Raw genomic sequence first — 144179 nt, 5'->3', positions numbered from 1 at the left:
TTTCTTGAAAAATCAGATGAGGAAGAAGAAACAGTGCCCAATGATACCTCGGCTGTCAATGATCAGTCAGGTCGGTTGGAGCCAGTGGTGGAGAACCTGACTGATGAGCTGCTTACTGAAACCGTGCTCCCAACCAAGACTGTGCTGCCAGCTAAAACCGGTCTTAGAGTTGATCTTGATGCCGATCTTGACGATCTATTTAACTAACTTTGTATTTTTCTTCTTTTTGGAACAAATTGTAACCGGGCTGAGGCCCCACCCTTTGTACTTGCTTTTGAATTTTTCAATGAAGTCTGCTTTTGCCCCAACTGTTATCTTGGTTTTACTTTCCTGTTTGTGCTTGCTTTCTTACTACAATTTGAATGAAACACAATATTTCTCGACCGAGATACTTTACCCCGGTCATACCTGCCAACCTCTTTAGCCTTGATTCTCATCTGGGCTAAAGAACAATAAGTGTTGGTTTTTTCCAGCTTACCACTCTTTAGCCGATATCCTTACTTCGGCTGAAGAGTATTAAGAGTAGGTTTAATCTTGTCAACTATTCTTTAGCCGAAATCCTTATATCGGTTGAAGAGTACTAAGAGTTAGTTTAATCTAGCCAACCACTTTATTGTCGATATCCTTACTTCGGCTGAAGAGTATTAAGAGTAGGTTTAATCCTGTCAACTATTCTTTAGCCGAAATCCTTATATCGGTTGAAGAGTACTAAGAGTTGGTTTAATCCAGCCAACCACTCTATAGCCGATATCCTTACTTCGGCTGAAGAGTAGAGTACTAAGAGTTGGTTTAATCCAGTCAACTTACTCCTTAGCTGATATCCTTACTTCGGCTGAAGATGACGAAGAGTTAGTTTAATCCAGCCAACCTCTAGATTGGTTAATTCTGTCAATTTAGAAAAATGTGTGGTTATCCCTGCCAAACGTCCTGTAGCCTGGATCCTTATCCCGGGCTTAGGAAAAGTGTTGGTTTTTCCAGCCAACCTGTAGATTGGTTTTTCCAGCCAACCTAGGATATAGTGCTTGGTTATTCCGACTAAACGTCTTGCAGCCTGGATCCTTATCCTGGGCTTAGGAGGAGTGTTGGTTTAATCCAACCAACTTCTAAGTTGGTTTTTTCCAGCCAATCCTAGAGTAAAATGTTTGGGTATTCCGACCAAACATCCTACAGCCTTGATCCTTATCCTGGGCTTAGGAAGGGTGCTGGTTTTTCCAGCCAACCTCTAAGTTGGTTTTTTCCAGCCAACCTAGAGTAAAGTGTTTGGTTATTCCGACCAAACGTCCTGCAGCCTAGATCCTTATCCTGGGCTTAGGAAGGGTGTTGGTTTTTCCAGCCAACCATGTTTTCAATGCCCCTAACTTACTAAAACAATTTTTACAGAAAACACTTATGCTGAAAAAACTACTTGTTTTATTGGGGAAAAAAAAATTACAAGTATTTTGAAGAAAAGATAAAAATAAAATAGTTTGAGATTGGCAGTGTTCCATGGCCTGAGAATTGCTTTGCCATCCTCATCTTCTAAGTGGTATGCCCCTTTGTCTGCTAATCCAACCACTTTGTAAGGTCCTTCCCAATTGGGCCCTAACTTGCCATCTCCTGGAACCATGGTGTTTCCTATCACTTTGCGCAGTACCTAATCTCCGATCTTGAATTGCCTTGGATGCACTGTTTTGTTGTATTTCCTGGATAACTCTTATTGGTATGAGGCGATGTGAACCAGTGCTCTTTCTCTTCTTTTTTCCGCAAGGTCGAGCTCCAATGTTATGGCTTCGCCATTCAAGTCTGGATCAAAATTCTCGCTTCGAATTGTGGAGAGGCCAACTTCTAGTAGGATTACTGCCTCCATACCATAGGTTAAGGAAAATGGAGTTTCTCCTGTTGACCGCTGAGGTGTGGTGCGGTAAGCCCATAAAACATGAAAGAGCTCTTCTGCCCACTTGCCTTTGGCTTTTTCTAGCCTTTTTTTCAATCCATCCAAGATAACCTTGTTTGATGCTTCTGCTTGGCCATTTGCTTGGGGATATGCCGGTGTAGAATTGTAGAACTCTATCTTGTATTTTTCACAAAAGCCTCTAAAGATTCTGCCGTCGAACTGAGTGCCATTGTCTGATATCAGGGCTTTAGGTATGCCGAACCGAGTGATGATATTCTGCCAGACGAACTTCTTCACATCTTTTTCCGAGATTGATGCTAATGCTTCTGCTTCCACCCACTTTGTGAAATAGTCTGTTGCTGCGAGAAAGAATTTCTTGTTTCCGAGTGCTGTTGGAAGTGGTCATACTATGTCCAAGCCCCACATTGCAAAGGGCCATGGGCTGGTTAACGGTAAGAGCTTTCTGGCTGGCTGATGTATTTGGTGTGCGAACTTCTGACATTTCTCGCACTTCTTCACATACTTCTCTGAGTCTGCTTGCATGTATGGCCACCAGTATCCTTGCGAAATGGCTCTGTAAGATAACGATCTTCCTCCTTGGTGGCTTCCGCACATGCCTTCATGTATTTCGAACAAGAATGCTTCTACTTTGCTGGGGTGGACACACTTTAGATAAGGTCTTGAGAATGACTTTTTGTACAATGCCATAGATGAGGAGAGCCAAAATCGCTGCGACTTTGCTCTAATTTTGTTGGCTTCCTTCTTATCTTCCGGTAAGACGCCGTCTTTTAAGAACAGTATGATGGGATCCATCCATGAGGGGCCTAATTCGGCGCAACACACCTCTTCTACTCCGGGGTCTTCAATGCTTGGTCTTGGTAAGTAGTCAATTAGCAATGGATGAGGGATGGATGTATCTACCATTGAAGCAAAGCCTGCTAGTTCGTCTGCTCTACTGTTTTCCTCCTTGCCAATCTGTTCTATCCTAACTACTTCAAATTTCTTGATCTCCTTTATGACTAAGTCTTGATACTTAGTCATCCTGTCATCTTTTGCCTCGTAGTTGCCTTGGTTTACCACTAGCTATGAGTCGCTGTACACCATTAGCTCGGTGGCCTTCATGTAGGATGCTAATTTGAGACCTGCAAGAAGTGCTTCATACTCCGCTTTGTTGTTTGATGCTGGGAATCCAAGGTTGACTGCTTGCTCCACAACCAGGCCGTCTGGTGAGATGAGGACAATGCCAAGTCCTGCACCATGCCGGTTGGACGCTCCATTCACAAAGAGCTTCCACATCTCTTCGACGAACAATTTCCAGTAAGTGGAGGGATCAGACGATGCTGTGGGGTCAAGAATGTCGCTGGTGTTTTCTTTAAGGTCCATACTTGCTGTCTGCCCCTCGCTATCTGATTGAGCCAAGTCTTTATTTGTTGGTGAGTCTTGGCTTGGTGTAGCATGGTTTGCTTCTGCCTTGCTTTCTTTACTCTGGTCTACCTTGGGGTCTGACTGAATATCCTGCACCAGGGGTTGCGCTATTCCGGCGTCAACTTCTAACCCTGGTTCGGTTGTATCAGTTAAGTCGACTGGGCAGATATGATGACTTCCTAGGGTAAATTCTACGACAAAGTCTGCCAAAGCTTGGGCCTTTATCTCAGTTCTGGGTTGGAACTCGATGTTGAATTGTCCTAACTCTACTGCCCACTTCAAGATTAGCCCAGAAAAGTTTGCCCTCTCAAACAAAGCTTTTAATGGGAAAGCGGTGAGGATGACTATGTTGTGGGCGTGGAAGTAGTGCGACAACTTTCTTGAGGCCATCATTAAGGCCAAGGCCAGTTTTTCCAGTGGCAAGTACCTCGTTTCGGCGCCCAGCAATGTTTTGCTGACATAATAAATGGGCAGATGTTGGATTCCTTCTGCACGGACCAATACTGTGCTAATTGCATGTTGAGAGACTGCCAGGTACAGGAAGAGTTCTTCTCCAGGTATTGGGGTTACTAGTAGTGGTGGAGAAGACATGTATTCTTTCAAGCTTTCCAGAGCGCGGTCGCATTCTTCGTCCCACTCGAACTTGGCTTTCAATGCTTGAAAAAATGGTCGTAGTCTGTCTGACGACCGGCTAATGAATCGGTTGAGTGCAGCAACCATGCCGGTGAGATGCTGTACTTCTTTTACTGAGTTAGGTCTCTCCAGATCCTGAATAGCTTTGATCTGGGAGGGGTCTGCTTCTATACCCTGGTTGGTCACCAGGAAGCCTAGGAATTTGCCAGATCTTACACCGAACGCGCACTTAGATGCATTAAGGCGCAACTTGTGCCTCGTCAGAATCTGGAACATCTCACCTAAGTCCCTTAGATGGTCGTTCTCATCCTTTCTTTTGACCACCATATCATCGATGTAAGCTTCCATTGTCTTGCCTAACAATGGCTCAAACATCTTGGTGACCATTCTCTAGAATGTTGCCCCTGCGTTCTTTAGGCCAAAGGGCATGACCTTATAGCAATACAGTCCTCTTGGAGTGGTAAAGGACGTGACCTCCTGGTCTGGTTCGTACATGGCAATCTGATGGTAGCCTCTGTAAGCATCCAGAAAGCTAAGTCGGTTGTGCCCCGCCGTTAGGTCTACCAATTGATCTATCCGTGGTAGGGGGAAGCTGTCCTTTGGGCATGCTTTGTTGACTGTCTTATAGTGACGCAGACACGCCATTTTCCATTCTTTTTTGGCACCACGACTGTGTTGGAAATCCATCTGGGTTAGTGCACCTCTCTGATAGCTCCTGCCTCTAGCAAATTTCCTACTTCTTTCGCCAATATCTCGGCGTGGTGGAGTGCCAATCTGCGAGTGCGCTGAATGATTGGTCTGGCGGATGGGTGGACATTGAGTTGGTGACAGATGAAGTTTGGATCAATGCCTGGCATGTCGTAGGGTGTCCAGGCGAACACTTCGATGTTAGAGGTCAAGAATTCCAAGACCTCTAATCTCTCAGTGCTGGACAACGACGATCCGAGCAAAAAGAACTTATCCGGGTTCTTTTCATCTATTCTTACCTCTACCAAGTCTTCTACCGCTTTTTGATCAGCTGCTTTGCTGACATCTGCAAACAGTTCATTGCTCTCAGGTTCTTCCACCGAATGAACATATCCCTTGGCGGCGCGGCTGCCATTAACCGTGACGAAGCACTGCTTAGACATAATTTGGTCTCCAAAGACCTCTTCAATTATCCCGGCTTCGTTGGGGAATCGCATTACTTGATGGTAGGATGAAGCTACCGCTCGCATGGTATGCAGCCACGTTCTTCCCAAGATTATGTTGTAAGTGGAAGGGACCTTCAATACCCAAAACTCCACTTGTTTTGTCACGCTTCCTGCCCTGACTGGAAGGATGATCTTGCCGACTGGCCACTCTGGCATTGAGTTGAATCCGATCAAGGGGGACACAGCTGGTGCCAAGTCTTTGTCCTCCAATTTCAATTATTTGAAAGTGTCATAGTACATTATCTCACACGAGCTACCTTGGTCTATCAAAATTCGCTTGACGTCGTAATCCTTGATGCGAAGAGTGACGACCAGTGCATCGTTGTGAGGGCAATATATTCATTCCAAGTCTCTATCTGAAAAGGAGATAACATTCGTAGGGTCTGTTCTCTCCTTTTTGATGGTAGGTTGAGCGCTTAGTACTTCTCTTAAGTGCTCAGCCTTCTTGATCGATCCTCTGAGCTCGTATACACGCTCAGGTTCGAATACTCCATGTATCACATTGATCACACCTTGAGGTGGGGCGGCAATTGGCATTCCATTGGGGTTATTGTGGTCCTGGGGGGCTAGTTGCGTCCCTCCTTCAATGTATTTATCCAGGTGACCGGCTGCCACTAACTGCTCCAGATGTTGTCTCAAGGGCATACAATTTTCAGTGCGGTGCCCCTTTTCTTTGTGGAAGGTGCATTGCGATCTTTCGTCGTAGTCCTTCTGAGCCTCTCCTAGCTTGGCAGGCCATCTGACGAAAGGTTCATCGCGTATCTCGCTTAGAATCCGGTAGATTGGCTTTTTGAATACCGTGGTAATGGCAGTGCGGACTCTCAACCATCTTTTGTCCTGGTTTTCTCCGTTGTTCTGCATGCCTCGTCCGTTTTTGTTCGGACATTCTACTGCGTTGACCTTTGTCGCGGTCTTTTTATCTGGTACTGCGGTCGTGCTAGACTTTGCCTTAGCACGAGCGCCATCTTCTTCTACCCGAATGTGTTGGTGCACTCTCTCCATTAAGGCCTCCATCGTGAGAGGCGGTGTCATAATGATTGAGTCCCTTAGTCTGTTCCCGACTGGAAGGCCACTTTTGTATTGTGCGATAGTGAGATTGGTGGGGCAGTCCCCAATCTGGTTGAAGGTCTACCAGTAGCGGCTATTGTAGGATTTTAATGACTTTTTTTCTCCCATGTCGATGGAGAGCAGTTGATCAATTTCCACCGAGGTTTTGGTGTTTGTTCTGAACCTTGTTACGAATGCCTCCGCCAATTGCGCCCAGGAGGATATGCTGCCTTCTGGAAGTTTTTCGAACCAAATCAAGCCTAGGTCACCAAGGCTTGATGGGAAGAGGATGCACATCAAAGCCTCGTTTCGTCAATATACCGCCATAACCTGGCGGAAGTGGCTTAGGTGCATGTAAGGGTCTGTCTTCCCTTCGTACGTGGTAAATTTAGGCTGGATGAAGCCTGAGGGTAATGATGCGTTCTCTATTGCCGGAACGAACGGCGAGCTATGTTGTCTTGCCAATGCTTTATCTGTTGATTCGTAGGCAAGGTGTGGTGCTGGCATTCCAACCTCGACGCTTCCATGCGTCTGAGGAGCCAACCGCCAAAGGGCTGAAACTCTGTGTGGGTCGCGTACCCTAGCATTCTCCTTCTGTCGCGCCCTTTCTACAAGCACAGTCCGTAAGTCGGACGATCTGGGCAACTCCGTTTTCCTGGATGATGTATGGTGCGTGTGTGAGGGCCGATAGGTACTTCCCTCTGTGTAAGACCTTAATGATCTTGTTCTCTCAGACCTTGAGTAACGAGTTCTGGAAGTCCTTGATTGAGTGTCGCTCGTCCTGAGGCTTCTACTCTCTGCTTGCGATGTCATAGTATGCCTACTACGATCTTCTGAGTGGCGAGGAGACGCATTGCCTTTACGCCCCTCTCCTGTCGCCACCCCTTTTCCCTTGATCTGGCGCTTCATGGCCTCCATGTCCGCTGCCATCTTCCTTATTAATTCATCTTGCTCCTTCACGTAGTCCTCCGAAACTTGAGGATCAGTCATCCGCCTTTGTCTGTCAGGACTTCGTGAACGAGAGTGACGGGGGCTGTTAGTCTGCCTTCTCCCCCTTGCATTCCTCCTGGGATTTTGTCGCTGTTGCTCCAAGTCCGCCATGGGAGGGATAGAAGGTAGGCCTTCGCGCCTTGCACCCCCCTCTGGTGTTTGTCCGTTGATGGCGGACTGCGGCAAATCTTCATTGTGCGCCATTGCTTCTAAAGAGGAAAAGCTTGATCAAGAGGTTTTGTTCTAGTCTGAACTTCCCCCAGACGGCGCTAATTGTACGGGCACGAAATATTCTTCCCGTATAATCCTGTTGATCAAGTCTGCGCTCTTCCGTACGTTGTCATTTTACTCCCTAAAAATACAAACGTGAGCTAGCCGGCGGGTGTGTGCCGGAAACCTCTCCGATGCCTAAGTCAGCAAAATGGACAAAGACAAAAAGCTCTGTGTATTTGAGAATCAAAGTTGTGTGTTACCTCTCCAAAGGTGATGTTGTGAGCTTTTATAGGTTCCGCGTGGCTTAATCCTAGTAGGACTCTTACTCCTCCATATAGAGTCTTTCTTCCATTCATACTCCTGAAAGATAATGCTTATCCTTCAACACTCCCCTCACTGCTTAAACCATGTGAGATGGTTTTTCCATGGTCAGACTCCAATATGACCGAGGTAATCATAGCTATGCTAAGCCGCAGATCAGGCCGGGATAACTCTACCTCGGTTCCTCCTGTACAAACCACAACATGATTGGACCGAGCTAACAATTAGCATGGTTTCGACCGATCTAATACCACTGCGCCATGACCGGTATAACTTTTTAGTATGGTGACCGAACTAACCGTAGCTCTTTGGGACCAGAATAACTTCAAGCCTCATCCGGACCGGAATAACTTCATGGCCATTTTACTCAGTCCTTCGTACTGTGGCCCATAACGGCCCATTGCCCAGCTCGGCCCAATTTTCTTGTAAATTACCCTCTCAATTTTATAGACAAAATTATAAATTTGTTCAACTCAGTAAATTAATGTCAACCAACTCAATGACTATTTTCTTTTAAAAATTTTAACCGACATTATCAATTGGACCAAATTGATACAAAATCTAAAATTAATGGTCAAAATCAAGCTAATTAAAATTACAGAGACTAAATTGACACAAGAGACAATATGCGGGGACTATCAATGTAATCTACCCTTTTTAAAATATGTCTAATATTGATTGTATCAATATTAATATATATTTACATTTGAAAAACTATTTAAGACCAGATCAGGTTAGAACTTGAATAAAAATTTGATGGCATTTTAAAAATAATTTAATAATTATAAATTTAAATTTGATCAATTTTTCATTTAATTTTTTTCATAATAAAATTAGGTTGTTTGATAATTATAATTTATAGTTCTAATTTTTCTTTATATTTTTTATAAAATATTTTAAAATTATATGTAATTATAATTTCTTTTGAACTTTCCTTTTCACTATCAAATTAGTTATAACTTGAATTACATATAATTTTTTTTTGATTTCTCATCTACAAAAACTAACAATAAACATAAATTATTTTTTGAACATTGTAAAAAATAAATAAAGAAATATATTATCAATAATAATAATAACAAAATATATTTTTATTTATCATGTGACATCTCACCACTATATTGATAATAGACATTAATAATAAAACTCATTACAATAACACAGTAATAATATATCAGATGATAAATAACATGCGATCACAATAATTTTTTATAGTTATACAAAAGTATCCAAAATGATATATAAAAAAACAATATATGATCCATATTCAATTTCATATAGTAAAATTCACACTTAATCTCAACTACACATTAGTTTTTTAAATCAATTCATCACCCAAATTATCTACTATTCTTTTAAGTAATATTCACATTTTCAAGACTCACCTAAACAATACTCTAACCAAGCTCATCATCATCTTTGTTGTTGCTATACTCACCACCTCCACTAACCACTATGCAACTCCGGTATAATTTTTTATCTTTGCAAATTTAAAAAGACAATGTTGGAGAAATAAAAAGGTACTGTTAGAGTTTAAAATAAAAAATGAAAAAAAGTGTGGTTTTAGTTTTTCTTATTCCATATATGGGCGATAATTTTTTTTTTTAAATCCATAAATTATGGAACAATGTACATTATTTAAAATTTTATTTATTGATGTGCAAGTCAATTAAATGTTTTTGATTTTTTACAAATAAAAAATTTGGAAATTTTGTGTAAGAAATTTTAAAAAAATAGTCAAATCATAAAGAACAATATAAGATTTCCTATTCTATTATAAAAGTCATAACTATATTATCAATTTACATATATCAAAAATAATACTAACAATAATATAAAAAATACACAAACATCCACCAAAAAAATAAAAATAAAACTTCAAATTAACTCCCAAAACAAAGATAGTTAAACATATATATATATATATATATATATATATATATATTTATTATCAATTTAGTTGGAAAAAAAAGTCATATAGAGAAAAAAAATGCTCACACAAAAATAGAAATTTACACATACACACACAGAATTACAAACAAACTAACTTGAAATATAAGTATGGATTATTGACAAAGAGAAAGACTAATCTTTGTATCATTACATTTGAAAAGGATTTGGTCAGGCTGAAAAAAGATCAAATATTGGCTATCATAAAGAGAGAATTGTATTGAATTTTTAATTTGATTGAGTTTTTAAAATTTTAGGATTTATATTATTTTCAAAAAGGATGAGGGTGGCTTACTAAATTATTTTGAATTTTGAAATTTAAAATTATAGATAATCAGTGCCTTTATTGTTTCTTTATTTGAATCATTTTGATTAATATGATTTTTGAAAAGAGTGAGGATGGCTTATCATATTGTTTTGAATTTCAAAATTCAAAATCATGGATAATTAGAGCTTTTTTTTTTTTTTTTTGGATTTTTTTGCTTAAGGAACTAACCAATAGGGGTTTTTTTTTTTTAATTAACAAATCAACAAAATTAGTTTGGGAGTTTGGAGCTCCCACAATCAATGTTCTTAAAAATTTCATTTTCCTTATAATATATATATATATATATATATATATGTTTGTGTGTGTGTGTGTATATCCTACATTTTCTAAGGCTTAATTTAGTTGGTAGTATAGCAGAAAAGTCTGGTAAAATTTCTGAGTCATGAAATTAGTTTTTCTTTTTCATAAAAAATTAGACAAAAAAAAAAAGAAAAAGAAAAGAAAAGAGAACTTATTCCAATTAATTGTGAGGTGAAAGACACAAGTAGTAAATTATTATCAATCCAATAGAAAAAAGGTTTGTCCAGTTTCTACATTAAAAAAGAACACCATTTATATCAAATTACAACCTATTTTCTTGTTGACATTTTTCTACTCCATTTAGCTCTATGACCATTCCATGACAGCTTAGCAAATAGTATTCGTATCTCTCCTCTTCAGTTAATTACAGGAAAAATTATCACTGCACACCTTAAATTCATTTTTCCCCTTTTGTTCATCTTTAGTAAATAGCTCCTATAATAAATTTTCTTAGCCTTTTTTCTTCAAACATCTAACTATCTAGAAGAATGCTTTCTCATGATGCTTGGGGGATATCAATAATGTATCTACTCATAACTTCATGAAACAAATATTTAGTTTGCAGCTTCAAGGAATTTTTCTGGGAAATTTTTTTGACAAGAAATGTTCTAGGTAACAAACCTTGGAAAAATAATACTATCATTTTAGTTGACAACACAAAAGGAGCTGGGAAAAATAAATTGTTAACTAGAAAGCATAAAATATCAACAAAGTGAAAAGACACGCACAAAAAAAAAAAAAAAAAAGAAACCATCAAATTAAACACACCAAGTGAAGGAATGCTGCCGAACAAAACCAAAATTATCACATCTAATGAAGTATAAACGGTTGAGAGTCATTACTAACTCTCCTCACTCTCTAGAATCTTCTTTTCAGAATATTCTAGAAGTTTCCACATGAATCTAGAATACTCTGGAAAGATTTAGAAGATTCTAGAAAGATCTAGAGAAATCCGGAAGATTTTAGAATATCCTAGAAGGTTCCGAAACATTAAAGAAGTTTGGAGAAACTAGAGAAATGTAGAAAGTTTCGGAAGATTCTAGAATATTTTAGAGAAGAATAGAAAGCTCTAATATGTACTAGAATAATCTAAATTGTTCTAGAGTATAGGGAAAGTATGAGTGTATTCTAGAAAGTTCTGTAACTAGTATAAATATGAGATGAGTGCATGTACTAAGCAATTGGGCAATTGGATAATTGAGTGAAAGAAGAGTGAGTCCAAAGTGAGTGGTCAAGCACTATTTAGTATGAGGTGCCTCAAGGTTTTATGTGAGGAAGACACAAAGTGTGAGTGCATGAATGTGTGTGTGAGTAGATAAGTGAAGTCTATTAGTGTATAATTGTGTACAAGTGTTTTGTATACTAGAGTGTTGTCAATAAAGGTTGTGTTTCTGGGTCCACCAGTGTGTCAAACCCAACAATTTAGTATCAGAGCTTAGTCATTCGGGGCCTGACACAAAGAGTGATTGAGATTAATACAATAGATTGCTGAAGTCAACGAGCACAGTTGTTATGGCAGATTTCGGAAACTTCATTGGTGGTATGGAGAAATTAAATTATTATAATTATGATTATTGGCAAATATGAATCGAGGCATATCTTCAAGGATAGGATTTATGGGAGATTATTGACAGCAAGGAAACTGCGTCACCTGGAGAAGAAAATGGAGAGGCCTTGCGAAAGTGGCAGATTAAAGTTGGAAAAGCGATGTTCGTGTTAAGGACAACTGTTCATAAATAGTTATTAGAGTATGTTCGGGAGGCTACTACTCCAAAAGCAGTCTAGGACACATTTATTTTCGAAGACAAACGATGCATGACTTCAGTATCTATGGAATAAGCTTGCAACAATGACACAAGGATCAATGACTATTAGCCAATATTTTCACAAGGTAAAGACTCTTTGCAATGAAATTTCACAACTTGATCCTAAGTCAAAAATTAGTGAGTCAAGAATGAGGCGCATTATTACTTGAGGTTTAAGACCCGAGTATAGTGGGCTTATGGCCGCTGTTAGAGAATGGTCTACTCAACCATCATTAGTCGTGCTCAAAAGTCTATTGGTGAATCAAGAAAGTCTAGCAAAGCAAATGGCTGGAGTCACACTAAAGAATGAAAGTGTAGAAGAGGCGTTATTCAGTAGTAAGAAAAGAGATAAACCGAAATGGCAAGAATATGGAAAATCGAAGAAAGAAGAAGATAAACAATCACAAGATGATTGAAGTTATCAACGAGGGGGAGTTCGACATGATGAAAATGATCGAAGAGTTATTAGATTTGGACGACACAACATAGAGTGCTTCAAATGTGGCAAGATTGGCCACTACGCAAAAGATTGTCAATCAAGAAGAAGACCAATTGAAGGTAATATGGTAACATCTAATGGTTACCAAGATGAGAGTGAAGAAGAATGGGATTTTCAAGCTTCATGTGCAATGTTCGAGACCGTGGAACCTTGACCGTGGAACCATCTTACTTAGAAGAATGGCCAGAATTTGAAGAAGAATGGGATTTTGAAGCATCTTTTACAATGTTCGTGGTTACTGAAGCAGATTCAAAAGAGGAGATAGACTTCAATGAAGGCATACATGAGCAGTGCAATGCAGTTACCAAGGAAATGGATATATACTCTATTACAGATAAGTCAACTCTTACAGCTAAGTCTCAATCTTCAAGAGTAAAAGATCTAGAAGCTCACCTACCAGAGAAGTTGGGGAAGCAAACAGAAGAAGAAAAAGTTGAAGAAGTGATAAAGCTACAACTATCAATATCTGCAATGCAATGTCAATACAATCCAAGGTATGTTGATGCAACCCTTGTTAAGATAGATGATATAAAGGAGCCAATAACATTTCAGGAAACAATAAAATTTAATAATTAGAGGAAGACAACAAAAGAAGATATTGATGCATTGATACATATTCAAACGTGGCACTCGCTATCTAAATTGGAGGATGAGAATCCTACAGCTGGGCAAGGACGTGGTGTTCCATGGAAGAATAAATCATTTCAAAAGAAAGAAGTCAATATTGGAAGAGATAAAGACAAAGTTTATTGTGGCAAAGGACCAAGGTGCAAATATACTCACGAAGAGTTTTTGAAACAACGTTGCATTGTTACATAATCCAGAAAAGAGAGTTAGTGTTGAGGGGGAGTGTTGAGAGTCATCACTAACTCTCCTCACTCTCTAGAATCTTCTCTCTAGAATATTTTAGAAGTTTCCACATGAATCTAGAATACTTCGAAAAGATCTAGAAGATTTTGGAAAGATCTAGAGAAATTTGGAAGATTCTAGAATATCCTAGAAGGTTCCGGAACATTAAAAAAATTTGGAGAAACTAGAGAAATCTAGAAAGCTCCGGAAGGTTCTAAAATATTTTAGAGAAGAATAGAAAGCTCAAATATGTACTAGAGTAATCTAAATTGTTCTAGAGTGTAGGGAAAGTATGAGTGTATCCTAGAAAGTTCTTTAACTAATATAAATATGAGATGAGTGCATATACTAAGTAATTGGACACACTCAATAACAAATGCACCTATTCTTTGAACCAAATTACTCCACAACATCAAGTATTTTCCACAAATCTATTAAACCAGCCAAATTTTCTAAAAAACACTATTTGTTCCACAAATAAACTAACTAATTCTTATCATAGCAAACTACCCTACCCCCAAGAAGCATTAGAAGAGAAGGATATAATCAATAAAATATTACTGAACCTTATTTTCCATTACTTAGAAAGTGTGAATTTAAACGCTTAAATCCCTTGTCCTTAATACCTTCATGGTCTCTCCCAACAAAACTTCATTTCATCTTTATGTAAGCAAATATCCATTAACATAATTAAAATTATTTTATCATGTTATTTATTCTTCAATTCTGCAATGACCTACAACCCTGCAGAAGTAATAAATTAAGTATTCACTAAATGGCATGACAAAACAAACAGGGGAACAAAACCCAACATTGTTGTATGAGCTAATATTTCACCTTGCAAGCTCATCTACTTGGCAAAACAATATACGTCATATATATATATGAAATATTTAATCACCACCATATAAGCTCAACCCCAATTTGAGAATTATAATCCAAAAACATTATCTAACCCAAAATCCCACAAAATTCACTTCTTATATAGTTACATTCATTACAATTTTCCCATGAAGTATTTAAACCATAAGACTAAAATAAAAATTATGTGCATCGTGACAAATTCCTAAATCAAAATCACCACAAAACAAGCTTCTAACTTCAATCTTAGTAAGAAGGCAAGAACATATAATTCACAAAATAATTTAGAAACCAAATATGAGATTCACACATACAAGTCCATCAAAACAAAATTAAAAATCTAAGTTAATCAATTAAAAATCAAAACAAAACTTTTGCTAAACATCGAATAATGCTTTAACACATACAAATCTAACAATATGACCCCACAATCAACAAATCTGAGATTTCAATATGACAGTGAAAACCTCATGTGGGGGTATATTTTGCGAATGGTAACACATGGCCAAGGTGACACCGAAGTGCCAGCCGAGGTGCCACGTGTCCTGGTCATAGCGCCGAGGTGATCTTGGCTAGGCCGAGGTTATCTGCGGAGATACCGGAATCTGAGATGAACGGATAAGGGTCAAGAGTCCTAGAATAGGGGAGGATCTCAGTCTGGGTAAGGATAAAGCTCTTAGGAGGTTTATCTTTACCTATTTGAGAGTCCAAGATGAGCATTAAACCAGAGCCCATTGAAGCTAGGCTTCTACAGGGATCAGGTTAGTGCTGGCTATAAAAGTAAGGCACCCTCGTGGGTCTAAGGTACGCTATTTTTTGTATTTTGGTTAGTGAGTTAAGCACTGTTTATTATCTTTGGGAGATAACTGAGTACTGACTTGATCGTCGAAGTGCCTCCGGATGGACAAACCACCGCCGGAGTCTTATCTTTCTGTGACAAGTTGTTTGGGCGAGATCTATTCTGCCAATGCTTTCCCGCTGAGTACCTGTTTGGCAGTGAGGTCAGAAATCAACACCCACAATTCGGCGCCGTCTGTGGGAATCGTAAGGAGAATAAATGGCCAACAACGGGTAGAAAGAAAGAGTTGGGGGTGACATCCCTAGTGAGAGTGGTAAAAACGCCGATCCTAGCGTAGAAAATGACAACTGCAACGAAGAACCTTGGGATAATAATTCCGAAGAAAAAAACATCGGCCAAGAGGGAGACGTACCGAAGAAAGCATGCCAGGGCGGGTATTACAACGAAAACGACCTCCAAGTATGGAATGATAGATGCCTGAGGAGGGAATGTGAGATGAAGGGGATAGCAAACAAATTGGCAGACCTACAATCGGTTGTTAATTTCATAATCCAAAACAACGTCATGCACCCATTGTTCCCATTGGAGGACATGTCGATTCTAGCGGCCAAGAACGATGCCCAGAAAGGGGGATAGAAAGCAATCCCCGCAGTCCCCCAACATGACAGAGCGAGAGAGCATTCTCATCGGCCTTCACAGGAGGTCGGACGAGGGGAATCATAGAAAGGAAAGTCTTAGAGGACACATCATGCCAAAGAAACCCATACCAGAGAACATCGACATGTTCAAGGAAAAGAGCTTTGCTTTGACACGACGAATGGAGAGAGGTCCAAGAGGACTCATAACGACATCGGGAGTAGTGCACCAAAAAGGCTGAAATCTATTGACAACCGAGCTCCTGGATGGACCAATGAGGATTTGAGGGATTACCTCCAGAGAAAGCGAAAGATGCTGAGGTAACATCTTCGGTCAAGCCAAGAACACCGTTTTCGGTAGAATTGGACAAGTTTGAGGCCCCAAAAAGGTTTCACATGCCGAGATTCCAGATATACGACGGTAAGTCTGATCCTAACTTCCATGTCGGCTTATACTTGAACTCAATGGCACTGTATACTAGGAACAAGTCATTGCTCTACAAGGTGTTCCCCTCATCATTTTGGGAAATCGCATCAGACTGGTTTCACAAGTTGCCAAAAAGAATTGTGAAAAGTTGGGAAGGCCTAGCCGAGATGTTTGTGGCTAGGTTTGTTATAAACAAACTATAGCTATTGAAGGTAGAGTCCCTGATGGCTTTGAGAATTGGCGAGGATGAAAGTCTTAGGGCCTATGCCAAAAGGTACTATGAGGTGTTTAACCGAATACCAGGGTGCAACCAAGAGGTAGCGGTCGTATCTTTTAAGAACGGCCTGAACAATGACTGTCTACTTCAAAATTTATTAGCAAAGACATTGCCAAAAAGTATGGAGGAACTTATGGCCAAGATCGAGAAATATGCGAGAGTAGAAGAAGACACGCTAGAGACAAAGATGCCAAAGCAAGAGAAGGGAAACGGCTCACCGAAGCGAGGCTGAGGTAATACAAATTTTAATAGACAAAAAACAAGACTAAGGGCTGCACAGGCAGTTCCCACAATGTTCCGGATCCCGGTTTACAAAGTTCTGGAGAGAATTAGGAACCAGCCTTACTATAGAGCACCAGAGAAGATCCCTGGCGAATTTATGGAAAGAAGCCTGGGGAAGCATTATGCCTACCACAATGAGGATGGGCACCTGACTTAGGGATGCAGAGCCCTAAAGACACATTTGGAAGACCTTGTGAGACAAGGTCACTTAAGGGACCTGATAGATGAGGCCAGAACAAGGAAAGAACAAGAAAGGTTGCCCCAAGCACCAGCAACACCACCTCCACTAGCACCACAACCGCAAGCAAATGGACCTTGAGTGATCAATGTGATTCACTCGAAGGTCAATGAGAATGAGGTGCGTGGGGAGACCCAGAGGGTGAAACACTTACAACATGTGTATCAAGTCCAGCAAAAGAGGCCTAGGGCAAACGAGTACCAGGGACCAATGGTGTCCTTTACTGAAGCCGACCTAGACATAGTGCAACATCTATACAACGATGCTCTGGTAATATCCCTCAAGATTGGAGAGTGCCAGGTAAGGTGCATTCTAGTTTACCAAAGCAGCTCTTGTGACATCATGTATGTCAGATGTTACAAGGAGCTCAGTCTTCACCAAGATGATCTGGAGCAGTCCAACAGTCCAATGGTTGGGTTCAATGGAATGCCGACGTGGCCCTGGGAGCAATAAGTTTGGAGGTACAGGCAGGCACCAAGAGGGTAAGCACAGAGTTCATAGTAATTGACACCCCCTCCCCTTACAATGTTATCTTGGGAAGGCCATAGTTGCATGCAATGAGGGCTATTCTCTCAACACTACATCAGCTGTTGCGGTTCCCAACAGAGCATAGAATTGAGGAGATCAGGTGCAGGCAAATAATTGCTCCATGGCAGCAATGAAATCCACCTGCAATATACAAAAAGTAGAACAGTAGAGATTGAAGACGAAGACATGGAGGTCCTGGATGACATCAGCAAAGAACCGGCCGATAAAAGCAAGGAAGCTTTGAAGAAGATCCTAGTCTAACAAGAGGATGAAGAACGCTTTTTTCTTTTCGGCTTAGGTTTGGCTGAGGAGGAGGAAAGGGAGTTAGAAGCATTCTTACGAGCAAACATTGAGGTGTTTGCCTGGACGCCATACGAGATGCCTGGCATTCACCCCGAGGTCAGTTGCCATAGTCTGAATGTAGACAGGTCAGCTAAACTTGTCATCCAACGAGCAAGAAAGCCGACCTTGATGCATGATGAGGCAGTAGATGAGGAAATGGATAAATTGTTGGAAGCCAGAGCCATTCGAGAAGTAAACTACCCAACTTGATTGTCAAACACAGTTATTGTGAAGAAGAAAAATGGGAAGTGGAGGTCTGCGTGGACTTCACTAGCCTGAATAAGGCTTGTCCCAAAGACAGTTTCACACTCCCCAAAATCGATCAATTGGTGGATGCCACTTCAGGGCATGAAAGGATGAGTTTCCTGAATGCATACAAGGGGTGCCATAAGATAGTAATGTACCCCCCTGATAAGGAGAAGACTGCATTTATCACCCCAAAAGGGCTGTATTACTACAAAGTGATGTCCTTCGGGTTGAAAAATGCAGGAGCAACCCACCAGAGATTGGTGACCAAGATGTTCAAACATCTAATTGGCAAAACAATGGAACTATACATTGATGATATGGTCGTGAAGACCAAAGAATTTGAGGATCATCTAGTCGACTTGAAGACAATTTTTGACATCCTTTGAACATATCGGCTCTGACTCAATGCTTCGAAATGTGCATTTAGAGTTGGGTCTTGTAAGTTCTTAGGATATTTGGTTACTAGAAGGGGCATTGAGGCAAGCCCAGATCAAATCAAGGCCATCCTGGACTTAAAGAGCCTAGCATCAGCAAAACAGATGCAGATGTTGACCGGAAGGGCCACAACCCTGAATAAGTTCATAAGCAGAAGTTCTGACAAATGCAAACCATTTTTTAATTTAGTGAAAAAGGCCACAAATTTCTTATGGACGGAGGAGTGTGAAGCCGCCTTGACCGACTTAAAAAAAACCTGACCACAGCTCTAGTTCTCTCAAATCCAGTACCTAGAGAGGAGCTATTTTTATACTTGGCAGTTTCGGAGCATGCAATGAGTGCAGTGGTAATCAGAGAAGACAAGGGAGAACAGAGGGCGGTTTTCTATGTGAGTAAAACCCTAGCAGGCGTAGAAACAAGGTATTTACCCCTGGAGAAATTGACATTGGCCTTGATAATGGCTTCCAAGAAGTTGAACCACTATTTCTAAGCCCACAAGATTATGGTATTGACTGAACACCCCTTGAAGTCCCTACTACAGCAAGGAGATCTGATAGGCAGGGTGGCCAGATAGGTAGTTGTATTGGGCCAATACGATTTGGAGTTCAGACCCAGAACAGCAATCAAAGGCCAGGTTCTGGTCGACTCCGTGGCTGAGTTCACACCTGGCGCCATCCCACATCGGGCTCCGATGAGCCGCGACTTAGGATGTGCAAGTGAACAAGAAGAAACCTAGCTGGGAATGAAAAACCCCACATCAACAGAACAGAAGAAAGAGGAGAAACTAAACCTTGCGACATTTACATCGACGACTCCTTCCGCATGTTCGTTGATGGGAGTTCAAACTGTCAGGGAGCGGGGGCAAGAGTAGTACCAGTGTCACCAGATAGGCGGATGTTAGAACAATCTATTCGATTGGGGTTTAAGGCTTCAAACAATGAAGCGGAATATGAAGCACTGCTCGCAGAATTGAAATTGGCAGCAGCAATGGAAGCTAACGAGGTGGTAGTCTTCTGTGACTCCTAGCTTATTGTGAACCAAGCAATAGGCGAATATGCAGCCCGCGATGAAAAAATGATAGCCTATGTCAAAGGGGTTGTTAGACTATTGTCCCTATTTCAAGACTGCCGACTACAGCAGGTTAGCCGAGATGACAATAGCCACGCCGATGCCTTGGCTAACTTGGCTAGTGCAATGAAATCAGAGGAGGCAAGGACAATAATGGTTGACTATTTGTCAGGCCCAAGTGTGGAACCACTAATCACAGAGTATGAAGCAGTGTGTGTGGAGATGAGACCAAGTTGAATGGATGCAATAGTTGTATTCCTTAGAGATGGGAAGCTACCAAAGGACAGAAAAGAGGCACACAAGACCAGACTGAAGTCGGCGAGGTTTAGTCTAACAGCAGAAGGACATCTCTATAGAAGGTCTTTTACTGGTCTCCTGTGCATCCATCACAAGTTGAAGACTTCTTGTATGAAATACACGAAGGGGTATGTGGAAGCCACGTTGGGGGCAGGTTACTTGCTCATAGGGCCATTACTCAAGGGTACTGGTGGCCCTATATACAGAAAGATACTGAAACCTATGTCAGAAAGTGCGAGAAGTGTCAAAGGTTCGCACCATTGATACATCAACCAGCAGAAGATTTGAACCCAGTATCCAGCCCTTGGCCATTTGCCCAGTGGGGCATGGATCTAGTTGGACAATTACCCCAAGCAACTGGACAGAGAAAATTCCTGCTGGTAGCAACAGATTACTTCACCAAGTGGGTAGAAGCAAAACCCTAGCAAAGATTCGAGATGTTAATATGAAGAATTCCATATGGAAGAACATCATCACTAGGTTTGGGATCCCAAGGGCAATAATAGCAAACAATGGCACGCAGTTTGACAGCAAGCTAATCAAGAGCTTCTGTGCAAAGTACAAAATCAAGAATTATTACTCTACTCCAAGCTTTCCTCAGAGTAATGGTCAAGCAGAAGCGTCCAATAAAAAATCCTGGATGGGGTCAAGAAGAGGTTGATAGCAGCAAAGGGAAAGTGGGTGGATGAGTTGTCCAATGTACTCTGGGCATATTGGACTACGCCGAGAAGATCAACTGGGGAATCCCCATTTGCCATGGCTTATGGCACAGAAGCAGCCATCCCGCTAGAAGTGGCATCCCAGGGATAAGAACCCAGGAAGTAGAGAATGGGACTAATGAGGCATTCCTGGCCCGAGATATGGACATATTGGAAGAAAGAAGGGAGAGAGCAGCAATTCGACCGGGGCATACCAGCAACAACTTGCTAGGGCTTACAACAAGAAGGTTAACCCAAGAGAATTCAAAGTTGGGGACCTTGTGTTGAGGAAAGTGGTCGGCAACAAGAAGAATCCCAGAGAGGGCAAACTAGGCCCAAATTGGGAATGACCTTATAGAATTATCTCGGTCGTCGGCAATGGTACATATCGGTTTGCAGACAGCGAAGGCAAAGAGTTGCCAAGACCCTGGAACACTTGCAACTTAAAGTTTTTTTTATCATTAGACTTTTTTGTTTTTTTGAAATTTATGTCATAACTTTCTTAGCTAAGGTAGTAATAAAAAAAATTTAACTTGATTTTTTAAAGAATTTGAAAATTTGTGTGATCAATCCTTTGGCGATGTTTCTGAGTGAAACATGACGAATAACTTAGACTTGTTATATGGCAGAATTGAATTATACTTATATATAATAGAGTTGAACTAAGTTGGCGATGTTTCTAAGTGAAACATGATGAATAACTTAGACTTATTATATGGCAGAGTTGAATTATACTTGCATATAATAGAGTTGAACTAAGTTGGTGATATTTCTAAGTGAAACATGATGAATAACTTAGACTTATTATATGGCAGAGTTGAATTATACTTGCATATAATGGAGTTGAACTAAGTTGGCGATGTTTCTAAGTGAAGCATGATGAATAACTTAGACTTATTATATGGCAGGGTTGAATTATACTTGCATATAACGAAGTTGAGCTAAGTTGGCGATATTTCTGAGTGAAGCATGGCGAATAACTTAGACTCATTATATGGCAGAATTGAAATTATGCTTGCATATAATGGAGTTGAACTAACCTAGACTTGCCATGTCGGCAGAATCAAACTCAGATTGGAAGTAAGTGCATTTCAGTAAGATTATCAGAGAAACTAAGGTGAGCCTTGGCCTTGGCATGGCATGCTGCTGGCCTTGGCCTTGGCATGGCATGCTGCTGGCTTTGGCTGGGCTGCCTTGCCATGCGAAGGCCAAGGCAGCTCAGCCAAAGCCAGCAGCATGCCATGCCATGGCCAAGGCCAACAGCATGCCATGCCAAGGCCAAGGCTGCCCAGCCAAAGCCAGAACCTCGGCTAGTCTCTGTTTGAATCTAACTTCGCCAACAAGATCATAGACACATGCTTAATGTGAACATAAGTTAAACTTAAGTTCACATTAGGGGGCAAAGAGCTAGAGAATGATCAATAAAGTTTAAAGTGCTTAGGCGTTACAAGCTAGAGTTGGCTTAACACTCGTGTTGAAATTTTTAAAAAAATTTACAAGTTGAAGTTAAGTCAAGGTAATATTGCAATAAGTACATACGTACTTGCTGAGATAACCAGGTTACCAAACTTGGGAGTATAGAAGACAGAAGTCTTGATAAGTAAGAGTGGAGTAGCAAGTTTAAAACAACACTTGTGAAAATATTTTTACAATGTTTCCAAGTGTTAAGCCAAGGCCGAGGTAAACGATTACAAGTTATGTCCAAGATATTTTACCCGAGAAGATTATACAGTTAAAGGTATAAGTTGAAGTCATGCCAAGTTATTCTAAGTATGAAAGAGGTAGAGCACACAAAAGAGAAAAAAACTCATTCAAACACTTAGAAGAAATGAGGAAACTTGCATTCACAAAAAATTACTTGTTCAGATTACAAAAGTGGCACGTCGGCCAAATATGAAACTAAAACATTGTTCAGGCAAAACAAAATACAAACAAAAGAGAAAGAATGCAAGGAAAAGAAGAAATATCCTAAGTTTTAGGATTGGCTTGATCAGCTGGTAATGTTGCACTCTTGTCAGCCGCCATCTCGGCGTCAATCTCCAGCAGAGTCTGATCCAGACTTTTCTCGGGGCAATGGATCTTGGCCTCAGAAGTAGTTGGATTGGGAGAAACGCCCTTGGAAACCAAGTCATCCTCCTCATCTTGAGTTAAGTCTATTTGCTCGTTGAGGGTAGGAGACTTGGGATCCATGGCAGCCTCCCCCTCCTCTTCGTCGGCCTCACCATCGTCGGCATCATCTTCAGCTTCATTGCCGGAGTCTTTAGGCTCCGGTGGGAAAAACACTTTAAGCTGCCTGATATCCCGAAGATCAAAGTCCATGGGAAGGCCAACTTGTTGAGGGCCGCCGTCCAACCGAGGTAGTAATCTCGTTTACAAGCCAAGTTGACTTGCTGTTTGTATTGGTCACAGACGGCGGCATGCTCCTCTTCAAAGGCTTTTTCGTTGGCCGCCTTTACCTCGGCCTCTTTACTAGAAAAAGCCTCCTGAAGCTTGGCCTCCATGTCAGCCACTTTGGCATTGGCAGCTTCGAGGTCGGCTCTTGCTACCTCGACTTCATCTTTTGCCGTCTTGGCCTTTTCCTCGGCCAAACTTTGAACAATTTTGGCATCCTTGGCCTGGTCCATGAGAGCGCGATTACTAGCCTCGGCTTTGTTGAGCGAGGATAGGAGTTTGGCTGCTTCTTTGGTCTTTTTCGCCAAAATCCTTCTTCATCATCTCGGTCTTCATGGCATAGGAGTGAGCATGTTGGATGGCCTGCAATAGGTAACACAGATTAATGGAATCTAACTAAGTATGGAAAGACTACCAAAAGAGTAGGAAAAAGGTTTACCAAGACCGAGTGCTACATCATAAAAGCGAAATCTTCATACTCGTGTAACTCGGCCATACGGTTCATGTCTTCGGGCAGAAGAACTGCTGTGGACAGGGCCACGCCGGCCTCAAGGTTCGCAGCACTGTCACCAGCGGTAAGAGGTCTGTCGTCAAGCATGATCTCAAGCGCCCAGACCACGCCTCGGGAGTAGCTGCTGCTTTCTTGGTGGTCGGACCTCTGCTTTTTGGCAGGTAAGGCCTCCGATGATGGGTCCTCAGCTGGACATTTTTCTGCAGAAGAGGTGCTCTTCTCGGCCTCAGCTAGCTTTGAGATGGGCACAGTGTCCTCAGAATCGATCTGAGTCACTGTGGCCTTTGCCTTGGCCTTCTTCATGCGTTTTGGTTTCGGGGTTGGTTGGGAATGAAAGGATGAGGATTGAACTGCCACCACCCCAAGGATGTTGGCAAGCAGGTCTTCAACAACTGCTGGTTTGCGCCCCATCTCGTTGACAGTGGCGGCGACAGTGACTTTGGTGCCGAAGTGAATTGCTGGTAATGTTGTGGGTGGGTTGGTTGGATCGTAAGCCGGCGCCTCAGTACTTTGGCATTTTCGGCTACGAGTTCTGCTAGCAGAAGTGTTGGCAGGAACTTGGCAACAACGTCGACGCTGGGCAGGAGGGATTAGTTGGGGAGCAGATTTTGATGGCTGCTCCGTTGGATCGGAGGTTGAAGCTTGGTCAGGCCAAGGTGATGAAGTGTTAGGAGGAGTTGTTGCTGAAAGTGGAGACTTATTTTTCTTGGGGACGTTGGGTAGTGCCGATTTTTAGGTTAGAATGTAGTTGAGCAGCAGAGGGGCTTTCCGCTGGTCAACCGACAAGCCCAGCAGCTTCTTGAAGTCCTTGCTGGGGTAGAAGATTTTGCGAAAGTCTTTTGGTAGCTGAGGAAGAATTGCAAGTAAAAAACAAACATTAGAACATATAGAAGAATAAAGTAATAAAGACTTAAGAACATGTAAAGTGACACTTGGTTCTTACCATTACCCTCTTTGAACACTGTTCAGCTTAAAGGATAGAGGTGGAGGTCATCATTTGGTGAGAACTCCCAGTTGCCCGAGACGATGAAATAATCATCTCCAGCACCTTTGTTGGAGTCTGGGAGGTCGGCTATGAGTTTGTACTCGGTGGATCTCGGCTTGAGGTAATAGATGTAGCCTTTTTCGGATTTCAGGCCATACATGGTGTAACAGTACTGGATGTCGGCTAGTGTTATCCTAGCGTTCTCTCGGCTAGCTAGGGCAATTATACCGTTAATGACTCTGTAAGAGTTAATGGCCAGCTGCATTGGGTTAAGTTTGTAATAATGAAGGACTTGGCGAAAAAGGATGTTGAAAGGGAACCTAAGTGTAGACACCCCATTTTTGACCGTCCTCAAGACTTTGACATCACCGTTTGAACACTCGGTGATCATCCTTGTTTGTGTTCGTCTTGAGTTCTCGAAGGTCTCGGCTACGCGCCTTGCCTCAAGATCTCTCAACTCGACTGTTTTGTGTCTGGTTTTGCACCAACCACTTGTGTTTTTGCTTTGGAGTGCAGGGAATGGCTTGTTAGCCATCCCCACACCTCACCGGCCATGGCTTGAGGCTACCGACCATTGGTTTGTTTCCATCGGCCAAATGTTTGGCCAACCGGCACTCTTTGTAGTCGACCGACCATCTGTTTTGGTCAAATAGCATTTTTGGCTGGCCGACCGCTGTACATATGCTTTTGCAGATATTTTTATGCCAGCTGTGCTAGCTAGCATACACTTTGCTCCCCTCCATACACGTGTATGGAGGGATCTCCCTCTTGACTAGCTTACTTGAGAAGCTTTGCAAGAGTGAGCTCTATAAAAGGGAGCCTTTTCTCCCTCCATTAGGGTTAGACAAAAAAATACAGAGGGAGCTCTGAGTTAGGGTTAGTTCATAGTTGTAGCTATTCTATCTCTATATCTCTCTCTTTAGTGCATAAGTGTGTGTTTTAGTCTTACTATTGCACACAAACACATAGAGTTACACCTTCTCTTGGTTTTTGAGGGGCCAGAGAGCTGTTCTTGGGTTCTTGAGTGGATTCAAGCTTGAAGAACCAACTGGAACATTGTTTGTGAAGAGGGTCATCAAGGGTAAGAACTTCACCCTTTATTCCCCATTTTTGCATAGCTTTTTTGCCTATCTTGCAACTATTTTTAGACTTTGTATATAACTAATAAAAGTCTTGTTTTTACTTGCTTAAAATAGTTGTTTAAGGGTGTTTTGTTGTTTGGGGTTCTTTGACCCCTCTTAGGGCTTGTTTGGCCCCATTTTTGTGCTATTTTGGTGAGCTTCGGGACCACCTTGTTTGGGCCTCCTCACCACTGAATCTTGAGGGAGTTCAGTGGTGAGGATGGTGGTTGAAGGTCCTAAGAAGGAGAGGGCCACCCTCCCTCCTTGTTGTCCTCGAAAAGGGCCATTTTAACCTCATGTGTGAGCACCATTTTTAAGTGCATTTCGGCCATGTCTTAGTTGTTATTTGTGCTTATTTTGTCATAATATAGCACTGTTTTTACTTGGTTTAGACACACCATGCTTGCCTTGCATACATGTCTTGTAATGCCATGATTTGCCTTAACATGTGCCTAGCATTCAGCCTATTATGCTTACTCGTTTTGGCCTAGCTTTGTAAAGCTTTAGTGCTTGTTTTAGCATGCTTAAGTTCTGTTTTTGGTTATTTTGGTTGACCATGACATGCTTAGTATAGCCACCTTGCATTTTGGCTTGTTAGCCTTGGGTGTGTGAGTGTGGAGCATGCTTTACTTGCTTTGTTTCAGTAGTTTGGAACCATTTGCCATGTCATTTCAGTCCTCATGGTATGCTTGAATGCTTACATTTGATTCCCCTTGGTGTTTCATGCATCATATTTGTGCTATTGTGTATGCCTCTAGGATTAGGTCATTTAGATACCATCTAAGTGGTTCTTAGGGCTTACTTTTGCATGCTTTAGGACTGTTTTGGTTCATTTTGGTCATTTGCTTCATGTGTCATATGATCATGTTTTAGGTCCTTGGGCTTGGTTGCATGCCTAGCTTGCGTTAGTAGGTTGATTTGGCATCATTTCCTACATGTTCTCAAAGCTTATTATGTATGCCATATGTCCATGGTTATTCCATTTTAAGTGTGCTTAAAAGATGCTTCTTGATGCTTAAGTGTTTAGGCCTTAACATGTGCATGCTTGTGTGTGTTTGCCTCTCATTTCCATAGCATTTGGCCACTGTTTTGAGCCTAATAAAGAGTTGTCCAAATTAGTGTAAGTCCCTCCTTTGCATATTGTGGCATGCTCACCTTGTGTGTTGATTGCATACTTGACTTACCATGTATTGTTGTTGCATGTTTAAGTGACACTTGCATTTGGCACGCATTTCCTTGACTAGGTTGCATAACATGTTGCATGCCTTACACACTTGCATGATTAGGTTACATCTTGCATGTTGATCATTAGCATAGTTATTACATGCTTGCTAGCTTAGGTTGTGTGCCTAGCATACTTGTCTTCATGTTCATATTGCATGCCTAGGTTGCATTGCATTGGCATGCATGCTCTGCTTCTTGAATTAAGTATGATTGAGGTTGAGCGCATTGTTTGTTTATGTGCATTTCATCCTACATTAAAAATGCACAACTTGGTTTCTTGGGCCATCACGCATTGAAATGCACGATTGGCGGTCCGAGAATCGAGTACCATGCCCCTTTGAGTCAAACATGATATGGGGTGTGTTGGTGCACACATTTGCTTGGAATGCATTGCCATGCCTTGTTTTGCCCTCTGTTGCTGTCAAAACAGATTCTGCAGGAAGACTTGGCCAGTCGACTACATGGAGTGCTGACCGACCAATTATTGATGGCCGAGAGCTCAACAAATGGTCGATGACCATCCGGACATGGTCGGTGTTAATCCACAGTGTCCATGGAGCATACCTTGGGAGTTGTGCAATTTTCAGAGGAGCAGAGCAGGGGAAACAGAGGCAAACTTGTGCATGGTGGTGGGTTTCCGAGCGGAACCGAGCACGCATGCATTGGGCCCTCTTCCCGAGGCTACTTTTACTGCTTAATTTGCTTAGCTAGTTAATTGTCAATAATATTTAATTAGCTTAATAGTTAGTTAAATTGTATTATTCTTTTGGTCCTTCCGAGCGAGGGCGAATTTGTCACAAGTGTGGGTGCGTGTGTGCATGTCTTCCAACCCCTACTTCTTTCTCCCTTTTACTTACCTACTTTCAATGGTTAGTATTAGGGCATGTTTCAATTAGCATACTTATGCTCGTATGTTTGCATCATTCATCAGTCTTGCATGCACCGGGCTCGGTGCATCATACTAACTGCATTGTATTTCAAATCAAAGTTGAATACATGTTATCTGTCGCATCTCACATGCCATTCATAGATTAGCCGAGCCTATTCTAGTGACATTTTGTATGAGATACATTAGCCACCTTAACATGAATTAGGATCATGCATATGATTACTAACTGGTTCACTGTTTTGGCACGGAGTACAATGTAAGTATTTATGCTTTAGCATCTCGCATGAGTGTGAATGTTAACATGATAGCATGCTTACCATGTGGCTATATGCTTACGTGATATAACTGCATGAATGCCTGTGGGTGAAGGTTGGATTGTTTGAATTGGGATAATTCGTCGAAATCCGTATTTTAGTCTACTCGCGAGTAGCAAAATTCAAACCATTTTCCAAAAAATAGAAATGCGATGCTTTGTTCCGACTTAGGCAATTTAGTCTATACTTGTTTTGCTGTGCGCATCACATAGTAATTCTTGGTTAATAACCGGTATAAGAGCGCATAATGTTTTCAAAACAAGATATCATGGTTAGTAGAGGCCGATCTTCGAATCGGGCGAGAGGGGGTGCTCATAGCTGACCTTCTCCAATCGTACCCAAGTTCTCGAGCCGAGGCAACTTTGGTGATGACGGGCACGTGGCCTTAGGCAAACGAGTCAGGGATTCCTAAATTCTCCCATAAAAAATATGTAGGTGGCGACTCTGTATCTGGCAAAGCAGTCCATGTTTGGCACTCCTTTCTAAAAATCTGTTTTTCAAAAAACGATTTGCTGGATTTGGACTCTTTGGCTCAGATTTAGAACCGTGACAATTTGAGAGTCCGAACTGTAGTGAGCCCAAAACGAATAGAACGGGACCCATCCTCCCGGGGCGTTCGAGGACGTCTACACTAAGTCCACACTCTATGAAGGCCACTACGAGGAAAGGCATAGAGTCCTATCAGGCATGATGGAGTCCTCATCCCCTGCCAGCCTAAGGTGAACATCGGTTGGGATGGAGAACTCTATCCTAAAGTACTCTAGTTTGGCCGGGGTGTCTACCCTCTACCTAAACATACCCATGGTGTCGGCTTATAAGGATTAAGGCAAAATTTCAGAAAAGAATGTTTAGTATGGGTTTGAGGACCTTGGCTAAACCCTAGAGAGCACTGAGGTAAATTTTTCTAAAAATCTAAAGGGTTTTTGGTTCGGTTTTCCTAAAAAGCAAGGTTCTAGAACAAATCCCAAGCCTAGGTCTATGGAAACAAGAATTGAAGGCATGAATCTAGAAAATACATAAAGAAAAACAGAAAAGAAGGATGATTCAAACTCAAGAAAACCAATAGAAATTCAAGAACATTGTACAAAATGTGTGCAGATGTGCAAAGCCAAGTACAGTGGCAAAATAACCATTGTGACAGAAGTATGTGTATACATATACCCAGAAACAGATTGGACAGAAGCAAAATCGCAAACAAACATGATGAAATTTAAAACACAGACGAAGATTCAAGAACATGAATGGATTCATAATGGCAGCATACAAGCGTAACAAAGTTTGAAGTAAATCAAAAACTGAAAAGAGGGGAAACAATGACTTACCAAAAAGAATAACGCCGGTGTGAGGTACGCTGGAGTCAGACGATGGTGGTGCGTGGATCAGAATGGTGAATGCCTCACTGGAGGGGAAGAACAAAAACAGTTGCAGAAAGCTTTGGAAGAACGACAATGGCGATTTTTCTTTAGAGAGAGAAAGCTTGAGAGAAATCAAAAAAATGTGAAGTGAAAAGACGGAAAGAGGGAAGTGTTTTTGTTAAAACACGAAAAGGCGGCAAAATCACAATGAATGTGCCTTGGATGATATGCCTGTCAGGCGGCGCGCGCAAAAGCGACGCGTGTCAGGTACGGATCAATGAGGAAAAAACACATGGTGAAAATGGTTGAGAAACCATGCGTGACAGCTCATGCACAGATAGAACTCTTAAAGTTCTTGGTTTTATGGAGCAAGAAACTCGGCTAGAGGGACAATCTCGGTTAAAGAACTTGAAAAACTTGGTTCTTGGTTCTTAGGCATTGGTGAAGTAGACTACAGTCTTGGTCATATGGAGCTAATGTTTGATGACCTTGGTAATGAAAGATAGAGTAAGTCTTAGCCAACATGTTATGTGGACAAACGATATAGGTTCCATCACCTCAGGATGGCGAGGTAATGGAACCTAGGGGGCAGTTGTGGGGGCATATTTTGCGAATGGCAACACGTGGCCAAGGTGACACCGAAGTGCCAGCCAAGGTGCCACGTGTCCTGGTCATGGCGCCGAGGTGATCTCGGCTAGGCTGAGGTTATCTGCGGAGATACCAGAATCCGGGATGAACGGATAAGGGTCAAGAGTCCTAGAATAGGAGAGGATCTCAGTCTGGGTAAGGATAAAGCTCTTAGGGGGTTTATCTTTATCTATTTGAGAGTCCAGAATGAACATTAAACCAAAGTCCATTGAAGCTAGGCTTCTACAGGGATCAAGTTAGTGCTGGCTATAAAAGTAAGGCACCCTCGTGGGTCTAAGGTACGCTGTTTTTTGTATTCTGGCTAGTGAGTTAAGTACTGTTTATTATCTTTGGGAGATAACTGAGTATTGACTTCATTGTCGGAGTGCACCCGAGTGGACGAACCACTGCTGGAGTCTTATCTTTCTGTGACAGGTTGTTTGGACGAGATCTATTCTGCTGGTGCTCTCCAGCTGGGTACCTGTTTGGCAGTGAGGTCAGAAATTAACACCCATAACCCTAGATATGGATCTGTGAAGATAAAGAGAGAAAGTGCAATAACTATAACAACACCAATGTAAAACAAATATTCATATAGCAAATCAAACCATGTAATAGCACCGTAAATCAACCGAACATCAATGGAAAAAGAAATTTACTTATTGAAATTTGTTGAGATCAACGAATCGTGACACAAAAATGATGAATGATTGCTTCAGATCAGCAAATGGTAGATCCAAATCGATAAACAGTTGTTCCAGATCTATGAATGGTGGCTTCAAATTGGTGATCGGTGGCTCAAGATTGGCGATGAACTTTAGAGACTCTCATCTCATCACAGCAATATCGAATAAGAGTGAGGGTTGTGGAATAAAATAATCGCCAAATATTGATATATAGTCAGGGTTAATTTTGTGACACCCTAAATATTTAATTAATACCACAACCAACCACGATTGATAATAATAATAATAATAATAATAATAATAATAATAATAATAATAATAGAAGTAATAAAATAAATAAGCTATACGTGCTATGTAAATTAATTTGTCATTATGGTTATCAAATATATGATGAGGAGATTTATTTGAGAGCTAAGTTAATCACTAATTAATGTGAGAAGATTAGCATGTATAGATATAATTAAGCAAATTAAGTTCCATTAATTACAAAGATTACAAATCTGAGATGAAGGAGTGGGGGGCCATCTGGACACCTAGGATTAGGGAGGGGAGGTGATTCATCACCTTAGGGCCATTAGATAAGTATGAGTCATCACCTAAGTTATGTGTATAAATAAGGGGAGGAGGTGTTGTGAAGTGAGTACAAACGAAAAAAAAAAAAAAAAAATCAACGAAAAAAAATAGAGAGCAAAGGAAGGCCTGAAAACCAACGAAAATAGAAAGAAATTAGTAAGACTCAATCTTAAGGTGAGTTATATTATACCTTGAGTCACCATAATATATTTTACATATGTTTTGACTTACTATAATTTATTTTATACAAGTTATGTTTTATAAATTATATTAATATTTTAATTACATTGATTAATTTCTGAACTCTATTTGTTTAAAATGAAACCCATGGATAAGTTTGTTTAAATTTTATTATATATTTGACTATGACCTTATAAACAATTATGTTTTGTAAGTACCACCATGGGAGTCCCATGTCTTGAGAGACTTAAATAACCATTGGTCTCTGTTTGGCCACTTTGTGGTCCTCTGTTTGTCATGGATCCATTGATCCCTGTTCTAATTGTCACTTTTGTGACCTCTGTTCTGTTCTGTTTTGTACCGTGGTTATGATTATTTATTTACATAATTTCTGTATTTTAGTTTCTGCCACCTAAATAATTTGTTTATTCAAATTGAGTTATGTAAATATTTTAGCTTAACTAACTATCTATGGTTATTTTGTATTCCCTATACTCTTGGCATAATATTTGTCACTCTACTGTGTGCTTATAGCTATTACCCTTTCAAGTAACGAGATGTAAGGAAAACTCGTAACCTCATGTAGTGGAACCCGTACAAGAATTTGATGCTGATCCGTTATTTTGTTTTTTTTTTCCTTTCCTTTTCTTCCTTTTGAGGGCCAGTTAATAAAATCCCCATAGATGTACCTTCTTTTATTAAAATAGTATAATGTAGTAAATTTTCTGTTTAATTCTTTTCTTCTTTCCATTTTGCCTCCGCCAGAGCCATTTAACTTGTTATGATTAGAATTATTTAGTAAGTTGCGATTCCAGCCCTAAGCCCTAGGGTTGGGTCGTGACAAAGGTAATATCAGAGCAATGGTTCATTCAAAAAAAAAAACAAAAAAGAAGTTATTTTATTTTGATCAGAAAGTTCGAAAAGTTATAAATAAATATATAAATAAAACTATATAGCTAGATAAACATAATAAAATAAAAAAAATAAATATTTATCTGCGACGCTAGTCCTTTTATATAAAATCTCACGTTTCTTCTAGTGATGTAGGAATGTCCGAGATTAACCTTGATGAGGCATTTTGGGATGAGCTTGGGGCCATTAATTTGGATGATATTTTAGCAGAGCATCTTGCCCTCGCCTCACCTAAAGGATGGGGAGACTTAGAGGATATCATTAGGAGACCGCATCCAGGCCTTGCCCAATTGATGGGTCGGCCAATTTATATACAGACTGATCCTACTGATGTCCCATAATTACTATGGAGGTAGAGCCGTGCCCATACGCGCGAACGTTTTCTTGGACCCACTCGTGTCCTCGGTATTGCTCCGGGGTATGACCACCCGCACTACATCATAGGCCCTTTACCCCCAAATTTTGTGGCAATAAGGGAAAACGTGTACTCCGAGGACTACATTTTTACCACTGTCCCTAACCCGTTAGAGATTATTAATATTCAAAATGTTGACTTTAGTAATGACTTGTCATATATCGAGACACCCAGTTGGATTGTTGATCGAGCGTTTTGGGGATACATACAGTCCGTTCCCATTTTCACAGTCCAGGCAATGTGGATGTGTTTTGGTGTGGTCCAGTTAGGAAAGGAATTTGAGCTTTTTATGCAACACTACTTTCTGTGGTTGTTTGGCCCGTTTGACCTACCACTCTAGATTTGGTAGAAGAAAACCTTTTTTGTACGCTAACCATGATGTGTTCTAATCCTTATTTATTTATTTTTTTTGGTACCACAGGGATGAGACACTAACATATTTTGAATTTTGAATAAGGATGTAATATTAATTGTAAAAATAGTAAATTTGGTATTTTATATATATATATTGCGCTATACACATATATGCTACGTTATGGATGTAATGTCTCATTTATTACTTTGTAGAATGGCCAATAATAGTAATGGAAGCGAGTCATCAGTCAGTGGCACTGAGTCGATGGAAAGAATCATGGAAAAAGCGGTTACTAGCTTTTTGCAAGCCTTGCAAACTAACATCAACAATGGGATGCCGGAACGGTGAGAGGAACAAGCAGTTCCAGGATCTAAAACTCACCACATTTACCGGCGGTCCAGACCCAATGGTAGCGGATGCTTGGGTTAAAGACATGGAAAAAAATTTTTGCGCTTTACCTTGCACCAAAAGACATAACGTAACACTTGCCACTTTCACTTTCAAAGATAATGCACAGGAATGATGGCTTCTCACTCTGGAAAAAGAAGAAATTGCGACTTGGGCAAGATTCTTGGAAGTATTTTATGAAAAATACTTCCCAGATTCGTTGCAGGAACAGAAGATGTCGGAATTCATACATCTAAAGCAAGGAACCATGACAGTCGCCGAATACGAGAGCAAGTTCACACAACTCGCTCGATTTGCGACCTATGTCATCCCCACTGAAGCTCGAAAAATAAGAAAATTCGAAGTAGGATTGGATACTGAAATCAAAGATAGGCTTGAGGTTTTGAAACTGCCAACCTATGAAGAAGTGGTAGATCGAGCGTACATTACAGAAAAAGGGATTAAAGCCTCGCGTTCTGGAGAACCAAGCCAAAAGAAGTGATTTTGGAAAAGAGACAACAGAAGATCCGGTGTTGCGCCTCCCAAGAGGGTAAATACGGGTGCAACCAGTTCAGGCAATCAAGGTCCCACTAAACCCCCAAGGTGGCACCATTCCAACTTGACCTACGTATGGAAGGGCTCATTGGGGACAATGCCATCGAGACACGAGAGCATGCTTTAAATGTGGTCAAGTTGGCCACTTGCTGAGGGACTGTCCAAAGCTGACCAATCCTACAGCTAGCCCCTTTGGCCTAGTCAAAAAACCCGCAAGACTTGAAGGAGAGAGGAAGGACCAAAAACGCCAAGGAAGGGCTTTTGCCTTGGTACCTAGAAAACCAGAAGTTAGCGAAAATGTTGTGTCAAGTATACTTTATGTCTATGATCATTTAGCTCATGTTCTCATTGACTCTGAGTCAACTCATTCTTTTGTTGCACCACACTTTGTTGCTAAGTTGGCATCAACACCCGAACCCTTATGATATATATTGTCTATGTCTTTTCCTTTTGGTAAGTCTGCCTGTAGTACTGAGGTGTATAAATCATGTACTATATCTTTAAAAAGCAAAACCTTATACGTAGACTTAATTCCCCTTCGCATTGGAAACTTTGATGAAATCTTAGGGATGGATTGGATGGCTGCCAACCACGCCTCTATTGATTGTAAAGCTAAAAAGGTCTCCCTCAGGTTACCGAACTAACCCGAGCTTGTCTTTAATAGGACTAAAGTTTCTAACCCTCCCTGTATTATATCTTCCAAGACAGCCCAACAACTTCTAAGAAAGGGTTGTTGTAGTTATATCTATTATGTGATCGATGCACAAAAAGAGGCCCCCACCGTTGATGCAATCCTCGTGGTTCGAGAGTTCCTAGATGTCTTTCCTGAAGATCTACCTGGCATCCCGGTCGATCGGGAAATCGAATTCACCATTGAAACTCAACCCGGTACCCAACCAGTATCAAAAGCCCCTTACCACATGTTAATGCTGGAATTGAAAGAACTGAAGACTCAACTCCAAGAATTCCTGGACAAGGGTTTCGTTCGACCTAGTACCTCACCCTGGGAAACCCCAGTACTGTTCGTAAAGAAAAAGGATTGCACGATGAGGTTATGCATCGATTACTGGAAGTAAACAAGGTCACCATCAAGAATCAGTACTTTCTGCCACGAATCGATGACTTGTTCGATCAACTTCAAGGCGCCCAAGTATTCTCCAAAATTGACTTGCGATCTAGCTACCATCAACTAAAAGTCAAAACGGAAAGCATCGAAAAGGCTGCATTCAGAACCCGTTACATTCACTACGAGTTTCTTGTTATGCCTTTTGGCGTTACAAATGCTCCAGCAGCTTTCATGGACCTCATGAACCGAGTGTTCAAACCCTATCTTGATAAGTTCGTCATCGTCTTCATTGACGATATCCTTATGTACTCCAAGTCACTAGAGGCCCATGAGCAGCACTTGCAAACGGTTCTCCAAACACTACGTGATCACAAACTTTATGCCAAGTTGAAGAAATGAGAATTTTGGATCACTAGTGTACACTTCCTTGGTCACGCCATTAACAAATATGGCATCTCGGTTGACCCCTAAAAAGTTACAGCAATTGTGGACTGGCCACGGCCTACTAATGTGTCAGAAATTTGAAGTTTCTTGGGTCTAGCTGGTTATTACCGACGTTTTGTGCAAGATTTCTCGAAAATAGCATCACTTTTGACCCAGCTAACTCAAAAGAACACACCATTTGAATAGACTGACAAACAGGAGCGTTGTTTCCAAGAATTGAAAAGTCAACTTGTGTCAACTCCTATATTAGCACTCCCTACAGGAGTAGATGGGTTTGTAATTTACAGTGATGCCTCGTACAATAGTTTGGGTTGTGTTCTTATGCAAAATGGAAAAGTCATTGCTTATGCCTCACGCCAACTAAAGACTCATGAGAAAAACTACCCAACACATGATCTGGAATTGGCAGCGGTGATTTTTGCCCTCAAAATCTGGCGTTGTTATCTGTACGGTACAACCTACGAGATTTACACTAATAACAAGAGTCTTAAATATCTGTTCACACAGAAAGAATTGAATATGAGACAACGGCGGTGGCTAGAATTTATGAAAGACTATGATGTAAAAATCCATCACCATCTAGGCAAAGCTAACGTGGTGGCAGACACACTGGACCAAAAGACGACCAGAGGTTTGGCATGTACTCTTGTTTTCGGCAAGATCAATGGAATGCTCGCCAACATAACTGTGAAACCTACGTTGATGGAAGAAATTAAAGTGCGCCAATGTGAAGATAAACTTTTAAAGAAAAAGTACGAGGAACAAAGGAGTACGCTTGATCCTGATTTTATTATAAGCAATAGAATACTAAAATTTCGAAATCGAATTTTCATACCCAACGTTCCGAAACTCAAGAAGAAGATATTGGTGGAAGCTCACAGCTCGAGATTTGCAGTCCACCTTGGCAACACAAAGATGTACTAGGATCTGAAGGAACACTACTGGTGGATAGGAATGAAAAGAGACATAGCAAGCCATGTCTCAAAATGTCTGCATTGTCAGCGTGTTAAAGCAGAACATCAGAGACCTACAAGACTGTTGCAATCACTCTCTATTCCTGAATGGAAATGGGAGCACATTGCTATGGACTTCGTGGTCAAGCTACCACAGTCATTTTCGAAAAATGATGCAATATGGGTTATAGTAGACCGATTAATGAAGTCAGCGCATTTTTTGTCAATCAAAATCATGTACTCCCTTAATAAATTTGCCACTTTGTACATCAAGGAAGTTATTCGTTTACATGGCAAGCCAATTTCAATCGTGTCTGACCGAGACCCCCGCTTCGTGTCTCACTTTTGGAACAAATTGCAAGAAACTTTGGGAACCACACTGAAGTTTAGTAAGGTTTATCACCCACAAATTGATGGGCAGTCCAAAAGAACAATCTTGACGTTGGAAGACATGTTACGTGTATGCGTGTTAGACCTCAAAAGTAACTGGGATGAGCACCTACCTTTAGTGGAATTCGCCTATAACAACAGCTACCAAGTAAGCATTGGAATGGCACCGTATGAAGTTCTGTATGGAAGGAAATGTCGATCACCTTTATGTTGGGCGGAAGTCAGAGACAGGAAACTATTAGGCCCCGAGATCGTGCAAATCACAAGTGAGAAAATCAAACTTATCCAACAGTGAATTCGTACTGCTCAGAGCCGCTAGAAAAGTTATGCAGATACACGGAGATGGGACTTGAAATTTCAAATAGGAGACCATGTGTTCCTAAAGATCTCACCAACAAGAGGGGTTATCCGATTTGGAAAGTGAAGAAAGTTAAACCCACGTTACATTGGACCATTCGAGATACTGGAAAGGATTGGTCCTGTTGCATATCGCCTTACACTGCCACCTGAGCGGTCCAATGTCCACAATGTGTTCCACGTTTCGATGCTCCAACGGTACCTCCGAGATCCAGAACATGTCGTCGACTATGAGAACTTAGAAGTTCAAAAGGACCTCTCTTATGAAAAGCAACCAATGCAGATTCTCGATCGTCACGATCAAGTTCTTCGAAACAATACTATACCTCTGGTAAAAGTCTTGTGGAGAAATCATCGAGTCGAAGAAGCTACGTGGGAAATGGAAAGTCAAATGCGAACCAAATACCCGCACCTCTTCGAAAATTAAGGTACGTCAAGTTTTGGGACAAACTTCTATTTAGGAGGGGAGAAATGTGACACCCTAAATATTTAATTAATACCACAACCAACCACGATTAATAATAATAATAATAATAATAATAATAATAATAATAATAATAATAATAATAATAATAATAATAATAATAATGAAATAAATAAGCTATACGTGGTATGTAAATTAATTTGTCATTATGGTTATCAAATATATGATGACGAGATTTATTTGGGGCTAAGTTAATCACTAATTAATGTGAGAAGATTTGCATGTATAGATATAATTAAGCAAATTAAGTACCATTAATTACAAAGATTACAAATCTGTTGAGATAAAGGAATGGGGGGCCATCTGGACACCTAGGATTAGGGAGGGGAGATGATTCATCACCTTAGGGCCATTAGATAAGGATGAGTCATCACCTAAGTTATGTGTATAAATAGGGGGAGGAGGTGCTGTGAAGTGAGTACAAACGAAAAAACAAAGAAGAAGAAAAAAAAAGAGAGAGAAGGAATCAACGAAAAAAAAAAAAGAGAGCAATAAAGGGCCCGAAAACCAACGGAAATAGAAAGGAATTAGTAAGACTCAATCTTAAGGTGAGTTATATTATACCTTGAGTCACCATAATATATTTTACGTATGTTTTGACTTACTATAATTTATTTTATACAAGTTATGTTTTATAAATTATATTAATATTTTAATTACGTGAATTAATTTTTGAACTCTATTTGTTTAAAATGAAACCCATGGATAAGTTTGTTTAAATTTTAGTATATATTTGACTATGACCTTATAAACAATTATGTTTTGTAAGTACTACCACGGGAGTTCCATGCCTTGGGGGACTTAAATAACCATTGGTCTCTGTTTGTCATGGATCCATTGACCTCTGTTCTGATTGTCACTCCTATGACCTCTGTTATGTTCTGTTCTGTACCGTGGTTATGGTTATTTATTTACATAATTTATGTATTTTAGTTTTTGCCACCTAAATAATTTGTTTATTCAAATTAAGTTATGTAAATGTTTTAACTTAACTAACTATCCATGGTTATTTTGTATTCCCTATACTCTTGACATAATATTTGTCACTCTGCTGTGTGCTTATAGCTGTTACCCTTTCAAGTGACGAGATGTACGAAAGACCCATAACCTCATGTAGTGGAACCCGTATAAGAATTTGATGCTGATTCGTTATTTTGTTTTTTTTTCTTTCCTTTTCTTCTTTTTGACGGCTAGTCATTGGATAATAAAATAATAAAATCCCCATAGATGTACCTTCTTTTATTAAAATAGTAGAATGCAATAAATTTTTTGTTTAATTCTTTTCTTCTTTCTATTTTGCCTCTGCCAGAACCATTTAACTTGTTACGATTAGAATTATTTAGAAAGTTGTGATTCCAGCCCTAAGCCCTGGGGTTGGGTCGTGACAAATTTGGTACTTCAATGAGAAAGTCTAGACTTTGGCTTAATCTTCCAATTTATATCCCATCTTCCTCCGTGGGATTGAATAGTCCATCATATATGGGATACTATATCCAAATGAATTGTTGATTCGTACCTTAATTTTTTAAACAAACATCGGATTAACAATTTTGTTGGACTATTAGTCCAATCCCAAGCACATGTCCGCCCAAACAAACATAGCCTTAATCTTTTTGCTTCTTTCTAGACATTCAATAGTGATAATCTCTTATTTTTTATAATGTTATGCTCATATGTTCTGTGTATGCATTTTACCAGAATTGTTGGTCTTCTTTTTCATTATTATTATTATTTTTTTTTTTTTGTTAATTTTTTTGGAATAATGAAGTTTTATTGTACTCTAATATATTGATGTGCATCACTATTTGCATAGATGGATTACAATCTCGATGGTTTTGGAGATGAGAGTAATGAGGAACTTAAGCTATACGTAGTGTTGCGAGTTATAATGCAAGAATTGTACGCCTTATGCGTTGTAGCTTATATTGCCATTGAAATTATCTTGATGAGGTATATTCACAAGTATCCTCGTACCGTTATTAGAGGGCCCAATCGATTACAAGAACAGATGGACCACATTAACCAACTAGTGAGAAAAAGCGACATTACATGCATTGAACAACTTCGTATGGATAGGCATTGTTTTATGACGTTATGCCATATGGTTCGTACAATAGGCGGGTTGGGGCATGCAAAATGTTACCTTAGAAGAGAAGATGGCCTTGTTCCTCTACATTTTGGCACATGACCTAAAACTACAAAAACTTAAGTTTAATTTCTTTAGGTCCGGAGAAACTATAAGTCGACATTTCAAAGATGTCCTAAAGGCTATTTTGCCTTCAAGGCTACTTGTTTAGGACACCAAATCCTATAACACAAGCATGCACTGATCCAAGGTAGAATTGCTTCTAGGTAAATTTAGTTTGTAAAACATTTAATAAAATACATTACACATTTTTTTCTTACAACTCATAACTATTACAATGTCTTCTATTGATTAGAATTGTCTTGGAGCACTTGATGGAACCTATATTAAAGTTCATGTACCAGTGGTTTATCAAGAACGGTATAGAACATGGAAGGGGAAGATTGCTACCAATGTTCTAAGAGTTTGCTCCCAGGACATGAACTTCATATATGTGTTACAGAGGTGGGAAGGGTCAGCTGCAGACTCTAGGGTTTTGAGGGATGCGATTAATCAATCCAATGGCTTAAGAATTTCAATTGGTAATTAATAAATAATTAACTTTGCTTGATGGAATTACTAAGTTTTATTTAATAATGGATTCTAATGTATAGCATCTCGTACACGTTACTACTACCTAGTAGATACGGGGTATACAAATGGACAGGGACTCCTAGCACCTTACCATTTGTCTATTTGGAGAGAATGGGCCACTCCAACTAATTGTCTAGAATTTTTTAATATGAAACATGTATCTGCCTGAAATGTCATAGAAAATGATTTTGGATTGTTGAAAATAAAATGGGCAATACTTCATTGTGCGTCATACTACCCCATTAGAACTCAAAATCGTATCATCACAGCATGTTGTTTGTTACATAACCTCATTCGTTGGGAGATACTTGTTGACCCTATAGAGGAGATGCTAAATAATGACATAAAAGATCAACCTCAATTGGGAGATGATTTTGTTGACACCATTGAGACATCTAATGAGTGGATTAGGTAACAGGATACACTTGCAATACAACTATACAACAATTGGTTGCCTAGTAAGGGACATGACAAGGATAGTTTCAATATTTTGTAAAAGTACTTGTTACGAATATGATGTAGTTTCGTTTGATTTGTACTTGAAACTTGTATTAGATTGTTGATATTGAACCATTTTTTGCAAAAAATGTATGGTTTTTGTTAATGATTGCATATTTTTTAAGCGGTGAGATTTTTCTGTCTTATGGATGTGTAACATGGATGTATGGGTATGAGATTTTTTGATTATTGAAATCCATTAATGTATTGACTTGTTTTGTCATGTTAACAGGTTGATAACTACATAGTGGAGACTAACATGCACAGTTTTCAATCTTCTTCTTTTCTAGGCATGGATAGTGAAGTGTCTAGTTCTTGTAAAAAAGTAAAGGAAAAAGTTGATCCGTGAAAACCAAGGCAATTGTGGAGTCCACGAGAAGAGGAATGTCTTATTAATGCCTTGATGCACATTGTCAACAATGGAATGAAACATGATAATATCTTCAAGGGCGGTTACTTTATGAAAATAGAGGAGAAATTGTTGGAGATGCTACCTGAGACGCAACACTCCCCACATCGAATCAAATATAAAGATATGGAAGAAGCACTATAACTGTGTAGCAAGAATGCTTGGTACCAGTGGTTTTTGATGGAATGATACTGGAAAAAGAGTTGATGTTGAGAGTGATAGTGATAGTGTCTGGAAAGCATACATTTAGACAAAATGAGTTCTTTAAGTTACTCTATAAAGAAAATTTTGATTTTTACCTAAATACTTTGCCTCGGTTTTCAATTACATCCTCAGACTTCGAATAATTTTAATATTACCCCCAAAATTTTTGAAATCATATCATTCTTACCCTTACCGTCACATTTGAAATGAAAAATATTAAAAAAAATTATATTTTGACCCCAAATTTTTTTAAAAAAAGATGCAAACCCACTCTCTCCTACCCAAACTCACCATCTCTCATCTTCCTCAAATTTTTCCCTCTCATCCACCCTTGCAAGCACTGCCACCACTGCCAACCACCACCGCAATCACTTAATTCTCCAACCCAACTTCACTCAAACCTAAATTCACTTACTCAATATATATATGTATACATATAATCTCTTTATCAACTTCTCTCAAAGCCAAATTCACTCACTCAATAATCTCTTGAACCCATATCAATTATCTATTTGTATATATACATATCATTTTTTCATTCATCACCTTCATCAACTTCACCAACATAACCACCCCAACCACCAACTTCACTGCCATTGAACTCCATTACCACCACCTTTCAACACCAAATCCACCTCTTTCACAAACAAGTTTCATTACCACTACCATTAAGCTCCACAACCAACATCATTGCGAGCTCTATCATCATTGCCAGCCCGCTACCACCACCATCACCAGCTCTGTTACCACCTAGAACCATGCTTTACATCATGTTATAAGTGAAGAGGAAGATGGAGAAGAAAGAAACAAAAGATGAATGTTTTAAAATTTTTGAAGTTAGTTTTCGAATAACTTTCGATAAACTGAAACCACCCATTACACGAAAAAGTGAGAAAACGAGGTAGTGTAGGATGAAGTAGTAAGTGAGGCGAACAGAATGGTGAAAGACTGAAGTAAAACCGTTAAGAATAGAGAAATATATGAAGTTCGAAAGATAACTTAAAGAAAAGTCAGAAACGGGAAGAATTTTTTTTTTTTATCAATTTTTTTGGAGGTCCAAAAGCATGCAAAAAGAGGAAGAACGAGACGTCATGAGGTGAATCTAATGACGGAAAAATGAGGCGAAACGGAGTTATGACAAAGAAGATAGAAGGGCTGGAAGTGATGGTGAAGAAAGAAGATAAGTTTGGGTAGTAAATTTGCATCTTTCTTTTGAAATTTGGGGTCAAAATATAATTTTTTTTAACGTTTTCCGTTTCAAATGTGATGGTAGGGGTAAAAATAATACGATTTCAAAAACTTTAGGGGTAAAATTGAAATTATTTGAAGTTTGTGGTGTAATTGAAAATCGAGGCAAAGTATAAGGGTAAAAATGAAATTTTCTCTACTTTATAAGTTATTAATTTTTTAATTCATTTTCTTTAATCTTAAGTTGGAGATATTAATTGAAATTAGTTATTGTAGAAGGAGAGCGATGCGAAAAACCTACGAGACAAATTTTTTTTGTATTTCAACTAATGGATGCACATATTTGGTAAGGATCGAGCTACGAGAGAGTTTGCTGAAGGACCTACTAATGCAATTGATGCTGAAAATGTTGAGGAAGAATTGTTGTTCAACGGTCTTGCAGATGATGCCACATTTCTTGAACATATGGGTATGAATAATCATATCAACGAAGGAATAAATTGCTCCAGCTCATAAAGTCAACGACCACCTGAAAGTTCTACAAAAAAAAAATGACAATAAGAAGAGACCTAGAGGTAGTGATGATGTAGTGGACAGGTTGTCTATGATTGCTAACAAGTTAGGTGAGATATCTTCTGCCACCAATGAAAAGTTGGATTTCATTGGTCGAATGATAGGTTATGAACATGATCTCGCATGTAAATGAGTAAGTTTAAATGATGAACTTATTTAGTTGCCAATTACTCTTGATGAAAGGCTAGAAGCTTGTGAGATCATATCACAAAGTGTTCAAAAACTCGACATGTTCTTTAGCTTGACACATGATGGCAAACTAAGGTGGTGATGTGGTTGCTAAGTAGGAGTGCTCCATAATAGACTCGTGGCTTTTTTATATCCTTCTACATACTTAGTTTTTTGACTACTCTAATGCATGTAATAAAGACTGATTTTCTGTCGCTTTTTTTGTTGAACTACTCATAGTTTGCTACTTCATGTTGCAATATGCTACTTGGAATGCTTATTTTGAAATGATGAATGGTAGATTTATAATTCTACAATTTTATAGTAGAATGATTTTTGATGTTTTTCTGTTCGGATAAAAAAAGTTAAATTTTGTTTAAATGAATACCTTTTTTAATTTGGACAGTGAATGGTTTACTATAACATTTTCTTAATTTAGTGATATTTGAAAGTGCCACAAAACTATTGGTTTAATGACATTTTTTAGTCTTGTGGTATTTTGAACAAGTGTCATTTGTACTAGTGCCACGGTAGACAGTTGCAAGTGCCACTATATCATCATGGCTAAAAACTCTCAATGACATTTTGATGTCATGGTAGATATTATTTGTGGTACTATCAAACGCCATTAAAAAAAGAGTTAGTAACACTTATAAGTGTCATTACACCATCAAGACTAAAACCTTTCAGTGACACTTTAATGTCATGGTAGGCACTATTTGTGACGCTATCAAGTGCCATTCGTGACAATAATTCGTTGTAGAACAATTTGATCCACTCTTACGGAGACTCGAACGACCAACCTCCCGCACTATAAACCTTATACACCACACTCTTCCCACTACACCTCTATAGCACCACATGATTATATGCAACATATATTATTTATATAGTATATACATCCATTTTAGCATAAAAGTATATGTATAAACATAATTATTTTGTTGAACATAATTTATGTAAAATAAACTATTTACTAGCAAAATAAAAAAAAAGACCACTTTTGGCGACTAAAAATATGTTTTAGTCGCCAATTCTATACTTTTGGCTACCAATTGTTTTTTAGTTGCTAAACTTAACTTTTGCTGACCAAAATCAGATTTGGTCGCCGAAGATGCACTTTCAGCTACCAAAATTTTGGTCGCCAAAAAATTTAATTCCCGCCTTAGGATTTTTGTTCTCCAGCGCTAAAAATGACCACTTTTGGCAACTAAACTTATTTTTTAGTCGCCAATTGTAGACTTTTGGCTACTAAAATTTTTTTAGTCACCAAAAAACTTTACTTTTGGCTACTAAAATTTTTTTAGTCGGTAAAACCTATATAATCAGCGATCAAACTTATTTTTAGTTGCCAATTGTAGGCTTTTGGCTACTAAATTTTTTTAGTCGTCAAAAAGCTTTACTTATGGCTACTAATGTTGTTTTGGTCGCTGAAAACTATACTTTCAAGGACCAAATTTTTTTTGGTCAGGAAATTTAGTCGTCAAATATGCTTTTTCCTGTAGTGTATATTGAGTTTAATTTATTTATTTTTAATCATTTACTGCATTTTAAAAATTTAGAAAATATATTGTCATTTTTTGTTTTTTCAAAAATGCCATTATAAGCTTGGAAAGTTTTTGGCTTAGTGGCATTTCTCAAAATACTATAAAATATTTGTTTATGATACTTTTCACCTAAGTGCCATAAAAAGAAATTTGCACCTACCTAGTGTCCTAACATTTTTTTAAAAATGTCATTGCTACTAAAGTTTAGTGGCATCTGTTGGCAAATGTCACGAATATAATTTTTTGTGTCATTATTTTATAAAATGCCATAAAATTGATTTGACATTTCTTTATTGAAATGTCACTAGAGCCTTATATGTTTGTGGTTCTGTGGCATTTTTCTAATACATTTAATGCCAATTTTTATTTTTGTCGCATTTTTTAAAAACATGCCACTAGTGTAGTGTCACTAAAGTGAAAATTTGTTGTAGTGACATTTTTGTTGTAGTGAAATGACACTTTTTTTAATTGAAATGTCACTAGAGCCTTGTATGTTTGTGGCTCTATGACATTTTTCTAAAAAATGCCACAAAATATTCTTTTTGTGACATTTTTTAAGAACATGCCACTAGTATGATGTCACTGAAACGTGTTTTTGTTGCAGTGGTTGGATGATTAAAATAGTAGTGCATATTTTTTAATGGTTGCTTGTGTACATATAAATTTTATAGTGGAATGATTTCTGATGTTTTCTATTAAAAAAAAGGGTTAAATTTGGTTCAAATGAATAGTTTTTTGAATTTAGGCAATGAATGGTTGGATGATTAAAATAGCAGTGCATATTTTTTAATGGTTGCTTGTGTATATATAAATTTTATAGTTGAACGAGTTTTAATGTTTTCTATTAAAAAAAAGGGTTAAATTTTTTCGAATGAATATTTTTTTGAATTTAGGCAATGAATGGTTGGATGATCAAAATAGCAATGCATATTTTTTAATGGTTGTCTGTGTATATATAAATTTTGTAGTTGAATAATTTTTGATGTTTTTCTATTTAAAAAAAGCAGGGGTAAAATTTTGTTCAAATGAATCAAAATGAATATGGAGCAACAGTAGGGAAATTTGCTTTTTAAAAATAATAACACATACGAGTGCAAAATTTTACATTAATTATAACGGCGCTGATAGAGACCCCCAGTGGGGGTCACCCCCACGACTCCCACTGGCACCCCATTGGTCAGGATTTTTTTATTTTTTTATTTTTTTATTTTTTTTCCTTTTCCTCTAATCACCAACCCCCACGGGGGGTCGTGGGGGTGGGGGAGAAAGGGGGTCTGGGCATTTTCCTAATTATAATAGGGGTATTATGATCAATATATTGAATGTCCTATGTTCTCTCATGTCCTATCTATTCCAATCTCCTTAAACAAATATCAAATTGAATAATTTTTATTAATCACTCTTTATAATTCTAATTCAATCCAAATATAGAATATGATACACAATCCAAAAGGATTCGTAGTCTTAGGACTACTAGTTATGGGGATACTAATCCAATCTAATCCAGTCTGCCCAAACATGGCTTGAGAGTAAGCTAAACTCTATTATGTATATACCATGGTCCTAATCGCGAAAAATATATTGTATCTACTACTCAAGACATATTTGATTGACAAGATTAGAATATGGAATTGAGATTATTAATCTGTGAGTCTAATAATCCTGAATTTGTTTTGAAATCTTGTTTCAAGATTATTAATCCATTGGATAATTAATCTAATAAATTTGTAGGATTATTAGTAATGGGGTAGGGGTGAGATTATATATCCTGAGTTGGAAAATAAAATAAAAAGACTCTTTTACCCTTGATTAAAAATTACAACAGTTATTATTTTTATATAATTTTATATTTTAGAAGGCTAAAAATAATTTTAAAAAATTTAAAAATATTTTTTGATGTTTATTTTATCAAATTAGTTTGAAACATGGCTTTGTATTTTGTATTTTTATTTTGCTTTTATTTATAATTTTTTTCAAAATCACGTTTATGAAAAAAAAAATTGATAAAGTAAAGATTGTGAAGAAACATTAATAAATAGTAAGATTGAAAAAGAAAATAAATATAGTAGTAATCGTACATTCATATTTTTTTATCCAATACAAATCAAATAATGGATAAGAGAATAATTTATTCTAATAATCTAATTAGATAGTGAATATCACATTAATTTAATAGAATTATTAATACTTTCACTATTAGTGTTGTGAATCAAGCTTAGTGTTGTGAATCAAGCAGAGTCTCAGTATACTATTGTAAATTCTCTCCACTCAATACCTGCACTAACGTAATGATAAGGGCACCCTTCGACTATCTTGTAGATGCAGTCAAACACCGCATGCGTTCATCAAGCTCTTTGTTCCATGGAGGATTTTTTCCTCTACAAAATATATCATAGATCACTAAATCAGCAATCAATTTCTCTTGTGCTTAATTAGTTACACTAACTCTTTGCAAGTAGTACGTTCTCTTATGGTGTTAATATATTGCGTACTGACAACGACTCCGACAACAAAGACATAACCTGTACCCAAATAAAATAAAATTGATCGATGCCCAACAATGTTACATTGAATGATCCAAACTCCAAACCAAGCAGACAGATTTGTTAAGTAGAAATTTGATCTAAATTTCAATTTAAATTTTAAACAAAAAATGTTTGACTGGGAGTGTGAGAGAGAGTTGATATCACCAGAGTTGTCTGGTGGGGAGTAGAACAAAGGTAGAGAAATATTAGTACCTAACAAAAAATATTAGTCGGACAACCAACAATAAAGAAGAAACTGGTGTCATCTGAAATAATATTTCTATTTTCTTTGAATTTGAGTTAGAATTTAGAATTTCTTCAACATACATTACAGGCCTTGGCCAAGTGCCATTTGTCTAGTCACATCTCAATTTGCAGGCATTTTTTTTGGGTGCATTTGAAGGCATTGGAATACACATTAGCTTAATGTTTGAAACTCTCCTAGGCAAGAATACAACAAAAATGTACAAGTGCCTTCAAAAGGTTGATAGTATAAATTGAAGGCCAGCAAATCTCACGAGTTCAGTCTTTCAGTCTTGATTTGTCACCCTTAGGTGGACTTCTTCATCTGTGCATGCCGATGCTAGTGAAAAGCATGAACCGAATAACACCCTTTTGCAGAAAGTATATTTACTCATCCAAACGGGGCACAAGAATTGAGTCACAATCCAGATTTCATAAGTGCATACTTTGTCGTCTCTCTGTTCCTATGGTGCATGCTTCCAGGGCTCTGTTTTGGCCTCAGATGCTTGTGTATCATAGTGAATTGATACTGTTCCTTTGGCTCCCGCTTGAAATTCTTTCAGCAATTCTTGCCCTTCATTAAAAAAATTTAAAAAATAATTATTGCTTTAGGCAATAATTGTTAAACACAGATAATTGGATCCCATAAGCATGCTCTAATGTTATACATCGGCGTTACCATGAAGAAGTTAAAAAAAAAAAAAAAAATCTAGAGAGGGTAGGCTTAAAAACCCACCTAAAAATTTTGTATCAGAATGATCCACATTTTCTTGTTGATGATGTATTATGTCCTCCCTGCAATTTTCCTTCACATTGTCGAAGCGTAAGCATTTGGGATCATTACTTGAATCACTAAATTACACACGAGTTCGGTTAAACTTACTTCAGATGATGTGTGGAGCTGAAAGGGTCTAAGATGAACTTGGATTGATGAGTCCATTCCAAATGAAGTTTCAGAATTGATTATACTTGAAAAAGCAGCTACAGATGGCTGGGCAGAGTTAGCGCTTTGGTTGGACATATTGAAGAGACTATTTGTTGGGGCGTCTTGGTTTTCAGGGAGCATGCCTGCCTCATTCATATGCAGGAGTTCATTTCCTTTGTAAAAGCCCATTTTCATCTGGGAGAGTTGAGCTGGCTCCAATACTCCAGGTTGGCACATTGGATATTGACTTAACCCATTTCTCATTGTTAACATCTGAAATTTGATCAATCTAAAATAATTAAAAAGAATCGGAATAATGAAAATAGGTATTACAAATACAAAGATATTAGCAATCAAAAAGCTGAGCCTCAGCAGGGTTTCAATCCCTTGCCAACCCCACCCCCCTCCCTGTATACAAATGCAATCATGGTGTCCTTCCTACAAAAAAATTTAATTAAAATTTTAAAATTATAAAAAAAAAAGATAAAAAAAAAGGGGCAATCAGGAAGCTTAATTAAACATCCCAGAGGAAAGACAACAACGAATTTTTTTTCCCCATTTTTGTCTTCGAAAGAAGGCTTTTAGAAGAGGAAAGGCAGAATTCAGCATCTGCGAGCAGTATTTTCTTAAGAGAAGAATGCAGGAAATTAAACTCAGATCAATCTGGGGAAAAAAAACATTAAGGCTGTGTTTTGATCAAGGGTTTCATGAGAGATTTTCGGAGACAAAGGAAGGGAAGAGTGAATGAAATAGAAGCTAAATTGGTTCACTATTCCTTTCGAATTCCCTCCTCAAATTATTGATTCAAACACACCCTAAGAAACCTTGAATTATAACTTTTCAAGTAGAAATTGTATTTTGCACGCGACAACCATGGGCGAAGAGTTTCTTGATGTCATCATCTATGATCAGCCCTGAGCTCAATAGACCAAGTTGTGGTATATGCATTCATCAAAAAGAATCTAACCAACTAAAGTTCCCATTCCCAAAAAGAGACAATGATGCATGAATTGATTATCATAAATACCACAAGAGCTTTCAAAATGACAGAGAATTCATTAGAAGCAGAGCCAGAATGTTCCTACTGCAAATCAGCACTTTCAGAAGAGGTAATAGTTGCACCATACAAGAAACAGTATCAGGTGCATTACGCAACACATTCTTCACTTTCTTGTTAACAAAGATCCAAAATTGGTCAGCTACACTAGTCATGCTATAAACGATCCTTATTGAGGCCATAAACAGTTAAAAAATTTGGAAGAAACTTTTAGGCAGTTGAGCGGAAGTATGTCTATTGGTTGCACTTCTTGGGTTTCTAAAGTTGTTTAAAAAAAAAAATTAAAATTAAAAAAGGCTTCGAAAGTGTTCCGCCAAAGTTCCAACAAGACAGAATATACACAACATGGCATCCATCCCTAAGTGAGGAGAAACCATCCATTTCAGTATTTAGCAGGACAATCACAACACTAACTTTCTCAAATTTCTTAGGCAGCTTGATGGAAAGCATAGTCAAATAGCATAATTGAATGATTTGATCAAGTTTACTTTGCCAAAGCCCTGAGAACTTTTGAAGCACCAGAGCAACTTGCTTGGGATTTGTTAAGAAAAGGTAGGCTAATAGATTTGATTTCCCTTTCTGAAAACTTAAGAAACACGGACACTTCTAAGAAGGTGATGTATTCGTGTCGTGTCCATGTCGGACACCGACACTTTTCAAAACGTGTCCTATTTTTTAAATTTTTTTAAAGACTCAGACACTCTTTGAACACTTGAAAGACATGTGTCAATCACTTAAACACATGTATTTATTGATTAGACAAATGTGAAACTAATTATAGATTTGAACAAAACAACTTAAAATACAATAATAAAATAAAACCCATATAAATTTATAAGAATTAGTGTCATATTACATTTTTTGTTATCTTTAAATGATATATTGATATATATATAACATATAATAAATATATAAAATTATATATTTCATTCATGTCCCTCATGTGTAGTGTCCTGCATCCGTGTCATATCCGTATCATGTCACATGTACGTGTCTGGCTCCATGCTTCTTAACTGAAAACTATATATATATGTGTTGAAAGTAACTAACTAAAATAAAGAGCTTTATTGAAAGATGTATTGTGAAACAGTGATTAGTAAAAACAGTGATTAGCTATTTGTGATAATTAAAATAGCTAGTTGTATTCACCCAAAACAAAAAAAATAGCTAGTAGTGTTAGATCGGAATGGGAATTGTGTCATGTTTGTGATTATCTTCTTGAATTCATGTTAGAATTCCCTCCATACAAATCTAGCTCAAGTAAACAATTCAATTATTTATTTATTTATTTATTCACTAGTTTCACTTCAAAATATCATATTATCTAAAATGAAAAATTAAAAAACAGGCCTCATTTGGCAATTCTTTATTTGGCCAAAAAATCAAAAAGTAATTAAAAAAATCAAAACGTAAACAAATTATACAAAAAATAAAAGATTCTCTTTTTTCTTACTTTTTACACATTTTTGGAAAAAATCAAAAAATCATTCTAAACAAATTAATTTTTTTACCTCATATTTTAGTCAAAAAAAAAAAAACTAAAAAATTACTGAAATAGCTTATTCACAAAAAATTCTGTTTCATATTTTTTTATTCAACTAAGGAGTTGTTTGGGATAACCTAAATATGTGTACTTTTTATCTTTTTACGAAAAGATATGTAAAAAAATAGAGAGGTGATGTGATGAAAAAAAAGATAAAAAAATAAAAAAATAAATTATTTTTGAGTTGCCAAACTTGGCCTAGATAGGGTCTCGATACCACCTAAAAGTGTAAAGAATCCTCCAATAAAAGGATTGTCCGTGTTAACTTGTATTTTATGCAGGTTGTATCATGTCATAATCAAGATCATGTCCAAAAACAATCAATCCTAACTCGTTAATTTCGTATACAAATCACTTGGTGTGAATACTTACACCCTAGGAGTAGAGATGCTGTCAGTAATAACGAAGGCCTTGTTTTTACTTTTTAACTTAAAAGTTAAAAATTAACTAAAATAAAAAATAAAAAATTTATATAAAAAAAAGTTAAGATTCTACTTCCTATATACTTTTTGTACACATTTTTCGTAAAAAATTAAAAAATCATCACAAATATACTAATTTTTTTACATTATATTTTAGCAAAAGTTAAAAAAAATACTAAAAAGCCCTGTTCCAAACGAGGGCTAAATATGTCACAAATCGTCCAGAAAAGTTCTTGAAGGAAACTAGCATACCTGCACCTGAAGCTGAAGTTGTTTGAGGTAATCAATGGCTTCATCGAGCATTGATGCCTTATCGGTCTATCACAAACAAAAAAAACATAAATCAACCCCTCCATACCCAAGTTAAATTCGTCCACAAAACAGAACTAATCAAGCTTAATAACCATCAAAATCATGATAAACCTTGTTGGAGTTTGGAATTAGTTTCTGCAACGCTTTCAATTTCTCATTAATACGACTCCTCCTCCTCTGTCAAAACCACAAAATCAAATCCCAAAATCAGAGATTTAAAAAATCAAATTCATGATTCAAATGGAGCATAGCTTAATCACACAAGCATACAAAAAGCCAACCTTTTCAGACAAGTTATGAGCTTCCGCTGCTCTGCTTCTCTTCGACGGAGTCCGAGGCGGAACCGGCTTTGCCGGCACATCTCCAACCAGAGCTTCAAAACCCTCCTACACTCAAAACACAATTACAAGATTCAACACTTCAATCGAAGCAAAATTCAAAAATTTGAAGAAAATGCAAGAACACACCTCGCTTTCGAAATCGTACTCGTCGGGGGGGTCATTGTCAAGTGTTCCGGCTGAAGAACAAGACACATTCGTGGCATTCACCGGGAAAAAGCCGCCGGAAGAGGAGTCGACGGCGGAGACCCGGCGTTCCGACCCGGAAAGCAGAGAAGGCGGGATCGAACGGTTTGGGTTTCCTGGGAGAGTGTGAAAAGGTGAAGACGAGTGCATTGGATTGGGCTTGTGGGGCATGAGAGAGTAGGAAGATGGTGGTGAAGAAGATGATGATGAGCGGAGGAGGAATTGGTGAAGAAAGAGGGAGATATCGTCGGGTTCAGGAGGAGAGGAAGACGAAGAACAGGCGATATTATACATATCCGCCATTACTATCATATATGTTTGAGAAAGATCAGAGATTAACAGTGAAAAAACAGAGAGAACAGATTCAAGACCTCGGGTTTGTTTCCTCTATCTCTGCAAAAACCATTTCAATACTGTCTCTCTCTATCTATCTATCAAAACTCCATGCGTATATGTTGGAATGTGTGGTTTTTTGGGTTTGTCTTAGACTCTCTTTCTGGATTTCTCTCTTTATGAACCCCATTTACTCTCTCTCTCTCTCCCCCTCCCTCTCCATTAAAAATATCGAGCTGAGAAAGCAGAGAGACTGAAATTGCTGGCGGGTTTAAAAGCAGGAAAAATGTTTGGTCCTAATTCTGTTGCTCAAATGTGGTTTAAATGGTCAAAATGACGTCGTTTTGGCCATTTTGATGTTGTTTTGTACTCAAAAAGACGTCGTTTTGACCATTTGAGCCACATTTGAGCCACAAAATTTGGGCCCTCTACCATTGCTCTAAAAGCAGATGAGAAAACTTTGGCTGTGTTTGGTTTTATTAATTTTTTTTTTTGTTTGTTTACAATTTTTAAATTATAATATCAAATCAATTTCAAAATATATTTATTTTAAAAATATTTTGGTAAATTAAAAATTTTTTGAATTTTTAGTCTATTCGGACATCTATCTAGATAGTTTTTAAATTTTTTGGTCTACTTGATCGTACTGGACATCTGACCGGTTAACCGAAACAGTTTTTTTTTATATTTATTTTAGCAACTGGACCTGTTATCTAGAAAAAAATATATTTATTTATTTTTAATATTTTTTAAATATATAAAATATTTTTTTAGACCAAAATGACAAATTATTTGGATATTTATTTAAAATTAACAAAAATAAAATAAAATAAACATTAATTTGTCACAATAATTTTTAAAAAATAATAATTTTTAAAATATTTTAAATAAAAAAATATTTTCTAAAATTTCTAAATTTTTTAAATGAAAATTATTTTTGTCAATAATTATCTTTTTGAATTGAATTTTAAAAAAAGTTTGGTTACAAGTTTCGAATAAAATTTTCAACAGAGTTTTAAGTTATGTATTTAATTATAAGTTATAAGTTTTTGAATTAAGTTTTGAAAATTCTTTTCAAAACTCATAATCAAATAACTTTTTACAAACTTAACACTCATTTCAAAAATTTAACACTCAATTCAATACTCTTTTTAAAACAAAAATGCTTTAGAGCTCTAATATAGGAGCTCTAATAACTCTAATAATAACTCTAATGGGAAGGTGGGTCCCACCCTGATGTGATGTTTGTGCCTTGTTTTGTTTTTTTTTTTTTTTTTTTTTTTGCTTTGACACATCATTAGAGCTCAAATTAGAACTCTATATTTAGAGCTCTCTATCATTTTCCCTTTTCAAAATTTATAACCAAACAAATTTTCTCTTTTTCAATCATAATTCCAAAATACACAACCTCAAAATATAATTCCTCACTCAAATCATAATTACAAACACAAACCAAAAGCTACCTTTATTTTTATCCCTTACTTTCCCTTGATTTTCAATGATATTCTTAAATTTTGAATGATTTTAATTTTACTTCTAAAATTTTTCAAATTGTATCAATTTATTCCTTATCATCACATTTAAAATGAAAATATTTATAAAAAAAATTATATTTTAACTCCAAATTTCAAAAGAAATATGCAAACTCACCATCTTCTATCCAAACTCATCTTTTCTCTTCTTTCTTTAATTCTTCCCTCTCTTCTCCACCCTTACAAGCACTGCCACTACCACCAACCACCACCACAATCACTCAATTTCTTTCAAATCCAAATTCACTCACTCACTTACTCTAAATTTTCAAGCCCTACAGTAGACTATGAAAAAAGCAACGTTTGCAGCAAACAAGAAAGGTTCAGCGATGGAGGACTATTACCCTAACCAACTTGTCAAAGTTAGCGACAAGCAGGAAGGGTTCTTGGGCTCCCACTACCCTGCAACACCCCTTGCCACAAGTTGGGTTTGAACAAAGTATCATATGACTTTATCATCCTTTCAACACCTAATTCCTCTATTTTTTGAAAAATCTTCACGCTCTCTTGAACAATACCTGCCTTAACATAGCTATTAATCAACATAACAAACATGTCCTTATCCCATTCCACACCCTTCTTTGGCATATCCAATAATATACACCGGGCATAGTTGAGCTTCGAAACTCAACCCAAAAGCTCAATTATCTTGTAATGGGTCTATTTATCATGTTGGAACAACCAAACTCACTCAATCCACCGAAAAAATTAGAGAGCATGCTCCAAGTTTTTCGAGCATCATGCAATACATTATAAACAAGTGAGCAATTAAATTCATGCACTAAATTCCTAATTGAGTTCTGTAAACGAGTCGTCCTCCTCTAATCTTTTTGGGTTTCGATACTTACCTCTTACGCTATGTTTGGTTGGGCAATTTGAGAAAGAATTTGAAAAGAAAAAAGGAAAAGTCAAGTGAAATGTGAATAAAATATGCATATATTTCACTTAGTTGCACACACATTTTTCCATTTTCCTTTTCAAATCCCTTCATAAATTCCCAAACCAAACACAACGTTAGGGTTCTCTGATTCATAATCACTTTGATATTTGAACTTTTCAAGCAGGATCTGTGCAACTGAAACAAGGGAGTTTGGTTATGGGCTTTAGATTGGATCGCTGGAAGGGAGTGAGGAATCGATTTGTGGGTCTGGAGTAGATAAACAAAAGAAGTAGAGGGATTTGAGAGAAATGGAATTTCAAATCAAATAAAACCTAGGTTTCAAAAGATGTGGCTTTGATATAGAGATAGAGGCCATTTCTGGGTATTTCTTTAATCTGTGAAATGAGTGTGAAAAGACTGTAGAATGGAATAGACGATTCTTTGTTGGGTCAAGTTTGGTTCTTTATATAAATTGTGAGAGAGACAGAGAGAGAGAGAGCAGGATGTTGAGAATTTAGAGCGAGTGAGTGACTTTGGGTTTGAGAGAAGTTTGGTTGGAGAATTGAGTGATTGTGGTGGCGGTTGGTGACAGTGGCAGAGCTTGCAAAGACGGATGAGAGATGAGAGAAAGAGAGAGAGAGAGCAGACTATTTGAGAATTTGAAGTGAGTGAGTGAATTTGGGTTTGAGAGAAGTTGGGTTGGAGAATTGAGTGATTGCGGTGGTGGTTAGTGGCAGTGGTAGAGTTTGCAAGGACGAAGGAGAAATGGAAGAATTTGAGGATGAGAAGGGTGAGTTTGAGTAGGAGATGATAGGTTTGCATATTTCTTTTGAAATTTGAGGCAAAAATTGTTTGGTTTGTGTTTCTCAAAAAATTTTGGGAAAAATTTTCTACAAATAAGTTTTCAAAAGTAATAAAACCAAACAAATTTTTCCAAATTTTTTTTCCAAAACTTGTTTGGTTTACAATTTTTTTAAACAAATCTCTCTCTCATACACATCAAATCAATCACTTTTTCCAAAACTCTCTCTCAAAATAATTTTTCAAAACATCTTTTAAAAAAAAGTCAAACCAAACAAATTTTGGTACTTTTTATCATACTAACCAAACAATGCCATATTTTTTTATTTTTTTTCTTTTTAAATGTAATGGTAGGGAGTAAATTGATACGATTTCAAAAAATTTAGAAATAAATTGAAATTAATATAAATCTGTAGATATCATTAAAAATTCAGGCAAAAAATAGGGATAACAATGAAATTTTTTCAAATCAAAATCATGATTTGGATTCGGTGACACACCACGCGCAGGTGGAATATAAAACATGCTCACGGATCTGTCTCTGTCTTAATTTGTTTTTATTGTTAATTATATTATTTGAAGTAACGTTAATGTTAGTAAAAAAATTATAATTAGACCCGTTTGGGAGAATTTCTTTTTGGCTAAAAAGTCAAAATACTTAGGGTTAGTTTGGCATAATCTAAAAAAATTAAAAAGTCGTTGTCCTATTTAAATCACATCATCATATTTAAGTCATATTATTTCTTTGCAATATCACTTCAAACTCAATCTATATTTCATGTTTTTCATAAAAAGACAAAAAATACACTTATTTATATCACCCCAAACCAACCCTTAATCATTTTATTTTTTAAAAAACTTTTTTACAATTCTTTTGATAAAAAAAATAAAAAATTAACTAAAATAGTCAATTCTCAGATAAGTCATGCAACTAGGATTTTGGTTAAAATAACTAATAAAGACCAAAAAAAATGCTAAAATAGTTGATAAGATAAAAGAATATCACATCTTACACACCAATAAATTACTTTACTAATTACTTGTTAACAAGTATCTCAACAGCACTTACAAACATTATGCTTGAATAATTTTATTTTTGTTTTGGTTTTTCATATGATTTCATGATTAATTGAGATTAAAATCTTTTATGGTTGTGTTTGAAATATAAATTTGGATACAGATTTGACAATGAAAAACGATAATGTAAATAAAATATGAATAAAATATAATTATATTTTAATATTTTTTTATTTTTCTTTTTAAAGCTCCACTCAAATGATTCAATACAATCAAAATATCTCATAAATTTTTTATTTAAACTAAATTAAAAAATTAAAATGCAATATGTAATTTGTTTAATTCTTCCTTAAATAAGCCTTAGTTTGGCATGTCAAAAAGTCTGACTTTTGGTTATTTTAGTTAAAAAAAAAAAACAAAATAGGCTAAATAATCAATAAGACAAAATGTCACATCCAAACTATAATCATTTTATTTTTTTCTCACAAAAGTAAAAAAAATCAAAAAATTTATCCCAAATAAAATTTTTTAACCCTACTTAAAATAATTAAAAAAATTAAAAAGTCAAAAAATCAATTTACATCCCAAACAAATCCTAAAAACAAAAGCAAAATTAAAACCAAACAGATTACAGTTAGTGAGAATGTTACCAAATAGTAAAATTTTGGTTAGAGAGAGAGGGAGAGAGAGAGAGTGAGTGGGGATGATAAATGGTGATGATAATTTTGGCCAGATGATGAGCGCTTTCGCCAACATCTTTTATGATACGCCCTTTCAAAATTCATCAATTGTCTCGTCGTCTCGTGCGAATGCCCAATCCAACGTCACCCTTAACAAACACACAAAAAGGGTGTTTTGGTAACTTGGTTTTTGAGTTTTTCTTTTAATTTATTTTTACTATACGATAAATGTTTTACAAAATTAAAGAAAATAAATTTAAATAAAATATTACTTTAAATTCTATAATTATTTCATTTTTTTTCACAAATATCACATTCAACCACAAAAAAACTTAACTATCTTTTTAAACACAAAAAAAATTTCTTCAATAATATTCTATCACTAAAAAAAATTACAAAAAAATCCACTTTCCAAACACCCACAAAAGTAATATATATATATATATATATATTCGTTTGGTAACTTGGGTTGGATTAAATTTTGAATTATTTTAGTCATAAAAAATAAAATAAATTTTTTTATTTTAATAAAATAAAATATTATATTTAATTTATAATTATTATATTATTCTATTCATAAAAATTTAAAAAAATCAAAAAATCTATTATAAATAAAACTTTATAACTCTAACTAAGGCCAAGTTTAGAAAGACTAAATAAGTGCACTTTTTGATTTTTTATGAAATATGAATTAGATTTGAGTTGGATTTGAAGTGATGTGTTAAAGAGGTGATATGACTGAAATAGGATAGTGACTTTTTGACTTTTTAAATTTTTTTAAAGACGTCAAACTTAGCCTAAAATAATTTATTATAAATGTTTGTTGCAACTCCAGCACGCATTTTAACACAATCATTAATATCTTTTTCTCATCAGGACTTCCTTCGTGTCACTTTCCCATTGGCTCTGAAGATCTCCCCCAATCTACCCCACCCAGAGGAAACTATTATCATGCACGACTAACGTCACTCGTCGGAGCTAAAATCCACGCACACGGCAAGCAACCGTTGTGACGTGTCGGTTACATAGGGTGATGATTAGTTTTTGGGGATCTTGACCCTTGGATTTGGACCACCTTATAATCTGATCGGACGGTCACGGAGAGAGGAGGAGTCAACGGATCCTCTGATTTGATTGGATGGTGGTGAAAATTTTGGGGAATCGCCTGTTCCCAATGGGGAGTAGGTGACGTGTCAAGTGGCAATTAGAAAAGTTTGTTGTGTGGCTCGTTGCGGAAAGTTTTTGGAGATTTGGGAGGAGGGATAATGGGGAATAAATTTGTACATCACGAGGAGATCGAACGGTCGATGTTGTATCTTCGGTGGAGGAAGACTTTGGGGTCTTCTCTGGTACACACTTTAGCTAATCCCTGACTCTCTCGTCACAATTGATAGTGACACATCACGCGGGGCCCCGACTACTACTCTTTCAACATTTTTGAAAGAAGGGCTCCCCTCCCGTCAGGGTGCTGTTCGGACTCATAAAATTTGCAGTCTCCATTTAGAAAATTAAAGGTTCGTTTGGTTTGTATTTTTAAAAAAATTTTGGAAAATTTTCTTTATAAATAAGTTTTTAAAAGTAATCAAATTAAATAAATTTTTTTAAAAAAATTTCTCAAAACTTGTAAACCAAACAAGTTTTTCAAACAAATCTCTCTTTCACACACATCAAATCAATCACTTTTTCCAAAACTCTCTCTCAAAATAATTTTTCAAAACATCTTTTGAAAAAAACCAAACCAAACAACTTTTCGTACTTTTTATCTCTAAAACACATCTCTCAAACACAAACCAAACATACCGTAAGGGTTGGATTGACAAGTTTTAAAAGAATTAAAAAATTATTATTTTATTTAAATTATATAATTTTATTTAAGTTATATTATTTTTTTAACACATCATTTTAAATCTAACTAAAATTCAATTTATATTTTATAAAAAGTTAAAAAGTGCATTTATTTAGATCATCTCAAACAATCTCTAAATTAGAATAATAATGTTTGAAAGTTTTAATTTAAGATTTTTAATAAAATTTTAATAATGTGTAAAGGATTTATGTAAAGGTGGAGTCCACACTTCTCTTTCTATCTATTTTTACTCTCTCTCTTTCACCTCACTAGAGTTTTATTTAAAGCTCTCAAATTAAAACTCCGTATCATTAAAAAAAAAAAGGCCAAACTATCACACCAATATTAGAATCCACATAATGCCATGTCATTAGTGGTGGATTAGTGGTGTTGAATTAGTGATATGAAACATTTTTCTAAAATTTATTCACTCACATTTATCATAATTTAAATTATTTATTTTGTTAAATATATTATGTATATTTTTTTATAAAGAAATTTTGTTAATTTAATAATCATAATTTATTTTATTTGTTATAAAAAAATTCACGATACTTGTATTTTTGAAAATAAATAATTTATTTTTTTAATAATAATATAATAAATTAAATAAATTATAATTATTAGATGAATCTAATTTTATTTGTAAATGATATACACAAAAACTTCTATAAAAGTAACTGTTTAAATTATTGTAAACGAATTTATATAGGTCTCATAAACCCAAATAATACCCTCCAATCTGGATGCATGCTGGCCCAATCCTTTTTAAAAAGAAGGTTGAATAATGAATACGCAAGAGGTTTATTTTCAAAAATAAAAAATCACAAATTACAATCAATTAAAAAAGAAAATTTAAAATTAATAAATAATAAATTTTACCATTTGCTCTTAGTTATATAAGTTGTTCCTATCATATTTTTATGTTTGGGAACATGGATTGGATAAAAATAGCAATAAAATATAAAATATGTTAAAATAATTAATAAGATAAAATGTCATATTTAAATTATAATTATTTCACTTTTTTTTTTACAATTATCAAACTAACTATAAAAAAAAAAGTCCAATATCATTTCAAACATAACTTTTTTAACCAGACAAGGCTGTTTAGAAAGTGAGTTTGGTAGCTTTTTTTAGCTAAAATAGTTAATAAAGATAAAATAGGTTGAGATGTCTAATAAAATAAAATGTTACATTAAAACTATAATCATTTTTTTTTCACAATTATCAAATCAATTACAAAAATAAAAATAAAAATCAACTAACTTTCCACGCACAACTTTTTCTGCCAGGCAAAATAATAAAAAAAACCAACTAAAATAGCTAACTTCTCAAACGGTCTCTTAAAATAATTTAAAAAATTAACTAAAATAGTTGAGTTCCAAAACGAGTTCCAAGTGAATTATATTTCAAATTATGACATTTTTTAATGCATATTACATCCATCAAAAATGATTTGGACCACTAAAAAAGGACCTCTAATGCATCTTTAATTTGTCTTTTTCTTCCCTCTTTTTTGTCTTTTACTTCATTAATTTTTTTTTATATAGGTGACAGCTCATTAGAGCTGCACTGTTGCAGCTCTAATTAGAGCGCCGGAGCATGACCCTTACATCCATTAGTAATAAAGAGAAAAACAGAGAAAAATGTGTTATGCAATAACCTCGGAGAAAATCAACAAAATTCAGAAAAGAGAAACAAAGACTTGTTCTTGACGAAGGTTTATTTTGAAAAATAAGTTAAAAGTTGACTTTTTTAAAAAAAAAAAATAAATATATATATAAAAAATTTAAAAAGATGATATGATTTTAAAAAATTTAAAAATATTAAAAAATTAACTTTTAACTGCGCATCCCCCCCCCCCCCCCCCAAAACCAAACATATTGCAAGCAAAAAATCTCCCCTCCCCTCCCCTCCCCTCCCCTCAAAAAACACCGAAAAGCCTTACTGTTCCCGAGGCTCAATTTGTTGTTGATAGCTGCTAAGACACAGAAGGCAAAAAGACCATTTCATTGTAGAATTGCCGATCTAGACATATTAACATTTTTTTCTTTTTTTTTTTTTCTAGTTCGAAATTTGTTGTTTCAGTTTTTATGGGACTCTAAATTTGGGCAAAACAATCCAGATTTGTTATCCCTCAAACATGAATGCTTCTTTCAATTTTTTTTTTTTTCAAAATTTGTTCTTCATTTATAAATATTAAAAAATTATGTTTACATTTTCACCAAGTAAATAAATATTTAATTTTCTGATAAGTACAAAAATTAAATTAACAGTTTGTAAAAATATTAAAATTAATATATATTTTTTTATAAATTAAATTTGTTGATTAATATTAAAATTAATATACATTTTTCTGTAAATTAATTTGTTGTTCAATATTAAAATTAATGTACATTTTTTTTAAATATTATATTCATAAACACTAATAAATATGTTTATATTTAAAAAAAAAGATTAAATATACTCATTAAAATTAATATATTCATATACAGTTTGTAAAAATATTAAAATTAATATAAATTTTTCTGCAAATTAATTTTTTGTGCAATATTAAAATTAATTTACATTTTTATGTAAATATTATATCCATATACACTAATAAATTTGTTAAAATTTTTAAAAAATATTAAATATACTTATTAATAAATCTGGTTTTTGTAGGCTAGTTCTAATTTTTTTTTTTAATTCGTAATTTTATAATGAAAAGCTGGTTTTTGTAGGTTAGTTCTAATTTACTTTCATTCGTAATTTTTAAACGTTAATAGTCAAATTTCCTACAAAGTTGCCAATTTTTTTAATTTGGAATTTTTAGAATTTTAAGTCAATTTTCTTACAAATTTGCTATTATTTTTAATTCGGAATTTCTATAATTAAAAGTTAAACTTCTAGGCTATTTGAGTATTAATTTTATTTTAATTCGTAATTTTTGTAATGACAAGTCAATTTTTTTTCAATTTTGCAATTTTTTTAAATTCCTAATTTTTATAATTAAAAGTCAAATATTGCCCAAATTTGTAATTTACTTTAATTTGTAATTTTTAGAATTAAGATTCATATTTGTAAGAAAATTGTCATTTTTTTAAAATTCTTAATTTAGAATTAAAAGTAAAATTTCTTACAAATTTGTAAATTTATTTTTAATTCGCAATATTTAGTATTTCAATTTCTTAAAAACAAATATTTTTATAACAAAAAATTCAAAATCTAGCTGTTTGGCATTGTCCCTGTACGATGTGAATTGCCACGTCAGCGAAAGAAATTTCTTTTTTTTTAGGCAAACTTCACTTTACCCCTGTGGTTTGAACCGGTGTGGATCACTCCCTGACATTCGGAAATCACTACATAACCCTTATGTGGTTTGTAGACTAAAACGCACAGTTAGTTTTTCTATCCAAATTAACAGACTGTGAGGTTCACACACCCATGAAAAGAGTAAGCTATGTTTTATGACCAAAATACCACTTACACATCTTTAACTTTACAAAAGCTTGCCATTCTTCTTCCTCTTTCTCTCTCACAAAACGAACAAGGTTGTTTCTCCAACCCTCCCTTTATCTTGATTAGAACTGACCTTTATAGCAAAGAAAATGGTAATATCAAGTTGTTTTGATTCAAGATGCTCCATTTCCATCAATGGGCTCCAACTCTAGATTAGGAGTGTTTATGATCTTCGACCAATCTAGGTCTCTACCGTGGAGCAGACCGTGGAAGAAAAATGGAGTGTTTGATGTTTAAAAGTCCAAAATAGCAATAGAGAGAGATCATTTTTGTTGTAGACAAATCCAAATCCAGTTCACATATACAAATCCAAATCCATTTTTCTGATCATATGCAAACTCAATTCACATATATAAATCCATACCCATTTTGGTTGCTATTGTTTGTCCCAATTGGATGATTCATTTCAATTTTTTTATCCAAATTTATTTGTCTCAATCATGAAGTCGAAGGTCAAAGTTCAATCTAGAACCAGCTCTGTGATTGTGTTCTTCAAGGGGTTTAGATCCAAATAGGGTTAGGATATAAAACAAGAGCTTCAATCGAGTTTGGATCTCAAATAGGGCTTTAACATAACAATTTTTTTTTAACATAATCCCAATTTTTTTAACATATATACATATACCAGATGAGGCTACCTGTGCGTTTTGCAAAACTAAGTTTTCTTTTTTCCATGAAAATATTGAAACATTGGAAATGATCTTTGCAATTTACATATAATAGCATAAAGCACCAAAAACAATATGCAACCAGTAATTCCATTGCCACAGACTAAGTAGTACAGATATAATTTCATGCATTATAAACTCAACAAAAGTTCTTTATCAAATTAGGCCAGACACTGATTGCACAGGTCTTAACAAAATTCTTTTAACATAATCTCAATTTTTTTTAGCCTGATCTTTAATCAAAGTTTTCTTCTTCTTTTCTGTCTGTGTGTATATACATATATACTTGCAGGATTAAAAGAGAGAAGAGGAAGAAGATGGGGGTATAAAGGTAAATTTGCACGTTCTGTTAACAGAAGTTAGTATACGTTTTAGTCCACAAACTACATGAGGGTTATGTGGTAATTTCCGAATGTCAAGGAGGGTGATCTGCACTTGGCCCAAACCACATGGGATAAAGTGAAGTTTGTCCCTTTTTTTTCACTTGAAAAAAGGACCTGTGCACTTGTAGAGGCATTTTAGTCATTTATCCCAACATTATTTTAAACATATTTTTTAATACAAAAAATTCAACCAATTATTTTAAACACAAAAACTAAAATAACCTATTAAAATAATTAAAATAGTCAAAAAAATCTAAAAAGTAACAACTTTCCGAACGAGACTATAATATTAATTTAGGTCATGCAAAACATTGCCCACTAAGTGTTAGTAAACAAGCAAATAATGTCAACAAAATTAAAACTTCAACAGACATTTTGGGCTCGTATGGAAAGTTGACTATTTTAATTAGTTATTTAATTTTTTGACAATTTTAACTTAATTAAAAAATTTGTTTAGCCCTTGTTGGGGAAGAAAAAGTTTAGGATTTTTTTTAGCTAAAATAGCCACAAAAAAATAAAATAAACTAAAATACTACTAAGACAAAATGTTACATCTAAACCATAATCATTTCATTTTTTCTTTCACAAAAGTCAAAAGCCTATCCTAAACGAGGCTTTTTAGCCTTAGGCTAAAAAAATCAAAAAGCCAAAAAATCAAAAAACCAATCCACATCCCAAACAAACCCTTAGAAAGTTGGTTAATTTTTTTTTTATAGTTGATTTGATAATTGTGAAAGAAAAAGTGAAATAATTATGATTTAGATATGATATTTTGTCTTATTAGCTATTTTAATCTATTTTGCCTTTATTGACTATTTTAGTAAAAAAAAAGTAAATTGCCAAACACCCCTTTTATATATTCTCCTACATTTTAAATAATTTTAAACATTTTTTCGCATAATTTAATACTAGTAGTAACCTTTGCGATGCACGGGTGTATATGATTTAAAATTAATAACTTAAAAATAGGATCGAAAACATGTGATATGTTACGGTTTTAGATATAATATCATCCATACTAATTGTCTTTTATTATTTATTTTCGATGAGATTTTGATAACAAATATAAAAAGTAATTCAGTTAAACAAATAAATAAATCAAAAACAACAGCAGTGAAACATCAATAAGTATTGTGGGGACATAATTTTTGAATGACAACACGTGGCCGGGGTGACACCGAAGTGTCAGCCGAGGTGTCACGTGTCTTGGTCATGACACCGAGATGATCTCGGCTAGGCCGAGGTTATCTGAGAAGAAATCGAAATCCGAGATAAGCGGATAAGGGACAAAAGTCTTAGCGTGGGAGAGGACTTCAGTTTGGATAAAGATAAGACTCTTAGAGAGTTTATCACAATCCTACTGGGAGTCCAAGATTAGCAGTAATCCTAAGTCCATTGAAGCTAGGCTTCTATTTGGATTAGGTAAGTGTTAGCTATAAAAGAGAGGGCCCCCATGGGTCTAAGGTATGCTTTTTATGCTCTGAATAGTGAGTTAAGCACTTTTGTTATCTTTGAGAGATAACTCACTTGATCATAGGAGTGCCCCCGGGTGGACGAACTACCGCCGGAATCTCTTCTTTTGGTGACAGGTCGTTCGGGCTTAATCTATTCTGCCAGTGTTCTCCAGCTGAGTGCTTGATTAGCAGTGTGGTCGGAAATTGACACACACAATTTGGCATCGTCTGTGGGAACGAATGGAGAATAGATGGCCAACGATGGACAGAAAAAGAAGGTTGGGGACGACACCTCTACTAAGAGTGAGAAATGTATTGACCTTAACGTCGAAGAAGACAACTGCAACAAATAGACTCATGATAAGAATCACGAAGGAAAGGACGTCGGCCTGGAGGGCGGCGTACTGAAGAAATCGGACCGGAGCGGGTATTATAACGAGGACGACCAGGGCCGGCCCTGCCCTAAGGCAGGTAAGGCTTGTGCCTTAGGCCCCATATTTTGGCTAAAAAATAGGGCCCCTAAATTTAAAAAATTGTTATGGGTTCAACTTTTTTTTTTTAGATCAATTTAAAGGGTCCCAAATGTTTTATTGGGCCCATGTATAATTTAACCCATATTTATTTATAAATGTGTTTGGCCCATATTTATTAAAATGAAAATATATAAATAAATAAATAGAAAACAATAGGGCCCTTAAATTTGGTAAAACATATAAACATATATAACATAGGGCTCCTAAATTTGACCCAAAAATAGGGCCCCTAAATTTGATAAAATATTATAGGCTCAATGTTTTTTTTTTTTTTTTGGTTTTAGGATCAATTTAAAGGGCCCCAAAATATTTTTTTGGGTCCACGTATGATTTACTCCATATTTATTTATAAGTGTAGTTTGGTCCATATTTATTAAAATGAAAATATATATTCAAAAAAAAAAAGTGTTTGGGCTCAAGAAAAATAATACATACAATATATGGGCCCTATTTTTTTTTATTTTTTATTTTTACCTTCTTTATCTATTAGATTTTAGTGGAATAAATAATTTTGTTCAAATTTTTTTACCTAGGTCTTTATCAATTTTAATTGAATAATTTTTTCCTAATTTTTTTGTTCTAATTTTGTTTTATTATATTGTTTTATTTATAATTTTAATGATTATATGTGTAAGTAAATTTTTTTATGGTTACAAACAAATAAAAAAATTGTAACTTATCGTTTTATTCATGAATTTTTTTCAATATAAAACGGCCCCCATTTCCGAAATTCGCCTTAGGCCCCGACGAACTCAGGGCCGGCCCTGAGGACGACCTCCAAGTATGGAAAGATAGATGCCTACGGAGGGACGACGAGATGAAGGGAATGGCGGACAAATTGGCGGACCTGCAAACGGTCATCAATTTCATGATGCAAAACAATGTCATGTAGCCACCGTTCTCGCTATAAGATACGTCGATTCCAGCAGCCAAGAAAGGTGCCCAGAAAAGGGGTAGAAAACGATTCCTGCATTCTCTCAGCATGGTGGGACCAAGGGACATTCTCACCGGCCTTCGCGGGAGGTCGGGCATGGAGAATCCCAGAAGACACGTCGAACAAAAGAAACCTGCACCAAAGAACATCGGAATGTTTAGGGAAAGGAACTTTGTTTCGACAAAACCAATGAAGGAAGGTCTAAAAGGACTCACAATGACACTGGAAGTAGTGCGCCAAAGAGGCTAAAATCCGGAGATAGCCGAGCTCCTGGATGAACCAAGGAGGATCTGAGGGATTACCTCCAGAGAAAGCGACAAGATGCCGAGGTGACCTCTCCGGTCAAGCCGAGTACACCGTTCTCGGTAGAGTTTGACAAATTTAAGGCCCCGAAAAGGTTCCACATGTTGAGATTCCAGATATACGACGGTAAGTCGAACCCGAACTTTCACGTCAGCTTGTACCTAAACTCGATGGCATTATACACCGGGAACGAGCCATTGCTCTACAAGGAGTTCCCCTCGTCCTTTGGGAAAATTGTATCAGACTGGTTTCACAAGTTACCGAAAAGAACAGTGAAAACCTGGGAAAGCCTGGCTGAGATGTTCGTGGCCAGGTTTGTGACAAACAAACTACAGCCATTAAGGGTGGACTCCCTAATGGCCCTGAGAATTAGTGAGGATGAAAGCCTTAGGGCTTATGCCAAGATGTATTACGAGGTGTTCAATCGAATGTCAGGATGCAACCAAGAGGTGGCGGTCGTGTCCTTTAAGAACGGCCTCAAAGATAACTGTCTGCTACGAAAATCACTAGCAAAGACACTACCAAAGAGTATGGAAGAACTCATGGCCAGAATAGAGAAGTATGCAAGGGCCGAGGAAGACACGACGGGGCAAAGGCGTCAACACAAGAAAAGAGAAACGGCTCGCCGAAGCGAGGCCGGGGTAACACAGCAAGCAAGAGATAGGATTAAGGGCTGCACAGGCAGTCGCAACTGATCCCTCTAACTTGAGGGAGCAGATCTAAGATTCTAGAAGACACGATCTCAGCCTAGATGATTAGGTCCGAGAAGAGAAGAGCTCAGCTTGAGTGAGCAGATCCAAGATTCCAGAAGACAAGATCTCAACCTAGATGATTAGGTTCGAGAAGAGAAGAGCTCAGCCTAAAGTGGGTAGATCCCAGATTCTAGAAGACAAGATCTCGGCCTAGATGATTAAGTCTGAGAAAAGAAAAGCTCAGCCTAAGTTAAAGACTTTTTATATAAGGTCCACAAAGCAGTAGGTAGAAGCCATGTAGAAGGCTGGAGAATGATGCTTGGGAGTTGGAATGTTCAAGCCAAGATCGGTTTAACACTTGTTGAAATTTTTAAGAAAAATTTACAAGTGAAAGTTAAACCGATGTCATGTTTAACACTTGTTGAAATTTAAGAAAAATTTACAAGTTGAAGTTAAACTGAGGTCATGTTTAACACTTGTTGAAATTTTATGAAAAATTTACAAGTTAAAGTGAATCCGAGGTTATGTTAAAGGAAAATTGGTTTAAATACTTGTTGAAATTTTTAAGAAAAATTTACAAGTTAAGCCAAGGTTGTATTGAAAAGAAGTACCTATGTACATGCCGAAATAAACCGATAGTGGTTTAACCAAGGTATTCCACCCCGAGGAGGTTACATAGTTAAGGTGTACATTGAGAACATGCAAATTATTTTAAGTATAGAATCATGCAAGAGTAAAAGGAAGACAAACATTCAAAGCACTTGAAAGGGAAAAAAGTTGTATATGCATTTAGATAAGGAAAGAAGGCACCTCGGTCTGACATTGAAAAATGATTGTTTAGATTACAAAAATGGCACGTCGGCCAAATTAAAGCTTACATTGTTTCAAAAAGTAAGAAAAAATTACAAGGTACAAAGAAGAACACAGACTGATAAATGAGGAAATAGTGACTCACCGAAGAAAAATGAAGCCGGTGTTGAGTACGCCGGAGTCAGATGATGACAGCAAGCGAAAAGGATCAGCAAAAACCTCGCCAGAAGAGGTGAACGGTGGTGATTGCAAAGAGCTTTAGAACTTGAAACAATAGGAGGATTAGAGAAAGTTAGAGAGAGAAAGCTTGCACGAAGACGAAGATGCAAAAGTGAAAAGACGGAGAGAGAGGAGTGATTTTGATCAAACACACGAAATGGCGGCAAAAACGTATTTAGTGTGCCTAGGACGACGTGTTTGTCAGACGGCGCACGCAAGTGCGATGCGACTTAATAGCGCGTGTCAGGCACGGCTCAGTAGGGGAAAAACACGTGGCAAAAACAGTTGAGTTGCTGTACGTGACAGCTCATACGCGTGATGAAACTCTTGGAGTTCTTAATTTAATGGAGCAGGACCTCGGCTAGGAGGACGATCTCGGTTGTGAAACTTGAACAAAACTTGGTTTTTTTGGTTCTAAGGCATTGATGAAAATAGACTAAGGCCTCGTTTGGGAACAAGCTAATTTAGTAACTTTTTGGGTATTTGGCCAAAATATGAGCTAAAAAAAACTAGTATGTTTGGGATGACTTTTTGGCTAATTACGAAAAGATGTGCAAAAAGTTGAGAGAAAGGAGAATCTTTGACTTTTTTGTATGGGTTGTTGGCTTTTTGGCTAATTTAGTAACTTTTTGACTTTTTGGCTAAAACAGAGCCTTCCCAAACGAGGCCTAAGTCTTAGTCATATTTGAGCCGACAAATGATGACCTCGGTAGTGAAGGATAAAGCGAACTTAGCCGATGTGCTAAATAAAAGAAATGATATAGGTTCCATCACCTCAGGATGCCGAGATAATAGAACCTAGGGGGCAGTTGTGGGGACATAATTTTTGAATGACAATACGTGGCCGAGGTGACACCGAAGTGTCAACCAAGGTGTCACGTGTCTTGGTCATGACACCGAGATGATCTCGGCTAGGCCGAGGTTATCTACGAAGAAACCGGAATCCGGGATAAGCGGATAAGGGACAAGAGTCCTAGAGTGGGAGAGGACTTCAATTTAGATAAAGATAAGACTCTTAGAGAGTTTATCTCAATCCTACTTGGAGTCCAAGATTAGCAGTAATCCTAAGTCCATTGAAGCTAGGCTTCTATTGGGATTAGGTAAATGTTGGCTATAAAAGAGAAGCACCCCCATGGGTCTAAGGTATGCTTTTTATGCTCTGAATAGTGAGTCAAGCACTTTTGCTATCTTTGAAAGATAACTGACTTGATTGTCAGAGTGCCCCCGGGTGGACGAACCACCGCCGGAATCTCTTCTTTTTGTGACAGATCATTCGGGCTTAATCTATTATGTCAGTGTTCTCCAGCTGAGTGCTTGATTGATAGTGTGGTTGAAAATTGACACACACAAGTATCATGTAATTGAAAACTAACTTTTGCTATGATAAAAATAATATTCTATTGCCAACCCACAAACAAACAAAATAAAAGACTTAATTATTCAATTTTCTTATTTAAAAAAAAAATTGATATCAAACTTAAAGAAGTAAAATTAAATATTACATAAAAACATATAAACTATGTAAACTCATTACCAAAATATCATAGAAAGATAAAATTTTAAACAAAAGAATATAGTGGATACTCAATGACCAAGTTAAATTATTCTGAAATTCTGAAATAGGAAAGAGAATGATACACACAAATAATTTTCGTACACATTTTTTGTTTTTTTTTTTTTTTGCTGTTGTAATTTTAGTACATAATATTCAATATTGATGCAATAAAAAGAAATTCAAAAAACTCTCTAGTCATCAAGTTTGGTAAAATTAAAATTTAGACAAAAAATGTATATGTGCGGAGCATTTCAGTCACGTTTATAACAATATAAAATTATATATAGACAGAGGGGAAATGCAAATGTATGAAACTTTTTTGCTATACCTATAACAATATAAAATTATATATAGAGAGAAAGAGGAAGGGAGAAAAAGAAAGAGCAACATAATAATTTTATATGTGTTTATAATCAATTGAAATATAACTATTTATATGGGAGAGAGATGTGAAATTAGATAGATAAATATAAATTATCTTTAGTATATATTCAAATTCAAATTTAAATTATCCTTATTTTGAATTTTGTTGATAGATATAGATTATCGTTATATAGATTTTCAATTCAAATATTTTTGAATTTTGTGATAGCTTTCTCTATATCTTCTTCTTCTTCTTTTTTTTTTTTTTTTTTTTTTTTTCCTCTTGTTGATGAGTTTATATTTGGATAACTATTATTCTAAGAGCATATATTATTAAGGGAAAATTAGTCTAAGGTCCCTCTCCCACTTTTCGTAATGGAAGAGATCCACAAAATTATTTTTTGATGTCTAAGGTCCTTCAACCCAAACTCATATATCACAGAGAAATTTAAGAAGTCTCCCTCTTCTCACTATCTGCTCTCTTTCTCTCCTACATCAACCCCAAACCCTAGCTTCTTCCTTCATCCTCGTGAGCAACTAGCAAACCTTGTTCTTGCTCAAACACGTCTAGACCCACGAACCGTGGTCTCGACAGAGCTGTGAACACAGTGGGAGTGCAGTGGTGGCAGAGAATGAGGGCGAAGGAGGAGGAGGAGATGTGATGGAATCGGGGGATCAACGCTCTGAAGAAACTTCGACAGTGGTCGGAGATCGTCGCCTCGAAGCCGTGAGAGATACCACTCTCAGAAGCAATCAATTCCCAAGGTCTAGGCGGAAGCCATAGAACTTCCAGCTTCAAAAGATTCAACTGCAGAAGAAAGTGGTCCCGCATTGTCAGTTACAGAGGACCTGTGATTCACTAACACAGGTTGTTCAATGAAGCTATGTGCCCTAAATGAACGTGGTTCCTGAGAAGGCTTGGGTGCTGGTGGAAATTTTTTCATTTGCTGATAACCAATCAATCCGCAATGGAAATTCCTACCAAGATTCAGCAGATAAATGCCTTAGGAATAAAATGCAAATAGAAATAAAAACAAAACTCATACCCAGGACATAGAAGAACTAAGAGTATTAACAATCAGAAATACATCACAAGGAAACCAGTCCAACTCAAAACTCCATATTTATTTTCAAAATCATAGAGTTTTGATGCTTTGAACAATATAAAGTGATGAATGATGATTAAAGTTTTACCACAATATTACTCGGTACTCTAATGTTGATAAAATATAAATATAAATTAGTTGAATTTATTGTTGCTGATAAAAACAAGAATCTTTGAAATGCCTGTGATATTATCTAGCCATTAGAAACTAACCCAGCCAGCAAGCAACTCACATACATTTGTGTTAATGTCATGAAATGATTGTTCAATTTGAAGTTTGAACAAAAACATCTCTGTTTGACTTTTCATGAAATTAAATAATCTAAATTCACTTCCCATAATTTTCACTGGGATAAGGCATAAAACCTTGCAAATGGAAGCTTACCAATATTTCAATGTCATCTCCTTTAATCGGGCTTCAAGCTTTTGAAAAAGGAGTCTTCTCAAAATCTTGCTTATTGTGAGTAGGCTCAACAAAATTTGTTTCAAGAACACCTACAAAATACTATAACATCACTCATCAACTATCCACTAAAACTGGTGTTCTTGGGAGATAAAGTAGTATTCTGATCCCAAATTCAAACACATTAAAAGCTAGAGAGAGAGTTGTAAAGGAGAAGCACAAAGGACGAAGAGGTACTGATCTGGAGGTTAGAAAAAGAGATGAAGAAAATGAGAGGCAGTTTGTTTGGTACACTCAGTGAAATTTCAATAAAACAAACTCAGAGAAATTTGTTTAATTTTCTCTGCCTTTAACTGAGTAAAATTGGTGAAGTCAATTTTCTCTGGGTTTGGAAAGTCCAGAATTTATCAATTTTCTCTGGTTTGAAAATTGGTCAAACTGAACCCAGAGAAATTTGAATTTTCTCTGGGTTGAACCCAAAGAAATTCTTTGGAAAGTTCATAATTTCTCTGGGTTAGAAGTAATTTTCTTTTGGAGCGTTTTTAGAACCTTCTATCTGTAACACAGTGAAAGCTTTCAACAACATTTGGTGGAGGATCAAACCTACGGCAGAGAAATTTGAAATTTCTCTGGAGTCCATGAAAGGCTAAGGAGGCCAGAGAAATTTCAAATTTCTCTGGACCAATTTTCTCTGACTTGAATTTTCTCTGGATCAATTTTCTCTGACTTGAATTTTCTCTGAATCAATTTTCTCTGGATTGATGTTGAGGGACCTTAGACATCATGAAAATATTTGATGTCCTTTATACTATAAAATCATAATATCAGGGACCTTAAAAAAATACCCCTATTATTAAATTATTAAAAAAAATAATTTTTATTTTAAATGGAAGTGTTGGGAGAGGAGTGAGTTTGAAACTTAAGTGTTACATAATTATTTAAAATTTTAATAGATTTTATAAGAATCTAAGAATAGAGATTTGGAGGCCTAAGAGTACACCCACTACGTTTACTTATACATGTAGTATAGATCTTCAAGCACAAAAAAAAAAAAAAAAAAAAAGATTGAAAGTAATGTGGTGTAAAAGAATTGAGAAATAGTATTGTTGCAAAATAAAAATGTAACAAGTAAGAAAAAAATTAAATATTAACCTTTAACAACCTTAGAAAAAAATAATAAAAATGGTGTGATGTTATCTTGCATGATATAATCTCTTTAGGGATAAGCAAGTTACACATGACACTTAAAAAAAAATATGCTTGTTTGGTTTCGTTTTTCTGAAAACAGTTTTTTTCAAAAAATTTTACTTTCTTATTTTTTGTGTTTTTTTTTGTTTTTAATGAATTTTTTTAAATATTTTAAGCAATTTTTTTTAATTTTTAGATATACCTAACATAAATATACCTAAAAAGTAAAAAAAAAAATTGTGAAATTTTTTTTTATAAAAATTCACTAAATACCAAAAATATAAAAAAAAAAACAAAAATTCAGTACATTTTTTTAAAAAAATATTTTTATGTATTTAATAATTTTTTAAAATATTTTTTCACAATTTTTTTACTTTTTAGATATATCTAAGTAAAGTGCATCTAAAAAACTAAAAAAAATATTTAAAATTTTAAAAATATTCACTAAAAACAAAAAAACATGAAAAATAAAAAAACTCAGTTTTCAAAAAACTTAATTTAGAAAACTCAAACCAAACACACTGATTGAAACTGTGTAAGGTACTTAGGGTTTTTTAACGGAGAAATGGTTTGGGGAAAGAATAAAAAGAGTAGGAAGAAATGTTTTAATTTTTTGAAAATTGGTGAGAGAAAGATTATGATTGGGGAGATTATAAAATATTTTCTTATCTTTTCATTTGAAATCCATAAATTAAAAAATAATAATTATTTCTAAAATAATTAATAATAAATTAAATAAATTAGTCAATAATTTTATAAATTAAAAATTCAATAATTTTAGAATGAGAGTTTGGAACTCTTAGAAGGTTTCTTACTAAAAAAATCATTTTCCTTATATAATATACTAGTGTATGAACCCGTGCCATGCACGGAATAAATAAATAATTAAAAATAATTTTAAAATTAAATAATAACATAAAATTTATTTAAAAAGTATAGAAAAATAATTTATAAAAAAATAAATTTTAACCATTTTATTAGAACATATATTACAATTGTCATAATTTAATTGGTACAGATGAAAAAAATAGAATAAATTAAAAAAAATATATTTATGATAAAATAAAAATAAATTTCATTTTATAAATTTTTTTGTTTTAGTTTTAGTTTATTCTATGTTAAAATTTGTTATAAATCTTAAACATACCTTTTAGAAATAAAACAATATATATTGATAAAGGGTAAGCAAAAACTATTTCAATGAGATTCTTGAGATATTGAAATCTAGACTCTTAGGTTGGAAAGCTAAAAATCTCATCCTGGTGAGTAGAATTACACTCATTCAATCAGTTATATCTGCTACCCCCAGCTATAACATGCAAACCATGGAACTCCCTAAGAAAGTTTGTGATGAAATAGACAAAATTAATAGAAATTTCCTACGGGGTGATACTGAGAATAGAAGGAAAGTCCATTTAATCAACTGGGACAGTGTCTACAAGAGCAAAGAAGATGATGGTCTTGGCATTAGAAAAGCTAGGGACCAAAATTCAACCCTCCTCACCAGGCTTGGGTGGAACATCCTGATTGACATATTCTTCAATCCAAGTATTTGAAAAACGGTTCCTTTTTCAACTGGCCCCAAAAGAAGCCTTCCTCCCATATCTGGAAGAGTATTTGTAAAAATAGAGATATTCTTAAGAAATGTGTCAAATGGAGAATAGGTAATGGTGATTCTATTTCTTTTTGGAATGATTGGTGGTGTGAGAAGCAGCCACTGGCCAAAGCTTATAACACCACACATGTTAATGATTTAGACAAGGTTAGTTCTGTTCTTGATAATGAGAGGAACTGGGACACTGCTATTCTTGCCAACCTTGTGAACCAACAAGACCTCCAAGAGATTCTAAAGATTTGTAGGCCCAGATTTGTGACTTACACTGATGCCCCCTCTTGGATTGGGTCCACTAGTGGTAATTTCTCCACAGCATCTGCATATAAAATCATCACTAATCAAGAGGGGGATGGCAGTGAATGGAAATGGATCTGGAAAGTTCAAATTCCCCAGAAATTAAAATGTTTCCTCTAGCTTATTCTGAGAGGAAGATTGCTTACCAACCAACTGCGACTTGTGAGGAACATGACATCTTCTGATCTATGTCCTAGATGTGGGCTGTTCAGTAAGGATATGAGTCATCTCCTCAGGGATTGTGCTAAATCCAAGGAAGTCTGGGCTGAAATGATGAACCACAACTAGTGGGAGCAAGGATGTGGACAACCTTTGTTTGAATGGGTTTCCTTTAATATGAAAAACAAAATGTTATTTTGTGGATTTAAATGGTACCTCATATTTATTGTAACTCTTTGGCAAAAGGATCGCAATACTTAGGTTTTTGAAAACTTATCGAAACCCATTCAAACTAGTCACAAGAACATACGGAATTATGTTCAAGAGATTGACCAGGCTTTTCAATCCCCTCCACCCCAACCCATCCCAACCTAGACTAATTAACTGGTGTTTCCCACCTACAGGTAGACTCAAGCTTACTACGGATGGATGTCCTAAAGGTGACCCAGATCAGGGTGTATATGGAGGACTACTGCACGATGAAGTTGGCACTTCGTTATGGGGATACTATGACAAGCTAGGACATTGCTCAAGCTTGGAAGCTGAACTATAGTTCATTTACAGGGGCCTCACCATCCTCTCCCAGAAAGGCAAAATGGATGTGAAAATTAAAACAGATTCTGAACAGGCCATCAACCAACTTCAAGATGGCCCAAGCCATAACTCTCCTCATAAGGCCCTTATTGAAGATGCAAAGTTTCTATTGAAAAGATGCAATTGCTCTCTCAGTCACTCCTTTAAAGAGGGAAACAGTGTTGTAGATACGCTAGCAAACATGGGAGCGGCCCAGGATGAACATCTGGTAGCCTTAGAGGATCCACCAGAAGAAATGAGAACTCTGGTTATTGATGATACGACTGGAGTGAGTATTGTGAGGGACTAATCTTCTTGTGTTGTAATGCTACTTTAACTGCTGTTTGTTTTCCTATTTCAGTTGAATTATAAAAAAATAAAAATAAATGAAAAAATTCAGCATATAGCATCAATGTAGGAGTCTAAACTATTAACCCTGACTAGTGGCCATTGGCAATAGCATCAAATCAACACACTTTGAAAAGCTGTCAAACAAAAGGTATTTAGCAACAGAGAATAGGTCTAAAACAAAAGTTTCTTCAGCAAAAAGAATTCAGAATTTAGTTTGCCACAGCCAGAGTAGCCCTTACATAAAAGTCACCACCAAATCTAACAGGCAAGATGAAAAAAATAAAAAATAACTGTGGTCCAGAACCTAATGCAACAAACTTTTCCAGACTACATTTTGATCATGATTTGTGGAGGAATTTACCAAAGAACAGGAACATGACAGGGAAGCGATAGATAATTTTAGCATCTTCACTACATTATCTTTTTTTTCTTTTTTTCTTTTTTTCTTTTTTCATTTACCTTTTCCTTCCCCTGCATAAACTCTTCCACAAATTCATGATACAAACACAGTTTAAGAAACATCTCAACCAATGAGAATCCAAAACCTACTAATTCATGAACTACAGAAACTTCTCCTACAACTTGGGTCCTCTATGCAAACTCCTAAAGTAAGAGGAGACCCAATCAGGGTCAGAGCCCTGTGAATGAGAGGCATAACATGAAGCACTCAGGCTTCTCATGAACTTGCACATGAGTGAAATGAAAACTTTCTCAGGTAAGAAAAGGAAAAGAAAGAAGAAACAAACAAAAGGAAGCAGCAAGCCTATGGTATAAGTTCAGATGGCAAAGGGACCAGAGAGAAGTTTACAGGGACAACTGATTGGCAAATGGTTTCTGATTTGGGATAAGAGTACCCTGAAACTGATGATCTCTCAAACAACCACTGCAGTCTTTTTGCAAATGGGACAGTTATTCTTCTGCACGAGCCATTGTTTGATGCAATCGAAGTGAAACTCGTGCCCACAATTCAGCTTACCAAGCTCCTTTCCATCAACATAATCCTCCTGCAATTTGATTCAATAAATGGAAGCATATAGTTTAATAGGGAGCTTTTAACTTCAGAAAAAATAGAACCCATGAATCGGTAACTCCCGTCCTCCCAACTGCCAGAACTGGGTGTGGGGAGAGATGGTGAGTTGCATGGAGTTTGGTAATAAATACACTTAAAAATTATAGGGTGAACTACACTAACGATCCCTATAGTTTGGGTCTTATGTCACTTTGGTCCCTAACTTTTCAATTATGACATTTGATCTTGAATTTTAAATCTTGTTTCAAATAAAGACAGTATACCATTGTTCAATTTCAAGGACAGAGTCGTCAATTTGATAAAAATATAAACTAATTTGACAAAAATAAATGTTAAAAAAATATTTTTGAATTTTTAAAAATTATTTTTACTCACTAAAGATAAAATTATGTAAAATTGAAAATCTTTTAGACATTTTTTTTTTATCAAATTAATTTTTATTATGTGTTTAGATGATAATCATGTAATAGGTGATTGTTTTTATTTTCATTAAATTAGTTTCTATTTTTTCAAAAGTCAAATATGGTGACAATTTTGATATCATTATTAAACTAATCCATTAAACCAAATAATCCAAACTAAAAACATTTCATATATTAAATATATTAATTACATATTAAAAGCCTAACAACCACTCATTACATGATCATATCAAAACACACAATAAAAATTAATTTGGTAAAATAAATAAATAAATAAACGTCTAAAGGATTTATCAATTTTACATAATTTTATCTTTGGTGATTAAAAATTATTTTTAAAAATTCAAAAATATTTTTTTAACATTTATTTTTATTAAATTTGTTTATATTTTATCAAATTGATGACTTTGCCCTTAAAATTGAGTAATGGTATCTTCAATTATCATTATTTGGAACAATATTCAAAATTCATGGTCAAATGTGTCACAATTGAAAAGTCATGGATCAAAGTGACACAAGCCCCAAATTAATGGATTGTTAGTGCAATTCACCAAAAAGTATAATATTTATGAGAAAAAAAAAATCTTCAAAAATTTCACTAAATACTAAAACACAAAACTATAAAAATTCAATACATTTTCGTATTATTGTATATTTATTGATTTTTTAAAATACTTTTTCACAAGTATTTTACTTTTTAGGTGCATCTAGAAAGTAAAAAATTTGCTGAAAATATTTAAAAAATTCACTTAAAAAAAAAAAAAAAAAAAAAAAAAAAAAAAAAAACTCAATTCTTAGAAAATCAGTCAAAACCAAACAAGGTGATTAATTTTTTCAATTTTTCTTCTTCTTTTTAGATCCCTCTCGACTAGTCAGACATAAAAATAAATTTTTTTTTACACAAATCTAAAAAAAATCACTAAAGACAAAAAAAATTGGAATAAAATGTGACTTTTTTAGCCGATCCCAAATAGATAAGTTGCAAGACAAGGAATTGAAGTGTCCCTTACCTGACAAATACAGCATGGTTCCTCTTCCACCGGAGGTCCTAATTTCATTGACAGATAACAATGCCGCCTTACAGCTGCCAAAATAGCTTCCTCACTCAATCCAGTGCTCACATTTCCAATTTGATCCTCCAGGGCCAACAACTCCTAATCCAAAGTCATTCATTTATGAGCCAAACTTCAATAATGGGAAGGGCAAAAAAAAATAAAAGCCATGTAAATGATTATTTCAATTTATTAGTGTTACCTCATAAGACATATCGTCTACATCAAGACGCATATTTTCATGCACATCAGGCTCCTCATAAAACAAAGGTTCATGAACAATAATCCCATCCTGGCACACCACCATGAGTGCAAGTCGTAAAAAAATTACTGCTAACTAATAACTATATGGAGAACATGGACACGAAAACTCCAAGTTTCTGTCCATTTCCTAAAGCAAACACAAACTTGATAATCAAAGCATAAAATAAACCAAGCAAAAGATCTAACCTCAACCCAATGTAGGACTTGCAAGGCACGCCGAATCTGCTTATGGCAAAAACAAAGATATTTAGAGATTTGATTGGGTAAAGAGAAAAAATGTTAGAGGGGAAAAGCAAAACATTAAGAAAGAAGATGAAGATTAATTAATGTCTAATATCAATATCCATAGAAAACTTCAATAAATCAAATAAAAAAAGGTACAAGTAAATTTTCAGGTACCAGTGTAGCTCTCAATTGAGCAGCACCTAAAGGCTGTACGTGAGGCAGAATTGAAGGCATGACAGCATTATGTCCTTCATCTCTTATCATCAAAACTCCAGGCCTTGGTTGGGCTTGAAAAGCCCTTACATTACCAACTCCAGATTCAAGCCTGCCTCCTACTGAAGGGATTGGATGGTTAGTAGTTTGCCCTTCAGACACAGAGCTAGCCAATCTCACTGTAGAATGATTAACAATACTTGACAGCCTCTCCACATACTCTTCAGCCAAATTCCTATGAGGAAAACCGGAAGGAGTGGAAGATGGATGGATGCCAGCAGTAAAGCCATTCTGAAAACCTCTAGTAACATTATGCTGACGAAAGTGTGGAGGAGCAGATAGCTGGGTGCCAGAAAAGCCATTCTGAGAGCTAAGATTTCTGGGGGGGTTTCTCAAAGTTCCAGGAGCTAGCATACTCTGCACAGAAGTGCTTCTAGGAATGTATCGTGAGTTTTCTTCTACCCTCAATGCATCACTTCCCCTTGCCAGAATTACAGGAGAACTAGCAGAAGCACTGCTGGAGCTTGGACTAGTGATACCATTATAATAAGAAGGTTGCAAGGTTTGAAAGGTATTATTAACATGTGCAAGGGAAGACGTACTTGAGGATGGAAAACCTCGTTCATTTGCAGCAGTTACTCTCCTGCGTGTATTTCTCTCAAATATTTCTGCATTTCCTGCCAAACTTGAATTTGCCACTACTTCCCGATGAATGTTCCCATCGCTGTCCTCGAATGCTACATTTAAGTCTAGCTTCTGAGGGATAGCATCAGAAATGGCACTTTGCAAAATTGATGGCCCATTTGGCTCTGAATGGCTTTCTCCCAACAACCTCTTACGGGTTCCAGTCCTAGCATCTGGAGAAGGCAATTGTTCATGTTCACCATTTGATAGAGCAACCTGATTATGGGAAATCACACTAGAGCTAGATGGACCTGTCCAACTAATAGAAGTATGATTATCATGACTAGAAGCATTCATTGAATCCACATTTTGTGGAAACAACCCAAGATTGTTAACATTGGACCCATGGCTGAAGGAAGAGATCCCAGGAGAGAAACTGGAAGTGCTCCTTCGACGTTGCATCAGGGCTACTATATTTTCCTAAGTTTATAGAACTAGGTTTTCACGTTCGAAACTTCTCTGTAGACCTGAAATCATACAAGTGAATTATGAGTTCATATCATTTAATATTAAAAAACTTCATGCAACAAACAAGATCTACATACGTGAAACAGAAATAAAGAAGAGAGAGAGTTCTATCACAAATGTGAAAAATATTATACTTAAATACTAATAGTGTGTTTGGTTTGAGTTTTCTGAATTAAGTTTTTTGAAAACTGACTTTTTTGATTTTTGTGTTTTTTTGTTTTTAGTAAATATTTTTTAAATTTTAAACATTTTTTTTTTACTTTTTTAAATGCACCTTACTTAGATGTATCTAAAAAGTAAAAAATTTGTGAAAAAATATTTTAAAAAATTAATATATACATAAAAATACAAAAAATGTACTGAATTCTTATATTTTTTTTTGTATTTTTGGTATTTAGTGAATTTTTAAAAGATTTTTTTTACAATTTTTTTACTTTTTAGGTGTATTTATGTTAGGTGTGTCTAAAAAGTAAAAAAATTGCTTAAAATATTAAAAAAATTCTGTAAAAACAAAAAAACACGGAAAATAAGAAAGTAGAATTTTCTAAAAAGTGTTTTTTGAAAAGTGGAAACAAGCAAATTAGGATCAAAGGGAAAAAACCTTTAACAGATTGGAGTTAAGATCTCTCAGTTAATGGAGATTATAAACTGAATGTCAAATTCATATAAATGGAAGGCATAATGAAGAAGAAAGGAACACCACGTGAGAGATTTATTAAAAATTTGTAATTTTATGAAAAAGGCATAAGGACTATGAATCAAAAATTTACGTGACAGCATGATCAAAAAAATTTACTCCGCTCCTTTCACCCAAACCCATACATAGCAATGTAATCTGAAATAAACAATGCAATCTAAAAATCTACTTATGAATTTTCTCAATAAGCTTGTAGTGGTAGGGAGGACTTCTCCAAATTAAATAAGAAAAAGATTAGAGGAAAGAAAAAAAGGGTAGAAACAGAAGAAGAAAAATACTGACAGAAGTGCATGCTTTCACTCAATACAGGCAATGCAGTCTAGAAATCTACTTGTGAGTTTTGTCAATCAACTCATAGCAATAGAGTGTAAATCAACAACAACAACAACAAAAATCACCATAAGTTCAATTTAAAAAGCTTTGGAAAGAAGCAGCAAAAGAAGTACCAACCACAAGATTACATGCACGCGCAAAACAGTCCCAAAAATAGCTGTGTGTCTATCTCCTTAGAGTTGGAAATTAAATGAATGTCACTCTTACACATTCCCCCAGCCAACTCCCCTGCCCACTTCGTCATCAGGGTGGGGGAAACCTGAACAGAGCAGGGCAGGGGATGCGGGGGCGAAGTGGGGTGGGTGGAAATTGCCATCCCTGCGGCCAAGGGCCATTGGAATATGAGAGCAATAGATCAACAAGATCATCACAATCGCCTCAGCAGTTCGAAACATGCAGAGCCCCTAAACACTGCACATGAATGACACAACTGTATGGATACATGAATGGATGCTAAATCATCAAACCAATTATATACATATGATTTTCGAATACACATCCATGATAAAGATTGAGTAAGCATCTCCAATCCCACCTTTTCTTTCATCAAATTTAAATTTGATGAAAAAGTGCTCAAAAATCATCCCCAATCCTTTCATCCAATGTTCAACAAATCTGGGGAAAGCCATTTTTTTTCATCAAATTAAGAACTCATCAAATTTGATGAAAATAGAAATTTGGGATAACAGGGGAATTTTAAAAAATATTTTGATGAAAGGATTGGAGTAGTTCATATCCAATGAAGCTTTTTACTCAAATTTGTAATCAGATTAGATGAAAAATTTGGTGAATGATTGGAAATGCTCTCAAGGGGGGGAAATGGGGGGCAGAAAAAAAAAAGAAAAAAAAAGTAGTACTGTGAATTCAGTAGAGGAAGAAGGTGAGGAAGAAAATTTTACAGAATATAAATATAGATAGTCCCACAGATAAAATGATGGTTGGTAAAAAAATGGTACCCAAAAAAAAAAAAAAATCAGATATTAAAATTGCTTGTCCATGACCACTGCTGTTAGATAGATACCAACACAACACACAAACCCACCAAGCAAAAAAAAGAGGCAGATTAAAACAAATGGGTTAAACGAAACATCGAATCCCAGAAAAATTAGGAACAATCAATACAGATCAAGCAAAAACCCTTGATTATCAACCAACAATCTCACGTAATAACGTATATAGATTCAAACAAATGGATTGAAAACAAGGATCACTAAAAAAATACACATAAACCCTCGATTACTAACAAAAAAATCACACAGGAATTCCAGATATAAAGAGATGGGTAGCAAAGATTATACCAGAAGCAAGCAATCGGATCAACACGATCGATGAAAGACGAGAGCGGAAGTCAAAGAACAACACATGTAACCGCTGTTTCTCTCTCTAGGCTTCGAAGGGGCGGAGTAGAGAAAAGAAGAGAGAGAGAGAATGGGTTTTTGAGAAGGGAAAGTGAGGAAGGGGGGGTTGATATAGTGGGGGGTTGGGTTTGGGGTGGTGTTGTAATCTGAAGGTGGAGAACAATAATCCAAAGAGGGGATAAAAACCATAATTACTCTTCCAAAACAGACAATCCCAGCCAATTGTCATGTAATCCAGAGAGAGCATCCTCGTGGCTACTTCAATTCTCTCTCTCTCTCTCTCTCTCTCTCTCTCTTCCAGCTTTCGTAGTTATTTTCTTTCTTTCTCCGACTTTCGTCTTCCTTCCTTTGTGCCCACCTCTGGCACTGTTTCAAAATTACTATAATATACACTTATTCACCTTCTATATCCATTAACCCTAAATATTAATCTATTACTACTACTATTAAAAAAATGATTAATTTAGTTGAAGATTTATATAATAATATAAATAATTTGGATTTTTCTATAGTATGATCTTGTAATTTTTTTAAGGGAAATAATATTTATGATGGAATCTACAATTTTCTTGCAACATGTAATACATGTATTATAAAAAAAAAAGTTTAATGCACCTTATGAATTCTCATGATTTTAGTTCCATGATTATTGACAAGAATAAGGGTCTAATTGATACAAAATTTTAATTTATTTCATTGTTTTGAAAATAATGATAATAAAAAATTCAAAAACACTCATTTCTTACTTTTTTGCGTGAATTTTTTTTAAGACAATTTTTATATTTTCCTAAAATAAGTCTATTGTTTTATTAAGTGAGTTAAGGTTGTCATTGTAGTTGTTTCTATTACTTTAAGGTGGAATATTGCGAACATAATTATTTTAACATTATTTTTAGTTATCGTTTATATCTTTTTATATTAATGCATCGTTTTCTTTTTTTTTTATTTCTTTTTATATCAATTTTCATGCTAATAATATGATTGTTGAAATGGTTATTTTAGATTTTAACCGATAATTGTTATATTTTTAGTTTGCGTATTGCGTAATAATGTAAGATGGATAAAATGACAGTTAATTTTATAAATACGGTGTTTAATGTTATCGGTTTGTGATCACACCATTATTAGATTTGTTGATATTGTCATTAATGAGTCATTTCATACCGTTATTTCAGTTACTTTGACATTATCATTATTGAACGTCACAAAAATGTTAGAGATGTCAAAAATTTTACTAAAAATTCTACCAAATGTCTTACACGGGTGTGGGACGCACAAGAGACTCACATTGTGTAGGTCTCACACCTATATGAGATATTTGGTAGAAATTTTAATAGAATTTTTAAAATTTCTACCATTATTCTTGAACTTCATGCTTAAGTTACTTATATTATTTATGTTGGTCGATATGTAATTTTCAAACCTCTTTCTTCATTTTTGGTTGGTTATACATTCATACATGACACTTTCCATTATTTTAGTTAAAGTAATTAATTATTTTATAAAAATAAATAAATAAATAACTTAAAAGGTTTTAATATCATGTTTTGTGATTGATAAATGTAACAAATAACATCAAATTAACTTAATGAAAAAAAAAAGATGCAATAAGTAGTTTGGCAATACCATGGAATAAGAGAAATTAAAAATCAACAAATTATTTTCATATATTTATAAGAATTTTTGTTAACATGTGTCTTTAGATATATGTTATGAAATTTTGAAAAATTATGCATTCAGTATGAAAGCAAGTGCAAAAGATTGTACAATTTTTTAAAACATTTTTAATATGTGTCTTAACGTCACATGTTAATAAAAATTTGATTGTAAAGAAAATTGTAGTCAAATTTTTTATTATACAACAGTATAATGCACAAACTAGGGCATTAACATTATGTTATACCAAATTATTAACATAAGTTGAACAGATTCAAATAAAATTGGGACTCTTTTATTTGAGAAATAAATAAATAAATCATAATTTAGGTTCAAAATGAAGGAAGGGTTAAAGAGGAAAAACAATAGGACATTATTCTTAAAAGTTATGTTGTTGCTTCAAAGTTTTTTAATTGTTTTTTTCCATGGCCCCTCTCAAAGATGCCTTGAAATTTTGGGTAGGTAAAAATAAATCTTTCAACATTAATGATTCCAAAAAAAAAAAAAAAAAAGGTAAAAAAAAAAAACTTGCCTTAATTTTAAATCCTTATTATGACTTTACTAAAAAATAGAAACCATAATCCTAATCCTTATTATAACTTTATAGATTCATGCAATATATCTTACCTGTGTGTCGAATTAGGTATGGACTCATAAAAAGAAAAAAAAATTGTTTAATTTTATCGCATTTAATTGAAATTACTAAATATAATTCAATTTGATATTTTGTTTTAAAATGAAAAGTTCATAATAAACTCATCATTATATATAAATTTTTTATTTATATAACATTACTCCACTAAAATACAAACAATGAAGATGGCAATTGAAAATTGAGTTTTGGTTGTTCAAACAACTCCTTAATTGGAGGGTCAATTAGTCCTCATGGAAGGGAGATGGGGTTACCGTTGTACTAAAGACATATGATTGTTGTGTCTCAATTTGAGATGTATTATGGACTTATTTTTATAATCTGAATCTTTCATTTTGTAAGGTTTGCTAAGTATTTCATATCTGTCAAAAATCTTATTAATCGGATATCAATAAAAAATTTGATAAATCTTATGAGGTCTCTAGCATTACTCTTAACTATATAGGGTGGCAATTTTTCATGAGTTACGCTAGAGATCTCAAATAATGTACTCAATTCTTTATCAAACCTTGTGTGGAATCCACATATATGAGAGTTTGGTAAAAAATTTTGTAAATTATTTGAGGTTCATAGTATTTTTTATTCTGTATATACTCTGTCTTGCATTTCTCGCTCTGTCTTGCACGGATTTTGTTGCTGCCGATGAAAAAGTACGAGGGGAGACATTTTCTTTTTAGTTCCATTCTACCAAGAAATTATTGGGTACGAATAGGGTACCACGTGGCAATACTACTTAGTTCCTTCCTTTATTCTCATTAGTTTAGATTGTAGGACCTGTTATATTTATGTTAGGTACTTGGAGAACATGAGGGGAGCTATATAATTTATGATTGGTTAGAAGGTACCAATTGACATGAGCAAGAATCTTTTAGAGTTTTTTTTTTCTAAAGTTTCCTAGAGTGGTGCATTGTGTGATTGAGATTTAATGACAAGTCATATCAATTTTTCAGTATTAAATCTCAACCACACAATACACCACTTTAGAAAACTTTCGGGAAAAAATACTCTAGAGGATCCTTGGTGAATTGACATGCCACTTGGTACCCTATTGATACCCAATAATTTTTCCATTCTACCCTACTTTCGCTCCAATTACTACTAATGTTTTTTATTAATCTATTACTACTACTATTAAAAAAATGATTAATTTAACTGCAGATTTATATAAAAATATAAATAATTTGGATTTTTCTATAGTACGATCTTGAATTTTTTTTTTAAGGAAAATAATATTTACGATGGAATCTACAATTTTCTTGCAACATGTAATACATGTATTAAAAAAAAAAAAAAGTTTAATGCACCTTATGAATTCCCATGATTTTATTTTAGTTCCATGATTATTGACAAGAATAAGGTCTAATTGATACAAAATTTTAATTTATTTCATTGTTTTGAAAATAATGATAATAAAAAATTCAAAAACAATCATTTCTTACTTTTTTGCGTGAATTTTTTTATGACAATTTTTATATTTTCCTAAAATAAGTCTATTGTTTTATTATTAACACTTTACTCATATTTTGTTTTTTTTAATCCTTTTTTTAAGTGAGTTAAGGTTGTTATTGTAGTTGTTTCGATTACTTTAAGGTGGAATATTGCGAACATAATTATTTTAACATTATTTTTAGTTAATGTTTATATCTTTTTATAGTAATGTATGGTTTTTATTTATTTCTTTCTTTTTATATCAATTTTCATGCTAATAATATGATTGTTGAAATGGTTATTTTAGATTTTAACCGATAATTATTATATTTTTAGTTTGCGCATTGTGTAATAGTAAGATAGATAAAATGACAATTAATTGTTATTTTAGTTTTATAAATACGGCGTTTAATGTTATCGGTTTGTGATCATACCATTATTAGGTTTGTTGATATTATTATTAATGAGTCCTTTCATACCGTTATTTAAGTTGGTCAATATGTAATTTTCAAACCTCTTTCTTCATTTTTGGTTCGTCATACATTCATACATGACACTTTCCATCATTTTAGTTAAAGTAATTAATTATTTTATAAAAATAAATAAATAAATAACTTAAAAGGTTTTAATATCATGCTTTGTGATTGATAACTGTAACACATAACATCAAATTAACTTAATGAAAAAAAAAAATGCAATAGGTAGTTTGGCAATACCATGGAATAAGAGAAATTAAAAATCAACAAATTATTTTCATATAATTATAAGAATTTTTGTTAACATGTGTCTTTAGATATATGTTATAAGATTTAGAAAAATTGTACATTCAGTATGAAAGTAAGTGCAAAAGATTGTACAATTTTTTTAAACATTCTTAATATGTGTCTTAACGTCACGTGTTAACAAAAGTCTGATTATAAATAAATTTGTAGTCAAAATCTTTATTATGCAACAGTATAATGTGCAAACTAGGGTATTAACATTATGATATACCAAACTATTAACATAAGTCGAACACATTCAAATAAAATTGGGACTCTTTTATTTGAGAAATAAATAAATAAAACATAATTTAGGTTCAAAATAAAGGAAGGGTCAAAGAGGAAAAACAATAGGACATTATTCTTAAAAGTTCTCTGTGCTTCAAAGTTTTTTAATTGATTGAAATTTTGGGTAGGTAAAAATAAATCTTTTAACCATAATGAATCCAAAAAAAAAAATAAAAGGAAAAAAACAGAACCTGCCTTAATTTTAAATCCTTATTATGACTTGACTAAAAAATAGAAACCATGATCCTAAATCCTTATTATAACTTTATAGATTTATGTAATATAGCTTACCTGTGTATCGAATTAGGTATGAACTCATAAAAAGAAAAAAAATTTGTTTAATTTTATTGCATTTAATTAAAATTACTAAATATGTTATAATTTGGTATTTTGTTTTGAAATGAAAAGTCTATAATAAACCCATCATTATATAAAAATTATGTATAAATTTTTTATTTATATAACATTACTTCACTAAAATACAAACAATGAAGATGGCAATTGAAAATTGGGTTTTGTTTGTTCAAACAACTCCTTAATTGCACGGTCAATTGGCCCTCATTAAAGAGATACAAAAATGTTAAAAATTTTAAAAATTTTATTAAAATTTTTACTAAATATCTTACATGGACGTAGAATTCACATGGTGTGGTTTCACACCATATGAGACATTTGATAGAACTTTTGGGCCCTATAGCATCACTCAAAGAGATAATAATATAATTGAAAGCATTAACTATATCAAAATGTTAGAGATCCCAAAAGATTTACTAAAATTTTTACCAAATATCTCACATGGATGTAGGACCTACACCATGTGGGTCTCATATAGGTCTCACTCTCATATGAGACAATTGGTAAAAATTTTGATAAATTTTATAAAATATCTAGTATTACTCTTAACTATATAGGGTGTCAATTTTTCATGAGTTATATTAGAGATTCCAAACAACTTGCCAATTTTTTTTATTAAACTGCTCACATGGTGTGGAACAACACACATGAGAGTTTGTGTGAGTCCTACACACATGTCAGGATTTGATAAAAAAAATTGATAAATTATTTGAGATCCATAACATTTTTCGCATTTCATGCTCTGTTTTGCACGGATTTTTGTTGCCACTGATGAAAAAGTAGGGTAGGAAACCTTTTTCTTTTTAGTCCCGTTCTACCCTGCCTTTGCTCCAATTATATTTATTAAATATAATATAGGATAAATTACATTGACATTCCCGGAGATTTATATTTATTATAGTTTCTCCTCTCACTTTTTGGAAATTACATCTCCCTCCCTGAGATTTAAAGTTTCATTATAGATTGCTCCCTCCAACAATTTAATTTTTTTAAATACCTATTTTTCCCTCACTGGGTAAATTACATTGACACCCCTCACATTTTAGAAATTACAATCCCCTCCCTAAGGTTTAAAATAGCATTACCAATTGCCCCCTCTATTAGTATTAGTTGAAAAAAAATTAATTGGAAAAAAATTATTTGAAAAAAAAATTTATTGAAAAAAAATTAATTGAAAAAAATTTTGTTAGTCAAATTTTTAAATTTCTGTCTAAAAACCAATGTAAACTTATTTTTTGAATTTACGTTTTTTTCTCAAATTTACAAACTGAGATAACTATTTATAAACTAAAAAATTATCAAACAAGTTTTATGACAGTTTTTAAAATTTTTGTAAATATAAATTGAAAATTGAAAATGAAATGATTACCAAACAGGCCTCAGATGGTAAAAATATCGTAAAATTAACAAATAATTCAATAAGTTACCAACGTAAGAAATGGCTAATCAAAAGATTTCTTAGGCTACGTATGGTTTGATTTTTAGAATTTTTTTTAAAAAATTAAAAATTAATTTGGTTAAGAAATAAAAAATAAAAAATAATTATCATTTTTATATAATTTTTATCTTTCAAGTGTAATAAACATAAATCTCAAGGGGTGTCAATGTAATTTTTATCTTACGTTGATTTTTAAATAGAAATTTAAAATTTTCACTAACAAATTTTTTTTTCAATAATTTTTTTTTTCAATGAAACTTTTTTTCAACTATTACTAATCGAGGGGGCAATTGGTAATGCTACTTTAAACTTTGGGGATGGGATTGTGATTTCTAAATTGTAAGGGGTGTCAATATAACTTACCCAGTAGGGGAAAAATTGGTATTTAAAAAAATTAAATTGCTAGAGGGAGCAATCTGTAATGAAACTTTAAACCTTAGGGAGGGGATGTAATTTCCAAAAGGTGAGGGGAACTGTAATAAATATAAATCTCAGGGGTGTCAATGTAATTTACCCTATAATATATAATTAAATTATTTAAATATGATAAAATTAAAATACTAAAATATTACATTTAATATTCAGTTTCACTTATTTATTAATCATTTTATGAATTTTACTTTTCATTGCATGGATCAAATTAATTTTCTTTTATATTTTTTTATTTTTGTCTATCTTATAGATGTCTTAATATTAATTTATATTTAATTTTTTTTATTTAACATGAAATTATTTTTTACAAAACATTTATATTTAATTTAAATTTTATAGGATACATTACAAATACACCACTTGAGGCTTGCTTAAAGTACATATTGCCTCCTATGATTTGGAAAATTACAAATATCCCATTGTCAGAATTTTTTGTTTAACAGAATTAACTAAAAAATAAAATTCATAATTGCTCTCCTATACAATAATAAAATTACCTAAATTATTAATTTAAACATATTTCTAATATCATTAAAAACTATTAATTGATTTCATGATTTATTAATAAAAGGGACAATTTGTTATGAAATTAAAAATCTCAGGGGGTGGAATGTAATTTTTAGAATCACAGGGGGTGATTTATATTTTAATCCAACCTCAGGGGGTTGTTTGTAATTTACCTAATACTAAAATATAGTCATATAAAAATACTATAATAGATCATAATCAAACAAACTTGAAGTATAATTAAGGACCAAATGCATCACTTTAGACATAACCAAAAAATAATAAATTAGCAAAGACTTTTTCGATTAATAACCAAAATAATACACCATGAGTTATAATTAAGTCATAATTTGTATATTATAGAATTTTTTGTTTTTTTGTTTTTTAGAAATAATATTTTGATACAAATAGAATTCATGATTTTTGATAAATTTGATTAACACAAATGAGGATTTGATTATAGGTTGAGAATACACTTTTTTTAAAAATTTTTGAAAGAAATTATTTTTATGAGCCTTTTACATAGGATTACACACAGTGATAAAAATTTTCATCAGCTATTAGCAAATTTATTTGTATTTAACTTTCAATTGTTAAAATTTTATACACAAAGTATTAAGACTCAAAGTCAATTTTTCATTTTAAAAATAAATTTTCGTGTATCGCATATGTTTCGTTTACCCTTTCATCTATTCACATTTTTATTCATTTTAATATTTTAAATCACAATTATTATTTATTTTTGTAAATACAAATATGAGTGGATGAATAGGTAAACGATATCTAATTAACTGGATTTTTTACAAGTATGTTCTATTTGATGTATTCTAAGATATGAACAATTCGGATTATCAGCCCATTTCGCTTCACAACAGTTGCTACTGTGCGGGCTGTGCAGTAGTGTCCCCAATTCCATAGCTCACCAGTGTATCGAATTAGGTATGAACTCATAAAAAAAAGAAAATTAATTGCATTTAATTAAAATTACTAATATATTACAATTGGTATTTTATTTTGAAATAAAAACCCCATAATAAATACATCATTATGTATAAATTTTTTATTTGTATAATATTGCTCCACTAAAATACAAACAATGAAGGTGGTGAGTGAAAATTGAGTTTTGTTTGTTCAAACAATTCCTTAATTGCAGAGTCAATTAGACCTCTTTAAAGAGATAGATAGTATAATTGGAAGCATTAACTATGCCTCCGTTTGGGAAGTAGGTTGGCTTTTTGACTTTTTTGGCTATTTTAGACCGGGGCTAAAAAGCCTGGTTTGGGAAGGGTTTTTTGGCTTTTTTGGTTTTTTGACTTTTTGGTGAGGTGTCTCCATGTTAAAAGACCCAACTGCCCTTCAAGTTGTTTCTCTCTCTCTCTCTCTCTAATTCCTTAAAAACACCTCTGCCGACTCCAACATTGTTGCAGCACTTGGCGATTACTTCATCGTCCTTCTTCTGCGTCTTCCACCCAACTCTCTCCGCAAATTCCAGCATCCTCTCCTTCTGATCCTGCGTGAATTTTGTTCTATGTTTCTTCCGCCCATTTGGGTTACCCTTCCCGGATGAATTTACCGATCTGTTTTTCGCCGATACTTGCCCCGATAACCCCGCACTGAGAGCGAGGAGCATATGGGGTGCTAATGGATAGTAGGCGGAGGAGATCGGCGGCGGAGATGCTGAATTTAGACTGCACGGTAGCACCGGAGGGTGGTGGAAGTGCTGCGGTTGGTACTCGATGACGTGTTGGGCGGTGAAGGGTGGTGGTGGGTCTTCCGGCTCGCAGTGGTGGAAATTGCGATGGCAGCCGCAGGCGGCGCATTTTAGCGAAGTGGGATCGGTGGAGATGGAGGTGGGGGAGGGCATGAACTCGCCTCAGCCGTCGACAACATGGCCGCCTAGGGAGGCAGCGTGGTTCTTGAGACATTCCTTGTAAGCAGCCACTGCAGGTGGTGGCGGTGGTGGTGGTGGGCCATTCAGGTGGCGATGGCGATGGCGATGCCGTGGTTGTGGGGGCGGTTGTGGCAGTGTCCATGGATGAAACATCAACAAAATGTAACAGTTGATTAGAATTAGGGTTAGGGTTTTGCTCAAAACAGTGAGGGTATTTTGGTAAATTTACCCCAATAAGGGTATGAACTTGCCCGTGATATCTGTTTTGTCTCCATGTGGCTACATTAGCCTTTTTTGTCGAGACATGGCTAATTTAGCCTGAAGTTGCCTTCCCAAACACACGCTGTATGAGATAGTAATTTTTTATGTACTTTGTCTTGCATTTCTTGCTCTGTCACGGGTTTTTGTTGCTACCGAAGAAAAAGAAGGGTGGGAGACATTTTTCTTTTTAGTCCCGTTTTACTCTACTTCTGCCCCAATTATATTTATTAAATATAATACATAATTAAATTATTTAAATATGATAAAATTAAAATACTAAAATATCACCTTTAATATTCATTTTCACTTATTTATTTATCATTTTACATCTTTTAATTTTCATCACTTATATATATTATTCAAAATTTTCATTTTATCTCTCAGTTTTATTAATATTGTCATTGTTAAAGTTATAAAATTAACTCGGCTCACCTCACTCCCACCACATACCTAATTTGTCCCGCCCCAATAAAATATGGTAGTGAGGAAAAATTACTACAAACTCCTCTAATCCCATTACCATTGCCAATACCCCCAACCGGCCGCAGCCTCCGCCTAGATAGCTTGTTGGATTCAAACATTAACATCCATTACATACTAGCTCCCAACTAAAGTTGCTCCAAAAAACATAGAGACCAATTTACAAATTTTGATTAGTGTAGAATAGTGAAGCCTACTATTTTTGGTGGGGTTATTATAATTTTTAATATAAACTCTACATATTTAAACTAATTATAATTTTATATATTATTCACATACTCATTGCTTGTTTGCAACTTATATCAATATACAATCTGATGATGCAGTTTGTCCCAGTGAATGGATTGGACTGGTCCAAGCTCCTCAAGCCCAGGTCCAAATGATCATGCCCACCGGATAACCTGCAAACAAGTTCAACGGGGAACGGGGTAGTCCCCCAGTGGACCCTCCGATGAGCAAGTCAGGAAGAGAAGTAGAGTGTAGAGGGAGAGATTAGAGATAGAAAAACTTAACCTTCTTATTGTCTTCAACGTTTGCTTATATCTTTTGGTAATCATTTCGCTGTCCCTTCCGACCTGACGTCCTCGCCGAAAGTCTATGCTATAACTTACCTTGTTCAGGGTAAGGGGGTCCCGTTCCGACGGAGAGGTGTTGTCGTAATAAATACTGTGATGGGCTGCATTAATGGTGATGTGCAATGGCAATAACTTTGCAGATCTTTGTCTGCTGATGTGGCTCGTTCTTTAGCTGCCATGTGTTTGAATGTCATTGGCTCTTTATGCCATGTTGGATTCCAGCTGTCACGGACCTCACCGGCTGGGTTATGTATTGGGCTCCAAATGATGGGCTTGGGTTGTTCATAGTGATTCATGGCCTTTATGGGCTTATATACGTCAGTAGTCTCCCATTCCCGAGTGCAGCTTTAGTCTAATGAAGGGAATACCAATGAAGAAGATGAGGGTGTTAGGGATTGGCAGGATGGAGGTCGACCGGCAGGGGTGACTGAGAGGGCGAACCGACCGGGAGGTGGTCCGACTGTGCAGGGTGACCGAGTGGAAGGGCTGACCACGAGAAAGGCCGATCGCGAAGGGGGGCCGACCGCGGAGGTTGGCCGAGTGGGAGGGTTGACTACGAGGAGGGCTGATTGCGAAGGGTGGGTCGACCGCGAAGGGTGAGGTGGAGGGGCATAAGCTCGAGAGGCGGCATGTCACGTGGTGATTTGAAGTGGAAAAAACAGGGTAAGAGGAGGAGACAGTGGATCGTAGTCGTACACGTGGCAACATCCCGCGGGGGGGAGATTAGGCGTTAGATCAAAAGTGAAACGATAGGTCATTATGGGTGTTGAAAAGACAGTTTTGGCGGAAGATTTGAAAAGTTTTCAAGCTGGCGAAAATTAATTGGGATCATTGGAATACGGGCAAACCGTGGGCTTTTGGCATTATTCGATTCATCTACTTGTTCACGAAAAATCAAAATATTCCAAGTGTGAATTCCTTTGTTGCTCGCGATACACCTCTGCAACACTTTTTTAACTTCCTTGCACCTGCATTCGAAGCGATTCGCAGGCATACCATAGAAATGGCCCAAGAAGAAACTGCGAATGTCTGGGTGGATCCATTTGGTGATGATGATGTAGTGGAGTTAGCACAGCAATATAGGATGGAGAGGGTGAGGGAGTCAGTGGTACGATCCCATGGTTCCACTATGATAGCAGCTCCAAAGCCAATCAGTCAGGCAGAGCCAGATCACTAGCATACAAAGGCAGATAGATCAACGGTTACTGCAGCGGATTTGGAGGCCATTCGCGAAAAATACCAGGTGCCTGCTGAAATAGAGTTGTTGTTGCCGATGTCGACAGAGAGGCCATCCGACGCCAGGCCAGGGGAGTTTGCCCTTAATGAGGAAGCATTGAAGGGAGGACTAAGGCTGCCCCTGTTGGAAGTGGTGGTAGATGTCTTGAATCGTTTGGAGGTAACGCCGAGCCAACTAATGCCCAATGCGTGGAAGATCTTACTGGCCTGTGCAAGTGCGTGGCCGAAGGAGAACGAAGGGGCGACCATGACCGTAAACGAATTCTTCGCATGTTACAAGTCCTCAGGGCAGCAAGAGACTTGGGTCACTCTGCAAGCAGCGGCAGGGAAAGGGCTGGTGGCGGGGCTGCCATCGTCGATCAAGGGGTGGAGACCACGGTCGTTCTATGTATCTGCCAGTGGAGGGGTTGGAGTGCGCACCATTTGGAAAGTGCCCACCAAGTTTGTGGAGCCAAAGTTGGGAGCAGTAGCAGATAAGAGGATGAAGAGGGTAAAGGAATGGAGGGAGAAAGAAGGGGCCAGGTGGGACGAGCTCGTTCAGCCGTCAACTTTGTTTGAGGTAGGGTTGGGTCCACAGCCGAATGGTGGGGACCTCGACCGAACGGAGTTGGAGGCAAGGAGGAAGGCTCAAAAGGCGGAGGATCAGACCATCCTTGCCAAAGCCCAAAAATTCAAAGAGTCTCAGGCAGACTGACCACCAAAGTCGGTTACAAGGGAGAGGATCTGACCACGACCCAAACCCTTGGGGGAAAAAAACTTAGGTGAATTTGTGCCACGACCGCCCCCAATAGATCCTTTGAAGGAGAGGTCGTTGAAAGAGATGGAGGTGTTGGGCGTAGTGAAGAAGAAGAGGAGAGTGATGAGGAGTGAAGAAGAGCCTGCCCAGAAGAGAAAGAGGGAAGTGAGGGCAGAAGAGACCAGTATGGCGAAGGAGGCAGAGGGGAGGGGAAGTGAAGGCGACCCCAGGAAGAGTAATTGCCCCAGAAGTAGTGGACATTGCCTCAGAGGGCATGGAAGTCGTTCCAGTAGTGGTGGCAATCGCCGCGGGGGTCGCGAGGGTCGCCCTTAAAGTGCAAATAGAAGGTGGGGCGACTGGCCCTGAGCCAAGGAGGGTAGAATAGCCCCAGGGGGGGTTCTGCACCCCAAAGAGGGGGAGTCAGTCTGACTACGGCAATCTACCATGCTTGTGCGGTGGCTGGACGGTTGGAGGGAGAAGAAGGCCCAGCTAGGGCAGGGGCAGACCGCCTTGTGGGGATTGTAGAAGAGGCAGCCTTGCGATCAGTAGCCAGATTCAATGAGGCTGAATTGCTGAGGGGGTTATGCTCCGCTCAAATGGAGGTAACCACCTTAACAGGGGCTCTGCTGAGGAAGGCTGGGGCTACAAAGCTCAAGGCAGATGAGGCCAAGGCTCAACTTGTAAGGTTGAAAAAGGAGAGCGCAAACTGGGAGAGTGCCCACGCTGAGCTGCAAACGGTCAAGGTGGAGCTGGAGAACACACGCCGCCAGGTTGTGTCGCTCGAGTTCTAACTGGCTGGCGAGCAAAAGAGGTTAGATGAGGCCCAAAAAGCCTGCGCGGTCGCGGTCGAGGTCGAACGACATGAAGAGGCGATGAGCAGTAATGAAGAGCTGGTCAGGCAAAAGGATGAGGCAGACGTGAAGATTGACGGTCTGTAAAAAGAGCTGGAGGGCGAGTGTGCTAAGGCAGTGAAGGAGAAGGAGAGCCTTCGGAAGGAGTTAGAAGTAGAGAGAGCCAAGGCGGCTGCTGAAAAGGAGAGTCTTCAGAAGGAGTTGGAGGCAGAAAAAGCCAAGGCAACTGTTGAAAAGGAGAGCCTTCAGAAGGAGTTGGCGGAGGAGAGGGCTAAGGCAGCCTCTGAAAGGGCGGCTTACCCCAACCTTTATGTGGCAGCAGTGGACCAGTTCAAGGGGTCTGCTGAATTTCAGATGGCAATGGATGCCGCGATCACCAATAGCTTGGCGAGGGAGGAGTCTGAGGAAGCGGGTCCGTCGAGGACGATTGCTGGAGGAAGGACTGAGGCAGAAGTGATTGAGAGCTTCCAGCGGTCAAACTTTTATAAGCACGAAATGACGAAGTTCTGGGACAGTGGTTGGAAAATGTTCAAGCGTAAAGCTGAGGAGCTGTTCCTAGACTTGGACCTGAGTAGTGTGAAAATCGATGACGACGATGTGGCCCATACCCCCCTTGATGAGGGTATTGAAGAAGAAGACCTTGTGTCCAGTGAAAAGGAGTAGTTTGAAGAAGAAGAAGAAGGCCTTGTGTCCACTGAAGAAGAGTAGTTTAAAGAAGAAGAAGAAGGCCTTGCACAGAACTTGTGTGTTTGTGTTTGTTTTGTTTGTTGTTTTGTTTTGTTTTTTGTTTTGAATGGCTGTAATGAACTCATGTACAAATTTCTAAATAAATAAAATTGCAATTATGTTTTCATTTGATTGTCTGTGCTTGTGCAACTGAAATGAATGAGGCGTGGGCGAGGCATGTATAACTCATTGTGAAGTGCAAAGTGGAGTTAAACTTGTAATAAGAACTAAATTTAAGAACTCCTCAGTGTATAGTGAAATTGAAGTTGTAATAAAAACTCAATACAGGGTAAAGTTAGGAACTCCTCAATGCAGAGTGAAATTTAAAATGTAGTAAAATTATAAGTTTGTGTTTGCCACACTGCTGAAGTAGATTAGTGGTTTATTGGAGTGAGGCTTGGCTTGTAAGGAAACAGGCTGACTTGTAAGAGTTTGATTGAGAAGAAAATAACCTGACTTGTAAAGAAAACGTGTAAGAACATCTTTGGAATTTGACTAAGCAAAGAGTGGTGTAAAGACTTGGACCTGGAATTATGACTAAGTGTGTTTACTAATTCCATAAGCATGAAGTTTGTATAGATGGCTTTGACCGAGCCCTGCACGCGTGCTCAGTTGGGGCTAAGCTATGATTCACTGACGTTGTAAGGAACTCAGTCTGAACCTGAAATTATGGCGCTTGGTCCGGCTGAGACTTGTTATGCTTAGGCTGGCTGAGGCTTGGTCTGGCCAAGTGCTTCATGCTCAGTCTAGGTGAGGCTTTTAGTGCTCAGTCTGGCTGAGGCTTTATGATGCTCAGTCTGGCTGAGGCTTTTTGATGCTCAGTTTGGCTGCGTCTTTTTGATGCTCAGTCTGGCTGGGGCTTTATGATGCTCCGTCTGGCTGAGGCTTTTTGATGCTCAGTCTGGTTGAGGCTTTATGATGCTCAGTCTGGCTGAGGCTTTATGATGCTCAGTCTGGCTAAGGCTTTTTAGTGCTCAGTCTGGCTGAGACTTTATGATGCTCTGTCTGGCTGAGGCTTTTTGATGCTCGGTCTAGACGAAGCTTTTTGATGCTCAGTCTGGCTGAGGCTTTATGATGCTCAGTCTGGCTGAGGCTTTTCATGAGTGCTGCAATCAAAACGTCATTGAGACACCATACAGATAACTGAGATATATAATTGTTGACAGGAAAAGTGTAACCCAGTTAATCAAAAAGTTACATTGCGTAAGGGGATATCAAGAATGTGTAAATTTTCCAAAAAAAAAATACAATAACTGAGCGGTACAAAAGTAGGAGCTTATTGAAAGTAACGTTTCAGGTGTTCGGCGTTCTATGGGTGGGGGAGGTCTCGACCTTCCATGTCCTGAAGTCGGTAAGTGCCCGGACTTGGTCGGGCTTTCAAAACGTAAGGTCTCTCCCATTTGGCTGCCAGTTTACCCTCAGTTGGATTTTTGGTAGCAAGAGTTGCTTCTCTCAAGACAAGGTCCCCTACAGCGAACTCTCTTGGTCGGACTTTGCGGTTGTAGTGTGTTCTCATTTTCTGTTGGTATGAGGCTAGTCTGACAGCGGTGGTCTCTCTAAGTTCTTCAATTAGGTCCAGGTCTGGCGGACGGAGCTCTTCGGTTAGTGCTGGATCCAGATGTAAAACCCTGGGAGTAGGCAAACCGACTTTTACTGGAATAACCGCCTCAGCGCCGTATGTTAAGCGGAAAGGGGTTTTCCCAGTGGGAGTCCGAGCTGTAGTTCGGTAAGCCCAGAGTACATTCGGTAGTTCCTCAGCCCAAAGTCCCTAGCAGCTTCGAGCTTAGTTTTGATGATCTTCAGGAGAGAACGGTTGGTGACCTCGACTTGGCCATTGGCTTGGGGATAACCGGGGGAAGAGAAACATGGTTGAATCTGGAGGTCGGCACAGAACTTCCTGTACTTGGTGTTGTCAAATTGTTTGTCGTTGTCGAAGACGATGGCCTAAGGGATGCCAAATCTGCAAACGATCGACTGCCAGATGAACTTGGTTGTGTTCCACTCAGTAATGGTGGCAAGGGGTTCTGCCTCTACCCACTTGGTGAAGTAATCAATAGCGACGATCGCGAACTTGGTCTGACCTCGGCCGGTGGGAAGTAGACCGACCAAGTCGATCCCCTATTTGGCGAACGGATAAGGGCTGCAAAGTGTGATCAACTCTGTAGGAGGAGCATGGGGGATGTTGGCAAAACGTTGACACTTATCACATTTGAGCACGAAATCAGTCACATCTTGATTGAGAGTTGGCCAGAAATAACCAATACAGAGTATTTTGTGGGCCAAAGACATGCCGCCCGAATGATTACCACAAATTCCCTCATGGATTTACCGCATTACATAGGTTGCTTGAGCCGAATTGAGGCATCGTAGGTATGGGCATGAAAAACCACGTTTGTACAAGACGCCACTAACCAGATTGTAATTGGACGACCGGGCCCTGACTTTGGCGGCCTGCTGTTGGTCATCTGGGAGTTCTCCCGTTGTCAAAAATAGAAAGATGTCTGACTCCCAAGGGATAGGTTCGTTTTGGAGAAACTGCACTTCTTGTAAGTTGGGTGAGATGGCCGGATGGGCTAGGTATTCGAGGCGGACATCGTGGCTGAGGTTGGACTGGTCTGTAGAGGCCAACTGAGTCATCTCATCTGCCTTGGAGTTTTTCGCCCGAGGTATGTGCTTGATGTGGAAAGTATTGAAGAGGCGAACAAGGAGGAGGGCCATATCCCTGTAAGCCCACATTGTGTCCTTCTTGGCATCGAATTCCCCCGTAATCTGGCCGACGATAAGCTGGGAGTCGCTGAACACCCGGATGTGGCTGACTCCAATGTCCTTGGCGAGGCGGATTCCGGCTATCAATGCCTCATATTCGGCCTCATTGTTACTGGCATTAAACAAGAAATGAATAGCACATTTGAAATAGCCACCCTCAAGGGCGGTGAGAATGAGGCCAGCCCCACTACCTTCCCTGCGGGATGATCCGTCGACGTTGAGAGTCCATGAATGCGGGTCTTCTAGCTCGGTAGGGGTTGGTGGGGGTGGGGGCGCAGCGGTTGGGGTAGGATTAGTGAATTCTAGGATGAAATCTGCGACAGCTTGTCCCTTAATTGCTGTTCGAGGCCGGTAGGAGATGTCAAACTGACAGAGTTCCACTGACCACTGCATGAGTCTGCCGGAAAGTTCTGGTTGTTGCATGACCTTCTTCAAGGGTTGGTCGGTGAGAACCACTATGGAATGGGCCTGGAAATAAGGACGGAGCCGTCTGGAGGCGGTGACCAAGGCCAAGGACAATTTTTCTAACAATGGGTAATTCTGCTCTGCTCCCCTGAGAGCCCGACTAATGTAGTAGACCGGCCGTTGGACAGAGTCGTCTTCCCTGATAAGAGCTACACTGACTGCGGTGCTTGAGACGGCTAAATAGAGGAAGAGGGGCTTGCCCGTAATTGCTTGTGAAATGAGGGGGGATTTTCCATGAACTGCTTCAACTGTTGAAAAGCTTCTTCAGATTTAGTTGTCCATTCAAAAGTTTGCCGAAGAACTTTGAAGAATGGTAGACACTTATCTGTTGTGCGGGAAATGAAGCGGTTGAGGGCCGCAACTCGACCAGTGAACCTTTGAACCTTCTTAACCGTTCTGGGTTACTGCATCTCAATCAAGGCCTTGATCTTTTCAGGGTTAGCTTCAATGCCCCGCTGACTGACCATAAAACCGAGAAACTTCCCAGATCCTACGCCGAATGCGCACTTCTCTGGGTTGAGCTTCATTTGGTACTTGCGTAGGGTGGCAAAGATCTCTCGCAGGTCGGACAAATGATCAATAGAGAGTTTGCTCTTGACTAGCATGTCGTCGATATATACTTCCATATTCCGACCTATCTGATGATGGAAAATGGCATTGACCAACCGTTGGTAGGTGGCCCCAGCATTCTTCAGTCTGAATGGCATCACGTGGTAGTGGTAGGTACCTCGGTCGGTAATAAAGGATGTATGTTCCCAATCGGACGGGTGCATCAGGATTTGGTTGTACCCAGAGAAAGCATCCATGAAGCTGAGCATTTGATGACCCGCCGTGGCGTCGACCAGCAGATCTATGCGGGGAAGAGGATAGCTGTCTTTGGGACAAGCTCGGTTTAGGTCAGAGTAATCGACACAGAGTCGCCATTTGCCATTGTTCTTGCGGACTAGGACCACGTTTGACAACCATTTAGGGTAATCCACGTTTTTGATGAATTGGACCTCAAAGAGCTTGTCAACCTCTGCGGCTATAAGTGTATTGCGCTCTGGATGGAAGATGCGCTGTTTTTGGCGGTAAGGTCAGAAATGGGGTTCGATACTGAGGCAGTGAGTTACGAAAGAGGGGTCAATGCCTGGCATATCTAAATGGGTCCAGACAAATATATCATTGTGCTCGATCAGAAGGGCGGTAAGGTCGGCCTTAGCTTGGGGGGATAGTTGGCTACCGATCTTGGCAGTTTTTATAGGGTTGGTGGGATCGATGGGAACCTCACCGAGCTCCTCCACCGGTTCTCCTCTAACCAGCTCGTCCTCATCTCGGATGTCAACTCCTTCAATGATCATGGCCTCCTTCAGCTTGACTTCCTTGAGTGAGGCGACATTACATTCCCTGGCTACGGTCTGCTCTCCCTTACTGTCCCGACGCCCAGGTCGGTAGGAAACTTTATGGCGAGGTGGTAGGTTGAAGTGATAGCTTGGAAAGCCTTGAGGGCGGTGCGGCCAACGATGATGTTGTAGGCAGAAGGACAGTCGACCACAGGGAAAGTGACCAACTTGGTAGTCTGCCGTGGGTATTTGCCGATGGTGAGGAGGAGATCGATGGAGCCGATGGAGGTCACCCGGTCGCTAGTGAAACTGACCAAAGGGGTTTGGAGGGGAGACAGACTTTCCTCCCCAATCTTGAGCTGGCGGAAGCAGTTGAGGAATATGATGTCGATGAGAACCCGTCTGACTTTATAGTTGGAGAGGAGGGCAGAAATGACGAGAGGGTGATTATGAGGATAACGGATGTCTGTACAGTCGGCGTCCGTGAAGGTGATGGGCTCTGTCCACTGCTTGGGCTGTTTGAAGGGTCGGTCTACCGTGGCAACTACTCTGCCTGAGCCTTGCCTTATCTTCTTAAGTTCTGCCCTCTGAGCGGAGCAGGATGGTCCGCTACAAGCAAGGCCACCTGAAATGACTCGGATTTCACCAACTGACGGAGGGGGATTACCTGGTGGCCGAGGCTGTTGTGGGGGGCAATCATGGCCTTGGTTAGGTTGGGCTGGTTGCCGGGGTGGGGTACGCCGGCGGTTGTTTCTGAGGGGCTCGGTTCTTTGCCTCTACTGTGGGCGGGTGTCCGTGAACCGGCTGAGATGCCCTTGATGAATTAGGGTCTCGACCTGATCCTTGAGGTTGATGTAGTCATCAGTGTTATGGCCATGGTCCTGGTGGAAACGACAATATTTGGACTAGTCTTTTCCGATTGGAAGGGGTCCGTGAGGGTAGGGGCCATTTGAGGGGGTAGTCCCGTTGGATCTGGTGGAGGACTTGTTCCATGGGAGAATTAAGGAGCGTGTACCACTCGAACTGACCGGGCTAGTGCCGACCGGTCAGCGCGAGGAGGTCGGTCAGTATAGTGGGGTGTTTGGCTATTATACTAGGTGTTTCTGGGTTCTGAGTCTTTTTTCTTTTCTCTGGGGGTCGGGTTTTTAGGTATTGGATCCTACCGAGCGGCTAGTGAATCTTCAGCATTCATGTATTTTTGGGCTTTGTGGAGTAGGCTGCCATGGAGGTCGAGGGGTTTTTGGAGAGGGAGAAGAGGAAATCGAACGATCGTAGCTCGGCTATGAAAGCCGTGAGGATGACCTTGTCATCGTTTGCCGCTACTTGCAGGGCTTCGGTGTTGAAGCGGGTAACGAAACTGCGCAGCGACTCTCCCTCGGTCTGACGGATGTTGAGGAGTTGGGTTGCAGGGCGGTGTTAGTGCTGGGCTCCAATGAAATGGCTAAGGAAGGAGTCACTGAGATACTGGAAAGTAGAGACAGAGTCTGCTGGTAACTGGCTGAACCACAGTCGAGCTGACCCCTTTAGTGTCACGGGAAAGCCCGACACATGATCTCGTCAGGGAAGACATGGAGGATCATGAGGGTACGGTAGGTCTCCAGATGGTTGACTGGGTCCGTCGTACCGTCAAAAGAGTCAATGGTGGGCATCTTGAACTTGGCGGGCAGAGGTTTGTCCCGGATGGAGACAACAAATGGTGAGCTTGCCGTGGTAGAGGGTTTATGCTGAATGTTTTGTATAACCCCTTGGAGTTGGAGCTTCATTGCTCGGAGTTCAGCGTCCCAGAGGGGAATGTGGTCACCATGGTCAGTCAATGAGGCCTGGACGCTGCTGGCTTCCCCTTCAGGGGCTGGTGCCATGACCGAAGGGTGTGGGAATGGAGGTGGTAGATTTATATGCGGGGTAGGAGGTTGCAAACCTTCCAAGTTGGGTGGATAGGGTTGCGGAACAGTATGGCTCGGGGCTCTTTCTTGGTTGGGTGGAATATCTGGAGGTGGTGGAGGAGGCATCGGAAGGTTTCTTTGGAGTAAAGCATTTATCAGGGCCAGGTTTTGTTCGGCCATGCGGTTAATGGTGTTGGTAAGCTCAATGATATACTGTGGTGGGTCGTTTGGATTGGGAGAGTCGGTTTGATGGTCGGCAGCATTATGGTGAGAAGCCATGGATCTAGTCGTGACCATACACTTGGATGGGTAGGAGGAAAAGGTTGTTAGGACAGGGTCTCCGGCGACAATGAACACAACTGGCGTCCGGATAAGAACCACTTCCCACAGACGGCGCCAACTGATGATGCAGTTTGTCCTAGTGAATGGATCGGATTGGTCCAAGCTCTTCAAGCCCAGGTCCAAATGATCAAGCCCACCGGATAACCTGCAAACAAGTTCAACAGGGAACGGGGTAGTCTCCCAGTGAACCCTCCGACGAGCAAGTCAGGAAGAGAAGTAGAGTGTAGAGGGAGAGATTAGAGATAGAAAAGCTTAGCCTTCTTCTTGTCTTCAACGTTTGCTTATATCCTTTGGTAATCATTTTGCTATCCCTTCCAACTTGACCTCCTCGCCGAAAGTCTATGCTGTAGCTTACCTTGTTTAGGGTAAGGGGATCCTGTTCCGACGGAGAGGTGTTGTCGTAATAAATGTTGTGATAGGCTGCATTAATAGTGATGTGCAGTGGCAATAACTTTGCAGATCTTTGTCTGCTGATGTGGCTCGTCCTTCAGCTGCCATGTGTCTGAATGTCATTGGCTCTTTATGCCATGTTGGATTCTAGCTGTCCTGGACCTCACCAGCTGGGTTATGTATTGGGCTCCAAGTGATGGGCTTGGGTTGTTCATAGTGATTCATTGCCTTTATGGGCCTATACACGTCACAATCCATTCGTTATTTGTAATTGTATTATGAATAATATGCATTACATAAAACCAAAGGGTTGCATAATTTGCAAATATAATTACTGTGTTTAGTTTCAATTTTTTGAATTCAATTTTATGAAAATTGAGTTTTTTGGTTGTTTATATTTTTTTTTTGTTTTTAATGAATATTTTTAAAATTTTAAACAAATTTTTTTTTTATTTTTTAGGTGCACCTTACTTAGCTATATCCAAAAAGTAAAATATTTATAAAAAAATATTTTAAAAAATCAATAAATAAACAAGAATTGTTGGGAAAATAAGTTTATAAAGGCTTATTTTGGGCCATCTTTGAGCCCAAAATTGAGTAGGCCCCGAACGTCTTTTGGGGCGGGTCCGAAGAGGTGAAGTGTTCCTTGTCGCGTAACAAGTTACATGGTGAAGACGGTTCGTTAAAACCATTTATGAGTGAATGGGAATATGACGTCGTTTTTGGGTTCGTGGAATGGACATTTAAAATTTTTAATGTGTGTTTCTTTGTGAGGCTTGTCCCACATTGAAACTTTAAGAGAGTTTTGTTGAGTATATAAGTTATACCTTACAACACTTGGGTTGGGCCCCAAGTTTGTAAAAGGGAGAAGTTATGTACGAAGTGAACCTTAGCCCGAACCACCATACGTGCGCGTGCGCCGCCGCCCGTCTGGCCGAGCCGAGCCAGGCACGAGTGTGGGTCGGTTCTTGTATTAATTTTTGGACAAAATTCATTTGAATTTTTTCAAAAAATATTGCGGGAATTTAATTCAAATTTGAATTCCAATTTTTGTCCTACATTTAAGTCTTTACTGTCCGGAATTCCTCTCAGATTCAAACTGAAAAACTGCCCAATAGATTCGGTTTTAACTGCCCAACAGTTACAGATCTGTTACTTCCGAACAGATTCAAAACCTGGCAGCAAATCTGTTTGAACTCAAAACAGCATCTGTTCAAAATCTGTTTCACACCTGTTCACTTCTGTTGCACCTGTTCGGACAGGACCTTTTTTGCCTATAAATACCTACTGTTCTAGCAGTCTTTGGGATTCGAAAATCAGTCTGCAATTTTCATATTGCTGTCCAGAATTTTCTCATTTGCATTTTAATCTTCATTATAGTTTTAGAGATATAATAAAGAGAGTATAAGAACACAAGGTTCTAGTTCGCCGTACAAATTTGTGTGGAGTGCTACTACAAGTTTGTTTAGATCATTGTATCCTGGGAGATAGACGCCACTCAACCGTAAGCACCGTAGCGGGGCGAATCTGTCTTAAGGATAGAGTGTTACACACTCGACTTGGTCTTTAATTATTTAGTCGGTTCAACAAAATAAATTCTGTAAGTTTTATTTTATTTTGTTTGAATTAGTTTCAATTTATTTTATTTACACAGAAGATTGTTCCAACAAGAATACGAAAAATGTATTAAATTTTTGTATTTTTTTATATTTTTGATATTTAGTAAAATTTTTAAAGATTTTTTTTACAAATATTAGACTTTTTAAGTGTATTTATGTTATGTGTATCTAATTTTTTTTTAAAAAAAATTACTTAAAATGTTAAAAAAAAATCAGTAAAAACAAAAATAAAATACTGAAAATAAAAAGTTTCAATTTTCTAAAAAGTTATTTCAGAAAACTCAAGCCACACAAGCTGAATACTATTGATCTTATTTCAAATTTCCAGCATATGAAGAAAAGAAAAAGAAAAAAGAAAAGGGTTCCAAACAAAATCGAAGCAGAAGAGGTTGGTGTTGTTTGGTATAGTTTATAGAGTTGCGTATAGGCTTTTTTTCTCTCCTTTAAAAAAAAAAAAAATTAATGCAGTTTTTACTTATAGCTAACAGAGCAAAAATTTAAACTGAAAAAATTGATTATAGGACAAATTACACTAATAGTCTTTATAATTTGGGTTATGATATATTTGATCTTGAATTTTGAATATTGTTCCAAATAAGGATAATTGAAGATACCATTACTCAATTTCAAGGGCAAAGTCGTCAATTTAATAAAATATAAACTAATTTGATAAAAATAAATGTCAAAAAAATATTTTTGATTTTTTAAAAATTCTTTCTACCCACCAAAGATAAAATTATGTAAAATAGATAAATCTTTTACACATTTATTTTTTTTTACCAAATTAATTTTCATTATGTGTTTGGATGATGATCATGTAATGGATAGTTGCTAGGCTTTTAATGTGTAATCGATATATTTAATATATGAAATATTTTTAGTTTTAAATTTTTTGATTTAATGGATTGGTTTAATAATGATATCAAAGTTGTAGCCATATTTGACTTTTGAAAAAATAGAAACTAATTTAATGAAAATAAAAACAACCACCCATTACATGATCATTATCCAAACATATAATAAAAATTAATTTGTTAAAAAAAATAAATGTGTAAAAGATTTATCAATTTTACATAATTTTATCATTGGTGGGTAGAAACAATTTTTAAAAATTTAAAAATACTTTTGGCATTTATTTTTGTCAAATTAATTTATATTTTATCAAATTGACAACTTTACCCTTGAAATTGATTAATAGTATATTCAATTGTTCTTATTTGGAACAGGATTCAAAATTCAAGTCAAATGTGTCACAATTGAAAAGTCAGAAACTAAAATGACACAAGTCCTAAACTATAGAGACCTTTAGTATAATTGGCCCTGGAGAGGGAGTGCTTCTACCTTTTTTTTTCATTTATTATATTAGCCTATATATATTGAGTTAATTGGGCAGAATAGATACTTAAAAATTCTTTTAAGAGTGAATTTGAAATGTTCAAATGAACTTGAGATGACAGAAATATTCATACTAACTATGTAATGGAACCCCAGCCCACTTTATGCCCACCTCTAGTTTGGCTCCTGTCTCCGGTACAAGTTTGTGGAGTAGACTTGTGTAGCTCAAGTCCCATTTTGTTGATATGATTTATAAATTTTATAGGTCTTGGATATAAAGACACGCTAATATTTTAGCAAAAAAAATCTCTTTAGACATACTTCAACCTTATTTTGCCTGGCAAGATTTGAATCCCAACCTATACCATACGAGAAGGTTGAAAGAAAGTGCTCGTAAACTGCAAGCGCTAAGCAAGCCCATAACTGAGTTTCTATCCAATTCGTATTTATAATGAAAATTTTCATTACATCATCTAATAATTGTGAAAAAATTCATGTTAATAGTTGTAATATTTTTTTAAAAAAATTTAAAATAGTGATAAGTTCATATAATTATTTTATAATTAGTAAATGATGTAATAATAAAAATATTCTATTACAAAATCTCAACTCATATTGACTTAGTGGTTCAGTTGGTGACATTAAACTATATTGTAAAGCTTGTTCTAAGCATATATATCCAAGGCAGGTCAATTCGTTTGGTGAAGCCCACTTCTTCTTCTTCACCTACTTTCTCCAATTTCTTTCGCCACCCACCCACCTGTAATATTGTGAAAAAACTAAGCAATTTAAAATTTCCTATAAAAAAACAATAACAGTAATAATAATAAATAAATAAACAAAGAAAGAAAGTGGAAGAAAAAAAAAAAAACCCCACCTACAATTGCAATTTGGATATATTAAAATATTGAGATTAAAGTCACCCGAATTTGCAAATCAGAAATTAAAATACACTCATAAAATACACTCTCACTCTTTTTAGGAGTGTATATTTAGAAGCGCGGTTATGCTACAGACTCCCACTGGGGTCGACCCCCACTGACCCCCAGTGGGAGGTGGCAGCCCCTCATTCGTCCAAACACAAAAAAAAAAAAAAAAAAAAAAAACAGTTTTTTTTTTAACCAATGGGAAGCCACCATTCATGACCCCCACTGGGGTCTGAGGCATTTTTCTTTAGAAGCGTTGTTATTATCTTCTCTTTACATAAATTTTGTTTTTGGTTCATGCAAATTCAAATGCTCCACCTTGGACTTTATACATTTTAATTTACTTAATTCATTTCGATTAGGTCCTACGGCCAACTAGCAATTAAAAGATTTAATTTGGGTAAAGATTTTAAAATCTTAAAAAAAATTTAAAAAAAGAAAGGAAAATTTTTAATACACATTGCACACACACATATCTCACCAAAGATCCTCTAGAGTGAAATTTCCCTAAAGTTTCCTAGAATGCTACATTGTGTGGATGAGATTTACTGACAAGTCACATCAGAAAAATTGATGTGACTTGCCAGTAAATCTCAACCACACAATGTAGTACTCTAGGAAACTTTAGAAAAAAATCACTCTAGAGGATCCTTGCTCCACATATCTACCTTTACATATTTTAATACATTATTTTTGAAAATTTTATTTTTGTGTATTTGGTATTGCATTGTTAGTTATAATACATTGTAATGTTAATTATAACATTATTTTTATTATGATCCCAGAGTTATTTAGTTATAATTCATATGATATTTGATTACAACTCAATTTTTTTATTATTAATAAATATGACTAAAAGTTATGTTATTTATGATAATCAAAATTACAAATGTGGTAACTTAGCATATAACATTACCTATTCTTTTTTATCCATGTATCAACCGTTCGTGGTTTTTTTAAATAAATAATAATTAAAAAAATAAAGAAAAGAAAAAGAGAGGAAGGGAGGGAGGTGGTTGAGGAATGAGGAGGAAGGAGGGAGACGACGCAGCCAAAAGAGAAGTAGGTCAGCGGGGACCCCAATAGATGGCCCCCAAACCCAATTGCCATTTCAAGAGAAAGAGAGAGCTCTCCCTCACCAACTCCCCTCCTACCTCCCCATCTCATGACAGGCCTTCCACACAACCCCCCCCCACCCCCCCCCCCCCACACTATAAGAACAATTCCAATTCAGGTTCACTTCCCATACATATCTATTATTCAAAACCCAGAGATCAGAAGAAAAGAAAAAAAAAAAACAGAGAGAAGAGATTTTGGTAATGGCGACCAATGCGGAAATCAATGGGCAAAATAAGGAGAACCAAGCTGGAAGGCACCAAGAAGTTGGCCACAAGAGTCTCTTGCAATCTGATGCCCTTTACCAGGTCTAACATTTTACTCAAAACCCTTCAATTTTCTCCCAATTTTAGTCTCTTTCTCTTCAATCTCTCTGCATATTTCATTGAATGCATATATGCTCTGTTCTGTTTCAGTACATACTTGAAACAAGCGTTTATCCAAGAGAGCCTGAACCCATGAAACAACTCCGACAGTTGACTGCAAACCACCCTTGGTCTCTCTCTCTCTCTGTATATATATATACATATGTCCACATGAGGTGTTTGTGGTTTGTGCTCTGAAAATTCATTTTGCAATGATGAAACAGGAACATCATGACAACCTCTGCTGATGAAGGCCAGTTCTTGAACATGCTCCTCAAGCTCATCAACGCCAAGAACACAATGGAAATAGGTGTTTACACCGGTTACTCTCTCCTCGCCACCGCCCTTGCTCTCCCCCATGACGGAAAGGTAAATCCAGAAAATAAAATGCGAAAATCAGATTAATTGGGTCAAATTTGGATCAACAACATAGGTGGCAAAATGTAAGATAAAATTGATTATGAATGTATCAGATATTGGCTATGGACATCAATCGCGAAAACTACGAATTGGGTCTCCCTATAATTCAAAAAGCCGGTGTAGCTCACAAGATTGATTTCAGAGAAGGCCCTGCCCTCCCTGTTCTCGACCAAATGATTGAGGATGTGAGTACCAAAATTTTTCCATAGTGCCTATAATTCTTCTGATTATCCTAAATGATTCATCTACTAATGTAACGTGTATGAATTGTTGTGCAGACTGAATATCATGGGTCGTTTGATTTCATTTTTGTGGATGCTGACAAGGACAACTACCTTAACTACCATAAGAGGCTGATTGATCTTGTGAAGGTCGGGGGATTGATTGGCTATGACAACACCCTCTGGAATGGAGCTGTGGTGGCACCACCTGATGCCCCGCTCAGGAAGTATGTCAGGTACTACAAGGATTTCGTGTTGGAGCTGAACAAGGCCTTGGCTGTTGATCCAAGGATTGAGATTTGCCAGCTTCCTGTTGGTGATGGGATCACTCTGTGCCGCCGCATCAGCTGATCATCAACCTGAACCAGGGCCAGGGGCATTGTTGTTGTTTACTTATATTTGTTTTCATTGTTCTCATTGTTCAGTAGTTCTGGATGTGAAGATTCCAAATTACAAAAAAAATCCCTGAGTTTAACGTGTTTTTCAATTTAAACATGGATATTACTTCCGTATCACAATTACACCCCCCCCCCCTCTAATCTCCGCCCCAAAATAATATTTAAAATTATCTTTGGAGATTTAAACTTTAGACCAAGTGCTTAACAAGCACCTCAATCACTCTGCCATAATACGTCTAATCTCCACCCCCAAAAAAATATTTGAAATTGCCGCTTTGGAGATTTAAACTTAATTTAAATGTTACTTCTGTATCACAATTAACGCCCGTCTAATCTACGCCTCAAAACAATTAACGCCCCTCAAAACAATTAACGCCCCATCTAATCTCTGCCCCAGAAAAATATTTGAAATTGCTGCTTTGGAAATTTAAACTTTAGCCGTGCTTAACAAGCACCTTAACCATTCTGCCATAATAATTCTTGTGGTAAATAATTCTCAAACAAATTATTTAAAACATTTTAACTTGGTCTTCTTCAACCTTCCCTCCAGACTTAATTTTCCAACGACTTTCCAGCGAATAAATTAAAAATTAATTTTTTATTTAGTGGGCAAAATTAGCTAAATTTAAATTTGATAGACCGATGTGAAATTTTATGTTATTTCATGTATTAGCCAACTAATTTGTTATGTTTTAGATATATATGGAGGATCCAAAAAATATACGTAAACCGAAAACAAAATGAAAAGAATTGAAAAACTCAATTAGTTAAATATGAAACATTTTAAATGTATATAAATTGAATGGATATAAATCCAAAAAGCAATTTTAAAATTTTAAAAACGTTCTTACGAACTAATATATACATACGAAACTCTTTCATAGATTATATTAAATCTACTTAGAAAGTACATTCCGATTACATATATAAAAAAAGTAAACAAAATAAAAATAAAATTAAAATTGACTATAATATTGTAAAAAATTTTGAGCATACCAAGAGGTGCGCCTTGATAAGGGAGTCTAGAACCAGAAAAATCGGCCCAGAAGGAGATCCCCGCGCAACTTGAAGTTTCGTTGAAAAGTCACCAGAAAGTTTGTTGTTCAGTCCAACAAACGAAGAAAAGGTTGAAGAAGACTAAGTTAAAATGGTTTAAATAATTTGTTTGAAAATCATTTACCACAAGAATTGCTATGGCCGAATGGTTAAGGTGTCCGTTAAATATTTTTTCCCAAGTTCAAATATTCAAAGTGACAATTTGAGATTAATTTTTTGGGACAAAGGCTAACGCGTGGATGACATCAACGTGACATAGGACCAATGTTAGTAGACGTAGATGGATGTGAGAACTTAATTTTGATATGAAAGTAACATCAGAGTTTTAACAAAATCCTTATATTTAAATTGAAAAACACGTAACATTCTAGAAATTTTTTTTTTTTTTTTTGTAATTTGCCCTATACATTATTTCTTCACCACACAATCAATTCCAACTTCACTCTTCTTAATTGGGACTTGAACTAAGCACCTACCTTCCTCAAGCGTAGGGAATGGCCCGGTTATTGGGCATTTACCCTTCCCCCGCTTGTCAGGATTCTAATCCAGGCCCTTATTCCCCCTTAAAAACAGATCTCAAATGCTGGATTCTGGCAAGGAAATCAATAACGCAATGTGAAGGTCCAAAACACACTATGCTTTCAAAATAATTCAGTGATTCCTATAAAGCAAAATGAGCCTAATACCTTCGAGAATACCAACAATCTGGTGAAAGCACAAAACAATTACCCAATTAGTCTAAAATTTTAAAATACAAACCATAAATACATTTGCAATTTATTTATTTATTTGAAAAAAAAAAAAAAAAAAACTACATCATGATAGCGGAGAACCTCTACTGAAGCAAAGCCGGATATTCTCCTACCATTTGCTGCTACTGCTACAGTCTCAAATGCCCCATCAGAAAACCTGGCAACAGACCAACAGAGATCATAATAGTTGAGCATGTATACAAATGCAACATAAATGAGAAGAGAAAAGGAAATGGAAAAGAAAATGAAGTCCAAGCTATTCCCCCCCCCCCCCCCCCCCCCCCCCCCCCCCAAATAAGAGTTGAGCATGTATACAAACAAATGCAACATAAATGAGAAGAGAAAAGGAAATGGAAAAGAAAATGAAGTCCAAGCTATTTTACCCCCCCCCCCCCTATTATTCGTTGGATTAGGAAAATGAGAAGAAAGTTAATATATATTTGTTAAAAAAAAAAAAAAAAAGTCTTAATCTTTTTGTTTAGTTACCTATAACAAATGAGTATGTACAAGTAATTCTATTTCCTTTTCGTTTTCTTTTCCCTCAAAAACCCCAAGATCCAAATGTAGCCTAAGAATTGAGCACACTTTTTTTGGGTACATAAGAGTGCTGAAGCCCCAAATACAAACTACTGCTACGCTAAGTTCCTTGACTCTCTAAGTCTGACATCATAACAGTTTGTAAGAATGCCAGAGCCTCATCAATGATCCAAAATCCCAGGGGTGACCAATTGTTTGCTTGGAAAGTCTGTTTGCACACTACTTGTCCTCATGCCACACATGAGCAAAACTTGGAAATCAACTCATCAGTAACAAATAGCAACCACACATGATGACGACTATCTGGAATTACCTGGAATGATGATGAAAGGAGACATAATTTGAGCCGTGATGGTCATCTCAATGAACAATTGATTGGTGCAAGTTGATCATAAAAAGTCAATACGATGACCGAAAGGGAAGTGATGGAATTGATGAGGCTGAAATCCTTAAAAACCTAATGCACGTGAAAGATTTGACCCTCTGTAGGCTACAATGGCAGTACAGCAGAAGCACTTGCTGAGAATTCCTAATATTTGAGAAAGAGGGCATATGAATGCTTTCAAAATTTAAAGTTGAATTTGGATTAATATATGCCAAATAAAAGCTCCAGTGCTTTGCTGAACATCTTTGTTCTGAGGCATACCGAGCCTAAAACAACACCAACTAAGCATACTTGCAGTAACAATACTTTCAAGATGCTTTATCATTTACCCATATACATTTCATGTAAATAACAGGACACTTTATCAATGCCAAAATGGATTTCGAAGATGCGTAGTGTTTATAAACAAACAACCTGAGGAGGGACAAATCCCCATCACGGCAAACAAATGAAAGAAACAACATGGATCTAAAGCAAATTTAGTTAGACATGCATCGCATAACAAGAAGATAATTATTTAATTACTGAGCAAAAAAATAGAAAAACAGAAATTATTTAATTATTAAGCACACTGCAGTATCCAAAGATTAGCAGAAAGTCTCGTAAAAATACCTGAAGCACGTGATGGCATCTTCTTGGTCTCTTTTGGCCACTCTTGACCTCAAATTCCTATGCAGTACCTCCCTTCTCTTAATCGTATTTCATAAATCTAGATAGCATTTCCTGACCTTCACTCTCTAAAGCAAACAAGCAGTATACCTATTCTAATGCTAAGAGTCCAAAATTGACGTACTAAGACACCAGAGGCCCACCCCCAAGGGTGCAGCTCATTAACCATCTACCTCAGAGATTTCCATTTATAGTTATAATAGAAACAGCATTAACATGAAATAAAACACGCAGAAAACCGAGGGACTTGTAACATTTACTGTAGAAGCAGATCCTGATAACTCCACAGATCCGGAAAAACTTCCAGCGGCAGAGGTTGGTGAAGTTCCATTAGATACTGGAATGCTTTTGCACACTCCAAAAGGTGATCCTGCCTGTGAAATCCCATCAAAGGTGTGATATAAGTCAGCACCAATATCATATTAAAAAATTCTGTCATTTTATGGAAGCAAGGAAATCTTTCCCCTAAGGAATCAAAACAGTCCCCTCAACTTATCTAAACCAGCAGAGCTTCATAGAATATCTACAAATCTTCATAGAAAATCTACAAATCTACAGGATCATCAAATCAAATTTATGTTTGTGTGCCATGGGTTTTCATATCAGGGTTTTTGAATACGAATTTGAGAATATCAAGTTGACTCTCGAGATTTTTTGAAATTATTGAGACCTGTTTCTAGGTTTATGTTGAAAAGAAGAAAAAAAAGAAAGAGAAATGCATTAAAAGGCATCAAACCCAAAAGTTTCATGCATTTCTTCAAATTGTAAGTTTCTTATTATTTTACCGTTTTAACTAAGAAAAAAATTTGGAGAACCAAGTTGTGAAACTTCCTAAAAACCATATTGAGGAAGAACATGTCGGACCGTTGTAAAAGTTGCACCCTCAAAAGGTGTGCCCAATTTTTCAAAAGGCGTGCCATCAAAAGGCGAGCCCAAGTCATAAAAAGGTGTGCCATCAAAAGACGTGCCAAGTTGTCGGCGTCAAAAGGCCCGCGATGCGCGTGGCTGCCTCTGTGTCACGGTCTTTATAAACCGAAGCGGAGGAGGCAGAAACTGAGACAGAAAAACTGAGAGAAACCTCTGAAAAAATTCTTCGTTTTGCTGAGAAAGAGAGGTTTTGCTGAGAAGAAACTCTGTAACACTCTCTATAACACTCTGTTGCCCAGAAAAAATGGCTTCGTCTTCCCGCGGGCTGCTCACCCTCTTTCCCGACCTCAACGAGTCCACAGGAGAGAGAACTGGTGCGGTGGCCAGTGAACCTCAACCAAACACCGCTGGGTATACTCCGTTGAACTTTCCGATGCGGTCTGTGGAGCAAAGAATGGCAGGGCTGTCGGATGTGGAGGCCAATCAGTATACTTTGAAGGCATGTGTGGAAAGCATGACGGCGGTCACAAACCTGTCGAACCGGCTGCAGAGTAGGACAAATGAGGTGCAGCATTTAAACTCCCAGCTGGCTCTGCTCCAACGCATGTATAAGGATGCGCGAGCAGAGATAAGCGTGCTAAGGGCAGAAAACAAGGAGTTGAAGCGGAAGGCCACCGTGATGTTCCGATTTGGAGGTCCTCCATATGCTGCAGTGGAGGAGTATGGGGGAGTGAACGTGCTCAGTGGACAAGGAAACACGGAGACCGGACTGGCACGAGACACCCAAGATAAAAGTAAGAAGAAGAGACCTGCAGTAGAATAGAGAAGGGAAAAGAAAAATCCCACTGTGGGTGTGGTTGTTTTGTTTGTATTTTTTTTTTTTTTTTTTTTTTTTTTTGTGTAAAATGATGATCGGGGTGAGGCCCGATATGAATAAAATTTTGCAGTTCGTCTTCTTCCTCCGTGTTTGTTTGTTTGTTGTTGTTTTTTTTTTTTTTTTTTTTTTTTTTAAATAAAATAAATAAATAAATAAAAAAATAAAAGAAAAGAGAAAAAGTAGAGCAACGTGGATGATAATGTTTTGGGAGTGGAGAATAAAGAAAAGAAAAGAAAAAGAAAGGGGTTCTGTTGTGTGGGTGTTGGAGTTGCGGTTTTTTTTTTTTTTTTTTTTTTTGTTTTTGTTTTTTTTTTTTTAATAAAAAGAGAAATATATATATATATAAAATAAAGGAAGTGGGGAACAAGGGAATTTTGGGCGGTGGATGCAAAAGGGAGGAGAAAGAGTGGGGTGATTAAAAAAAAACAAAAAAAAAACAGAATGGTGGGTTGGAAAAGGGGAAAAGATGAGAGAGAGTGTTTGGTGAAAATCAAACCCACATTTCCCTGAATGTTCTCCCGCTCTAAACCGAGAGAGAGAGAGAGAGAATGGATTTAATCGCAAACGAAGACCTGAGAGGGCAATCGCCTTCGCTGCGGCACTTGTTGGAGTACTGAGAGCAGTGCGATGTCAAGGCCATCTCGCTACAGGAGAGCGGTGTGGAGGGGCAGTTGAGGAGAGGAGTTTGACAAGGCGGCGCTGTCGAGGCCACTGGACGAGACGCCGCAGAGCTGGTTGTTAGGTCCGGGAGAGCAGAAGAAGAAGAAGTATGTGGATCTGGGTTGTATTATTGTCAGTCGGAAGCTGTTGGTGTGGACTGTCGGGACGATTCTCGCTGCTGGGTCAATATCCGGGGCTGGTGCTGGTGCTGGGGTCGGAGGAATATCGGTCCCAAAGATGGCCTCTGGAAGCAAGACCTTATCAACCTGATAAATAGCGATGGGATCAGGCGAGTACACGGAGCTGCTCACTTTGGTGTTGGGCCAACCGGAGCCAATGTGCACAGTTCCTGACACATCGGTGAAATTCAAAGAGTATTGGCCGCCGGCGAACGTGCTGATGGGGCTTGTTTCGCTGAGGTTTTTTTTTTTTTTTTTTTTTTTTTTTTTTTTTTTTTGTGAAATCTGAGAGACTATAGTAGTGTGACAATGCATGGAATAGGCAGAGTGACTTGAGCTGGTCTTGGGTGAGGTTGGAGAGTGTGGACTTTTTGAGAGATGAAAATGCATCATCTTTCGGGACAAAGAGTGTGATTCCTTCTTCGGTGTTGTTGGCTTGGTTTTGGAAGGTTTCAATGGTTTTTGTGGATGAAAATCCGGCATGCAGAAATAGTTGGAAGATGAGAGGTCCGGCGGGCGGCCAAGGCGAGACTGCCGCCCGCCGGTGAAGCGAAGATACTAGTTTCTTAACCTTGCTCTGATACCATGTTAAAAAATACTGTATTATTATTGATGGATTGTTTGATATCTTACAAGATTGTTAATATTCTGTATATTACAATTCCTATATATAGAGGAGAAGATGGTAGTGGAGTGTGTGATAGTGGAGGTGGATGGTAGTGGAGTGTGTGATAGTGGAGGTGGATGGTAGTGGAGTGTGTGATAGTGGAGGTGGTAGGTGTGGAGAAAGATAGTGGAGGTAGTAGGTGAGTGGTAAATTCTAACACTCCTGCTTCATCCCATCTTGGTACCAACATTTCCTTTGCATGTAAGTAAAATGGGAAAAAAACAAGAATTTAAAGTTTGGCAAATAAATTTGTGGGAAATTTAGTCAAAATACCTCCATCGGACCCTTGTTTGGTGAAAAGGACAATCCAATTTATTTTTCTTCATAAACCTCCTAAGGAGAAAATACATAATTGAGAAAGGACAAAGTAAAATATATATATATTTTTTTCCCTTCTTAGACAATATTGCCAGAATAACATATTACTGTGAACCAGAGTAACATGTTACTGCCAAATAGAGTAATTGTCAAACAGAGTAACTGTTGAGTTTGACACGTCGGTAGACCTAGAAACACAACCTTTATTGATAACACTCTAGTACACAAAACACTTGTATACAATCACATACTAATACACTTCACTTATCCACTCACACATACATTCAAGCACTCACACTTTGTATCTTCCTCACACAAGACCTTGAGACCCCTTCCACTAGATAGTGCTTAACCACTTGCTTTGGACTCACTCTTCTTTCACTCAATTGTCCAATTGCTTAGTACATGCACTCATCTCATATTTACTCTAATTAAAGAACTTTCTAGAATACACTCATACTTTCCCTACACTTTAAAACAATCTAGATTACTCTAGTACATATTAGAGCTTTCTATTCCTCTCTAAAATATTCTAAAACCTTCCGAAACTTTCTAGATTTCTCTAGTTTTCCAAACTTCTTTAATGTTCCAGAACCTTCTAGGATATTCTAGAATCTTCCGAATTTCTCTAAGTCTTTCCAAAATCTTCTAGATCGTTTCGGAGTATTTTAGATTTATGTGAAAACTTCTAGAATATTCTAGAGAGAGAAGATTCTAGAAAGTGAGAAGGGGTAGTGATGACTCTCAACAGTAACATGTTACTGTGAGACACAGTAACATGTTATTATCAAATAGAGTTACATATTACTGTTACTGTTTACATCAATTTTAATGGTAATAATTTTATTTATTTATTTATTTTATTTTTTATAGAATTTCATAGTCAACATCGATCTTATTTGATAGATCTTAATTAGAAAATTCTAAAAATATTAATTTTGTTAAAAACCGACATCTACATCAAAAGTTATATTATTTTAAAGTTTAATATTTTAATAATGGTGATATTTGTTGGACTTTTCGGGGGAAACTTTTTGTGCTTGTCCTTAAAAAACCCCCAATATTTGTAACCCCTCAACCTGCATTTGGATAGGCACTCCAAATCAAATCAATGTAATACACCAGTGGAACATTTAGGCCAGTTTTTAGAAAGCTTGAAAAAGAACCAAGGGAGGAGTTGATTGAGTTACCTTTCTTCTTTTTTCTCAATTAACCAAACATCACTGAAGAATTTGGAAAATTGGTAAATCTAAATAAGGAAATAAAACAGTTGAAAACTTCATGATGTCCAAAGTTAGCAATAAACTGTGTAATTCAAACAGAGTTGAATATATTGTAAACCAAACCAAACCAAGCCTTAAGTCCCATCAAATGGGGTCGGCTACATGAATCTTTCTTCTCCACGCGGCCTTATCAAAGGTCATTTCATTAGTCAAATTAAGTAGATTCATATCTCTATTTAAAACGCTAGTCAACGTTAATCTAGGCCTACCCCGTCCCCTAACACTTTCATCTACCGTTATAGCATCGCATCTCTTCATTACTGCCTCTGTTGGTCTCCGTTGAATATGACTAAACCATCTCAAACGATTCTCTCTCAACTTATCTTCTATCGGTGCTACTCCTACCCATTCCCGAATATACTCATTTCTAATCATGTCCTGTCTTGTCTAGTCTTACCACATATCCACCTTAATATTCTCATCTCAGCCACACTCATCTTATCTACATGTTGTTTCTTAGTTGCCCAACACTCCGTCACATACAACATAGCTGGTCTAATAGCCATTCTATAAAACTTACCTTTTAGTCTAGTGGGTATTTATTTATCGCACAACACCCCAGACACACTTCTCCACTTACCCCATGAGAATTAACTTGGGAACACAAATCATGAGAAGAAGTCAGAATGCGAAAGAGTTTACAAAGTAAACTGATAAGTTTAATGAAAGCAGTGGTGTTTCAACCAAGAAATATGGAGCTGTGGATAAACCTGGCAAGCAGTGACAGAACTGCATCCACACAATGTCTGGCCATTCATTCGATCCAGAGCATCAAAAACACCTCCTCCATCACTCCTCTGCATAATTACAAGTCAGAATGATTAATTGGAATACATATATACATTCTATTTTCAAAGACTTAAATTTTCAATACCATGTAAAAGTTCACCGCCAAAAAGTTAGGCATCACATTCTTTGCTGCTTTGTAACAGGTACCAACCATATCAGCAAGAGGACCTGAATGCTCTTTGCAAGTATCAGCTTGAACTGGGATTGTCGGGAAGTAATTCTGTAGGAAAAGAGACGCACTCCTCGAATTGAGCGTCTGCGATTCCTTTCTGTTCGGGCAAGAGCCTTGTACCACACCACCATCCCCAGCTGAAACCCATTACAAGGTTGATACTGATCAAAGCATAAAAACAAATTCTCAAAATAGTAGTCTGACTTATGCGATACTCACGTTCATTTTCCACCATGTACCTCCACTGATACGCAATTCCTTCACTTGCTTCCTTTGAAAAATCAGAAGTGAAAACCAGTAACCGGTGATTCTTTCGGACCATATCAGTCACAGTGGGCCAATCATGTCCCTTCTTTGGCATTTTAGATACAGGAAACCAATACTTGTCTAACCCCGCATTAGTGAACAGCTTTGTTAACCCTTTTGGAGTATGCACATAATCTTCAATTATAATGGTTACAATTTCTGTTGGATTTGCGCCTAAGAACGATTCTACTTCCTTCAAGGTGTTAATTGCAGGTTGCTGCAAACATTTTAATGGCACACAATGATTCACAAAAGAAATGATGGTAAGAACATGAAATTAATGAGAAGGGATGGATGGTTGATTACAAAGGCGGTGAAGTTGTAACACTGTCCACGAAATGAATGGCAGAGCCAGATATCGTTCTCGAAGTCATACATATCCAACATCAGCCCTCTCACTCCATTCTAAACAAAACCCAAAAAAGAAAAAAGACATGAATGAATGAATAAACAGAAGAGAAAGATGTGTGTTTGATTCAGTGGAAAATGGAAGTTAGGGAAGAAGAAGAACAGGAATCACATACAGTCAATTGATTAGTAACAGTGTCTTCTTGATTGTAGAATGTAATTCTCTGAGCACCGGTCAATGAAGGGGCATCAACAATGGAAAACGAATTATGGGTGACCAACCATGAGTACTTGTTGAAGGGCAAACCATTGATCTGCTCATCACCAGAGTTCGATTGAAACAGAGAATAAGAAGAGAAAATCACAGAATTGGAAGGAAAGAGAAACATAAATTGAAGGAGCTTACAATAGAGGTGGGAATTATAGCTTGGCCTCTGGTGCAGACAGGTTGATTCTTATTCATTGAGGGGCAATTGCCACAGTAGAGAGAAGAAGCACAGTCGGTCGGAGAAGAACACGAGTCTAGAAGCTGTGTAGTTATTGGAAGTAAGTTCAATTACCCAGAAGAGAGTGAAATTTACAGATCCATATATATATATATATACATGTTGAGAGAGAGAAAGAGAGAGACAGAGAGAGAAACCTGGCAATTTCTATTGGAGCAAGCAGTAGAAGTGATGGAGAAAACCGAAAAAAGGAGGAGTGAGTGAAAGAGGCACCAATTTGCAGGAGCTCTGCATCTGCTTATACGCTTCTTCGCAAAAAACACCAACATGGTTACTGCATATGCAGAGAGAGAGAGAGTGTGTACTAAAAAATCTCACCTCCTCCTCTGGTAGAGAGAAAGAGAGAGAGAGAGAGAGAGAGAGAAAGGCAGCTTCACACACACACACACACACGCGCGGGTGAAGAAGGAGGTGCCAGTTTTCGTGTTTCAACGGCGGGCTTTATCAACTTTAATTTCTTTTTTTCATTTTCTTTTCTTTTTTATGTCATTAAATTAAGAATAAATTATACTAATATTTCCTTAATTTTTTTAAAAAAAAATACAGTAATTTTAATAATTTTGACATAATTATATTGATATTTCTTTTAATAATGTTAAATTGATCAAAATTAATTAAAATTGTGTGAAAACATAAAAATAAATAATGTAAATTATATATTTCCATGTAAAAAATATAATAATATCATTTTTTATTCATACAACTAATAAATTATTGAAAAAAGGAGATTAAGTGTTATATTATATGAATTAATTTTTTTAAAAAAAAAGCTCAATATAATTATGTCAAAATTGTTAAATTTATTATATTTTTTTAAAACTTTAAGAATAGTCAATATAATTTAAAAAAAATTACGTTTCATAATGGTTTTTTTATAAATTATTATACATTAGTTGAAATTTTTATCATTTTAACAATTAATATTTACTATTTTTTTTTTTTTGACATGCATTGTGTTGTAATTTCTCATATAATTTATCCCGAAAGTTTTTGATAGTTCGAATTGAGTTGTTTCGAATAGCTTGAATCATTGGTCACCTACTAACCGATTGAACGACCGGATGAAATATTTGTCTATTACAACTATCAACTTTTTTATCAAATGACGGTCAAAATAAAATTCGAACTATTGAGGCAAAACACAAATTCGAATTACGCAACAACAGAGCTTAAATTAATCTTTTATTATCTCGACATTTGATGGGAAACTTGAAACGACGTATTCGTGGATTGGTGTGTTATTTGGTTCTTCCAAGCACGGCAGTGTTCTGTGTAAGTGTGCAGGATGCAAATTTGTAAATTGCTTTCATCTTTGGGTAATATTAAGGACGTTAGATTTTTTATCAATTAAATAATTAAATATTTTATATAGGTGTAAGATTTGTAATTTTATAAATTCCTAATAGACCCATACTCATCTAAAATATTGGATCATTTATTTTATAAAAAATTTAAGACCTATAACATTTTCCTTCATCATCTATGCTAGTACATTATTTGCCCAATAATATTTTGCCTTAATTTCTTTCATTTTTTCATTTTTTATTTTTAAATATTTTTTTGCTTTTTTTCATTGGTAGATCACTTTTTTTATGTGGTGTTCACGTGGTGGGGCATGGTGATTCTGCTTCTAGCAGGCTGCAACACTATTGTGCAGTGGTGTTGTGCCCTGTGCTGTCTACTAGCCTTGTGTGAACTCATCTGTAGAATTCAATGTATGCACAGCCACACTAGCGTGAGAATGTTAGCCTGGTGGTGGGCCTCAGTCCCATATTATTTGGTGATCCAGTGGACATTCGTTGAAATTTTTAGGTGACTTTTATTTATCCAAAATGTTGGAAATTTTAAATTTTTTATCAAATATTTATATGTGTGTAAATTTCACATGAGTATAAATCTCATATCCATGTAAGTTTGTAGTAAAAAAATTTGAAGTTTATTTTATATTATTATTAATTTTAGGTCATCGGCTCTTTGTCATAGCGATAAAATAGATTGAAATTCATCAATCCTAAGAGTGGTGTTTGTAACGCCCCAACTTTCAGGCAGTTAATAAATCAAATCAACCTCAAATTTAAAATTCTAACTAATTAATGACCTCAAAAATACAAATTGGATAAAAAATAATTACATAAAAGTTTATAATTTATAATTTATACAAATCTCCAAAAACAACATATAGCGGTGAGCCCAAAAATCTCAAACTCAATAATCCTTTAAATGCTTCAACTCCAATCGCCACTAGATTTGCTCTACACCTGAAAAATAAATTAATTCGGGAAGTATACAAGACGATAAGAATAACAATGCTCAAATAGAAAATAAATCAACGGGGATCCAACAATTTACGACATGGCACAAATGATTCAATTTGAGATACTAAGTAATTTACCAAATTGCACAAACAAGTCAACTCGACATATGATAATTTATCCAGAACCAAATACTCGATTCTATTCAGTACATAATCAGTGATCGACCTCACCCACCTCACCCAAGCACAACCGCTTGTCCGGACTATTGGTCCAAGCTATTGACAAGGTCCACTCGATCCATGTACGAAAATTTTCACATTATTTAGCCAGACAAATCAACACTAACTACACAGAACAACTTCACAGAATTTATCAAATAACTAGAATAATCAAACGTATCAACGAGAATGATTTTAGAGAATTTAACATATGACCAGGATAATTAAAAAAAATACAAATGTGAAGTAATTAAGATAAAAACTTTTTGCAAAGAGATTTAGAGGAAGCATATTATATACCACCTAAATTACCTCAAAAAAATTCTGCAACAATTTGCAAAATCTCTCCATCACCAATACTTTAATCATCTGCTATATCACCATAAATCTCCAAAGGTTGTGGATCTAAAAGGTATGTAAAATTTAACAAAATTTACTACTCTCTTCTTAAATAAAATGTTAACTCTCACTCTAAATACTTCCAATCCAAACTCAGTAATTCTATAATTAAGAGAGAGAGAGAGAGAGAGAGAGAGATATGGATGGACGATAAGAAGAATGGAAAGAAGTTGAGAGAATGAGTTCTAATTTGTAGGCAAAATAAAGAATAGCCTCCAAATAAATTTGGAGAGAAAGAAAGATAATTGACTTGTAAACAAAAAAAAGGTTACTTGGAGGGAAAGAAAAGAATCTTTGGTTGGAGCCCAAGCAAGATAAAAAAAAAAATAAACAAAAGAGATGAAATTGAGGTAAAAAAAATATAAAAACAACTAGAGAAAATAAGTTAGGTTTTTATCCAAAAATCTCACAATTAAACTATCACAAATATCTCTCACTAAAATATTAATATCTAAAAAATATAGAATTTCACAACATTAGTGACCCGAAGAGTTGACGACAACATGGAGGGACATTTTGCGTTAGTCTTGAGATTAATTAAGATGAGCGTAACCAATCCAAAAAAAAAAAAAAAAAAAAAGCTTTTCTATTAACTTCTCAATAAATAAGAACTTTTCTAGTTACAGCAAAGAAAAATTTTCACCCTTTCTATACTTTTATTGACAATAAATAAATAAATAAATTGCACTTTACTTTTTTTATATTTTCACTTTCTCACTTTGACCCCTTAAAGTTTATTTTTTTCACTTTGACATTTCATACTTCAAATTTTTCGATTTTGCTCATAAGTTAATTTCTATTTAAAATTAGACAAAAAATAATACATTGTCAATCACATAACATAAAAATATTTTATTATATATAACATAAAAATATTTGATATAAACTTAAATTTTAATATAACAATGACGGTGACGGTATTGGGAAAGTGATTGTAGCCTCACTTAAACAAATAATTAAAAAGTTTTACTGGAGCTGAGGTTTGGCACAAGGTTCATGGCTGTGCAGGATAGAGGGTGAAATTACGATTTTGTCTTCTAATTTTTGAGTAACACACCAAGTTTGCAATCCAACACATAGGGACAATTTGGTCATTTTCTATCACAACACACCACATAAGCACGTCAAGAATAACTTTTTGGGAGTAATTTAGCCTCCGTTTGGAAAGTGGATTAGCTTTTTGACTTTTTGACTTTTTTAACTATATGAGCTTGGGCTCAAAAGCTTAGTTTGGGAAGGGCTTTTGACTTTTTGGTTTTTTTGATTTTTTTGTGAGAGAAAAGTGTAATGATTATGGGATTGGATGAGATGTTTTGCCTGTTGTGACTCATGAGCCTATTTTGTTTTTTATGGCTCATTGAGCCAAAAAAGCCCAATGAGCCCTTACCAAACCAACCCTTAATTATTTTTTATTTCAATCTCATTCTAAACACATTTTTCAATATAACAATTAAACAAAAAATTCAATCCATATTTTTAAATATAAAAATTAAAATAGCTTATTAAAATATTCAAGTAGTCAAAAAATCTAAAAAATAATTATTTTTCAAATGAGGCCAATATATATTTTTATATTATATGACATTTACAGTGACATTTTCTGTATAATTTTAAATAAAAAGTTAATTTTAAAAATAAAATAATAAAAATTTAAGATATAAAAGATGAAAGTAAAAAAAAAAGTAGCTAAACACAAAAGAAGTAAGGTATAATTTACCCCCAAAAAAAAAGGTACCCACCACCAATGTCTTAACTAACCAACCAATTGGATCAGCATTTGCAGAAATACAACAGTAAATTTTACCTAATACAGTGTTCCCAACTTTTTGGGTAAGTAGTGTTCCCAACTTTAAGGCCAAGTTTGGGAAGACTAAAAAAGTGCACTTTTTGTCTTTTTGGACTAAAAAATTGAGGTTGAAAATATGGATGTTTGGGTTAACTTTTTGACTTTTTATTGAAAAATGTGTAATAAAAAATTGTAAAAATTGATTTGTAGAGAAAAATTTGAATTGGGAGTTGTGCAGCCGTAATTGTTGACTTTTGGTGAATAGTGTTAACTTTTTAGCTTTTTGAATAACTTTTTGACTTTTTGGCTTATTTGGGACTTCCCAAACTTAGCCTAAAATGGGAAAGGCTTGTCATAGTTAAGTCTACTTTTCTTTTTTGGTTACTAAAGGAAGTGAAAGGAACAAAAAAACAAGAAACAAAAGAAGACTGTTTAGGTGGCCTACAAAACAGGACTCCCGCCCAATACGCCAGGAGGATGGGACCAATACCTGCAGATGAACTTTCAATTGAGACCAAATCTTGGTTGCCTGGCCACCCAAATTGGCAATCAAGCCACTATTCAGGGCAGAAGGAAGAACAATTTGGTTGGTAAGAAAAATTGTAAATAAAGTGAGAAAGTTCTAAAATAATTGTATTATAGCTGATTTTTTTTTTTTAGAGGGATGCTATTAGCATTTGTCTAAATTTTTTCAACTCCCATTTCTTTGAGCCCCAATCTAAATCTTAAATTTTAATAAGATTTTTTTAAACACTTTATTTAATACTAAATTTATCCCTATTCATAATATTATCACACCCAAGCACACCTACCTAACTTTGCATACTCTCACTCCTCCTTCTTTTGATGACAATCTATCTCTTGTTGAAAATAATGTCGACGGTTATTGTATCAATAAATACTATTGCCTCAGTGAAAAGTATTGCACTGACATTCCATCATTGAAATTCTTGTTGACTCTCAATGAAAGGAATCAACTTGACGATATCCAAAGAACACCGTCTAAAAACTCGTCGAAAATTCATATCCACTATTGCAGAAAACTAGTTGAAAATTTCTCTTATGTAAATACCAACTCTCCATATTATTAACAACATTGCCTCTCTTCTTCCTATCATATTTTTGTTTTTTGGTTAAGGTTTTAGAAGGAAAAACCCTCACGAAAAACACAATTTGATGTTAAAAATACAAAAATCAAATCGTTCGGCACACCAATACCGATTGTCTGCATTACTGTTCAGAACTCATATATTAAACTAAATGTTTGTGTTTAGTACTATGTTACTGAACATAATTTTAACAGTTGACAAACTAGTACGGAACAACTTTAACAAAACAAAAACAATTGAAAATGACTGAGAATGCAAATGCGATACAGATAAACTTACTAATGGAATGTCAACCTCATCAGAATTATTGTCATTATCCTCCATTGCTCTACAGAATGAAATAACTGATAAAGAGTAATACGTTAGACTTGAAAAAAACTTTCTGGTTCAAGAAGGTTTATGTTTGTGATGTTGAGGATACATTCAGGATTTAAGATGATAATAAAAAATAACAAGTTTAGAATTTATGTTGATTGGTTATGAAGCGTAACAGGTTTAGGATTTAGAAAAATAAAATACGTATAGCTGAAGGTGAAGGTGGAAGTGGGGGTTGAGATGAGTGTACAATATTGTATAGTGTTAATTTTTATTTGATAAGTAGGGATTCTATTAAATGATATCTTTTATTGTAATTTTACTTTAAAATATAATTATAATAAAAGAAAAATTAGAAATTGAAAGGTCCAAAAAAATGTAGACAAATGCTAACAATTACACTCTTTTTATATGTAAATATGACGCACAGAAAAAACTTGAACAAACTATTAAAAAAAAAATTATACTACATACACAAAAGGCTTATACCACATAAAAAGTATAATTATTTGCTTACTGTCTAACTGAATGCAGTTTTCCCACTAACAAATGGCTGACACCTAAAAAGTGTTAGCTTATAGCACCATCTTTAGGCCCACGTTTTCATAATTTTCTTTTCTTATTAAAATTTTATCTTTATCATAAAATTCTAAAGATAAATTACACTAACACATTCTGAAATTTGTCTAGAAATTCAAAAACAGCTTGTTTGGTTGTGTTTTTTTAAAAATATTTTTTCAAAAAATTTAATTTTTTATTTTTCGTTTTTTTTTTTGTTTTTATTGAATTTTTTAATATTTTAAACAAATTTTTTTACATATTAGATACACCTAACATAAATATACTTAAAAAGTAAAAAAATTACAAAAAAAAACCTTTTAAAAATTCACTAAATACTAAAAATATAAAAAAAAATACCAGAATTCAGTACATTTTTTTTATAATTTTATGTATTTATTAAGTTTTTAAAATATTTTTTCACAAATTTTTTACTTTTTAGATACATCTAAGTAAGGTGCATTTAAAAAAGTAAAAAAAATGTTTAAAATTTTAAAAATATTCACTAAAAATAAAAAAATACAAAAATAAAAAAAATTGAGTTTTCAAAAAACTTAATTCAAAAAATTCAAACCAAACACACTTTCTTTCTTGAAGTTTAGAATTGCATTAAAATTTCATCCCTAGTAAGCAATCAATTTTTTTTAAATTCTTACAGTGTGCTTGGTTTGAGTTTTTTGAATTAAGTTTTTTAAAAATTAAGTATTTTGGTTTTCGTTATTTTTTTGTTTTTAGTGAATATTTTTTAAATTTTAAACATTTTTTTTTTTACTTTTTAGATATACCTTACTTAGATATATCTAAAAAGTAAAAAAAATTGTGAAAAATTATTTTAAAAAATTAATAATACATAAAAATATAAAAAAAAATATACTGAATTTTCATATTTTTTTTATATTTTGGGTATTTAGTGAATTTTTAAAAAGTTTTCTTCACAAATTTTTTATTTTTTAAATACATTTAAGTTAGGTATGTCTAAAAATTTTAAAAATTACTTAAAATATTAAAAAAATCAATAAAAACAAAAAAATACAAAAAATAAAGAAAGTAAAATTTTTTAAAAAATATTTTAAGATCATCATAGATCATCATAGATCATCATACCCAAAATATTTTACCCCCTTCCATTTGAGATCATCATAGATCTTCAACAAAAACTCCTATCATTTTGACCAAAATAACACAATTAAAATGCCCCACAAAAATTCACAACGTAACAGAACTTGCGACCTTACAAAGAATAACAAAGCCAACACATCTAACATTATACTAGTAGACGTTTATTTGTTTGTAATCACAAATATCTACATATATATTAAGAAAGCGTATATGCATATGCATATATCTGCATATATACGAAGAAAGCGTATATATATATATATATATATATATATATATATAATAAGTGAAAAGGACCTAAGATATTGAAGGCAACAATTATTTATTGCCGACAAATTGATTACTGCAGCAATCTTCCATTATCAAGGAACAAAAAAAACAAATTTAAATCAAGTAATTAACCATCAAATCAGCCACCAAACTACGGCACCACCACCGACCATCTCACCACTTCCCACAGCGGCCGCCAACTACTACGCCGATTTCTTTTTTTATTGCTCTCACTCTCTCTCTCATTCTTGTTGGCAAGGCCGGTCCTGAAATTTAGGGGTCCAGAGCAAATTTCAGAAATAAGACCCCTCTTACATTGGAGAGAAAAAAAAAATTATGAATAAAACAATAAGTTACAATTTTTTTATTTATTTGTAACCATAAAAAAAAAATTTACTTGCACATATAATCATTAAAATTATAAATAAAAATTTACTTTCATATATTAACATAGGAAGTAAACATTACAAATAGTAAATACTCAAAAAAAATAAAATAAATAAAATAAATCTGATCTTATTGCTTTATAGTTTAACAATATTCAATTTACAATTGAACCAACTATCACATAAACATTACTCTTCTTACATTTTCAGCTGCAAAATCACTAATGAAACTTGCATAATCGAATTTATCCACCATATCATTTTCAATGGATAACAAAGCTAACCAATTCAATCTGCGAACTATGTTTCATTTTTTTTTTTTTTTTGACCCCATGTTCAGTTGGACCTATAGTATTTGGGTCTTTTTTTATTTATATCTAAAATTCAAAATTATATTTGGAGGCCCCTATTTTCAGCCCAAATTTGGGGCCCAAGGCGCAGACCTCTCTTGCTTGCCCTCATGGCCAGGCCTGCTTGTCGGTGACGGAGTATTATTTCTACATTTGAAGAATCGTTGTGTCGGTGCTTTCTTCCTGTCTTATATTTTGGATAAATTCATATTGTTGGGTTTGATTTTGCGAATTTGGGTTTGATTTGGAGATTTGGGTTTGGATTTGATTTGGCCAGCGATTTAGCTTTGATCTCGATTTAGTTTGAATTTGTGTTGTTATAGTGTTTTAGGTTTGATTTGGTATAGTTTCTGCTTACAGCTTTTTAGACAAAAACAACTTAAATAAGCTGAGAAAAGCTAATTATTTAAAAGTTAGGAAAAACATACTTTTGATTTCTACTTTTTAATTATCAGCTTTCAACTTACAATAAGCTGCACGAAACAGTACGTTAATAGAATTGAAAATGATGGTGAGTTGAGTGGGTGATAGTGGCAATGGAGCTGATAATGATGGGTGATAATGACTGATTTTTATAGAGATGGTAAAAATGGCAAAGGAGAATGGTAGAAGAAGAGGGTAAGAGTAAAATGATGATTTTATATTTTTAGTTAAGGGTATTAAAGTCTTTTCCTATTTGCCATTACTCCCGTTAGTAGACAAATGCTGACATGAGAGGTCAACTGTAATTTCTAAAATGTCAGAGAAGGGCTTGTATTAAACTTAAACTTCAAAGGATGTAAATGTAATTTATCCAAATTCTAATTCTATTGCCTATCTCCAACGTTCCAAATCCTAACCTACACCCTCCTCTTGACACCCCAACCTCTCCTCACTCTCCCTACAACCCCTTTGATAGAGTGAGAAATTGAGCACATGAGAGAGAGAGAGACAGAGAATTACGTAAAGCATAAATGAGAAAAGAAAAATCCAAGTAACCAATAGAGACAGCAATGGCGCTTCTCCAGCAATGAAATGACTTGGAATTGAATCCACCTTTCCTTGGAGATCAATAACAATTAAGGCTTGTATCTGAAAAAGAATGAGAAAAAAAACAAATATGAATTTAGGATTGAAATGAATCTCAATAAGCAAGTTTTCCGCTTGAAGGAGCAGTGTCCTCTTTTTTAAGGCCAGATGCTTCATGCTTTCTTTGCCCAAGCAGGAGCTCTATCTGGCTCATAACAGTTACCATAAAAAAGTTCTTCCCCTGCACTAATTCCTTCTTTAACAAATATCCCCAACCTATGATCCCCGGTGTAATAACCCCGACCTCCGATTAATGCTAAACCATGATTATTTATGCCTAACAGTAATTTAGAGGGACTCCGGAATTAAATTACATATATATTGCATTATCTTTGTGTTTTTATCTGTTTGCCATAAAATGATCTGTTCATGTTTTATGTTTTAAACTGCAAATTGAAAGCTTTATCGGCGCCCGAGTCCGAAATTGATTAGTGTTTTGTGTTAATTAGAATTAATGTGATTTTATGGTAAATTTAGTTGAAATTTGATTTGGTATGATTAAATTGGATTAAATAAGCTAAATTACATTAGTTGGACTTATCTACCATTTTGCCCTTGAGTGGGCCACTTTCTCACACATTGTTTAGAGTTGATTCATACACCATTTTCAGCCTTTTTCCTTGCCAAAACCATGAGAGAGAGGGAGTGAGGGAGGAGATTGAATTCATCTAGAGAATTGGCTTGGAACTTAGGAGAATTGAAGAGGCTTTGCAAATTTGAGCCCCTAGACTTGGAATTCAAGACTTATGGTAGGAGATTCCCCTTTCAATTGTGAATTTAAGATTAATTCTTACATGGTTCATGGAAGATTAGAGTTTAAAGTCTAGAATTTATTTAAAGAGTTGGATTTGAGAGTGAATTCATGCATGCATGCGCATATTCTTGGATTTTGGAGTTGTTCTTCATGAATTTCCACATGCATGTCCACATTTTTGTTATAGTCCATGAATTCATCCTATTCTTGAGCTTAATCTTACTTTGGATCATGTTTTGGAGCATTAGAAGTCATGAGAATTCATGCATGTTACATTTAAGTTATTTTCTTGAAATTTTATTTGAAATTGTGTTTAATTGACTCACTTTTGGGCTTTGATTTTACAAATTGATCTTTGAAACCTCTTATACTATGAGTTTACAAGTGTTTTCCAGAAAATGGGCCCAAAGGGTTGAGATTTGAGGTGTTGAATGCTTGGTTTGAGCTTGGGAGATAAATCTGGAAATTCCAGAATTTGGCTTTCTCACTCGAGCAAAGGATTCCACGCTCGAGCGACCATCATTTGTTCAGAGCTCCGCTCGAGCGAAGGATTGATGGCTCGAGCGTAAATTGCAAGCTCTCAGGTTTTTGCTGCACGCAAACGCACGCTCGAGTGACAAGACCTACGCTCGAGCGAAGAGCTGCATCTCACGCTTGAACGAGCATCGAGCGGGCATCGAGCGTAAAATTTCAACAACCAGTACTTTTGCATTTTTACAGACCGCTCGAGCGAAGGAGTCTACGCTCGAGCGATCCCTCTGTTTTGACAAACTCGCTTGAGCGAAAGAAGCCACGCTCAAGCGAGACCCCTGTTTTCAGCATGTTTTGAAAAATGTTTTCCAAGGCATCTTTGCATCCTCGTTCCATCCTAGGCATTCCTAGGCCATGTTTAAGACTTTTTAGTGAGGATTTAAGGTTAGAAACACACTAAGAACCAACGACGTAAGTTTTGTACAATTAGAGTGTGTGTTTCAAGTGTGTGTCCGTTATGTGTTATGTAGGTCACGTGCCGCGTATCGTGTAATCAATCTGTTTTGTTTTTCTGTTTCAAGGCCAATTGTGAGTAATAATTTAGTAAAGTTATGTTCAAACTGCATCTACTTTCTATGTGATAAAATAAGATCTATTTTCCGAAATGATATGTTATGTACAATGAATGATTGTTCAATTTCTGATATGTATTCATGATATCCTTAGCATCATATGATATCTGTTAGCTGTTACCCGGTATCGGAGGTTCCTTTATGGAACTTATTTCTATCTACACTCTGTTACCCGTACCGGAGGCCCTATCACGGGGGCTTAGCTTCTGTTCTATTCTGTTGCCCGGATCCGGAGGTTCCTTAATAAAACTGGTTATTCGTAACCTCACGTGTATACGTTCTATTCTGTTCTGTTAATGCTAATGGATGTATCACGTAAACTTAATCATGACTTATGATTTCTGTCTGTATATGATCGGGACAAATGATGAATTTGATACAAATCTGAATTATGATTTCTGAATCTGTACGAACTCATTTATTAAAACCCTTTACTTTATTATTATTCACTGGGCTTTCGGTCACAGTTTATATTATGTATGTAGGTGAGCCGGCACATGACTAGAGCCAGAGTTGACGGCCTTCTGTTTCGTTTTTGTCAGCCTACTGTTGTGCCTCCTGAGGAGGTTCCGAACAAAGCCCAAGGCCATGGCTGTTTTTGTATTCATGCTAGTCTTTGTGTATACTCTGTAAATTCAGGTCTTGGGAAGTACATTCCGTAAATACCTTGCAAATATTATGTATCTGGACTGGCATGTTTATGTATATATAAATAAGTTTTGAAATGTTTTGTCCCATGTACATTATCACAGCTCATTAGACCTTATCTATTTTGTATTATTGCTTCCGCAACCCCTTATTATTTGCTAATCTGTTCAGAGGTCTTTGGTAATCCACGGATTACTGGCTGGTTACGGTGCTAAACCTACAGGGGCAGGTTTGGGTCGTGACACCCGACCACCATAATGACTTGAAAAAAAAATTGTTGATTGCTTCTGAAGACAAATTGGCAAAATCTACAATATTATAATTGTATGGTTCATTAAAAATAATAATAAAAAAAATAACACTCCAATTGTTTCAAGAGATTTTTTTTCTAATGGAAAACTTTTTTCCTATGTTTGGTTGCTGACTTTGAAACTTACGTGCTAGTAGGGGTGTTAGTGGTGGTGATGACAAAGTGGAGGGGGTGGGGTGGGGTGGGGTGGGGTGGGCTTGAGGTGGACCTTTTATAAGTGAAAAACATTTTTAAGGCTAGATAAGTTTTTTTTATGTTGACTTTTGTTTTTCATTGTACCAAATACTTAGAAATACAAAAAACATTTTCCAAACAAAGTAAAAACTAAAATGCTATGATAAAACCCCATTATTATGGCGGTTCAATCAAAAGGTTACCTTTTTATAGCAATTTGGATCCAGAGAATGGTTGGCAAACTTCAATTTATCACCCTTCCGTTGAACTGTATTTATGTTTGCCAACACTATTTTGAAGAGTAGCAAAAGATGAAACCCAAACAAGAGAAACACCAAGCCAAAGCAATCACAGAAATACATTTTGTCACCTTCAAGAAAGCACCCCAGCCAGATACATCAGATCTTCCAAGCAAAACCTGTACAAGTATGGAATTCAACCAAACTATTGCAAAGTTTAAGCTAATAAATATATATCCTGTAAGTTTTGGTGGTTACGTCCTACCAAAGTATTGGTGAGCCCAGTGCAACCTAATTGTCACAAAATCAGTATCCATCAGAACATGTTAATGCAGAAGTAAATAAATAAAAAGTCAACGAGATCATCAACATTTATGCCTTGAGAAATGAAAGATACAGTGGGGCAAAAAATGGGTCATCCAAAATGAAGAGTTCTCCCGCATTAAGTACAATCAAAATATGTCGCAACAACTCACTGCTGCAACTGCCAATTTCACTACATTGCTGCACAAGATTGTAAGAAAGCCACAACATATCAGCCAAGAATAATCTTCCCCTTCAGCGTCGACGGTCACACCATGTAATTTAGAATTTGATTAATGAAAAAGGGACCACCATTTCAACAAGCATAATGGTTGCTTCCACAGTCCCACATTCTTACATTAGTGTCCAATCGATGTTACTGTTGGGTTGTGGAAGCAGCCAGTGGCTGCAGAAATTCTTCAAAAGTTTTGATTCAATACCCTGGATCCACAAGATATTATTAACATTATCGACAACAAAACTTCACAATCTCTTTGAACTAACACAAAACCCAATTTTCATCATTATAACCACATAAGAAATCCAGTTCAACAATGAATCATCATACAATATTTCTCATCAGAAGATGATACTATTACTAAAGCTATGCTCATCAGTTTACAGAAAAATCACAAACCCTCGAATAATACTGAAGAAAGGAGGCAAATGAGGGACATGCTCCTTCAAATAAGAATGAGGCGAATGGGGAATTTGGGGGAGCACACCTTTCCCTAGAAAGGAAACCTAAAGGAAGCTCAAGCAAAAGATTCCCAACCTCAAACTTGATAGAATGAGGTGATAAAGCGTACACATCCCGAAGTTGAAAGAGGGTGTTTTTTCTCTAGTTTTGTTTTAGTTGTGGTGGTGTCTTCGGTTTTTGTTCGCATTTTGTGCCTTCTCCTCTTGCTGTAAGAGGATGTTTCAGTATTTTTATTTGGTTGAGACTTGAGGCCATTATCTTTATTTGGTCATATCTAAGTGTGTCCTTCCCAGTCTTGTATCTTAAGCCTTGTTGTGTATCTTTCACTTTTCTGGTAATAAAACACTTCAAAATTTTAAAATAAAAAATAAAAAAAGAACAACTTCAATTGGTAGCATTTAAGGAATTACCTTCGTTTTTGGGATCATCCCCACTATTCCAAATTAGAAAAAAGCCCACAACAAGAAAGACAAGTAAAAATGACTAGTGAAAGCCTCTTGGAAATAATAAAATTCTCCGTGGCATTTATGGTTGAACAGCCTCCACGGGAGATAATTGAAGGGTGGTTCTAGAAAGAAAAATTGCAACTGAGGTGCTTGATTAGTACCAATTAGATGGTTGTAGCTTGTTTTCAGATCTGGAAAGCCTCAACTCAACAAGGCATTTCTCTCTTCAACAATTAATTTTCAAAGACAAGTAACACAGAAATGACAAGTTGCTTCTCCAACTATAATACAACAGTGAAATAGAAGGAAAACAGAGTAAAATCATGATTACCTTTTGCTGTTGTTTGAGAAGAAGCTTCATGTTCCTACATTCATAATTATCACCTGTTTGGGAAGGAACCCCAAGAGTGCCATCACCGCAACTGCAAGACCATTTTCAAAAGGCAAAAATACTGTAGAAAGTCGTACAATAAGATAGAGAGAGAGAGAGAGTAGCTATAGAAACGTAAAGACAAAAGCAGAGTAAACAATCATAAACCATAGAATATACAGATCCATAACTTCAAATTTTGAAAATGTGTCCGTGCATACGAGTATTATCAATTTATCATAGTATGACAAGTCAGAATTTTTTATTTTCATTAAATTTTTTAAACAAAAAAAGCCTAAGTTTGACAATTTGATCCAGAATCCAATGACACTGCAAGCTCTGCTTGGACTAATTTTTATCATTGAAGATCAAGTTAAAATACCATGCTAAATGATATCATACCCGAAACCCAATTAAATTCCAACTCCACTTGCTAGACTGCTAGTTTTTAAAGCCAAAATTGAGGAGAATGTAAGACAAACATTGACCATGCCCAGAACCTTGCTCTAGCTCAAGTGCAAAGCCAAATTCGTCACTATATAACATGTTGTACAGGGTTTTTTTTATTAATTACCCATGCATCAAAGCCAGAGTCTACATTGGGCATCCTTATTTCCATATCTCATCCTTAGATTGGATGAATTTCTGTTATTACCCATTTTGCCACTCTAAACTTAATTTCAATTTCAACACGACCTTTGCTAATTAACAAAATTTTTAGTTTCAGACATTCAGTGCTCCAAAAAGTTCAACCTCCACATTTTACTCAATAGGTTGAACTCGATGAAATTATTTCCCAAATTGCACATGCTGCAATGCAAGCCTCCAAAGCTAGTTTTCACCAGCATCTACAAAGTTGTAGAACGGAAAGATCTGGATCAAAAACAATATACTCACCTCACCTGACACAGCAATTCCTGCAAACATCTGGATCACATTCTAGGTCTGCAGCGATGGATGGACATTGGCGACTCTGACACTGACTTTTTGGACAATGACAGCCTCTAAACTGATTCTTGCAGATCTTAACAAGAAAGAAAATATGGCATTTTAAAAGCATTGAGGCATGTCAACTAAGATAGGATAAAAATATATAGAAATAAAATAAGTGATAAATGTTTTTTATCTGATGAACAAAAGAGGGGAATATAAAACAACCATATAATAATAATCATAATCATCATCATCATCATCGTGATAATGATAATGATAATAATAATGCTTATTCCTGCTGAGGAATGGCAAAGGCTAACCCGCAGTATTTTTCACAGCAGGTCTCCATTACTTTCGTCAATACCATTTTGCATATTAATTGCATCTTTATGCCTCTTTGTCAGTAGGTCTATGCTTTTATCAGCACCGATTGCCTTATTGTTTCTTCTTTCCAATGATAACTTGTAAAGATGATTGTTGATGTAACCTGCTTTCTTCCATTCTTTTCTGAATGGAAAACTAGTAAAAATAAATCATTTATAGAGATATTATGAAGGCAGTATTCACAAGCATAATTAGCTAAACTACTAAAAGTGGCAGGCAAGGATGCACCTTTATATATATACACACTGATCAACAGCAACTTGTTTCTTTAAAGAATCAATAACTGATAAAATTTCTTTAGGACCTGGACTCATTTCTTGCATCCCCACCATCTATGAAAAATCAACATGAGTTAACATCTTAAAGACAATGAATGACACATAATGCAGTAAATAGTAAAAAAGGAAAACTTTAAACCAGATAGATGGGATTGAAGAAGTATTAACAGTTTTACAGTCAATGCATGAACACATGCTTAAAAAAAGTTAGGAGGAAATATTTTGTGAAGAAGTTGACAAACATAAGTATAAAACAAAAAATTCAAATCCATGTGATGAAGTTGAATCTGCATATTTCAGCAAGAAACCATAAGCATGTGTATTCCACTACATGCCAACTCTAGAGGCCAGGTACTGCACATGAAGTGAAACTTTTTCATTTATTTTATATTATATAATTTTCCCCCTCATTTCTGTTGAATTGACAAGTTCCATACCTTGGTCTTGTTTGAGTGTGTCCCACATCGCCTGGAGTTGTCCTATCTGTGCTAGTTATAAGATTTCAGTTTCCATCTCCTTAATACCTGGGTTTTAAGGAGAAGTGTGGGCTGAGCTTTTCAATTTGGTATCAAAGTTTGATAGGGCTTGTGACTGGTGTGCCGTTTGTTCGGCTAGTATATGTTGTGGTCCAGGAGGGTGTGTTGGAATGTGTCCCACATCGCCTGAAGTTGGTGTGTTGGAATGTGTCCCACATCTCCAAGAGGGTTTCTTGTGTTGGAATAGTATATGTTGTGGTCCAGGAGGGTGTGTTGGAATGTGTCCCACATCTCCAAATGTGTCCCACATCTCCAAGAGGGTTTCTTGTGTTGGAATGTGTCCCCCATCGCCTGGAGTTGGTGTGTTGGAATGCGTCCCACATCTCCAGGAGGGTTTCTTGTGTTGGAATGTGTCCCACATCGCCTGGAGTTGCCCCCATCGCCTGGAGTTGGTGTGTTGGAATGTGTCCCACATCTCCAGGAGGGTGTGTTGGAATGTATCCCACATCGCCTGGAGTTGCCCCATCTGTCTATCTGTGCTAATTATAAGGTTTCAGTTTCTTGTGTTGGAACGTGTCCCACATCGCCTAGAGTTGCCCCCATCTATGCTAGTTATAAGGTTTTAGTTTCTCTCTCCTTAATACCTGGGCTAGTTATAAGGTTTCAGTTGAGAAGTGTGGGTTGGGCTTTTCAATTGGTCTTTCCATATTCAAATGTAGACATAACAAAGCATAATGGTCCCATCCCACGTCTTAATCCACCATGTAGTAACCCATTATGAAAATTGTTCTCCAAGCCTTTACACAATTTCCTAATTCAGCTTTGGATTGTTCAATGCAGGTTTTCACTAAAATCATAATGATTTTCCACATCCACTTGAAGTAAATTCAATATTCCAATGAAAAATCAGCTCTTTTAAATGTACAGTGGTGTAGCATACCAATTTTCTCCCTCATGAAGCAACATTGTGTACAGAAATGAAAAATAATTAGGATCAAGCAACAACAACTCAATGATAACCTAGTTCAGCAAAAATAAATAACTCTACTCAACAAAGCGCTGTGTAAACCATTTGGTTTGAGCTGCGTGAATCCAATTTTGCATTCTGCTACATGAAAGACATAATTCTTGTTAAACAAACACAAGCTGCCTTGTCTTCATTACAGACAACCTGCATACATAATGATTTCCAAGTTGGAACAGATTTACTATTGTTTTCCTGAATAACCCATAAAGCATGCATCCAGCACCCAAAATCGCCTCTTTCAGCAAAATGTAGCACCCACTTTCCCTCTATCTGACATAACATTTTATCAACAAAAACAAAAAAATTACCCTGGCCATCATCTATTTATTTTATTATATAAAGCACAGCTGAATTAAACAATTTAAAAATTAGAAGGGGAAATTAGAAGGGGAAAAAAATACCTTGGAAAACATCCAAAACATTACAAAACAGAAAACATTCCACTTACTTAGCCTATTACAGAGCAGATAGTTTTTTTTTTTTTTTTTTTTTTGCTATTAAATTAATGAAATAATAAAACTTAAAAAAACTAAAGTGAATTTTCCCAACTTGGAGTAAAAACAAAAACACACCAAAATGAATAATTAAAAACGGCTTAAACTACAATTTAAAAATTAAACACAAAAAAATATATATACCATAAAACAATGAAAAACAATCTAAATTATAGAATACAAAAAATATAAATAAATAAAATAAAACACCCAAAAGATTAGGGAAAAAAAGAAGAAACTGAGTTATCAGCTGAAAACAATTGAATTGACAATTGGAAACAACAATTTAAAAATTAAAAGCACAAAATAAAGCCCCCGTACTACATAGATAAAAAAATAAAATAAAAAGGATAATTAAACAATTTAAAATCTTAAAAACAAAAAAACAAAAAACAAAACATACATACATATATATATATATATATATATGACTAAATTAACATCTAAAAACAATTAAATCAATAGTTGGAAACAACAATTTAAAAATTAGAACATAAAAATAAATACAAAAAAAAAAAACAATAAAACACCAATAAATATAATAAAATACCAGCTAAATTAAAAAAAAATTAAAATTAGAATACAAAAAATAAAAAATCATAAAATAAGCAAAACGATTGAAAAAATTGATAAATTCAACTTACTTAGGCTCCGTTTGTTTTCAGAAGTAGAATGGAGGGAATTGATAATGAGGGGATTAATAGTGAGGAGACTGTTAGTGAGGGGATTGATAGTGAGAGAATTAAGTAAAATTGTGTTTGTTTTGATGATAGTTGTTAGTGTAGGGATTGTTAAATTATTTTTATATAAAATAAATATAAAATAATAAAACAAATTAAAAAAATACAAAAACATTAAACATTAATGTTTTAAAAAAAATGCCCAACATGTAAAAAATTTTAAAAAAATAAAAATAAAATAAAAAATTTTCAGAAAAAAATAAAATAAATAAAATAATAATTTTTACTTAACAAAAAATACAAAAAATTAAATATTAATGTTCAAAAAAAAATGTCCGACATGTAAAAAATAAAATAAAAAATAAATAAAAATAAAAAATTTCTAGTCTGCTGAACTATTTTTCTAATACCAAGTCCTGGAGGCCCATCCGAATCCCATCTGCAAGGCCTATTTTAAGCCGTTCGGCTTATTAGTCCTTTCCTAAACTCTGTAAACAAACAACATATTAAATAGGGCCCATAGCCATCCTAATCCCAATCCTCCCCTCATACCCCAAAACAAACAGGGCCTTAGCTTGTTAGAGTTAGAGAGGAGACCACTGGCATTTGCTATTAAATGAATGAAAATAATACCAAACCAAACCAAGCCTTAAGTCCCATTAAATGGGGTCGGCTACATGAATCCTTCTTCTCCACGCGGCCTATCAAAGGCCATTTCGTTAGTCAAATTAAGTTAATCCATATCTCTATTTACAACGCTAGCCAACGTTAATTTAGGCCTACCCCATCCCCCAGCACTCTCATCTATCGTTACAGTATTGCATCTCTTCACTACTGCATCTGTTGGTCTCCGTTGAATATGACCAAACCATCTCAATCGATTCTCTCTCAACTTATCTTCTATCTATGCTATTCATACCCATTCCCGAATACACTTATTCCTAATTATGTTTTGTCTGGTCTTGCCACGCATCCACCTTAGCATCCTCATCTCAGTCACACTCATCTTATTTACATGTTGTTTCTTAGTTGCCCAACACTCTGTCTCATACAACATCGCTGGTCTAATAGCCGTTTTATAGAACGTACCTTTTAATCTAGTGAGTATTTATTTATCGCACAGTACCCCAGACGCACTTCTCCACTTACACCATCCCGCCTTAATCCTATGGGCCACATCCGCATTAATCTCCCCCGCTGCTGTGATAATCAATCCTAAATAACGAAAATATTCACTTTTAGGCAGTTCTTGATTCTTAATCTTCACTTATCCTCTGCTTTCATTGTTACTGTTACTAAATTTACACTCTTTGTACTCTGTCTTAGTTCTACTTATCCGGAATCCTTTAGATTCAAAAGTTTTTCTCCAAATCTTCAACTTTATATTAACTCCTTCTCTAGTCTCATCCACTAGCACGATATCGTCTGCAAAAAACATACACCATGGCACGTCATCTTGAATATTTTTCGTCAACTCATCCATAACTAAAGCAAAAAGATAAGAACTTAAGGTAGATCCTTGATGTAACCCTACAGTGATAGGAAATTCATTTGTCTCTCCAACAGGCGATCTAATAGTAGTCACCACCCCTTCATACATGTCCTTAATCACATCACTGTAACCTTTTGTCACCCATTTCTTCTCTAATACCCACCATATTATATCTTAGGGCACTCTATCATATGCTTTTTCAAAGTCGATAAACATCATATGAATGTCTCTTTTCTTTTCTCTATACTTTTCTATTACTCTTCTTAAAAGATAAATCGCTTCCATTGTTGACATGTCGGGCATAAACCCAAATTGATTCTCTGACACCTCTATTATATCTCGCAATCGGCGTTCCATCACCCTCTCCCACACTTTCATTATATGACACATTAGCTTGATTCCTCTATAGTTGCAATTCTAGATATCTCCTTTATTCTTATAGATTGGTACTAAAATACTCTTCCTCCACTCGTCTGGCATGTTCCTAGTCAACAAAATTTTGCTAAACAACCTAGTCAACCAAGCAATCCTTTGTTTACCCAAACACTTTCAAGCTTTAATAGGGATATCATCGGGTCCTAAAGCCTTATTTGATTTCATCTTATTAAATGCAATCTCCACTTCAAAGTTCCTAATCCTGCGATAGAACCTATAGTCTTGATTTATCGTATTACTGGCTATTTCTTCTCCTATTGTTGTACCTCCATGTTCCTCATTTAATAGTTTCTCAAAATAGTTCTTCCATCTTTCCTTAATCTCTTCATCCTTAACCAATACTTTAGAATCCTCACTTTTGATGCACTTAACTTGATTAAAATCCCTTGTTTTTCGCTCCCATATCTTGGCAAGTTTGTATACCCTCTTCTCTTTCCCCTTACTATCTAGTCTAGTGTATAGGTCATCACAAGCTTTCAACTTAGCCTATCTCACTACTTTTTTGACCTCCTTATTAGCCAATCTATAGCTCTTGAAATTTTCCTCAGTTCTATCCTTCTACCACTTTTTAAAGTACTCTTTTTTTGCCTAAGAAATAACTAAAGTGAATTTGCCCAATTTGGAATACAAACAAAATCACACCCAAATGAACAATTAAAAATGGCTAAAACTAAAATGTAGAAATTAACACAAAAAAAAGAAAAGAAAAAAAGTATATATATACCGTAAAACAATGAAAAACAAGCTAAATTATAGAATATAAATAAATAAAATAAAACACCCAAATCATTAGTAAAAAAAGAAAAAACTGAATTATCAATTAAAAACAATTGAATTGACAGTTGGAAACAACAATTTAAAAATTAAAACACAAAATAAGGCCCCTATACCACATAGGTAAAAACAAGAACATAAAAAAGAACACCCATATATACAACTAAATTAACAACCAAAAACAATTGAATCGATAGTTGGAAACAACAATTTAAAAATTAGAACAAAAAAAATAAAATAAAATAAAGCACCCATAAAAACAATAAAATTCCAGCTAAATTAAACAATTAAAAAAATAGAACAGAAAAAATAAAAACCATGAAACACTCTAAACATTTTAAAAAAATGATAAACTAAAGTGAATTTGCCCAGCTTGGGGTAAAAACAAAAACACACCAAAATGAATAATTAAAAATGTTTGAAACTACAATTTAAAAATTAAACACACAAAATATTTATATATATATATACCATAAAACAATGAAAAATAAATAAATTATAGAATATGGAAAATATAAATAAATAAAGTAAGAACCCAAGACATTAGGGAAAAAAGAAGAAACTGAATTATCAACTGAAAA

The 144179-nt window shown here is 36.0% G+C and overlaps 4 protein-coding genes, 1 long non-coding RNA gene and 3 pseudogenes across 12 annotated transcripts; 1 reads left to right on the top strand and 7 right to left on the bottom strand.

Moving 5' to 3' along the window:
• Positions 1-47829: 47829 nt before the first annotated feature.
• LOC114294052 (transcription factor SPATULA) lies at positions 47830-53207 on the bottom strand. Of its 3 annotated transcripts, none has more exons than XM_082895484.1 (7): positions 52537-53207; positions 52351-52455; positions 52181-52246; positions 52010-52075; positions 48694-49008; positions 48547-48616; positions 47830-48384 (listed from the first exon to the last, which is right to left on the bottom strand). In XM_082895484.1, exons 1-7 carry the CDS (start codon positions 52903-52905, stop codon positions 48275-48277), a joined length of 1101 nt encoding a protein of 366 aa, XP_082751610.1. In that variant the 5' UTR covers positions 52906-53207; the 3' UTR covers positions 47830-48274. The 3 variants fall into 3 exon arrangements, with proteins under 3 accessions (XP_082751610.1, XP_082751614.1, XP_082751605.1); XM_082895488.1 differs by having other exon boundaries at positions 48547-48605; positions 52537-53174; XM_082895479.1 differs by having other exon boundaries at positions 52016-52075; positions 52537-53172.
• Positions 53208-76954: 23747 nt separating this feature from the next.
• On the bottom strand, positions 76955-83933 carry LOC114294067 (E3 ubiquitin-protein ligase MBR1). 2 transcript variants are annotated; one of them, XM_028238170.2, is made up of 7 exons: positions 83475-83929; positions 82294-82587; positions 79956-81145; positions 79743-79778; positions 79495-79584; positions 79251-79394; positions 76955-77792 (listed from the first exon to the last, which is right to left on the bottom strand). In XM_028238170.2, the coding sequence occupies exons 3-7, from the start codon at positions 81078-81080 to the stop codon at positions 77661-77663; spliced, it is 1527 nt and encodes a 508-aa protein (XP_028093971.2). In that variant the 5' UTR covers positions 81081-81145; positions 82294-82587; positions 83475-83929; the 3' UTR covers positions 76955-77660. The 2 variants fall into 2 exon arrangements, with proteins under 2 accessions (XP_028093971.2, XP_028093970.2); XM_028238169.2 differs by lacking the exon at positions 82294-82587 and having other exon boundaries at positions 83475-83933.
• Positions 83934-92386: 8453 nt separating this feature from the next.
• Positions 92387-93094, bottom strand: LOC114294054 (zinc-finger homeodomain protein 11-like; annotated as a pseudogene).
• Positions 93095-108461: 15367 nt separating this feature from the next.
• On the bottom strand, positions 108462-112478 carry LOC145802831 (uncharacterized). The gene is made up of 2 exons (XR_014344638.1): positions 112371-112478; positions 108462-108688 (listed from the first exon to the last, which is right to left on the bottom strand). It is a non-coding gene; the product is annotated as an uncharacterized LOC145802831 (long non-coding RNA).
• LOC114265165 (caffeoyl-CoA O-methyltransferase) lies at positions 109754-111469 on the top strand. Its single transcript, XM_028205924.2, has 5 exons — positions 109754-110278; positions 110387-110466; positions 110560-110704; positions 110809-110940; positions 111034-111469. Exons 1-5 carry the CDS (start codon positions 110174-110176, stop codon positions 111325-111327), a joined length of 756 nt encoding a protein of 251 aa, XP_028061725.1. The 5' UTR covers positions 109754-110173; the 3' UTR covers positions 111328-111469.
• A 275-nt stretch (positions 112479-112753) lies between the features above and the next one.
• Positions 112754-122170, bottom strand: LOC114265163 (PLC-like phosphodiesterases superfamily protein). 5 transcript variants are annotated; one of them, XR_014344635.1, is made up of 11 exons: positions 121883-122170; positions 121646-121768; positions 121416-121553; positions 121198-121296; positions 120805-121108; positions 120499-120722; positions 120335-120421; positions 114717-115147; positions 113264-113339; positions 113117-113135; positions 112754-113020 (listed from the first exon to the last, which is right to left on the bottom strand). XR_014344635.1 is itself a non-coding variant. In XM_028205923.2 (8 exons), the coding sequence occupies exons 1-8, from the start codon at positions 122012-122014 to the stop codon at positions 113331-113333; spliced, it is 1116 nt and encodes a 371-aa protein (XP_028061724.1). In that variant the 5' UTR covers positions 122015-122170; the 3' UTR covers positions 113070-113330. The 5 variants fall into 5 exon arrangements, 2 of the variants coding, with proteins under 2 accessions (XP_028061724.1, XP_028061723.1); XR_014344637.1 differs by lacking the exon at positions 114717-115147; XR_003630205.2 differs by lacking the exon at positions 112754-113020 and having other exon boundaries at positions 113070-113339.
• On the bottom strand, positions 117055-117939 carry LOC114294056 (fasciclin-like arabinogalactan protein 7 pseudogene; annotated as a pseudogene).
• Positions 122171-131633: 9463 nt separating the features above from the next.
• LOC114265172 (histone-lysine N-methyltransferase CLF-like) lies at positions 131634-138675 on the bottom strand (annotated as a pseudogene).
• Positions 138676-144179: the final 5504 nt, after the last annotated feature.

Source organism: Camellia sinensis, chromosome 1 (assembly GCF_055761805.1).
Source record: "Camellia sinensis isolate YWXY chromosome 1, ASM5576180v1, whole genome shotgun sequence".
NCBI classification, from domain to species: Eukaryota; Viridiplantae; Streptophyta; class Magnoliopsida; order Ericales; family Theaceae; genus Camellia; species Camellia sinensis.
The sequence above is the reverse complement of the archived record's forward strand: the minus strand, read 5'-3'. Positions and strand labels throughout refer to the sequence as shown.

Bases quoted from the DNA above. Each gene is read 5' to 3' on its own strand.
- LOC114294052 (XM_082895484.1), bottom strand. From the start codon at position 52,905: ATGATAGTAATGGCGGATATGTATAATATCGCCTGTTCTTCGTCTTCC. The intron at 52,456-52,536 runs GTGTGTTCTTGC...TTTTGAGTGTAG, and splicing joins AGTACGATTTCGAAAGCGAG to GAGGGTTTTGAAGCTCTGGT. The intron at 48,385-48,546 runs GTGGGTTTTTAA...TTTTTAATGAAG, and splicing joins TTCTGATACAAAATTTTTAG to GGCAAGAATTGCTGAAAGAA.
- LOC114294067 (XM_028238169.2), bottom strand. From the start codon at position 81,080: ATGCAACGTCGAAGGAGCACTTCCAGTTTCTCTCCTGGGATCTCTTCC. The intron at 79,779-79,955 runs GTACCTGAAAAT...TGCCATAAGCAG, and splicing joins CTCAATTGAGAGCTACACTG to ATTCGGCGTGCCTTGCAAGT. The intron at 79,395-79,494 runs GTAACACTAATA...ACTTTGGATTAG, and splicing joins TAGACGATATGTCTTATGAG to GAGTTGTTGGCCCTGGAGGA.
- LOC114265165 (XM_028205924.2), top strand. From the start codon at position 110,174: ATGGCGACCAATGCGGAAATCAATGGGCAAAATAAGGAGAACCAAGCT. The intron at 110,279-110,386 runs GTCTAACATTTT...GTTCTGTTTCAG, and splicing joins AATCTGATGCCCTTTACCAG to TACATACTTGAAACAAGCGT. The intron at 110,941-111,033 runs GTGAGTACCAAA...ATTGTTGTGCAG, and splicing joins TCGACCAAATGATTGAGGAT to ACTGAATATCATGGGTCGTT.
- LOC114265163 (XM_028205922.2), bottom strand. From the start codon at position 122,014: ATGTTGGTGTTTTTTGCGAAGAAGCGTATAAGCAGATGCAGAGCTCCT. The intron at 121,297-121,415 runs GTATGTGATTCC...GGTTTTGTTTAG, and splicing joins CTGTTACTAATCAATTGACT to AATGGAGTGAGAGGGCTGAT. The intron at 120,723-120,804 runs GTGAGTATCGCA...AATGGGTTTCAG, and splicing joins GTACATGGTGGAAAATGAAC to CTGGGGATGGTGGTGTGGTA.